General features: G+C 40.3%; 2 protein-coding genes across 3 annotated transcripts in view; both read left to right on the top strand.

Moving 5' to 3' along the window:
* The window catches only part of HNRNPK (heterogeneous nuclear ribonucleoprotein K), a 9,104-nt gene extending 4,112 nt beyond the window's left edge, over positions 1-4,992 (top strand). The window contains exons 8-15 of the mRNA XM_075211058.1: positions 139-267; positions 363-670; positions 820-856; positions 1,194-1,209; positions 1,297-1,361; positions 1,482-1,651; positions 2,618-2,696; positions 4,324-4,992. Coding sequence (XP_075067159.1) covers positions 139-267; positions 363-670; positions 820-856; positions 1,194-1,209; positions 1,297-1,361; positions 1,482-1,651; positions 2,618-2,657 — 765 coding nt within the window. The 3' untranslated portion in view covers positions 2,658-2,696; positions 4,324-4,992. The remainder of the gene's footprint in view (positions 1-138; positions 268-362; positions 671-819; positions 857-1,193; positions 1,210-1,296; positions 1,362-1,481; positions 1,652-2,617; positions 2,697-4,323) is intronic.
* A 41,085-nt stretch (positions 4,993-46,077) lies between these two features.
* On the top strand, positions 46,078-93,262 carry KIF27 (kinesin family member 27). Of its 2 annotated transcripts, none has more exons than XM_075211050.1 (18): positions 46,078-46,197; positions 46,974-47,328; positions 51,155-51,355; positions 51,734-52,692; positions 54,124-54,267; positions 62,608-62,814; positions 63,278-63,459; positions 63,753-63,853; positions 63,936-64,091; positions 69,481-69,686; positions 78,001-78,198; positions 80,244-80,357; positions 83,249-83,425; positions 88,415-88,630; positions 89,269-89,475; positions 89,699-89,897; positions 91,303-91,458; positions 91,700-93,262. In XM_075211050.1, exons 2-18 carry the CDS (start codon positions 47,031-47,033, stop codon positions 92,140-92,142), a joined length of 4,164 nt encoding a protein of 1,387 aa, XP_075067151.1. In that variant the 5' UTR covers positions 46,078-46,197; positions 46,974-47,030; the 3' UTR covers positions 92,143-93,262. The 2 variants fall into 2 exon arrangements, with proteins under 2 accessions (XP_075067151.1, XP_075067152.1); XM_075211051.1 differs by having other exon boundaries at positions 46,095-46,159.
* Positions 93,263-144,179: the final 50,917 nt, after the last annotated feature.

Genomic DNA, 144,179 nt, shown 5'->3' with positions numbered 1-144,179 from the left:
TGCATTTGTTACAGCCTGATACAGCAAATTACAGAATATATATATATATATATAATTTTTATTATTATTTTGCCATATTTGTTTGCTTGTTATTTTTGTAAGACTAAATGGACACCACCTGCTATTAACTTTTTACAGAATACACAGACTACAATTAAGCTTTTCCAGGAGTGTTGCCCCCATTCTACAGATCGTGTTGTGCTTATTGGAGGAAAGCCTGATAGAGTGGTTGAGTGCATCAAAGTTATTCTTGATCTCATATCTGAAGTAAGCTTAATATTTCATTATTTTTTTTTTTAACCCTTGTTAATATATTATTTTTGTGTTTGCTTACTTTTTCTCCTTTTATGTTCCTCCCACAGTCTCCTATTAAAGGGCGCGCACAACCATATGATCCTAACTTCTACGATGAAACTTATGATTATGGTGGTTTTACAATGATGTTTGATGACAGACGAGGGCGGCCTATGGGCTTCCCTATGCATGCAAGAGGGGGATTTGATCGTATGCCTCCAGGAGCAGGAGGTCGCCCCATGCCACAATCGAGAAGAGATTATGATGATATGAGTCCAAGGCGAGGACCACTCCCACCTCCTCCGGGCCGTGGAGGTAGAGGTGGCAGTAGAGCACGTAATCTTCCACTTCCTCCACCCCCACCACCAAGAGGAGGGTAAGAGTGTGTTGACATGGTTTCAGTTATTTGCATTTGTTCAAATTGTGGGACTGTGGTCTGTGTTTTTGATTCCAGCTGATATTTCTGATTTTGCAGTTTCATATACTGAATTTTTGTTTTTAATCTCTAAATAACTGTTATTGCAGGGACCGGAGAGGGAGACCTGACCATTATGATGGAATGGTAAGGATTTGTTGTTTTTTTTTTTTTTTTGCATTGTACAAGTGACCTATGGACTGACAATGTCAGCATTCATTTTGTTACCCATTTTAAGAGGCTCTGTAAGAAGGTAAAACCTAAAAATATGAATTAACATTGTAGTGGTATATTGATGACTGTTTTCTAGCTATCTATATGGGCTTTTATTTACATTGTTGTTTTTTGGTGCGTGTAGTTAACATTTTTGAACAAGAAAGTTATTATTTTGCTATACATGATCTAGCAGTGCTAATATAGACTTGTGTACTAATTATCTTTATTTTCTGTTTCTCACATTTTATGTTTTCTGAATATTATTCAGGGTGGCTCAGGATATGGTAAGTTTTCTCCCTATTGGTTTGTATATGTCTGATCATAAGCTTGCAAAGAGGGGAGTAGCATTTTTCAAATTTCTTCTCTTGTAGGTCGAGGTTCCTATGGCGACATAGGTGGACCTGTCATAACAACCCAAGTAACAATTCCAAAAGATGTAAGTAAATTAAATTTTATTTATATTAAATGTGCAGTATATCTGTTATGATTTCCAGGTGCCTTTCTAATGTTGCTACCTTTTTATTTGAGCTTATGTCTCTTAAAATTTGTGTTTTAGTTGGCAGGATCAATTATTGGAAAAGGAGGTCAAAGGATCAAACAAATTCGACATGAATCTGGGGCATCTATCAAAATTGATGAACCATTGGAAGGGTCAGATGATCGGATCATTACCATTATAGGCACCCAAGACCAGATTCAGAATGCACAATATTTGCTTCAGAACAGGCAAGTTGTTGATATGTCTAACCTTGCATGTATTTCATACTAAACTCTGTCGGTTAATTGTGTTTCATGAAATCTAATTGTGGCCTTTTTACAGCCTTAATACATTTTTCCCCTTTTCAGATCTTCCTATCTCTTAAAATGAAGATGCTTTCAAACTAATTCTGCTTCATGAAATTAACAGCTCAACTTTCTCTCGTGAAACGGCTGCAAAAGATTTGTAAATTCAACATTTTTATTGTGCCTGTAGATAAAATATGATTCTAGAAGAAATCAGTGGATGTTGGTTTAGTTCTGTGTGGAAGACTAGTGATTTTGTTGTTTTTAGATAACAACATTGACAACAAATCACAGTCTGCCATATGGCACAGACCATGCCTCTACAGGACAAGTTACAATGGGTTTTGATTTGATGCCATTATGCAGCGTTTCACATCTTTCTATTTACTAACCACTACTTTAAAAAAAATCTGCTTTACACTGTAGCATGTTTGGGGGAGGGGGGTTCCTTTGTAAATGTCAGACACTAACCAGCAGACTAACAGTGTGTTTGTTTTGGGGGTTTTTTTGTGTGACGTTGGGTAATATAATCAAAACAAAATGTTTCCTGGTCCACTATTGCATTGGGGTCCCCTTATGGTGCGCATAGTAGGTGCATCCCCCCCATCCCTTCAAATTGTTAGCAGCATTTTAAGAAAAGAGAAAAAAATAATTGCCCCAACCAGGAGAGTATCCTACTGCTAACACCAGTAAGGCAGTCAGGGGACCCCCTGCAACAGATGACCAGGGACATGGAGATATATAAACTCTTTTAATGTTCCTTGCCCACGAGAAATTTTTCTTTTGTGTGAAGTTATCCTTTAATTATAATATCTGATTAGTGGTGGCTTTTTGGTGTGTGGAGGGAATCATTTTATAAGGATTATATACTTACAGGTTCTAATGCAAGATTTTCCTTCTTTTTTATAGTGTGAAGCAGTATTCTGAAGATTATGCTTATGGGTTTTGACTTCTAAACATTGAGAGGCACATGCTCAAAGGTTCTAATGTAAGATTCTCTTTTTTTATAGTGTGAAGCAGTATTCTGGCAAGTTTTTCTAAGACTAGTGAAGAATGAAGGAATCCTGCATCTTTGTTTTTTGTTTTCTTTTATCTTCGCTTCTGATTTAAACAAACAAAAAAAATAATAAAAAAAAGCCAACATTCCTCTGCTTCATAGGTGTAATACATTTTAAATGTAGAAAGTAGTTGGTGTTTAACATGTAATGGACTAGCTCTTAACATAAAGTGTATTTTCTAGTAGTGCAATTGGAAACAGATGCAGTATGAGTTGGGTTTGCTAACCAATATTGGTAAATAACAAGATGGATATCTTGCTTTACTTGTGGATGGTTTACCTACACTGTATATATGTTAAGGAAGAGTTATCACTATCCACCATGAGCAGTGGACATGTATTTTTTATTATTATTTTTAAATAAATGTAGTGAACTGTGGGTTTGTTTTTTTTATAACTTATCACCATTTAATGGTGCATTGTTTACATAGGTCTTCTATAAAAAAAAAAAAAAAAAAACATAGTTTGTTTATGGCCTTCCCACTCCTGTCTTCTAAATAAAGATATTTGTTTTTTTTTATCAGTACCATAAGTAGAATAAACACTTTCTTTTGGTTTTTCTTTTACAGGGTTATTTCTGGCTCTAAAACAGGCATCATTACTGCAGAAGAGGAAGTGTACAGTGAGCAGTGTTGAAATTTAGTTTTCCTTTGCACTTGGGCTTGTTTTACAATTTCTATTCTCACAATAAAAGTTTTTAATAAAGTAATGATTCGCGTGTTTATAAGCTTTACAAGTTTTCAAATCTAAATGGATTTTTTTCCAAGCAATTGATATTTTGCAGTTAATTGTGCAAAGTTCAAGACTTGCTCAAGTTTATTTTTGTTTTCCATGTCATAGTAAAAATGAAATGTGTATTTTATCTTGAGTGGCATGTTGACACTGCATTTGATTTCATGTTCTTTCTAAATATGAGAGATCTCTAGCATTCCTTAAGGTTTTTTGGGGGTGAGGTTTTTTTTTCTGTTTTTGTCTTGCAGTTTTTCTAGAAATGAAAAGGCTTCTTGTTTTTGGTTTGGTTTTTGTTTATCCCCATTTAGATTTGAAAAAAAAATGCAAAATTTAAGTCCACCTTTTGACAAGTGCAATAAATGGCTAACTTCATCACTGCCATTTTACAGCTTTCTATTTTTGGACAGTGTTGATGGTGTTTTTTCCAAACATGTTTAGTAATAAAGGGTGGTCGATGTTGCGTATGCACACTGATATATTAAACAAAAAACGTAATTTATATTGTAAACATGTATAACTGCATGCAGGACAGTGTACAAGAAACATAGCTGTTTAAGCTATCCACTAAAGAGCTAAACAAGGCTAGCACTAGTGTTAATAAAGTTCTACACAACAAGGCTTTTCTGGCAATCTGCATAACGGCAGCAATATAATGTTTTGCTATAGAAGATTTGCCTGTTACTGGTTGTGTTGGCCTCCAGAAAAGGAAGTACTTTTTAGTTATCTTTCACAGTGTAGTATGTCTTTCTTTCCTGCTTGGGTTCAGCCATCTGCTATGTCTCTAATGTTTTATATATCAGGAACAAAATATGAATTTCTTTTTCAGGCTTAAGTGGATTCCAAAATATTTTGTTTAGAACAGCTACAATGAAAAAAAAACCTGGATTGCTTTCCTTTACCCCCCTTTCGTTGCTTATGGATTACACAACACGATCTGGATCCGGATGCTTTTGTTAATAATAACCAGCAGCGCTAAGAATCCACAAACAGCAAAGAATTGCCCCACCTCCAAGAGAATTGTACAGAATTAGTAGAGCTGAATGATTATATCTGCTTTATGTTAAAGATTATTTTGTTATGTTCTAAATTCAGTTATTACATGGAGAATGAAACTCCTCAAGCTTTCCTCTGCAGCCCTTGAATGGGATAGCTTGATCTGTTCGGCAACAGCCGAAAAGTTGTTTTGATTTTAGTTTGTTTTTCCTCTAAATGTTCTAATTTTGTTTTTTTTCTTCCTAAAATGTCTGTTTAATATTGGGGTTTGTTCACTGTAACAACGTGCCGACTGTACACATTGCTGTTTTTATCACTTTTACATTGGTATGTTGTAACTGAAATTAGTCAACTGTGTTAGTGTATTGAGAATTGACCAGCTGTGCTCCAGTTTTTATTAATATAATTAAAGTTTAAAGGATTTTCTTTCTTATTCCTTAGATGTAGCCAAGTGAGCAGTGCAACATTTTATTTGACTAAACAGAAATGAAACTTTAAACTAGTCATTGTCTCTTGAATTCTGTCCAAGTTGGAGATGTCAAATGTTGACTTTAAATAGGAGGAATCTAGATTCACTTTCTTTAAAGGTTAATTTTCGGTGTATTAAACTTGGTTGCTTGATAAAGATGACTAAACAAACTTGCCCGGTTTCAGCACAATCATATGCAAATAAAGGTTGGTGCAAATGCTACAATCTTTCACTGTGCCTCTGAACAATGAATCACTTGTGCTATAACTGGTTAATAAAAACAAAGCAGACTACTACCTGAGAGCAGATAAAAAAAAAAAATTACTTGCTCAATGTAGTTGTGCTCCTCCAATAACAAATGCATTGTCATTGAGTTTAAGATCAGATTTTTATTTTCTTGTCAATCTATGACAACATGGCCTAGGGATATTTAGACTTCATGTAAGCCCATTCTTCAAGTACCCATAAACGAACACGTAATTTTATATGAAATTGTACACTGCTCCTGTTTAGTACCTGATCTGACATTTAGGGGTACTGTGCATGCAGATTTTTTTTATCAAGCTGAGTGTTTCCAATGTGTTTGAAAAAAAAAATATGGAGGTGTTGCCTATAGCAACCAGAGTCTAGCTATCTTTTTGTAAAATATACTAAATAACTAGAATCTGGTTGCTGTAGGTTATACCTCCACAATACAAACCCACCACAAATTCTTATTTGATACATTTACCCCTTTGTGTTTTCTTCAACGTTTCACATCTGTTACCCAGTCCCTTACAACACAATCATAAGAATCCACTTTTTGGGGCTAGCAGGCCTTATTCAAAGATTATGTGCATTATTAACTATGAAGCTGTGTGTGATAGGCACAGTACAGAGGGAAAAGAATTAGAGCAGATCACCATTGTAATGTGTATTTTTTTTTTTTCCTTTCAATCTCTTCAAGGTTTTATCTGCGGAGTGTTTGTTTCAGTATGTAGAATGCCAGAACTGAGCTGGCAGTTGTGAAATTTGTTCCAGCAATAGAATGCATGCAAAAATAGTTGCTGTTTATAGGCCATTGCATGGGCTTTTTTGGAATCTTATTATGCATCATTGTAACAGTTTGTAGTTTCCAGGGCCTAATTTTTTAATAAATGTTAATTAAAAAAATACTGTATAATGTACACCTGGCCAATTATTGCAGGGGAAGTATAACAAAGTAGCAAGAAATTAGGTTGTTCATTTGTAGACTAGGCAGGTTAAGCATTTCAGAAGATTTTCAGGTATGTGCAAATAAAACAATGGTTATAAAAGCTAATAAATGTGGGGCCCCTGTTTTTCAACTTTGTTGCATTTAACAAATAGTTAAAAATCATGTTCCATGTGGATCAATGTTTAGTTCTCTCTACGGGAGAGTATGTTAGGACTAAAAAAATAATATATTTACCAAATTGGAACCAATTGTTAATGAGTCTAAATGACAGAACTGATGTCCTGTATAGCTTATTTTTAGAAAAAGCTCTAGTATGTATTTGGTGAACAAAATAAATATTAGAGCTTTTATTACATTTCAGTTTGTTTCCTTGGGACTTACTGAAAGGGTGTGAAGGGGATAGAGAATAAAATTTGTCTGACCCAGAATCCAAACTGTTGCAATGATGCATTTAATAGTGCAACTTATACATCTTATTGTCCTAAATTATAGCACACCATGTTTGTGTACCATGCTCTTGATAGTAACTTAATTGTTAAACTACAAGACAGTACACCTTCGGTTTAATCCAAACAGCTTGCAACGTATGTGCACTGCCGGGTGGAAGGATCTATTTATTCAGCAATAAAAAGTGTATGCCATGGTTTTTGTATAATCTCATGGTTGCCTTCATACATATGTAGTTTGGCTTACAGAGCAATAGATCCCTTAATGGTAGACTCATTGGGCTAGATTTACTAAGCTGCGGGTTTGAAAAAGTGGGGATGTTGCCTATAGCAACCAATCAGATTCTAGCTGTCATTTTGTAGAAGGTACTTCATAAATGAAAGCTAGAATCTGATTGGTTGCTATAGGCAACATCCCCACTTTTTCAAACCCACAGCTTAGTAAATCTAGCCCATTGTGTTTAATTCCACCTGAGATATACAATCTGAAAAAGATTATAAAAATTGTAAGTTAACCGATCGCTACAATTGTCTAATAATTTATGCATAATGCTTAGGTACAACAAACAGAATGCTTTATGTTTTTGTTCTTAAAACTATAGAACTACCAAATTATATTATTTGGGAAATGCTATTACAGATTTCAGATGTGACTAATATTTTACCCAAAATTGCAGAATGTTGCCTCAGATCATTAGGCAAGAACATCAAGAATGGATTTTCACGCGTATCTCATTAGATGGTGCAATACTTCATCCTTGGTCCAAAATACAAGGGTTGGAAAGACTGCATTGGAGAAACTTCTATGTAGGCTAGAAACCTAAAGACATCGCTCCACAATGTATATAGTGCTAAAACTGACATACAAAATGGTGAAAGGTAGAACTGAATTCCTTTTTGATTTAAGCTAACTTCATTTGGTTTTAAGCTATGCCAGAGGGTTTGAAAGTGTTGAGGACCAAGTGAACAATTGGTCAACCATAGATTTGGGAAGAAATACATATTAAGATACAGATTGAAGGTTGCATGATGTCCTAGAGCAGTTATTTCCAACTTATTCAGTGTTGTGGCACTTCTGCAGATAAAGATGCCCAAAAATTAATTTTATCATGACACTAATATTTAAATAATGTAATAAAACCAAAGTCATAAATCAAGTATATTTTAAAAAAATGACCTTGATGACTTGTAATGTGCATGTACTTAAGCTGGCACTGAACATTCAAGACATTCAGAAGGTGACAGAGCCTGTTAATGCACTGTTTAAGAGGGGGGGGAAAAAAAGTAATTGCTTTGTTTTGCTCCTCCCCAGTTAGAAAATCTGTTCTGTGAAGAGCAACCCAGAGGAAAACAGGCTTGGTTGGCAAATAAACAACCAAGCTTACAGTCTTCATGACTGGTGCACCATGCCTTATCCGTTGTGGAAATACATCTGCTTCCTTCTTGGGATTAGCCCATTTCAGCTTTCTGGGTAAAAAAATAATATGAATCTTCATTGTGTTCCTTTTCTACACCCAGACGGTTTTTTTCTCATGTTCAGTTTCCCTGTAGTTCACAAGAATTGTCGGGCCATGCAAAATGCCATTTATATCTTGCTGTCCTCGGGCATTATTCCTAGAGCGGTCCAGAAGCCAAATGGGTCATTTTGGACCTCAAGTCTGTAAATGTCTATTCAAGTGGACAAGTTCAAGATGGAATCGCTGAGATCTGTTCTCAACAGCATGAAAGGGATAAGTTTCTGGTATCAATGATCAACAAGGATGCTTACTTGTTCCAGTGCCTTCTCAGGAAATGCTGGGGTTTAAAAAGGTTATGGTAGTTGTGGCTGCTATCTTGAGGTCTAAGATTGTGATGACCATCCTTTATTTAGACAATTGTTTGATCAAGGCAGAGTCCTTCACTCTTCAGAAATATTTCCAAGAACTGGCACAAACTTTGGATTATTAATTACCTGAAATCCAGTCTTGCCATGTCCCAGAGGCTGGTGTTCTGGGATTGCTGTTAAATGCTCTGGCAGAAAGTGTTCCTTCCAGTGGATAAGATATAAACTGGAAAAATTGTAAAGGTTGGTTATTGGGCAGATGTCTGGTAATTACTATTTGAAAGTCCTGGGAAAGATGATCTCAACTTTCAAAGCTATACAGTGCAAGGTTTTATTTGAGAGCATTCCAGATTGAACTCTCGGAATGGAACAAGGAGCACATTCATTTGAACAGATAGGTCATCAATCTTTCTACACTTAGATGTTGGCCGCTCCTTTGGTGGCTGAGGGTTGAGTCTGAGATGCAAATTCCCCTAATATGTGAATAAACTGAGTAATGCCAGCTTTCTGCCATGGTGATGAGAATGATTTGGAATTGCCTGCAGGAAAATCCTGATGGCGCCAAAGTGGCGTGAGAGGGGAAGGGAATGAGGTGAGACTCCATATTTTATGTAGTTTGTCTCATATGTCGAGTGTAAATTGTATCGATGGGTAAGAGTAAACCGATGTCGGCCTTTGACTACTGGGGAGCCAAGGGAGAAAGTTCAAAGTGTAAGCTGATGTGACTGCATTCTCATGATCGACCCATCTCTTTACCCCCGGGGTCGACTGCCAGGAGATGACATGGCTGAGGTTGGCCGCGTAGTAGTAACGGTCAATGAGTGGGAGACCATACCCCCCCGGAGTGGGTGGACTTAGCTAAACAGGATTGTTTAAGCCTCAATTTTTTTCCCTTGCCAAATAAATCTACCACAAATCAGTTGCAAATTTGCCAAAAACGTGCCTGGGACTGGTACAGGTAGTGTTTGGAACAAGTATAAAACTCAAGAAAGAATGTTCATCTTAATGACACTAATCCTGCCGAACCAGGAGATGAAAAACAAGTGCCATTTTAGAAGGTCTCCTTTTATTGAGTCAAGAAGAGCATAATTAGCATGGAACAACTGTTTATACTCTTTCGTAATTTGAACTCCTAAATATCGCAGAGCTTTGGGGCACCATTTAAATGTAAACGAAGATTTTAGCGTAGTTTTGACTACATTGGAGACTTGAAGTGACAGAGCTTCTGAGTTATTTATTTTATAATCCGACAGGGCTCCATATTCCGCTAAATCCTTAAGCAAGTTGGGAAGCGAGATAAGGGGGTTAGATAGCGTCAACAAGATATTGTCAGCGAATAGCGTCAGTTTAAAATGACGGGGTCATATCTATATCCCAGCAATATCAGAGTTTTGTCTGATAGCAGCAGCCAAAGGCGCAATACATAAGGCGTACAGCAAGGGCGACGGGACACCCCTGTCTCGTTCCATTGTTCAGGGAGAAAGTGGGGGATAGTGAACCGTTAGTCAATACTGACGAGGAGGCGGGGTGGTATAAGGCCTGGATAGCAGATAAAAACGCCCCATTTAGACTGTAGTGACTGAGGGTACTGAACATAAAAGGCTAGGACGACTGATGGAATTTTATTTTGATTAACGTGAGCAATTATATCTATGGTCCGTCTAGTGTTGTCCAGAGCTTGCCTAGCGGGAACAAAACCTACTTGATCAGTAAACACCAAAGTTGACATGTAAGCGTTTAAACAGGTTGCTAAAACTTTGGCGAAGAGTTTTACATCAGCATTGATTAATTAGATAGGGTTATAATTGGTACAACATGTTGGGTCTTTATTGGCTTAGGGATAACCACTATGGTGGAACAAGTGGATTTGTCATGAAATTTCCCTCCTTGTAGTATATTATTGAACAGTGGGTGAAATGAGGTACTAGCTCTTTAGAGAATGTTTTATAATATGACATCATGAAGCCGTCAGGCCCTGGGGCTTTAGAGTTCTTCTGTGATTTCAGTGCATATGCAACCTCCTCACTGGTAATATCTTGATTCAGGGTTGAGATCTGAGATGAGGTTAATGTGGGCAAGGAGCACTTGTCTAGATATGTATTAATGGTCTGAAAGACGGATTCCAAAGCGCTCTGACCTTTATACAAGTTCTCATAGTAGTTATGGAAGGTGTAGTTTATGCCGGTGGGATCATAGGATATGTTCCCTTTTTTGTCTCTAATTGAGATGATTGAGAATTCCGTTTAGCTCTCAATCTATTGGCCAGAAGCGTATCGGCCTTGTCACCCTTCTCATAAAAAGTTTGGTTAAGCCACCAAAGTTGACGTTTGGTCCTTTCTGCATGGATCGATTGAATCCCCCCTCTGATTTTTTGTATCCGCTGCAGTAATAAGTGGGAGCTAGATTGTTTATGCAGGGTTTCTAAATCTTTAAGTTGGGAAGATAAGGTATTAAGCATTTCTGTACGTTCCTTTTTCCGTTGAGAAGCAAATTAAATAATGTCTCCCCGAATTACTGCCTTATTGGCCTCCCACGTGGTGGAAATTTGGAACCTCCGAGTTTGAGTTGAGGTCAAAATAGTTTTTTAGAGCTTCGGATATATTTTTATTAAAAATGGGTATTCTGAGAAGAGTTTCATTTAATTTCCATGACATCCTGCCCCAGGGGTAAAAGAAAACTCGTCTGACCTGTATTTGGTGCGTAAATGTTAGCAAGGGTTATTTCAAGATGCTCAATCTTTCCTGATAAGATGATATCGGCCTTCCGGGTCAGCCTTGACCTCTGACATTACAAAGGGGATAGAGTTGCAAAGCAAAATTGCCACCCCATTTTTCTTTGTGGTTTGAGAGGAGTAGTACACTGAGGAGTATCTTCTCAAGGACAGGGAGGGATGGCTGCCAACCTTGAAGTGGGTCTCCTGCAAAAATATAATATCACCTTTAAGCTTGTGTATTGTATGGAATAACATGGAACGTTTTTGTGGAGTATTCAATCCTTTAACATTAAGAGAGAGAATTGAGAGAGACATGTTTAGTGTACGGGGGGTCAAGATAATTTACAGGGAGAAAAAAAAACAAAAGTAGAGAAGGAGCCAAAGGATAAGAGAATGGCGACCACCAAATGTATTAATGTAAATTGTTAACCTATATTAAGGTGAAAAGGAGAGGAGAAGGGATACAGGAAAAGAAAAGGTAAAGGTGAAGATAAGCGGCATTAAGTATTTTAGGGAAGGGTGAGGGCGTAGAGCCTCACAGGCAGAGCGGTAGCCTACAGGAAAAGTGCCTAAAGACCAAAGTGGTCAAAAAATTTACAATAAATTATACTGAGGCACAGTGTGTGGGAGTGCAGTTAAACGTTATAGCTCTAAAAAAAAAAAAAAAAGTATATGATTCCCAAAATGTGTGGGTGTGTGGTCTGGGGGGCGGAGGAAGTCCCCCGCCCGTCTATAAGAAAAGGTAAGATCATGTAAACTAGACAACCAGAAACGTCAGCACCTGAACAGTTGCAATGGAAAAATTACCATAGAAAGTTAACGCTAAACATTTGCTAACCAGACAGGAACAATCTTAACAAAAAAACATGACATTGTATAATTGTGAGGAAGGATATGTATTTAAATCTCCCCTAAAAGGAGGGTCGAAGATGCGATCCCCGGGGTTGTTGTGCAGAGGAACCCTGTAAGTCCCCTCCGATGTCCAGTGGCGGATCTAGGGGGGGGGGGGGGGGGGGGGCGATCGGGGCGGTCCCCCCCCTAGCAGGGGCTTGCTGCCGAAAGCTGCACACTGTGCAGGTCCGTTCAGCAGTGACAGTGTGCTGCCCGGCCGCTCTAATTGTGTTTTAAACACAATTAGAGCAGCGGGGCAGCACACTGTCAATGCCGAGCGGACCTGCGCCGCCGACAGCCTTAGAAATCAGGAAGGGGGCGGGGCCTAAATCGCCACCCCAAAATCGCCCCGGGTAAAGCAGTTGTCTAGATCCGCCCCTGCCGATGTCCCGTTCAGAACAAGAAAGGTTAAGTTGGTGGATCAGATCCATCCCCTCATTTGGTGTACTTATCGACTCTTGTCTAGCTTCCACTTCAACTATCAGGCGAAAAGGAAACTCCCAGCGATATTTGTAGCCATTTTCCCTAACAGTACGGGTCACTTCTCTAAGGTCACGGCGTTTAGCGATCGTTGAAGGAGCAAGGTCTTGAAACACCTGAATGCCGCAACCATCATAGAGAATATAAGGGGAGTTCCTAACCGCAGAAGAAATTAGGTCTTTAGTCTTAAAGGATAGTAGACGCAGGATCACATCACGGGGAGGATCAGCTTCCTTCGGGGAAGGTCTCAGAGCCCTGTGAACCCGCTCTATTTGTATTGGGTGGTTAGATAATGTAGTGTACAAAGAGAAGAATTTGCTCACATATTCTTCTAGATCCTTTGACTCAACAGATTCAGGAATGTTAAGTAAACAGGTTATTATGGCGTTCTCCGTTTTCTCAAATCCTCCATTTTATCTTTTATAAAGTCGTTTTATTTTAATAGAAAGTCCAGATCCTGAGAAGCTTTGTTCTAAAATTTAACTGTAGACTCTACCTTTGTTGGATATTATAATCATTTCATCATCATTAGTGCGGTACACAATTAAATTGCGCAATTCGGTAGAGTCGGCTTTGGTGGAAGGAGCCATGGTATTTGTAGGGTCTCGGTACCAAGAGGAGAAGGGGGAGGGAAAGAGGTATTTGCTTTGTCTTGAGAGAAGTGTTGCATAATTTTGCCAGCTGTACCCCGGCGACCTCTACCCGCTGGTTTATTCATTTTGTAGTTACTGTCTCGAGTAACCTGGTTGTCCAGAAGTGAATATGTTGAAGACAGGCGGGAGGAAACCTGGTGGGTTAAGTGGCCATCAGAACCTGCGGAATGTTATATGAAAGAAGAAGGTACTGTAGCTGGGCAGTTAAAAGTTTCACACTTGGAATCTCGATCAGCTTTAGTTCCCAGAAACGGTGGTGAACAAGTCCCAAGATGCTCTTGATGGCAGCAAGCAAGGTAGGTATTAGATTGGTATAAACAGTGTCTGTATAATAAAAATACAGCTGGATTAAGCAACACTAAAATAACCTCTTTTGTATATTGATAAATATATATTGTACTGAAAACAAAGCTTTTAGGATTAGCTGCTACTTATGGGCCAGTGCTGTGTGCCTGTCCCCCGGGCTGAAGTCTGCCAGCCAGCCGAAATAAAAATGCTCTGAATATCCAGACAGTGAGGGCAAGATTCTAGGATTACAGCCAAGATGCCTAAAATAAAAGAAATCCAATAATATTTTGCAGTTTTGCCACAAATCTGAAGCCCTTAACACTTCCTCCCCTCTGGTGGAGTTGATGCCACTCCGATCCAGGCTTTAGGATTTTAAACTCTCCATTGCAGATGAGATCAACTTTTCCCTTAAGGATATTAAAAAGGAGATTCACTCACATATCACTGAAATTGGCAATAACCAAAAGCACCCAATCATTATTAATGAGGGCTCAGTGAATAGCGTCCTTTGTCATACATCACCTAACTGTTTGACACATTTGCTATAGGTATCAAACAGTTAATATCCAAGTGAGCTATGAAGATGTAAACATTCAAATGGTGTAAACTAACTCTTGTCTAAGCAATGTTACATGTCCTGTAGGATCCTACATATCCATGTTAAACACATTGAAACTGTAGGAACAGTCTAAATCATATAATCAGAACCCTTGGTCTCTGCAATAATAATAAAACGCAATATAACATACAGTCATGGCCATAAATATTGTTTGACAGTTGATTGTGGTGCTTTCCCTACCATTAGAACAATCCTGTGCTGTAATCTTTGATCAAGTTTTCTCCTGTGGCCATGTCCAGAGAGATTGACTACAGTGCCATGGGCCGTAAACTTCCTAATAACATTACATGAGGGGATGATACATGCATGACTACAATGATCCGTACTTGACTATAATCTTCTGTCTATCCCCCTCACACAGTTCTCTGGCTTTCTTTCTTAACGCCATGCTCATTGCAGTACATACAGTGACACTAAACAAGAGAATAAGTCCTTTTCTCTATTCAAGCTTGTTTAATGAGTGATTTTATATTGCAAGCACCTGCTAATAACCACAGATGCGTTCAGTTCCAAAACAGATTTTGCCTGCTTGAAATCTAATTATTTCTAAAAGGTGCCAATAATTTTGTTTCAGCCCATTTATGGATTTTTGTATGGAATAAGCTACGTGTGACTTACAACATTTTTCTGCTTTTTGTGTTTAATACTACCATAAACAAATGAAATACATATGTGGATACCCCAAAAATTTTAAGTTCAAAAATGTTCTGGAAGAAATGGTGCATTATCAGAAAAAGTGCAAGGGTGTCAATATTTTTAAACACAACTGTTATTGTAAGTTTATGGATTTCATTTACCTCATAGTAGTGAGCTGGAGCCTGTATCTGTGCAGTATCAGAGCCTCCATCTTGAAGCTGGTGTGCAAGGTGCATAAGGAATGTGTAAAATTCAACAATAGGTCCTGGCATCTTGAATGGAGAGATAAGTATTTGTATTTGAGGAAATCATGTCAGATGGAGGTGCCAATCAGCCTGGTGGCTGAGAGACAGGCAGATGACCCTACCTGGTGGCTTTTCATTGTATTTTAAATACAATCGGATTTGCTGGATAGCATCCTCTGCCTTCATCTCTGCTGCCAGCCACAGCCATGCAGTGTGCAGTCTCACAGTTAGTGGGTATGACAGCGTCATTCCTAGTAACACGCTGGTGGATGGTAGTGGCCAATTGCTAGAGTGTTAGGATGTCTCAACAGAAGAAAGGAAGGCTAGAGAGGAGGAGGTTACAGTGATCATTGTGAGAGGATGAGAGTTTAGTTGCATCAAGGGTGAGAAAGGAGAGGGAGGAGTCAAGGATGACACCCAGGCAGTGGACTTGAGGGACAGGGAAGAGGTTGTTAATGGAGGGGGATTGAGGATTTTGGAGGTGGAAGAAATAATGTTTAGCGTCTTAGACATATTCACTTTAAGAAAACTCTAGGACATCCAAGAGGAGATGGCTGATAGACAACTGGAGATACAAGAGAGGAGGGATGGGGGAAAGATTGGGGGAGGAGAGGTATATTTGGGTGTCATTGGCATATTAGTGCTATTAGATACCAAACGAGCTGGAGAGATCAGAAAGGGAAGAATTGAAGAGCAGGGGCCATTAAAGGACCCTTGGAGGACACAGATGGGTAGGAGGGGCAGTCAGGGCAAAAAAAGACAAGCTTTTGGGGAGCTAGAAAGTGATTCAGATGAGGGCATTGTCCTGAATGCTGATGGAATGGAGTATTTGCAAAAGGAAAGGATGATAAATGGTGGTGAATGCTGCAGAAAGGTTTAGGATGAATAGGGAGAAATCACCCTTAACATTCGCAGAGAGGAGGTCATTAGTGACCTTGGTGAGATTTCGGTAGAGTGGAGGGTACAAAAGGCAAGTTGAAGCTGATCTTGGAGTGAGTGGGAGGTGAGGTGATTGTAGACAGACTGCTGAAATGTAAGTGAATGGGAGGAGGGAGATGAGGTGGGTTGAAGGAGAACTATTTAAGTATGGAGGAGACCAGGGTGTGTTTGAAAGAGAAGAGGAAGATACCAGAGGGAGGAGGGATAGTTTGTGGAGATGGGTGAAGTGGGAGTAGGCAACAAAAGATAGGGAATGGAGGAAGTGAGAGGGGATAGAGTCAAAGGTGTAGGTGAAGGGAGCTGAGGAGGAGGACAAGGGCATGGACTTCATCTGCAGAGATGGGAGGAAGGAGGAGAAGATGGCCGGGAAGGTCAAACGGGGAGGAAGGGGTTAGGAGTTGGTTTAGGGAGAGAGGAGCCTGAAGTGATGAGATGCCACATCGAATTAACTCTATTATGGAGGAAAAGTGGGTGTTAAAGTCAAGTGCAGTGAGGGATGAATGGGGGGGGGGTTAAGGTAGTGAACAGGCAAATGGGGTTTGAGGATTAGGAGGCAAGTAGAGAGTAGGACTATTTAGAGAGAAAGAGCACAGAACTGTGCTCTAAATGCTATTATAAAGGGAGACAGCCTGGTTAGGGCAGGAGGGAGTGGTGATGGGTCAAAGAAGCGAATCCAAAATGGCAGGCTGAAGGGCATGAACATTGTACTTTTTGAAAGTGACATTAGAAGAGGATGGGAGGGAGAAAAGTTTGAAGGCTCTGCAGTTGGTGGGAGGTCTCATCTTGGTCTCCCAGGATGAGGGAAGGGTGATCAGAGGAGAGGAATTGTGGGGGGAAAGCAGATAATTTATCAAGGAATTGGGAGGCAGCTCTGGGGGGATGATAGATGATAGCAACAGTGAGGTGGACAGGGTGGTAGAGGTGGTGTCGATTAGGGAATATACAGGTTTCAGTGATAGCAAGTTTACTGCAGAGTGATTTGGCATTCCAGAGTGCGGAGGAGAGGAGAAAGGAAGATAGAGGAGAGATGTGTTTGAGGTTGGAGAAGTTACTGGTTCACAGTGATGGGCTGGGTGTGGATTGCGAGTATTGTTAGAAGGAGTGACAGAGAAAGGAATGAGAATAGAGAGGGAAGGTTACAGATGTTTTGTGCAGTGATAAGGATAGTTTGGTGAAGGGATGTAGTACTGGCAAAGTGGGGGGCATATGATTGTTCAGGGAGAGGAAAGAAAAGTGGAGAGGAGGTGATATTGGGTGAAAGAGGTCATAAGTAAAGGCCAGGGAAAAAGGTAGGGGCAGAAAGTAGAATCTAAAGTTGCAGAGTGCACAGGAGGAGGGAGAGAGCAGGATGGGGATGAGATTGGATGGGTAGGAGGCACAGGAAGAGTGGGTGGATTTGTAGTGAAGTGGGTGGTATAGTGATGGGAATGTAGAATATAGTAGAGATAGGGCAATACCAGGGCTGACGAGGTAGAGGCAAGCAAACTCTGGCAGAGGAAAGGGCTTGAGAGATTTGTGGTTGTAGGTTAGGGAGAGAGGAAGTAGAGGATGAAGGTGACCTAGCAACAGAAGGAGGAGGGGTTGGAGAGGAGAGGCAAAGATGTGTGATAGCAACCTCAGACAGCGGTAGAAGAACTACTGATACTAAGCTGTTGCAATAAAAAAAATGTCAGTGCAAACATTGACAGTAGCATTAGAGGCAGGAGCATAAAAGTAGCTGCGAGGCATAGGTGTCAGGGAAGTGATGATAATGTATATGGCATTTAGAACATCTTAAATAAATGAGCTATAACAATGGCCATTAAAACAAGGGCAGTAACAGAGCATAGAGGCAATAGTGAGACATGAATTATTATTATTATTATCTTTGATTTATAAGGCGCCACAAAGGGTCCACAGCGCCGTACATTACATATACAGAAAACAGAACCAAGACACAACATGATACACAAATATATACAAACACAGGTGACAGGGTAAAGCAAATCAGATTATATCTGACAGATAGTGAAAGGGATAGTAGAAATCAGCAAGAAGAAGGCCGAAGATTAATAAAACAGGGAAAACAGGGCTAGCGAAGCAGGCCAAGAGGTACAGAGGGTGAAGGAACAGTAGAAGGAGCACACAATGAAAGAGGGCCCTGCTCATGAGAGCTAACAACCTAAAGGGAGGGGAGACACATAAAGGGTGGTACTAACTATGGGAGAGAGCCAAGACAAGAAAGTTAGGAGGACTGATAGACTTGAATAAAGAAATGAGTCTTAAGGGCACGCTTGAAGCCTTTGAGAGTAGATGCTAACCTGATGGAACGTGGAAGATCGTTCCAAAGCAGGGGAGCAGCCCGGGCAAAGTCTTGAAGATGAGAGTGAGAGGTGGTGATCAGTGAAGTAGTGAGGCGGCGGTCACGGGCAGAGCGGAGGGGGCGGGTAGGAGTGTAGGTAGAGATGAGATTGGAGATGTAGGGAGGGGAGGATTGACTAAGAGCTTTAAAGGTGAGGGTGAGGAGTTTAGATTAAATTCTTTAGGGTATGGGGAGCCAATGTAGTGACTGTTGGAGGGAGACCGCAGAGATAGAGCGGCGGGAGAAAAATGAGGCGGGCAGCAGCATTGAGGATAGACTTAAGAGGGTCAAGGCGAGAATCAGGTAGGCCAGAGAGAAGGAGGTTGCAGTAGTCAAGGCGAGAGATAACAAGCGAGTGAACAAGGGTTTTCGTGGCTTCCGTGGTGAGAAAGGGACGTATCTTAGATATATTCCGAAGGTGGAAGTAGCAGGATTTTGAGAGGGACAGAATGTGAGGCTTGAATGAGAGGGAGGAATCATTCTGTCCCCCAAGGCATCCGACTTGGGGGACAGAAATGAGGGTAGTGTTATTAACAGAAATAGAGAGGGGGGGAGGTGGGAGAGTCCTGGCAGGGGGGAAGACTATAACCTCGGTCTTGGAAATATTGAGTTTAAGGAAGCATTGGGACATCCAAGATGAGATGGCCGAGAGACAGGAGGAGACATGAGACAGAAGGGAAGGGGAGAGCTCAGGGGATGAAAGATAGATTTAGGTATCATCAGCATAGAGGTGGTACTGGAGGCCAAAGGAGTGGATGAGGACACCAAGGGAGGAGGTGTAGAGGGAGAAAAGCAGGGGGCCAAGAACGGAGCCTTGAGGACTGCCAACGTGTAGGGGAAGAGGGGGTGATGTAGAATCATGAGTAGAGACTGAGAAGGAGCTGTTGGTGAGGTAAGAGGAAAACCAGGAGAGGACAGTGTTACATAGGCCTAAAGATTTGAGAGTTTGCAAAAGCAGTGCGTGGTCAACGGTATCGAAGGCAGCAGAGAGGTCAAGAAGGATAAGAAGGGAGTAGTGTCTATTGGATTTAGCGAGGAGAAGTTCATTAGTGACCTTAGTGAGGGCAGTTTCAGTGGAGTGGAGGGGGCGAAAACCAGATTGGAGCGGGTCAAGTAGTGAGTGAGAGGAAAGAAAGGAGGTGAGACGGTTGTAGACAACCCGTTCAAGGAGTTTGGAGGCAAAAGGAAGAAGCGAGATAGGGCGGTAATTAGAGAGAGAGGCGGGAATCAAGGGACGGTTTCTTGAGTATGGGGGAGATAAGAGCATGTTTAAAAGAGGAGGGGAAGATTCCAGAGGAGAGGGAGAGGTTGAGGAGGTGTGCAAGGTGGGAGCAGGCTTCGGGAGAGAGGGAGCAGAGGAGGTGGTAGGGAATTGAATAAACATATAACGTATGTGGATAGCAGAAGTAACGAAGAGTAGGAATCAGACTGAGCAGGAATTGAGCAGGTGAGAGTAAGACAGGAGCTGCATCCCTGTGCATTTTAAAAAGTCAAATGTAATAATAATTTCAGAACTTGAAGGAAGTTAGCGTAGATGCAATGTGATAACCATTGAAGGATTTAAGAAAACTTAGCAGTTAAATAAAGTAAACAGAGAGAGAAGCAGCAAATAAAATGACCAACTTATATAGTCCAGGACAGTGAAATAAGAAGTGCAGTCAAAAAGACAAAAGCAGGAGGAAAAAGATGTTTGTTTATGTTGTTTCTTATACTTTGTAAGTTAAACACTAATTTTACATTGGAACACAAAATGGGCGTAATTTCCATATTTAAAAAGAATTTGCAACATGCGTAGTTCTGCCCGTATTTAACTCCAAACGTATCTTACGATTCTTTACTATCAGAATACGGGCCTGATTCATTAAGGAACTTAAATTAAGAAGTTTCTTATTTAAGTCTCCTGGACAAAACCATGTTACAATGCAATGAGTGAAAATTAGTTTTCGGTTTTGCACATAAGTCAAATACTTATTTTTCATGTAGCACACAAATACTTGATAGCTTATTTGTACACTGAAGTTGATATTTGTGTGCTACATGAAAAAACAGTCAGTATTTATGAATTAATTTCAGAACGCATTCAATTTTATATGATCATTAACTAAAATAACAACTGGTAACAATATAAAAAAGCAACTAAAAAAACTATTTCAATATAATACAAATATTTGAGCTGTTTTTTTATTTCATCTATTATTTTAAAATAACTAACTCATAAATAAATCTTCATTGCGCACAGTTGTTCCGTGGGGTTAGGTACCTTATCCCGAAGCTGTAAACGCCGACATGGAATAGGCCAACATCATGAGACTGGCTGTACAATGTTCTTTAGAAAGCCTAGAACATTGTACAGCCATCGCCTCCCTAAATTAGCAGCTTAACAGCACGAATGAGAGTGGGGAGTTTGAAACTGACGTATTTGAGGCTGCCGGGGTGTACATTCGTCTGAACTGTTTGAAGTCTCCTTTTCAAGCTGTCACTATTACCACACTGTAGTGCATGACACCTTTGGTCTCATGATGTCGGGCTATTCCATATCAGCATACTGAGATGCATACTGGAATGGTACTAAACAAAGACAATGCAGTGTCGGTCATCACTATCATCCTACAGATTAGATTTGTGGATTTGTATACAATCAGTGTTGGACTGAGCCATGAAGGGCCCAGCAGGGGAATGCAGTGGTAGGGGCCCACTACATTGGGGTGTGGCCAACTGTAAAGGGGTGTGGTCAGTCATTAAAGGGGGTCAGCCCATTGAGAACAAAGTATAGCACCATAGTGTGGTCCATAAAAAAAAAGTGGACATTGCAAATAAGGCAAAATTCACAAGTATCATGTAAGAACTAGAGATGAAACTCCACTACACTTGGCTTTTTTAACTGGGTCACAGCAATGTTTGTCACTGATTTCATTGTCATTGTAAAATCAGAACTGTATAGCAGAATGGAGGGCTGTCACTCTTGCGCTTGTCGACAACAGCACGAATGGGAGATTCGTGCTCTCCCGTCTCCCTCTCTCCCGTCCCTGTCTCTCCTGCTTACTTATTCTCAAGTGCCTGCCTAAAGATGATTTATTGTCTCCAACCTTTACTATGTGAATACTTCAATATTAAAACCTCCATATTTCTTTCATGTTTTCTTTTTATTTTGGAGAACAAATATCTCCTTATATTTTAAAGTGAATTTCAGTTTATACCCCTCTGTCACAATTTTTCACCCTAGGCCGCAGCCTAGTCAACCTGTTGGATAATCAGGCCCTGCAAGAACCCCCCACCGCTAATAATAATAATATATATAGTATTTAGGAATAGGACTTTCATTTCTTTTAGATTTGGGCTTTGGCTTATGGCAGACAACCCCCATTGCAGTACTAGTATATATAATGTTTTCTAGTAGGGCGTTCTTTGTGTTCATTAGCTGGCTTATGTCAACCCCCCACCCCCACCCCAATAACAGTATATATAATGTTTCTAGTAAGGTTTTTTTAATTATTATTTGTGCACTGGCTGCGTTAGTTTTTTTTATTATGTCAGAACCCCACCCCCCACTAACGGTATATAGTGTGTTATATCTACTGGTATTGCTTCTTTATGTCAGGTCCCCCCCATTTACAGTATAGTGTGTTATGTTTACTGGTAGTGCTCCTTTATGTCAGACCCTCTCCCCATTAACAGTATATATATTTTTTGGTTACTGGTAGTGCTCTTTAAATTGTGAGTTCTCCCCCCCCAATTAACAGTATATTATTTTTTGGGCTACTGATAGTGCTTTTTTATTGAGTCAGAAACCACACCAAACCCCCATCCCCTGTCCTGTCTTGCAGTTGATTGAATTCAACTTTTCATTAATACTTTACATCTTCCTCTTAAAGATTGCTAAATGTGTCCTGTGATTCAGGATGGACTTTATAAAAGACTAAAAGATGCGTTAGTCCAGTATCCCATACCAAGCATCCTGGACGCCTCTATGAGACTCGCCATTCAGGTAGATCAGTGGTTACAGGAACGAGCCCAGGAGAGCAAGCAGTCCACTCCTAGTAAGCACAGGGATTCAGCCTCCTCTTCCACTGATGAACCTGAGCCCATGCAAACAGACCGGTTAAAGCTCACTTCAGAGGAGAAAACCCGACGATGCCTGCAGGGCCTTTGCCTGTACAGTAGCCTCAAGAATCATTTGCAACCACTTGTCTGCAGAAGTCGGAAAATGTTCGCACCTAGGAAACGGTAGGGAGGCGTCCCTAGGTATTTCTAGGATAATATCCAACTATATGTTGGAAACAATAATTAGCCTCTTCACCACTTTATATTTTATATTAAAAGATGGAAATACGTTAAACTTATTTAAATGTTGCTACGATAATAATTATGTTGCATATCAATCGCATCGTAACTGATTGTAGTTTACCAAAATTATTGATTACCACCTTCATCTAATTATTAAACTTCATTCATTACCGAGGCCTTAATCAGATAACAGTGAAAAACTAGTACCCATTGCCTTTAATCCTGGAGTTATTTAATCAGTTAAAGCAAGCAGTTATATACTGCAAAATTGATCTCGAGGGATGTATAGGAGGAGGCGAATGTAAAACGACATTTAGCACGCATACGGGCATTATGAATACTTTGTAATTCCTTTTGGGGCCCGTAACACCCCTGCAGTTTTTCAGGACCTTATTAATAATGTCCTAAGGGACCTCTAGAACAAGTTCCCTATTGCTTACCAAGATGACATTCTGATTTACTCTAGCTCTATTTGCATGCATCATTCTCATGTGTGTCAGTTATTCCAGAAGCTTTGAGAATTATGTGTTCACCAAGTTAGAGAGATGTGAGTTTGAGGTTCCTGAGCTATCCTTTTTAGGCTATATTATCTCGGCTGGTGGGTTCTGCATGGACCAATCTAAATGAAAGCCATCCAAGAATGGGTACATAAAAGCCTTACAGCGATTGCTTGGGTTTGCAAACTATTATTGCAAATTTATACAAGTATTCTCCTCAATTGTAGCTCCATTGACTACTCTAACCAAGCAGATGGCAGAACCAAACAGCTGGCCTCCAGAATCTGCCAGCGCTTTTATCAAATTAAAAGAAGCATTCTGTATCGGTCCACTCCTCATCAATCCAGATCTATTGAAGTTTTCTTTGTTAAAGTTCATGTATCAGGGGTGGTGCAGTCCTTTCTCAACAAAATTCTACAGATCACACCCTTGTGCTTTCTTTTCCCAAAAGTTATTATGTCATGGGGAATCGAGAGCTGCTGGCAATTAAATGGGCTTTAGAGGAGTGGCGTCATTGGTTGGAAGGAGCCAAACATGTTGTCACAATTTTACCGATCATAAGAACCTTGTTTATATAGAGTCCGCAAAGAGGCTCATTTCCAGACAGGCTCGTTGGACACTTTTTTTCTCCAGCTTTTAATTCATAATTATGTATCTACCCAGAATCAAAAATGTGAAGGCAGATGCCCTGTCTAGAAGTTTTATGCCTTATCAAACTGGTCCACTACCTCTGGATCCTATTGTGCCCACTGTAAGGATTATTGGAGTCTTGAGTAGAGATCTATCCACTCGCACACGACAGGAACAAAAATGGGCTCCACTCCACAATCTCCATTCTAAATCCTTTGTACCCAGGGAACCAAGGTCCAAAGTTCCCCTGGTAAGCAAATCCACTAAACTCCTATGATTCATTGAGGCCCTCAGGATGTAGGGACTTAAGTCTAAACATTCAGAGAGCATATTTACAGCACAATGAACCAAATCTGTCTCATCCTCACTTTATGGTTTTAATTAATTTTACTCCCATTACATTCAGGTTTACTTTCGTGCACCAGGACGTAGTGTCTGGATGTACTATGCATTCTTATTCTATTCCAGATGTTATATCTATATTCTCTGAATCTCTCTGAGGGGTCTAGTTGATTTTCACACATATTGAAAATGGTAAAAATAAACATGTGGATAATGTTTTGAGACATAGGGGCCAATTTAGAAAAGAGCTAGAAGACCTATTTTCACCATCGATATGGCTTCTTTCACTTCAACCTATACATTCTGGGGGATATTACAGCCGATAATTGTTAAGTATGTTTTGCATGAAGGAGCCTATTTATCAAATGCCAAAACTATGCCGGTTTTGTTATAATTATTAATATTGTTTTGTGGTGGAAAAAGTTAGATATGATATATATTATATGTACTGCTATATTTCTATGTATAAGCCAGCTGTTATTGATTTTTGATGTGTGTGGCAGAACGGGGGGACTTCAGAGCAATAAGTAAATCTTATCTCTCTGGATAGCTTTCTGAGTACCACAAAGCTGCCATGACAATAAAATATTGTTAAATCACAGTGATAAGTAATTTTTATCATCACAATACAAATTACACTTAATGCCAGTGTAAGTGTAAGTTTCAGAATTATGGTTAGTAAATTATGTTTTTATCAAGTGAGTCACCTCTATAAGCAAGACACTGGAGTGGTGTGCATGGTATGCCGGAAAAGCAACCTTCTGGTTCAATGGACTGTTTAAACTATGAGCATTATATGAAACTCAGTTTAACTTCTAGAGTATGTTATAGCTAGGCATGGTTATGACGCATCTAGCAGCTGCAGACTGTGAGACTCGCATGGCGTGGCTTAAGATTTTCAATACTGTACTGAAAAAAACAAAAATAAAAGGCCGTTCAATAATTGAAAACAAATCTAAAGAGGCTATCAGGATTGGCACATATGTGACAGAGGAGAGTTAATCAACAGTATACCATATGGAGGTATTGGTGCTTTATGGATGCTGATATTGGTGCTGATGGAGAAGATAAAAGAAAAACTACATGCAAATAAAGGGAAAACAAAGATAGCAAGCATAAACTATTTAGCATCTTATAATCATTACAAAAAAAAATAGAAATGCCTCCATTAAGAAAAAACAAAACAGAAAACTAGAACCTCAAGTAAAAATAGCCAATTAGTACTCCAAAAATCACCTGACAAGACAACTTCCAAAATAATAGGATCATTTGTGAGACCAGGGAATATGGTTCCCCAACTAACCAACGAAGTATATAAGATTCTACTAAAGAAGTTTTACTGTAATAAGCCAAAGTAAATGCTAAAAAAAAACAACCCATAATATCAAAATGTGCAAATAATTGTAGAGCTTCAAGATTCTCACCTTTTTAGTTGAGTCTAGCCTAGGTCACAAGGCCTTATGTGCTCTAGCCATTACCAAATCATGGTATTAGAGTCTTGAAAAAGTAAGCTACAATAGGTACGTTTTCAGGTATAAAATAAATTCTAATATTATTTTGTCTATGATGGTTCTTGAGATAGTCATGACAGTCTTATAAAGCTGTAAGCTGTGCTTGTAATGTTTGCACATCAGTTTACAAATTAAATATTATATGCAGCACGTTTCTGCTTCCTCAAATGCCGTCTTCTTACTTGTCAAAGCTATAAAGCTAGTTTTGCATTCAGCCAAAGCATTACCCATGTCCTGCCTTAATTCACTTTTGAAATGTTGCAAGACCTCTATCAAATTAATGCAAGGTATAGCTTGTGGCCTCTTCCACAACCGCAGTGGAGGGATATAATGGTGAGCTCCAAATACGGAAAGTCCTGGATGTATCATCATCATCATTTATTTATGTAATGCCAACATATTCCGTAGCGCTTTACAATTGGGGACAAACACAGTAAACTAATAAACATAATGGGTAAAACCGAAAAAGAAGTGAGAAGGCCCTGCTCGCAAGCTTACAATCTATGGGATGTAGAAAAGTTTTGGGTTTTTTTCAGAAAATTATGTACCGCTCACCTTCTTATACTCACAGTGCAATCTGAGTTGGACTCAATATTGAATATTCTTGTTCACAGCTGTCTGTTGGTGGTTACTGACACAGCTCTAGTAAGTAGCAGCCATACTCCTCACTCTCATGCATGTGGAAATCAGGGTGTTAGTGTTACAACCCACTGAAGCCTTTAAATAATGCAGGGCGATAGTAAATACGCTGGCTACTTAGGATATATCTGAATTTATTTAGGACAATATATAAAGTAAATAATCTTGTTGCTAATATCTACCTACTCGCTAAGTGTTCCGAGATAAGTACTTGGATTTTTATTTTTTAAAAAAAAATATGGATTTACGCAATACAAGGCCTATAATGAATTTTCATTTAATTTTTACTAATTGTGTTGTTCTACATTGATAAACATTTAGTACAAGTATTTTGTTAAGTTTGCGTCCGCCAACTGTGACCTTGATAAGAAAGGAAGCGAAAACAAGCTAGGTCCCATTGTGTCAAAACAAATCGTTTAAAATGTCTAAATCTCGTCGCAACTGCACAAGTAAAAAAGGATTTCGTGCTGTGCCTTGGCCATTTTACACTTGATAAACGAGGCCTATTGAAGACATTATTAATGTCTACAGTGATCCTCAGACTAATTGATTCCTGCACAGGTACTCTTTTGCAGCATTTACCTATGTATCTAGAGCAGTACCTACGGAACATGTTGTCACGATCTGCCTCCTGCAGCTCCTGTTTGCCAAGAGCTATGTTGGATTTTTGCCTTTCTAGGTATCCAGCTTGCAGTTCCACTGTTCCACCACAGGGACCACTGTGGTACTTGTTGGACATTTCTCCAACCTGCCAGAGCTAGGCTCATTATTCCAGGATGCTTAGCACCTGTCCCTGCCCTATATAAACCTGCCTGTCCTAGCAGTCTTTGCCAGTTCATCTGTTGCCTTGACTTCTGCTGGTTCTCCTGTGAGTTATCCTTGTATGACTTCCTGGTTTTGACCTCTGCTTGTCCCTCCATTTTGGCATCTCTTCCTGTGACCCCTGACCCGGCTTTGTTATGACAGCACTCGCAGTTCGCATCCTGTTTCTAGTATCCGGTGTATCGGTTCGCAGACTATTGCATCCTGTGTGTCATCTACACTGACTGGTAGTAACGCCACACAGACCATTGCATTCTCTTTCCAGTCTCTCCTGTGTATCGGTCCGCAGACTATTGCATCCTGTGTGTCATCTCCACTGTCCAGTGGTAACGCCTCGGAGACCATCATCATTTATTTATATAGCGCCAGCAAATTCCGTTTACAATTGGGAACAAACATAAATAAAACAATACTGGGTAATACATACAGACAGAGAGGTAAGAGAACCCTGCTTGCAAGCTTATCACATTTTTTCTCCAGTATCTCCCGTGTATCAGTCCGCAGACTATTGCATCCTGTGTGTCATCTCCTGCTATAACAGCCATACTCTGCTGACTTTTCATGCCTTACCGTTTATTGCATCATTTACCTGTGTAATCCAAGTTAAATAAAAAACACTGTTCCACTTGCATTTTCTCAGTGGTTTTTATATTGGGAATACTGACACATGTCTGAAGAACACAACAGATTTTTTGAACAAGCTATCCAAGATATCATCTGACATAACCTTTTTTTATGTTCTATTGACAGACCATCGTTTGCACATCTAACCTTCACACGTAGGGGTTCAATTGTGGTCATAAACATTTTGGAAATAATCTCTTATTCCAATACACATAATATATTTCTCTTTACTTTACTTGAAACAGTACTAAGAGCTATTTTATGCTCAACAAGAACAGGGTTGTGTTGTGGGATTTTCAGCGGCTCCAACCTATGCCAACAATCATCATCATCAATATTTATTTATACAGCGCCAGCAGATTCCGTAACGCTTTACAATCAATATTGTCATTTCATACACTTCTCCTCTTGGTTCCAAATGTGAAAGATATCGCCTTTATAATGGGCAGGGACAGAGGAACTTTGTACAGAATTTAATCACTATACCAAGACTATAGAAAGCAGTGTTACATTCATTTTGATAGAATGAAACTCAAGAGCTACGCTGGAGAAGCACCACATGTTCACCCTGAGTACCTTCCAGGACTGTCGTATTAACAGATCCCCTTGGACAATACAAGCAACTCCACTAAATCTGATCTAAACTGTGATCTAGGGGCCTGCATTATGGTCAGTTCTCTACACTGATAGTACCTGCTGTTGACTACTCTCATGGAATTGTTGCATTGTAATTGTGTGTTTTGCTTTATCATTTATATTGGCTCCAGCTGCATCACATAAGTGTATGCAAAGTGGTGCAGGTAGCGCTAGCTATTGTGAGAGGGGGCTGATCTAATTCTGCTCCAATACATCACCATTCTGGCAAGAAAAAGGTGAGTTACTGCTGTGGTGTTAATGAAAACAGGGTTTTATAATGTGCTGGTTATTGCTGGAATCTCTTCATGCATAGTGAATATTTCATGCATAGTTTTCATGGGGGTAATGGTCAAAAAGATCCCCCATAAAGTAATAAGCAAAAAATAAAAGCACTTAATATTTTATAACTCCATATATAAGGTAACTATTTATACTGATAAAGGGGTGTTTTATATTGGTTCAGGGTGCAGTTGTTATTATGAGCTGCCATCTTTCTGGCATAATAACTGAAAGAGGAAAAAGGATTCAATCTAGCCAAGCGTGCTTACCAGCTGAAGGTGGACCCTCTACTTCTATGGGCCAAAAGGACTTCTCACTGGAGTGCTACACCGTATACGGAGAGAGGTAGAGATGGCTATATTATCACAGAGGTGGCAAAAAGAATTGACTTTGAAAATTGAACTTTTAAGTGACAATCTTAGAGCTATATAGGTCCATATACATCTATGCAGTGTACATGCAAAATTGCCATATGGCTGGAACTGTACCTAATTTGTCCATGCACATTAATGTCAAACTAGGCAGATGACATTATTCAATGGCCACTGGGCCAGATTTATACATTAGTGCCAAGTTTAGACATTAGTGGGCTCAGGATTTTAATAATGAGCCCCAATGATCTTTTACAAATGGTAAGTTGAACCATATCTCAAGAGTGTATCAGTAACTTAATTCTCAAGAGGGGGGAAAAAACATTTTCATTTACCTTTCCACTGGTACAAATTTATCTTAGCATCAACTCAGGCAACTATTTGGATACAAGCTCATTTCTGGTTTATCCTATTTATGCTCCACTACTAATTAGCAATGATGGTCAGGGGAGGAGCTATGGCAAATGCCCTACTTGCATCTTTCTTAAAATGAGATCAGTGGACAGGCTCAAAAATGACCAAATTGGCAGGCAAAATATTAGTGTGTGGTCATCCAGGTATGCATCTAGGTGGAGGTTAGAAAATGTTAACAGCTTTATTAGAGGGGGAAAAATGGCCGCTATAGACAGAACACTGACTAAGTATTTCTCAGCCACTTATAGAACGAGGTATTTGACAGAATGAATGTATGAGTACCGTCAGAATGTAGCTACTGTGCTTTCTCCACAAGAGGGAGGCAGCACATCATCACATGCAGATATAATAATCCCAAGATAGAACGATCCTTTCATACAGGGTTAGCATGACTTTAAAGCAGACTAGTTACTAGTTTAAAGCACAAATTTAAAGCAGACTAGTTACCTCGACTGATGTAATTTTATTGCTTTACTACTTAGTGCACTATGTACTGTAGTTAGCAAAAAGAAAAAACAGGGTTTCTCCCATGACCTAATTCAATAATGTGGGCTTTCTTCCTTGACCATACTACAAAAGCGGTGTGAGGTATACATGGAGCAGGAGTGTGTCTCAAGCAATCGGATAGCTCAAGTTTTCTGTGACATTCACTTCTGTTTATCAATATGCTACTGCATTGTTATTTTGCCTAAGTGTTTTTGATTTGTATACTAAATTTGATGATATCTTGTTTGAATACTTGCAGACTTTTTTTTTAGATATGCGAGTATGGAAGGGTGTGTGTGTGTCGCAAATCACATACATAAAGGCCAAATCCCCAGACTCCACTAGGATGTGGGCAGGATGCAGGATAATGTCCTAATATCTTTTTTGGCCTAAAACACAGCAGAACCCGGGAACGCTCATTTATCAATTCATTATTATGGGGGCAGCATTGTGGCTTGTATGTTCTACACTTGTTTGAGTGGGTTTCCTCCGGGTGCTCAAGTTTCCTCTAATACTTCTATTCATATCTCTTCACACTGAGATTTTAGAGCAATTTAACCTTTTGGAGAAGCAGGGATTACTCTTCTGAAAAGTGACAGTGCAAAGAAGTTCATACAGGCACACACAGAGGAGCCCACAGTAAGAGGCTGGGTTTCTTTGCGATCCTGCTCCCAGTCACAAGCAAAGAGAGGTAAGAGGCTGATGAATTTCAGGAGTAGAGCTGAGGAGATCAGTGTTCAGTAAGTAGAATGGTACCAATAATACAGCAGCACCCAACAGATGATCTTAGTGTGAGGGGTAATATATGTGATCCGTGGGCATTTCAGGAGGGATACTCTGATGATATCAAAGTGCTTGCTATCCTGGCATTAGGTGCTGGTCCATCTGTATTGCCATAAGTTCCCTGTTTACTGAGAAGAGGAGGAGCGTGCAGCCGACAGGGGAATGATATGAAGAGATCCCTTTACTCTGTCTCTGGCAGGGTAGGGGCATCAGTAGAGAGGACCCTGCCCGTGTGAGCTTACATTCCAGACTGTCAAGAAAAAAACCCAAAGCAAACTAAAATGGGTAACCAAAGCTGTTAAAAAAAATATTCTCAGGTTATCCAACTCATAACAAAAGTGTGAAATGTGATCTGGTCAAAAGGTATGAAATACCTCATATTATGAATGGGTAAAATAATATAATATCCATAAGTGTTTTCAATTATTTGTTTATATATGCAGTTTGGGTTTGTTTGATCAGTCATTCAATCACATCTACCAACAGCATTTACAACTTTATAAAAATGACCCACAATGAATAAAACAAATCTCAAAGAAGGCTCCCATGTGTCACTTCTCTTTTTGTCGACTACAAATATTGAACTCCAGGACCAGGGCCCAACCTCTGAGAGCTCTGAAAAACTGGGCAGCCCATTCCTTCGTACTTGCAGACAGCAATAACCAGTTTGTGATGCCTGAAAGGCCACAAGTGTCAAACAGGCAGCACAGACAGAATGACTTGTTTCTGGTGTCCCCTTGAACTATTATCTATTGGTACAAGGAGTTCAGAGCATAACAGGAACCAAAAGTTCTAAAAGCCAATATCTCTGACATTTATCAACCATAGAATCGGGACACAGTTCACAGCTTCTAAATCGCTAGCCCACTACATACCCCCTATCCTCACTTAAAAACCATACCTGCCAACTTTCCCAATTTAGGCATGCATTCAATGTGAAGTGGCATGTTTTCGGCCATTGTGATCACGCCTCCTTCTTGTCCATAGAGCTCTCTAACCTAAATATTAAATAATAAATGTTGAGAGGTATAAAATACTCCCATTCTGTACAATGCGCACCAGAAGCAGGTACGTGCAACACCTGTGATAGGTCGTCAGCTTGTCCCCTGGCCTTTAGGATGGCTACTTGAAGCCCGAGGTGTTATGTGCCCCCATTGTTGCCCCCGCCGGGGTGCCTAAAAACGCACATGGTGCAGCTACCACCTGTGCCCAGAGTAAGGCACATAGCACTGATACATTTTGATTTTTGAGCAGCAACACTTTCCTTTGCCCTAGCCTTTTGACCGGGTGCAAGGATAATTTTTATATTTTCAGATGAAAGGCTGGGGCCTTATGGCACCATTTATTTATTTATTGACACTAACACTTACCAATTTTTTCATGTTTTGTTTGATTTTTTGTATGTGCTCCACGTTTTTTAAGGGGTTTGGATATAGACCCTTTTGGGTGACCCTCTCCCCAAGTTATCTGAGGCTCCATCCACCGGGAGGAGCTGAAGAACCAGTACCCTGGGGGAAGCATTGGCCAACCTCAGGGTAAAGGGGACCGCCCGAGCCATGCAGCAGAGGTGGTCCTGAAAACCCTTGTCTCTTAAGGAGCCCTGTGGCTCCGGAGGTCAGGGATATAAAGGGGCTCTCTCTAGCTACAGCGAAGGAGAGCCTGAAGATCTCTTATTTTCCCTCTCTGGGGCCTTTTGGCTTCTGGGGAATGGGAGGCACGGGGTCCTTTTCCTTTTGGAAAGGGTCCAAAATGCCAAGCCCCCAGCACAGTTTTAGCATTGCACTGGGTGGTTTGGGTCATGCACCTCGTGCTTCAATTTAAAAAAAAACAAAAAAAAAAAACCTGTTCATGTACATATCTTCCAACATTAAAACCAACGGGACTGTTGGAAAGTATGTAAGCCTATAATAATATTGAGTATTGTGCCTGTTCTACCATAATGCCATAAACTTGTCACCCGTTGTATGATTTGTATTGATATTCAAAAAACATATTTTTTTTTCAAAAAAAAAGGAGGCAAGGTAAATTCTAATTGATTTGCCAGGTTCTTAATGCTTTAATGTTTGGTGTTTAGATTACATAAGAGAGTTTTAGATTAATATTTGCTTATGTAAATTCATTTTGATAGCTTGCAGTAATATTTAGACGTGTAATTAAATTAGTTGGTTAACTTGAAAGATTTAAATTAATTTGTGTTTGTTAAAATTGATATAGGTGCATAACTATTGTTAGAATGCTCTGCATTCATTTGGTGGGTTTGTGATACTATAAATAAATACTAGGGATGTGCACCGGCGACTTTTGGTGTCTTGTGTTTTGTGTTTTGTATTTTCGTGATGTTTTGGGTTCGGATTTGTTTCGCAAAACACCTGCCGAAAGGTTTTGGTTCTGGATTTAAGATTTTGGATTCTGATTTTTTTTGAAAAAAGCATAAAAACTTCAAAAATCAAGTTTTTGGGCTTATTTTCACTCCTACGCTATTATTAACCTCAATAACATTCAATAACAAGCATTTCCACTAATTTACAGTGTATTCTGAACACCTCACAATATAGTTATTAGTCCAAAACGTTGCAACGAGGTATCTTTCTGGACTGCGTAGTGGAGTGGTCCCCACAATATAATAAGAAAACCATCAACTGGTCTTAATCGCACCAAAAACTGTACCTGGACTGCGTAGAGGAGTGGTCACCACAATATAATTTAAAACCCCTGAACTTGTATGATTCGCACCAATAAATGTATCTGGACTGCGTAGAGGAGTGGTCACCACAATATATATAATAAGAAAACCATCAACTGGTCTGATTCGCACCAATAAATGTATCTGGACTGCGGAGAGGAGTGGTCACCACAATATAATAAGAAAACCATCAACTGGTCTGAATCGCACCGAATAATGTACCTGGACTGCGTAGAGGAGTGGTCACCACAATATAATTTAAAACCCCTGAACTTGTATGATTCGCACCAATAAATGTATCTGGACTGCGTAGAGGAGTGGTCACCACAATATAATAAGAAAACCATCAACTGGTCTGAATCGCACCAAATAATGTACCTGGACTGCGTAGAGGAGTGGTCACTCACCACAATATAAATTAAAAACCCTGAACTTGTATGAATCGCACCAATAAATGTATCTGGACTGCGTAGAGGAGTGGTCACCACAATATAATAAGAAAACCATCAACTGGTCTGAATCGCACCAAATAATATACCTGGACTGCGTAGAGGAGTGGGTCACCACAATATAATAAGAAAACCATCAACTGGTCTTAATCGCACCGAATAATGTACCTGGACTGCGTAGAGGAGTGGTCACCACAATATAATTTAAAAACCCTGAACTTGCATGATTCGCACCAATAAATGTATCTGGACTGCGTAGAGGAGTGGTCACCACAATATAATAAGAAAACCATCAACTGGTCTGAATCGCACCAAAAAATGCACCTGGACTGCGTAGAGGAGTGGTCACTCACCACAATATAAATGAAAAACCCTGAACTTGTATGAATCGCACCAATAAATGTATCTGGACTGCGTAGAGGAGTGGTCACCACAATATAATAAGAAAACCATCAACTGGTCTGAATCGCACCGAATAATGTACCTGGACTGCGTAGAGGAGTGGGTTACCACAATACAATAAGAAAACCATCAACTGGTCTGATTCGCACCAATAAATGTATCTGGACTGCGTAGAGGAGTGGTCACCACAATATAATAAGAAAACCATCAACTGGTCTGAATCGCACCGAATAATGTACCTGGACTGCGTAGAGGAGTGGGTTACCACAATACAATAAGAAAACCATCAACTGGTCTGATTCGCACCAATAAATGTATCTGGACTGCGTAGAGGAGTGGTCACCACAATATAATAAGAAAACCATCAACTGGTCTGAATCGCACCGAATAATGTACCTGGACTGCGTAGAGGAGTGGTCACCACAATATAATTTAAAAACCCTGAACTTGTATGATTCGCACAAATAAATGTATCTGGACTGCGTAGAGGAGTGGTCACCACAATATAATAAGAAAACCATCAACTGGTCTGAATCGCACCGAATAATGTACCTGGACTGCGTAGAGGAGTGGGTCACCACAATATAATAAAACCATCAACTGGTCTTAATCGCACCAAAAAATGTACCTGGACTGCGTAGAGGAGTGGTCACTCACCACAATATAAATTAAAAACCCTGAACTTGTATGAATCGCACCAATAAATGTATCTGGACTGCGTAGAGGAGTGGTCACCACAATATAATAAGAAAACCATCAACTGGTCTGAATCGCACCGAATAATGTACCTGGACTGCGTAGAGGAGTGGGTCACCACAATATAATAAGAAAACAATCAACTGGTCTAAATCGCACCGAATAATGTACCTGGACTGCGTAGAGGAGTGGTCACCACAATATAATTTAAAAACCCTGAACTTGTATGATTCGCACCAATAAATGTATCTGGACTGCGTAGAGGAGTGGTCACCACAATATAATAAGAAAACCATCAACTGGTCTGAATCGCACCGAATAATGTACCTGGACTGCGTAGAGGAGTAAGTCACCACAATATAATAAGAAAACCATCAACTGGTCTTAATCGCACCAAAAAATGCACCTGGTCTGCGTAGAGGAGTGGTCACTCACCACAATATAAATTAAAAACCCTGAACTTGTATGAATCGCACCAATAAATGTATCTGGACTGCGTAGAGGAGTGGTCACCACAATATAATAAGAAAACCATCAACTGGTCTGAATCGCACCGAATAATGTACCTGGACTGCGTAGAGGAGTGAGTCACCACAATATAATAAGAAAACCATCAACTGGTCTTAATCGCACCAAAAAATGCACCTGGTCTGCATAGAGGAGTGGTCACTCACCACAATATAAATTAAAAACCCTGAACTTGTATGAATCGCACCAATAAATGTATCTGGACTGCGTAGAGAAGTGGTCACCACAATATAATAAGAAAACCATCAACTGGTCTGAATCGCACCGAATAATGTACCTGGACTGCGTAGAGGAGTGGGTCACCACAATATAATAAGAAAACCATCAACTGGTCTTAATCGCACCAAAAACTGTACCTGGACTGCGTAGAGGAGTGGTCACCACAATATAATTTAAAAACCCTGAACTTGTATGATTCGCACCAATAAATGTATCTGGACTGCGTAGAGGAGTGGTCACCACAATATAATAAGAAAACCATCAACTGGTCTGAATCGCACCGAATAATGTACCTGGACTGCGTAGAGGAGTGGGTCACCACAATATAATAAAACCATCAACTGGTCTTAATCGCACCAAAAAATGTACCTGGACTGCGTAGAGGAGTGGTCACTCACCACAATATAAATTAAAAACCCTGAACTTGTATGAATCGCACCAATAAATGTATCTGGACTGCATAGAGGAGTGGTCACCACAATATAATAAGAAAACCATCAACTGGTCTGAATCGCACCGAATAATGTACCTGGACTGCGTAGAGGAGTGGGTCACCACAATATAATAAGAAAACCATCAACTGGTCTGAATCGCACCGAATAATATACCTGGACTGCGTAGAGGAGTGGTCACCACAATATAATTTAAAAACCCTGAACTTGTATGATTCGCACCAATAAATATATCTGGACTGCGTAGAGGAGTGGTCACCACAATATAATAAGAAAACCATCAACTGGTCTGAATCGCACCGAATAATGTACCTGGACTGCGTAGAGGAGTGAGTCACCACAATATAATAAGAAAACCATCAACTGGTCTTAATCGCACCAAAAAATGCACCTGGTCTGCGTAGAGGAGTGGTCACTCACCACAATATAAATTAAAAACCCTGAACTTGTATGAATCGCACCAATAAATGTATCTGGACTGCGTAGAGGAGTGGTCACCACAATATAATAAGAAAACCATCAACTGGTCTGAATCGCACCGAATAATGTACCTGGACTGCGTAGAGGAGTGGGTCACCACAATATAATAAGAAAACCATCAACTGGTCTGAATCGCACCGAATAATATACCTGGACTGCGTAGAGGAGTGGTCACCACAATATAATTTAAAAACCCTGAACTTGTATGATTCGCACCAATAAATATATCTGGACTGCGTAGAGGAGTGGTCACCACAATATAATAAGAAAACCATCAACTGGTCTGAATCGCACCGAATAATGTACCTGGACTGCGTAGAGGAGTGGGTCACCACAATATAATAAGAAAACCATCAACTGGTCTGAATCGCACCGAATAATATACCTGGACTGCGTAGAGGAGTGGTCACCACAATATAATTTAAAAACCCTGAACTTGTATGATTCGCACCAATAAATATATCTGGACTGCGTAGAGGAGTGGTCACCACAATATAATAAGAAAACCATCAACTGGTCTGAATCGCACCGAATAATGTACCTGGACTGCGTAGAGGAGTGAGTCACCACAATATAATAAGAAAACCATCAACTGGTCTTAATCGCACCAAAAAATGCACCTGGTCTGCGTAGAGGAGTGGTCACTCACCACAATATAAATTAAAAACCCTGAACTTGTATGAATCGCACCAATAAATGTATCTGGACTGCGTAGAGGAGTGGTCACCACAATATAATAAGAAAACCATCAACTGGTCTGAATCGCACCGAATAATGTACCTGGACTGCGTAGAGGAGTGGGTCACCACAATATAATAAGAAAACCATCAACTGGTCTGATTCGCACCAATAAATGTATCTGGACTGCGTAGAGGAGTGGTCACCACAATATAATAAGAAAACCATCAACTGGTCTGAATCGCACCGAATAATGTACCTGGACTGCGTAGAGGAGTGGTCACCACAATATAATTTAAAAACCCTGAACTTGTATGAATCGCACCAATAAATGTATCTGGACTGCGTAGAGGAGTGGTCACCACAATATAATAAGAAAACCATCAACTGGTCTGAATCGCACCGAATAATGTACCTGGACTGCGTAGAGGAGTGAGTCACCACAATATAATAAGAAAACCATCAACTGGTCTTAATCGCACCAAAAAATGCACCTGGTCTGCATAGAGGAGTGGTCACTCACCACAATATAAATTAAAAACCCTGAACTTGTATGAATCGCACCAATAAATGTATCTGGACTGCGTAGAGAAGTGGTCACCACAATATAATAAGAAAACCATCAACTGGTCTGAATCGCACCGAATAATGTACCTGGACTGCGTAGAGGAGTGGGTCACCACAATATAATAAGAAAACCATCAACTGGTCTTAATCGCACCAAAAACTGTACCTGGACTGCGTAGAGGAGTGGTCACCACAATATAATTTAAAAACCCTGAACTTGTATGATTCGCACCAATAAATGTATCTGGACTGCGTAGAGGAGTGGTCACCACAATATAATAAGAAAACCATCAACTGGTCTGAATCGCACCGAATAATGTACCTGGACTGCGTAGAGGAGTGGGTCACCACAATATAATAAAACCATCAACTGGTCTTAATCGCACCAAAAAATGTACCTGGACTGCGTAGAGGAGTGGTCACTCACCACAATATAAATTAAAAACCCTGAACTTGTATGAATCGCACCAATAAATGTATCTGGACTGCATAGAGGAGTGGTCACCACAATATAATAAGAAAACCATCAACTGGTCTGAATCGCACCGAATAATGTACCTGGACTGCGTAGAGGAGTGGGTCACCACAATATAATAAGAAAACCATCAACTGGTCTGAATCGCACCGAATAATATACCTGGACTGCGTAGAGGAGTGGTCACCACAATATAATTTAAAAACCCTGAACTTGTATGATTCGCACCAATAAATATATCTGGACTGCGTAGAGGAGTGGTCACCACAATATAATAAGAAAACCATCAACTGGTCTGAATCGCACCGAATAATGTACCTGGACTGCGTAGAGGAGTGAGTCACCACAATATAATAAGAAAACCATCAACTGGTCTTAATCGCACCAAAAAATGCACCTGGTCTGCGTAGAGGAGTGGTCACTCACCACAATATAAATTAAAAACCCTGAACTTGTATGAATCGCACCAATAAATGTATCTGGACTGCGTAGAGGAGTGGTCACCACAATATAATAAGAAAACCATCAACTGGTCTGAATCGCACCGAATAATGTACCTGGACTGCGTAGAGGAGTGGGTCACCACAATATAATAAGAAAACCATCAACTGGTCTGATTCGCACCAATAAATGTATCTGGACTGCGTAGAGGAGTGGTCACCACAATATAATAAGAAAACCATCAACTGGTCTGAATCGCACCGAATAATGTACCTGGACTGCGTAGAGGAGTGGTCACCACAATATAATTTAAAAACCCTGAACTTGTATGATTCGCACCAATAAATGTATCTGGACTGCGTAAAGGAGTGGTCACCACAATATATATAATAAGAAAACCATCAACTGGTATGAATCGCACCAAAAAAATGTACCTGGACTGCGTAGAGAAGTGGTCACTCACCACAATATAAATTAAAAACCCTGAACTTGTATGAATTGCACCAATAAATGTATCTGGACTGCGCAGAGGAGTGGTCACCACAATATAATAAGAAAACCATCAACTGGTCTGAATCGCACCGAATAATGTACCTGGACTGCGTAGAGGAGTGGATCACCACAATATAATAAGAAAACCATCAACTGGTATGAATCGCACCAAAAAATGTACATGGACTGCGTAGAGGAGTGGTCACTCACCACAATATAAATTAAAAACCCTGAACTTGTATGAATCGCACCAATAAATGTATCTGGACTGCGTAGAGGAGTGGTCACCACAATATAATAAGAAAACCATCAACTGGTCTGAATCGCACCGAATAATGTACCTGGACTGCGTAGAGGATTGGGTCACCACAATATAATAAGAAAACCATCAACTGGTCTGATTCGCACCAATAAATGTATCTGGACTGCGTAGAGGAGTGGTCACCACAATATAATAAGAAAACCATCAACTGGTCTGAATCGCACCGAATAATGTACCTGGACTGCGTAGAGGAGTGGTCACCACAATATATATAATAAGAAAACCATCAACTGGTATGAATCGCACCAAAAAAATGTACCTGGACTGCGTAGAGGAGTGGTCACTCACCACAATATAAATTAAAAACCCTGAACTTGTATGAATTGCACCAATAAATGTATCTGGACTGCGTAGAGGAGTGGTCACCACAATATAATTTAAAAACCCTGAACTTGTATGATTCGCACCAATAAATATATCTGGACTGCGTAGAGGAGTGGTCACCACAATATAATAAGAAAACCATCAACTGGTCTGAATCGCACCGAATAATGTACCTGGACTGCGTAGAGGAGTGAGTCACCACAATATAATAAGAAAACCATCAACTGGTCTTAATCGCACCAAAAAATGCACCTGGTCTGCGTAGAGGAGTGGTCACTCACCACAATATAAATTAAAAACCCTGAACTTGTATGAATCGCACCAATAAATATATCTGGACTGCGTAGAGGAGTGGTCACCACAATATAATAAGAAAACCATCAACTGGTCTGAATCGCACCGAATAATGTACCTGGACTGCGTAGAGGAGTGGGTCACCACAATATAATAAGAAAACCATCAACTGGTCTGATTCGCACCAATAAATGTATCTGGACTGCGTAGAGGAGTGGTCACCACAATATAATAAGAAAACCATCAACTGGTCTGAATCGCACCGAATAATGTACCTGGACTGCGTAGAGGAGTGGTCACCACAATATAATTTAAAAACCCTGAACTTGTATGATTCGCACCAATAAATGTATCTGGACTGCGTAAAGGAGTGGTCACCACAATATATATAATAAGAAAACCATCAACTGGTATGAATCGCACCAAAAAAATGTACCTGGACTGCGTAGAGAAGTGGTCACTCACCACAATATAAATTAAAAACCCTGAACTTGTATGAATTGCACCAATAAATGTATCTGGACTGCGCAGAGGAGTGGTCACCACAATATAATAAGAAAACCATCAACTGGTCTGAATCGCACCGAATAATGTACCTGGACTGCGTAGAGGAGTGGATCACCACAATATAATAAGAAAACCATCAACTGGTATGAATCGCACCAAAAAATGTACATGGACTGCGTAGAGGAGTGGTCACTCACCACAATATAAATTAAAAACCCTGAACTTGTATGAATCGCACCAATAAATGTATCTGGACTGCGTAGAGGAGTGGTCACCACAATATAATAAGAAAACCATCAACTGGTCTGAATCGCACCGAATAATGTACCTGGACTGCGTAGAGGATTGGGTCACCACAATATAATAAGAAAACCATCAACTGGTCTGATTCGCACCAATAAATGTATCTGGACTGCGTAGAGGAGTGGTCACCACAATATAATAAGAAAACCATCAACTGGTCTGAATCGCACCGAATAATGTACCTGGACTGCGTAGAGGAGTGGTCACCACAATATATATAATAAGAAAACCATCAACTGGTATGAATCGCACCAAAAAAATGTACCTGGACTGCGTAGAGGAGTGGTCACTCACCACAATATAAATTAAAAACCCTGAACTTGTATGAATTGCACCAATAAATGTATCTGGACTGCGTAGAGGAGTGGTCACCACAATATAATAAGAAAACCATCAACTGGTATGAATCGCACCAAAAAATGTACATGGACTGCGTAGAGGAGTGGTCACTCACCACAATATAAATTAAAAACCCTGAACTTGTATGAATCGCACCAATAAATGTATCTGGAGTGCGTAGAGGAGTGGTCACCACAATATAATAAGAAAACCATCAACTGGTCTGAATCGGACCGAATAATGTACCTGGACTGCGTAGAGGAGTGATCACCACAATATAAATTAAAAACCCTGAGCTTGTATGATTCGCACCAATAAATGTATCTGGACTGCGTAGAGGAGTGGTCACCACAATATAATTTAAAAACCCTGAACTTGTATGATTCGCACCAAAAAATGTACCTGGACTGCGTAGAGAAGTGGTCACCACAATATAATTAATAAAAAAAACCTCCACGGCTCTGAATTCCCCTCAAAAAAATTCTGGACTGCGTAGTGGGGTGGCCCCGGTACTAAATTTGATACCGGGGCCACAATATAATAAATAGTTACACCCTCAACTGGTCAGAATTCCAACAAACAAGTATCTGGACTGCGTAGTGGGGTGGCCCCGGTACTAAATTTGATACCGGGGCCACAATATAATAAATAGTTACACCCTGAACTGGTCAGAATTCCAACAAACAAGTATCTGGACTGCGTAGTGGGGTGGCCCCGGTACTAAATTTGATACCGGGGCCACAATACCTCCTCCAAGTTCCAAGTGTGGTGTTTATAACATATTAACACTACACTAATTCTAGCACGTCAAACCCTCTTGTTTTAAATAATGACAGGGCATTTAACTTTTGATTAAATTTTTTGAATTTGTTGACATTTTCTTTTACTTTTTGAACATGGCAAACGACTGTTGAATGGTCACATAATGCCAAAAAAATAGTTGCAAGATGTAATTGTCCTTGGGCCCTCCCACCCACCCTTATGTTGTTGAAATAGGACATGCACACTTTAACAAACCAATCATTTCAGCGACAGGGCCTACCAAACAACTGTGGCTGAAATGATTGGTTTGTTTGGGCCCCCACACCAAAAAAACAATTCATCTCTCCCTGTACAAACTAAACAGGCTCTACTGAGGAAAGATGTCGTCCTCATCCTCAACCTCTGATTCCTCTCCCCCTACAGTGTGTACTTCCTCCTCCTCACACATTATCAATTCGTCCCCGCTGGACTCCACAGCCACATGTCCCTCTGTACTATCTGGAGGGCAGTGCTGTACTTCATTGAGGAATTGATTATTCATTTTTATAAACATCATTTTTTCAACGTTGTGAGGAAGCAACCTCCTTCGCCGCTCACTGACCAGGTTCCCCGCTGCACTAAAAACTCTTTCCGAGTACACACTGGAGGGGGGACAACTCAGGTAAAATAGAGCCAGTTTGTACAGGGGCTTCCAAACTGCCTTTTGGAGTTCTAGCACGTCACTACCTCTAGTTAATTTAGATTGCAAGGCTTGTAAATACTTTGAAGATAAAAAAAGCAGGCTGCACAGACTGTGGAGCTAGAAAGTGAAATTAAATGGACCACGTTACTTTGGTGGCTATCTATGCCCCCCCCGCCCTACACTTGTAGTTGAATATAAATAAAGCAGCCTGCATAGACTGTAGAACTAGAAATTCAAATATACAAAGAAATGGACAAAGGCAGTTTGGTATCTGTCTGCATCAGATCCCCTCTCCACTAGGAGTAAAATAGAAAACTATTCAGCCGTTATATAATCTAGAATATAAATAGAAATTGAGAAAGGCAATTTGGTATCTGTCTGCATCATAATCATCAACATCCTCCTCAGCGCCAGCTACATCAATATCCTCCTCCCGGTGTACAACATTCACACCTTCATTAGCCAAATCTGTAACTGGACTGTGGGTGATCCTTCCAGCATATGCAGAGGGCGTGCTGCAAATGCTGGATGGAGTCACCTCTTCCCTTATACTGCTGTAATATATCAGTACCACTGGACTTATACTGCTGAATCTGTGAATTTTGTAATAGCAGTACCACTGGACTTATACTGCTGAATCAGTGAACTTTTGTAATATATCAGTACCACTGGACTTATACTGCTGAATCAGTGAACTTTGTAATATATCAGTACCACTGGACTTATACTGCTGAATCAGTGAACTTTGTAATAGCAGTACCACTGGACTTATACTGCTGAATCAGTGAACTTGGTAATATTGCAGTACCAATGGGCTTATACTGCAGGATTGGTTTTGCAAATTTTGTTGTAATTAAAAAAAAAATTAATTAGTTTTTTTTTTTTTTTAAATTTTTTAAACACTTGGGAATATTGGGGAAATAAGAACTATGCCCTTAGAAGCACAGAGCACAGGACACAGGACCACTGGACTGAACAGGACACAGCACAGGACCCAGCTGCACCACTGAACTCAAAATTGACAGAGTACAGCACACAGCACCACTGGACTGATACTGCAGAACACAGCACAGCACAGAACTAAACAGCACAGCACGAGATCTACCAGGACAGAGGACCACCTAACACACCCTCCCTCCACCCTGATCAATGCCCGAGTGAAGATGGCGGCGACTAGCGGGGAATTTATAGGTTCCAAGTATCGCGAGATCCGACAGCGGGATTATGACTCCGAACCTCGGTTTCAAGTTTTCATTTGGCGCCAATACCCGGATCTGTCTCGGATCCGACTCGGATCGGCAACGTTCGGGTGGGCTCGGATTCAGGAAATCCGAGTGCGCTCATCTCTAATAAATACACAAATAAATTGCTCCTTTGGACTCAGATTTCCCTTTCCTTCCAAACTATTTCTCTAAATCTAATCTGTATAGAGTTGTATGGAAAAACTAACTCATCAAACAGCTCCCACAAGTGTCAGTCACGTAATAGAATCTTTAATTCGGTGTGTTATGCTTTAGTGCAGGGGTGTCCAACCTTTTAGCTTCCCTGGGCCACATTGGCAGACGACGAGTTGGTTTGGGCCGCACATAAGATACACTAACAATAATGATAGCTGATCATCCAAAAAGAACATAGAAAGCATAGTTAACATATATGTATATATATATAGGGCTGGTTATTGTTGTCCTATTCTGATGTCATATCCTGTGTTACCTGTGGATTCTTCCTCCTGCCTTGCTCCTCTGGTTCATGCTGCCTGGAATCTGTTCATGCCCCTGCTTCCCTGCATTAGCTGTGTACCTGCTTGTTTCTGGACATTTATATTATTTCCTGCATCAGCCTGCACCTGATATCTACTGGCTCGTTGGAAATCCTGAAGGATATATGATCAGCTACATCCAGGATGTTCCCCTCATCTGATGAGCTTTAAAGATTATTTATCTGGTACGCACATTCACTACACGAGTGGTTGGTGTTTATGTACTATATATCACATTAAGACCATAGATCTATTCTATTGGTAGTAGGGGATTATTTCAGACCAATCTGGTCTAAAAGTTACTTGTATTGTAACAATATTACACTATTGTGCGCCTCCTCTTTACACTTTGTTTCTATATATATATATATATATATATATATATGATAAAAAAAAGTGATATATATATATATATATATATATATATATATATAATATATATATCACTTTTTTTTCAAATCCCATTATACTTGCCTTTCAATCGCCCTGTTCAAAAAATCCTCTCTAGTTATTATACTATAATCACTTTTTGTATTGTTTCGATGCAATATCATTTAAGCCAGGCATTGTATATCAGGGTACAATGACCTGCGGTACCTGACATATACACCACTATGACCCCAAATTGTGACCTGTTTTGATAATTACACCACTATGTTAGTTAAGGGATAACAACTTATAATGGGCCAAAGAGAATAATATATAATGCCCCATTAGTAATACAAGTACAAGTATGTAGCAGGGAGATAAGGTCCATGATGCTCCAGGACCAGGTGACTTTTATTCACTTGTCAGCGTCCCTTGAAATAATAAAAAAAATCCCCCTTAACTTACCTTTTAATCGGCTTGTTCTCCTGTCCTCTTCTCTTCTCCAATTCTGTGCTGCTGATTGTTCTACTCGCGCGGGTGTCTCCTCTGTGCTGCGCTCCGCAATGGATGTTGGGCGTGATGACATCACGGCGGACATTCACTGCGAGCGCCACACGGAGGAGGAGACAAGGGAGGGAGCTGGAGTACCAGCTGACGTGACCGCAAGGTAAGTCGTTTTTTTCCTTTTTTTTTTGCAGGATTTTTTTTTTCCATTAACAGCGCTGCCCCCTTGCCACAACCAAAACTTCTTCTGGGCCACAGTTACAGGCGTGCTGGGCCGCATGCGGCCCGCGGGCCATGGGGTGGACAACCCTGCTTTAGTGCTTTTCGGTGCATGTAGTTTTGTTTTATGATAATTTCTATCACACAGGGGAGAGGTCAATCAGATGAGCGTTGTGGTAGAATTTGGTCAAACCATGGTTCAAATGAAAAGAGACAGAAGCAAAACTATTTGAAAATACTGCAGATCGATGTCTGTATTCGTGTGCTGTTCATATGGGTAGATCAGCCTGAAACGCCGACAAATCGCACATTTACGTTTATTTAAAAAACTTGTGAAAAAGGTAAATCTTACAATTTTCGGTATGTACTTCTCTTGAACCATTAGAAAACTTTCGAGGTGCTCCACTTTTGGAATTTGATACGTTTGAAATTACGTTGACATCTGTCCGCTGTGCATGTTCACAGGTCGATCTCACCTCTCTATATTGGCCTCCAGGGGCGCTGTGTGACTTACTAGATCGCCTTCTATTTTTGACTATTTGGGGCATCCGTCGCTAGGCGCCTGAGCGGGCGGTTCATAACGTTCTTCTCGGTTGCTAGGGCAACGGGAGGAAACATTAGGATTTGACGTAATCTCCGGAGTTTACACCGAGCAGCAACACTAATCGGTAACTTCTCCTGGCGTATGCTGCTTGTGTGCTTAGTGGTAAGATAAAGTTGCATGCAGGCAGTTATGCACAGTGTATATTCATTCCCACATTATCTTAGAAGACCTGTGTGTGATTACATAGCAGTAATTATGTACAATGCACGATGAAGATTTGTAAATCATGATTTACCTGGATACCACATTACGTTGCTATTTCATTCAGGAGTGTAACTTTGTAATTCTGGATTATTTATTATTTATGATAGAGTGCTTTAGCTAAAATTCTGTACGTGATTTTAAAAAACAAGGACAAAATGCAAATTTGTATAACGTGCTTTTTCTATTTTACTGTGCACACCTGAATTGTTTACTAGAATCTGATGACCTCACATCCCTATAGGGACATGCAGAACATATATTATTCACTATTTAAAACAAGATATCAGTTCATTGTAGGACTTTTAGATCAGAGCATATTGTAGGACACCGGTGTTTACATGTCTCAGAAATGCTGCAATAGAGTTGCATGTTGTTGTTTAATATTAGACATATTAAGGATTGATATTTAGGGGAGGGAAATTATCATCATCGCCATCACCATTTATTTATATAGCGCCACTAATTCCACAGCGCTGTACAGAGAACTCAAGAAATTATTCAGATTTAACAACCTGGCACTAGTTTACAAAGTGTCTACATTTGAAATTAAGATTTTTATAGATAATTATTATTTATGTAGGGTCCTGGTAGTGTTTTTTCAATAAATTTACCTCAGGATATGTTACATATTCTAATGACTGTAGAATCTAATCACAGTTCATTATTTATTTCAGACAATGGCATAAATTGTAAAGAAGCAATTTTAAAACTGTTAAGGTGTGAAGATAACAATGGATGAAATTCCAGTGAAGGTGGCAGTGAGAATCCGTCCTCTCCTGTCAAAAGAGATTCTTCATAACCACCAAGTATGTGTGAGACCCGTCCCCAATACACAACAGATCGTCATTGGGAAAGATCGTGTCTTCACATTTGACTATGTTTTTGGGAAAATCTCCTCCCAGGATGATGTTTACAGCTCCTGCATTAAACCACTTTTGGTTTCATTAATTGAAGGATACAATGCCACAGTGTTTGCCTATGGACAGACTGGTTCTGGCAAGACATATACCATTGGAGGCGGCCATGTTGGTATGTTAAAAAAGCTTGTGTTGTTGTTTTACATTAGTTTTGTGGGTTTCCCTCTTTTTGCTGGTCTTCCCTGTTTTCTGGCTTATCTTTGCCGGATGCACCGGAGCACTACAGTTTAAAGAAGAAAAATTTCAAAGTATTTTTTTGTTTTGTGCTCGCGGGTGGCGCACGTGATCAATGTGCGCACCCGTGAGTGGGAGAGGGGGGAGTCGGACAGTGTTCAAACTACCCACATGGTAGAAGCTAGATCCCCTTCATGAAAAGGAACCTGACATCATCAGGTCACGTGACTGCTCCAGTCACATGGTACACAGGAGAGACCGCTGCAGCAGCAAACAAACTGGTAAGCTGGGGTGGGGCATGTGAGGGCAGCGCTGATGTGCAGGGGGGAGGGTGTGTGAGGGGGAGCGCTAATCTGCAGGGGAGGGCGTGTGGGGGGGTGGGCGCTGATGTGCAGGAGAGGGCGTGTGGGGGGGTGGGCGCTGATGTGCAGGAGAGGACGTGTGAGGGGGGAGCGCTAATGTGCAGGGGAGGGCGTGTGAGGGGGGAGTGCTGATGTGCAGGGGAGGATGTGTGAGGGGGAGTGCAGATGTGCAGGGAAGGGCGTGTGAGGGGGGAGCGCTGATGTGCAGTGGAGGGCGTGTGAGTGGGGGGGGGTTGTCCTAATATAATTGGGGGGGAGTCATGGTGCGTCAGGGGGTGGTGTGATGTGGCTGGGGAGAGTGTGATAAGTGTAATATTTTATCATAATGTATGTATTATACTGCGTGATCTGTTATGTGTTCACTTATTGCTTGGTTTTCCATATTAACATTTTCCAACAGGTCCCAACATTTAAGGATCCATGCCAGAATCCAGTACCAGGTTGTGAAAGCTGTAATAACAGGTAGGTGAGAGTAGCACCATTATAATACATAATGGGGGAATTCAGATAGCCGCGAAGTGTCTCCGGGAACGTCCGTGAGACGCTTTGCGGTGGAGATTTGACAGAAATCTCCCAATTTTTCTTGCACCAAAAATGAGCGGGGATTTCTACCGTAATATCTGCGGTAATTGAATCTCCGCCAATATTTCATTTCTAAAGAAGCGCAGCCACGCTCCATGTTGACCACGCCCCCAACATTATGTGGTCCTGCCCCCCTGGCACAGCTGCCGCACAGCACCTTTCCTGCTAACCTGAGAAGGAGGGGGCCCAAAAAGTTGTTGTACTGGGGCCCAAAATTCCTCTTATTGGCCCTGGTTGGCACAATAGCAGTAAGGCTCTACTCTTATTGCTTTGCAGTCTCCATTTATACTATGGGAAAAAATCAGGGTAACCATAATTAATCACTTTAGTCTTAGATCCTATTTTTCTAAAATTCATCTTGCTATTAAGTGTAAGTCACACAAAATCAAACTTTTTCATGCCTTCTCCATGTGCAGTGCTCTTTCTTCATACCACCCTCACTGACAGATATTTTCTCTGGCCATAATTGCTTTAAAACATATTTATTCTGTTATTTCTCACTCTCATTATAATGCCACACTCACTATAACACAAGTGTAATGCTTTGGTAAACTGGTAGTATAAAGATGGTGCACTCTATCTTAGAATATAAGCACTACTAATGGCAACATAATTTTAGCTATATTATAAGGATCAGAATGTGTTATAAAGGACTTGTCTTTATTAGTTTATAATTAAAGGACCACCAAACTCCAACATTAAATTATTATATATAATTTAATTATAGATAGGAACCTTGGAGATAAATTTCATTGTTCAGTGTTAAGCTGACATTCCTCTGTAGCTCTTAAAAAGTAAAGTTTTACCCCCCCCCCCCCAGTCAATTACAGACAGCTGAAGCTCCTCCCACATCTGGTGGACTTTACTACTGGGACCTTCACCTCAAACAAGTAAAAAAAAAAACTCCATCAAGAATGCAGTTACTTGAGTTACTGTGTATGGATCCATCATGTAGTGGTCAAGAGAAAAAGGAACTATTGTAATTTGGGGCACTCCCTGGTGTGCTCCAGTCAAAAGTAGTTCTTTTTTTCTCTTGACCACTACAATCTGAGTAAGCTACTATGGAAGCATCCATATTTACAAAAATATGAAATATGAACAGATTATATTAATATAGGGTCATCATAAGAGTATCAACTTTTAGTGCGGATGAACTACCTACACCTTCTATGGATCCATCATCTCTGCACCGGAACTCTGCAAAACTGTCTGCCTGCTTAGAGAAATGCCTCCCGCCTTACATGGCAATCTTCCAGTTCTTAGTTTTTTTCATCCATAGTGAAAAGTTGAAGCCCTTTGTTTTGTAAGGATTCATGTTTCATTATGGGACCATTTGGCAAAAGGCATCTTTAGACAAACATCTACAGGCTGTTGTATGCTTTATGGTGTCATTCAGACCAAGTTTTCTTATGTCTGTATCTTGTTTCTTGTATCTGCCCCTTTCTTGTATTCCTTTACATGAAAACAAAAGGGATGTCAGTGTGCCTTTCTCCTTTACTCAATGTTGTGGGGATAGAATTTCATCCTTGAACCATCTGTCACAGATTTGCTAGTTTTTAGTAAAATCATGATAATATAGGTAATGTAGCTGATACTATAACACTACTGTACTGTATTGATTGTAGTATTGATGTTCTAATTTTGGCAATAACGACAATGTTTTCTCTCCTGCAAAATAAGGAATAACATATGGTCCTGTTTTAGATTATAAATAAATAAGTAACATATACATTGTGAGTTAATGATAGGTTACTGCAATTCTTAAGGTTTAGATACACAAGTGACCTTTTTCTGTTTTTAAAAAATAAAAATGTTCATCCCAGAGTGAACTGTGTGCAAAAACTTTTTCTAAACCAGTGCTTTTCGCTGTTATTGGCCCATCATCTTTTTGGGACCATGCTGACTTTCTGTTCCCAACAGATGGAAGTGAAGTACTTATTAACTTCTGGAAAGGTCACCAGTCTCAAACTAGTCATTTAGCGTTTAAGGGCTAGATTTACTAAACTGCGGGTTTGAAAAAGTGGAGATGTTGCCTATAGCAACCAATCAGATTCTAGCTTTCATTTATTTAGTGCATTCTACAAAATGACAGCTAGAATCTGATTAGTTGCTATAGGCAACATCTCCACTTTTTCAAACCCGCAGTATAGTAAATATACCCCTAAGACTCTATGTATTAAAGTGGATAGAGTCCCTGACATGCCTCAGTTTTAAGGAGTATTTCAGTACCATATGAAATAATTGTTTATTGCATACAACACAGCTTTGAATGCCATATATTTGTGTGTTTTTGTATGCTTTCTGATTTTTTTTTTTATTTTTATATATTTGTCTTTTGTTTATTTGTTCTTCATTCATTTAATATTGCAAATAATTTTTGAAATATTTTATAGATGTAATAAATTAGTTCCTTTAAAGCCACACAAAAACACAGCTGCTAGTGCTATTACTGTTGATAGAACTTATAAAAATGAGATGTAATACTATGTTTTGATGTGCAACGCTAAAGGTAACTTTTTTTCAACTTGACTGTCACTGCATAATTTCCAGCACTGAACCCTGCAAGCTTGGATTTTTACTATGTCTACCTCAGACCTCCATGTCTGTATGCCTCTTTTCCGTACCAATTACTACCAACCTTCTTATAGCAATATGTACTGATCTATAGCACAATCCCGCTTGATACCACATGACTGGGTGTGACTTCTACTTAGCATTGATATGAAAAGTCAGGATATTTTTGAATAACGGCAAGTATAAAATGTGTTATTTTTTATATTCGAGTACTTATTGTTCCATTAAAAAAATATTTTTGGGTAGCTTCTGTTGCAGATGAAGAAAAGGGTATAATACCTCGTACTATCCAAGAGCTTTTCCAGATAATCTCTGAAAATCACAACATTGACTTCAGTGTTAAGGTGTCTTACATAGAAGTGTATAAAGAAGATCTACGGGACCTCTTGGAACTGGAAACAAATGTGAAAGACATCCACATACGGGAAGATGAAAAGGGAAACACAGGTGCATATATTCTTGTCTTTAATAAGTTTATGGTTGGTTGATTGTATTTTATCTTACTTATTAAAAGAGATCTACCACAGTAAGTTACCATTCAGTGTTCAGGTGGAGCATACTTAATTGCACATTCTGTGGCACCATAACCACCAGGTTACAACCCATTGCCTGTTATTGGAAATAGTGTGATATTGATCAATCCAACTGGATTGAAATGTGAGCCACATGCTATAACAAGGGCTACTTCATCTGTGAAGTTCGTTTATATGCTTGCATATTAAATTATGTTTGCAAAAGTTATTTTGAATTAATTTGTCATGTATTTTTTCATACCTATGGTTTGTATTTACAAGTCATCTAAATATTTAATCTTGATCCCTCAAGTTATTGTTGGTGCCAAGGAATGTCAAGTGGAAAATGCAGATGAAATTATGAGTCTTCTAGAAGTCGGTAGTGCAGCCCGTCACACCAGCTCCACTCAAATGAATGAGCACTCCAGCCGCTCCCATGCAATCTTTTCTATTAATATATGTCAACAAAGGGACAAAAACAGCGGCGCTACTGATGATGACTCCACAAGGTCAGTTCAGATGATCACTTCAAAATTCCACTTTGTAGACCTAGCTGGCTCAGAAAGAGTGACAAAAACCGGGAACACCGGCGAGAGATTTAAAGAGTCCATTCAGATTAACAGTGGCTTACTTGCTCTGGGAAATGTGATAAGTGCACTTGCTGACCCAAAGAGGAAAAATGCACATGTACCTTACAGGGATGCTAAGATTACTCGGATTCTTAAAGACTCCTTAGGTGGAAATGCCAAAACAGTCATGATTACATGTATTAGTCCTTCTACATCTGACTTTGATGAGTCTTTGAATTCTCTAAAATATGCCAATCGAGCCAGGAACATCAAGAACAAGCCAATTGTAAATTATAACCCAGACTGGGACAGACTTGATGAAATGGAACTGGAAATAAAGGCACTCCGGGAAGCTTTGCAGAACCAGCAGAGCAACAGGGTAAGTCGAGTAAGCCAAGTGTCTCAAGACTGGGGCCAAGAGAAGATACGGGCACTAGAAGAGCAGCTTGCACACTTTCAGTTGGAGTGTTTTAACCATCGTCACTGTACAGAAGAAGCTTTAGCTGTGTTCCATGAACTTAAGGACATGTCTGGTCTTACAATACCCCAAAAGAATAGACTCCAGAGTTGGCTAATTATGGCAGAGGAATTAAGAAGCGAGAATAGCACCATGTCTGGAACTGACTGTGCAGTTACCGGTAGCAGAGAAGAGACACATCATATCACAATACTACAGCTCAAAAGGGAACTGAAGAAATGCCAGGTATTTTATCATATACCTAGATAGTTTTCCATTTCAGGCATTGAATATTGTATAAATGCTATGTGTTCATCATGTGTTCAGATCTTCAGTATCTGTCATGCTGAGGAAATTACATTTTAGACATTAAATAGCGGATGTGCTATACCACTGGTCTGCTTTCTGCCTTATGTGGATAAGTAAAGTTGAAACACTGCAAGTCTACAATTCGTAGTCTGATTATGCTCACACCATCCTTATACAAGTGATCTACTTGCATTTACTTAATTCAGATTGATGGAGGCACTTTGCCTGGGACACCTGCTGATCTTCCTGCTTCTACCAGAATCCTATGAACTCCCTTATCATGTAGCAGCTGCACAGCTTTTGTATGAAGCCATCCCTTGTGTTAGGATACTGTAGTTATCCGTCCAATCAGGTGCAGACAATTATAGTACACAAATCTTATACCCTACACAAGGCTTTATATAAGCTCACATTAGTGCTGCATTTTAAGTTTATTCAGAGGCAAGTTGGATCTTGTGAATAGTGGAGGTTCCGTAGGGGGGACATCCACAGATTGAGTATTGTAATTAAAAGTTGCAGGTATTAAAAATATTAAAGGGAAACTAGTTATAAAACATTACTGTGCTAAAGGGATAAAAGGGCAGAACTATAATATAGGAGAAGAGTGATATTGAGTGGCGTCATATATACTAATGTTATATAAAAGAAATAAGTAAATGGACCTACATTTCTAAAATAGTTTAGGAAAATCGACCTTTAAAATAGAATAGAAATGTTATTTTGTCAAATTGACAAATCATTTAAAAACTTAATTCAATAACCCTTTTTTTTTTTATTTACCCATTGTCCAACCAAAGCCCATCTGGATCATGTTTTGTAGTGAAATCTGCGTACAATTATGTATGTATCTTTAATAGTCCAGCACTTGTTGAACATGGACAGGCTTCTTTCCACTCGAGTCATGAAAAAAGCTAGTTATTATCTGTACTGGAGGTTTCTAAGCAACTGCTTCCTAGTCTTTTCTTCTTCCGCTGAAGCTGTACCGTTGACAATTATTTGCTATTCATAGAATAAGGTATACTTATAGGCAGTCTGCCAAAATTCTCCCATCTGATTTGGTGCTTAACATTGGCATAAAGGCCATAGTGAAACAGATTCAAATGTACATTCTTAAAAGTTTAGGGACTTTATTGCTTACCTTTATTGCAAGTATTCTTAATTTAAACTAAATACAGGGTAAAAGCTTGGCATGGATCACATGATAATTAACATTGCAGATTTATATCATTTGTCAGAGAAGAGGATTTTTTATTTTGAATAATAATGTTAGATTCCACCATGATTATTTCATTATGAACTACATTTTCCTAATATAAATATAATATACAGTATATATAATTTATTGTTTTAAATAACTGTTCTTGCAAGGATGCTCTTGCCATCGATGAAGAGGTGTTTGCTAGGAAGGAACTGGAACTTAAGGAGTTAGAAGAGAAAGTTCAGTCTTTGCTGCAAGAAAATCAAGATCATCAGAGGTCTTTACAAGAGAGAGAACACACCAAGAACCTGCAGGTACTATATGTGCATTTAGCAGTATTTCCTAGAATTATACCCAAATACCACTATTTCAGTTATGTCATGATAAGTTCCATATCATGTATTGCTTAGAAACATTATGAATGTTTTGTTTGTTTTTCTTTTCTCTGAAACTCTAAATCACTTTTCTACTGAAATGTGTTTTGTTTTTGTTTTTACATTTTCTACATGTCGCTGTAGTTGCCATTCCCTAAATATCACAACTCCTCCCTTGCCATCAGGCAGCACCAATGCTAGGATTTTGCTCAGGACTAACCTGAATCCAAAGCATTTTTTCAGGCCTGCCTTTATTTTGTCTTCTTTGTTTGTCCTTGTTTTATGTATGTTCTGTTTTCCCCATTACAAATCAATTACAAAAATTAAAAAATAGTAATAATGGTCTCTTTTGGCTTCATCCGCCTACTGTGACGCAGATGCATTCATTTTTATGGTTTATCACATAGATATTTGGGTAAAACGACAGTGTTGGCAGGTATGCAAAAGTCTGCACCATGAGCGGAGTTTGGCAGATCAGGGATATTTTTTAATTGTGTATTAGTGTCTAAAGGGGTAAACAAGATTTTATTTTGCGGGAAATGATTATTTAAATAATCTGAAATGGGTAGATAAGGACCTCTTACAAAGACCTTTGCGGTTTTGCACTAATATAAAGGCATCGATTGACTTAATAAGGGTGTTTGCAAAAAGCAGGGAGCCTGCACCTTGAAATTTGCTTGGCGTAAATAAAAAAAAGCAGTAGGGCGTTGCATTCTTTGCTCTGCGTAAATGTAGAGCTCCTATGCCTCCAGTTTTATACGGTAAATCACCACATTCCCCAGGAGCACTGCTACCATGGAGATGGAGCTGGGCACACCGGAAATAAACAGGGGTTAAACATTTTACAGTCCGAAGCTCCTTTCCAGTTGTAAGTGTCCTGTGTTTTTATGAGCTTCCTACAGCAGCCATATTAGGAAGTTTTTTGTTTTTTTTTATTTAGTTTTATTTATTTATTCTTATATATTCATTCACAAGGGGTAGGTTTGGTGCCAGCTACACACCTCTCTCCGGTACCACATTTGGTTGGGTACAGTCCCTGGGAGGGTGGGAGAGTTCTTTGGTTCTCAGTGCCGGTTTACAAGATGATGGCATTTATGCACTACAGTACGCCCAAGAGCATAGAGGGATCTGTTTCAGCCGCTTCTCTGGCTTGTCCAGGGTTTATAAAGGTCAGGTGGTACTCCTTGCATAGGGCTGATACCACTAGGGACAGAGAGTGCTAACAGGAACCTGTCCTAAGGACAGGAAGCTCTCATTCCGTAGAACCGCCGATTCCCGGCACTTTGAATTAATTTCTTCAAATTGCAGTTTTAGTAAAGACAAAACCCGGCTTTGTCTTTAATAAAAGTACCGTTTTAAAAAAACTAATTCAAATCGCCAGGAATCAGCGGAACCACTGCTCAGTAAATTTACCTCTTAGTGCCCTGAAGCTTTAGCTTGACACCAGAAACAGATTTTGCATTTAAAAAGACATCCATTATATACCACCATGGACACTTCTTTACCACTAAAACAAACTCTTCCATGTTTAATTGCACAGCTCCTCAAACCTCTTTTCATAAGCATGTTTTCATCACAATATATGAAATTAATTATTTTTTTCTCCAACCTGCCAATATGTGTTCTTGCTTATATGCTGAAGTTATACAGAAATATTTAATAGTATTGAATTAATGGGAAAGCAAACACCATACAATGGACTTGACTATATCTACATATTGAGTTTTTTATGTTCGTGGTATGAAAAATTGTAGACCTGCAATATTTATTGGCAAAGTCGCTGCTCACGGGAGGCATTTTGTTCAATAAAAGAAAAATGTCGTCCGACGTTTAGAAACAAACAATATATAAAAATCACTATGTGTCAGCATATACCTAAAGAAGAATTGTGTGCACAATATAGCTATATTGGGTTTAAGCTCACCTGCCCGAGTCAAGGCATTTTCTGTAGGTGAGTCCGTAAGCTAGTGATACAATTTTATATTCAGGGTGTCACATTTAAAACCTTCCCCTGAACCTCCATCTTATAAAGCCTGCAGCACCTGGAGGAAGTGGTCAACTCCCAGAAAAACAAACTAGAAAATAGCGAAAGAGAAAAAGGTGCGCTGCCGTCTCAAATGATTTTATTCACTTGTCATTTCATTAATTTAAGGAAGTGCACCTTTTTCTCTTTCACAATTTTTTTACTTTGTTTGATGTTAATATAAACAGCTTATTGGAAAAAATAGGAAGACCAAGAAAACAGTTAATATAGGTTTGTTTTTCTTTTCTTTTTTTTCCCCCAAAATATTTTTATTCTGGCATTGAAAGATACAAGAAAGGAAAACTTTGTGCATAGTACAAAAAAACAAAACATAAAATAGAAACAATCATATCAAGAAACAGAATGTTTTCCAGTTGCCGAGGGACATACTGGGCATGCTATAGACCAGCAAGAACACATAGTTAAAAAGGGTCCCAAAATATCAACAACTATTCAAATTTTCATTTATATAGTAAGGCAGTGCGCATATAAGGAAACAGTCCAACGCAAAGACTGGAACACATGAAGAAAAACCAGACTAAACCTATAATTATAACTTCAACCTGAACCTAATTCTAAAATGATAAACTAAGACTAAAACGAACACTGACACTAGAACTAGTGCTCACCCAAACCTGACGATCAACGATCCATCCATGGAGTTGGAGGTGCAATGTCTGAAGAGAGAAGGAAGCTAAAAATAGCAGACAATGATGAGGGAAAGATCTTCGATAACGATAGAGGTGTGATCTGCCAAAATTTGATAAGAGTACCAAGAGGTGTGTTGAAAGCATTTTTTTATTGTAAACTTCGTATGCGATTGGAGGGTATGTATACATTTCTACCCACATTGGAAGATGGTTGGTGTTAGGAGTTTCTTATTGTGTATTGTTTCTAATCAGTCCATTTGAAATATAAGAAAGAGTCTGGAAGTAACCATTTCTAAGGACGGTGGGGTAGTGTGAATCCACTGTTGGAGGCTGTGGCCTGCAGTAGCCAAGATCATCAAAAGTTTTCTATCAAGTCTTGGGATACTGGGTTGGTTTGCCAAATAGCTCAGTATGGCCCATTAGGGGAACTGGTGAAAAGAATGCAAAGTACACTATTGCAATAGGCAGTCAATGTGTTCCAGAATGTTTGTATATGCTGTCATTGCCACAAACCGTGATACAAATCAGGCGTCATACATTTTGGACAGAGACTATACGAGGATAGTCCAATCCTTTACTGGCGCCGAGGGGATATGTAGCCTTGGTATAAGATCTTGTAAGTCATGTCTTGGTAGCTGCTAGCTGATATACTTCACACCTTCCAACTTACGCTCAAAATCATATCTGATTTTGTTAGGGTAGGGAAGTGTGGGGATCAGTTTTGAATTCCCGATATCTCATCTTCCGGGATAATTTTAGGTTTGATGGCTGCATATAAGTACTAGAGATAGAATGGAGTCATTTAAAATAAGAGAGTCTAAGAGGTTGGTGAGATCGTTTTGTAGTAGAAGTTGAAGGGTAGCCCTGAGATGGTGTGCAGCTTGCATATATATGCATATCGGGGATGGGAGAGAAAGTTAAACTTTTCCAAAGCCTGTAGGTGAGTAAGGGGATGTTTAGAAGAATCGAGAAGGTCTTTTACAAAGAGAAGACCCTGCTGGGCCCACCTGGTAAATGGCAGGGTCATCTGGCCATCCTGAAAGTCTGGGTTGCCGAAGAAAGGAAGATTCAGGGAGTGGGTGTGGAGAAGTTTGTGGGCTTTTATAGCTATCTTCCAAAGTTGACAGGTGGCATTGATGAGAATATTATCAAACTTAAGCTCTTTTAATTTATGCAATAGAGTGTGGAGGGTAAAACTCAGGAGGAGAGAGGTGCAGAATTGGGAATCAATGTGAATATCAGTGGATGTACTTTTGCCCCTGATCCAATCCACCGCAAAGTGAAGCTGGCAAGCTAAATTATAATACTGAAGGTTGGGCAGGATATATCCAACCCTTCTGAGGTGATTTCTGCATCTTGAACATGCCTATCCTGCCCTTCTTCTTAGACCAAATAAATTCCCTTATGCTTTTGTTCAGACTGCGAAGATCTGATTTTGTAAGCAAAAGAGGAGTCATCTGCATGACATATAAGAGTTTATGAAAGCTGGACATTTTAATCAAATTGCATCTCCCAAGGAAGTTGACATTAAGGTCCTGCCAGTCATTTAGTTCCCGTTGAATCTTACTGATAACATGTCTAACATTATAAGCATGTGATCATCATGTGAAGGGAGGTTGATCCCCCAAATAGGTAAGCTGCTTTTGGACCCAACGAAATGGGAAGGAAGTATGCCAGCCTCACATTGCAAGGCTATGCATCGCTAAGGCTTCAGATTTTTCATAATTTATGGAAAATCCGGCAAATGAGGTGAATCTGTCAATCGTGTTTATTAATAGCGGAATCGACTGGCAGGGATTAGAAGTGAAAAAGAGGAGATCATCCTCAAAGTCTGTGATTTTTACCTCCCTTCTTCCAACCTTGATAACATGGATAGCGCTTTTGGAAAGGAGATGTTTATTAAAGGGATCTAAGGATAGGTTAAAGAAGAATGGGGAAAGAGGGCAGCCTTGTCTAGTACCTCTGTATAAAGGGAAGGTGTTAAAATTGAGATAGCTAACTGTCACGTGTGCGGAAGGGTTAGTGTAATTAGTACGTACAAAATTTCTAAAAACAGGTCCAAAATGCTGAAATTTCAGCAGTCGAGCGATGTGAGGCCATTCAATTTTATCAAATGCCTTTTTTCGGCATCTATATTAATGATAATGTTATTCTGGACTTTGGACAAATGTGTGGCATTTATAGCAGCTATGGCAGCTGTTATCCCCATCACCGACTGTCCGTGATTGACAAACCCCAATTGGGCTGGTCAAATCCTATAGGGCATAGCGTGTTGCAATCATGTTGCCGTTACATTGGTGAGAATATTAAAATCTTGATTAAAAAGAGAGATTGACCCATAAGAGGATGCAAGCGTTGGGTCTTTTCCCATTTTGGGTAGGACAATAATCCTAGCGTTATTGAAATTACACAGGGTAGTTCCAGTGGTAAGCATATGGTTAAACCAGTGAGTTTAGTATTAGAGTGAAGTGGTTTTTCAAAAGTTTATAATATACGGGTCCAAAACCATTTGGGCCAGGTGTTTTACCATTAGCTAGGGAAGCTATAGTATATGCTACCTTGGCTTCGGTGATGGAGTCCTCCAAGATTGACCTCTTCTCAGGTTGGAGCTTGGGCAAAGCAGGAGTTTGCAAGAAACTGATGCCTTTCCATGTTATCTGGTTCTGCCGTGTACCATATTGATTTATCATTTTGTTTCAAAAGTGTTACCCAGGTTTTGGATCGTGAGCCTTTTACCAAGTTGGCCAGGAGTTTCCCTACCTGTGAAATTTTGTTTTTTTATAATCGCATTGATGTTGTGCCTTCTCGGTGAGGAAGGTGTCATGTATTTGTTTGGCCTGTAAATAATTGGTCTTGTTCACAGAATCGTGTGGTTTGTATAATTGATACGCTGCTGTGAGGGCAGTGCTAAGTTCAGAGAGCTTGCCCATGAATTCTTTGTTTTTGCTGGGAACGAGAGAGATAATGTGTCCCCTATGGACAGCTTTTGAGCTCTCCCAAAACAGAATGGAATCATCTACATGGTCAATGTTGTCATTGACATAGTGTTTTGAAGGAAGTGATTAAAGATTTCAGACTGATATATAAGTAACCTGGGAATCGACAATTTTTTGAGTAGTATTTAGGCATGTCCAATTTTAATAATGAGTATTGGGGTGTGATCAGATATTATTTTATCCTTGATAGAGGTAGTCTGTATTTTGTAGAATAGATGTTTGGAAGGTAATCTATACAGGAATGGGTTTCCTTGTGGATGAGCATAAAAAGTGTAGTCCCTCTGGAGGGGGTTGTGACTGTGCCAGGGGTCTACCAAATCTAAGTGTGTTGTAAGGAGAGAAATGTTGTTAGGTGTGGGGATGTGTCTAGAGTTACTGACATCTGATTTGTCCATGGGTGGGTTGCTGAGCAAATTAAAATTGCCACCAATAATGGGGTTGTGTCCTCTCCATTCTAGAATCTTATGAAGAATACCTGTGAAAGAAAATATTTAGGTTGGTTGGGAGCAAATAAGTTAAGCAATGTATATTTGGCATCATCGATGGATACATCCAGTATGCTAAATCTGCCTTGTAGGTCAAGGAATTGCTTGAGTAAGTTAATGACTTATTAAAGAGAATCACAGTTCCTCGTTGTTTATTGATATAGGGGGCCAAGATACAACGTCCTATCCAGGGGTCACACTCAGTAGATTTATAGTACAATGTCCAGTGTGTTTCTTGTACGAATACAATATGTGGGTTAAGTCGTTTAAAGTTGGAGGTTATTTTCTTCCTTTTGACGGGATGGTTGAGGCCCTCAACATTCCAGGAGATAACATTAAAAAAACTGAGCGTACCTCCAACATCGAAGAACTTGTTTTTATATAGCTAAATTAGTAGAATTATCCAACTCCAGTTTTTAACATGGAATTTATCTCCGTGGGATCATCACGATAGGACTTCATTCCATCCCAGCAAGTGGAGCGAAGGTGCCTCAAACAAATGGTTGGCTGCTGTATCGGGTGAGCAAATTGAAAGTAAATGAAGAACAAAATGCTAACAGTCAGAACAGATACATTGGCGCCCGCCATTTGGACGACTGTATTTGGGGGTAACGTGGAACGGAGGGATTAGTGGCATTCCCCTCTCAGATAAAAAGGTTAATGAAAGTAAAGAGTCATTAGGATGTCATGGGTCAGTCACCCAACTGGTCGGTAAACATCTTGGCCTCCTCTAGGTCATCGAAAATAGAGATCTTGCCATCTTGAACAATTCATGGTTTAGCCGGGTGAAGGAGGGAAAACCTGACATTGTTTTCAAAAAGATGTTTGCAGATGGGACTAAACTCATTGCGTTTAGTGGTGACAATATTGGAAAAGTCCTGGAAAATCAACAGCCGGTCACCCTGATAGGTAAGGTCAGTGGTTCTCCTATAGCAGTTTAGTAGTTTGGTTTTATCAGCATAATTTAGGATTCGCATGATGACGGTCTGGGGAGGTTAGTGCACTGTCATCTGTTAGGGTCAATTCGGTGTGCCCTCACCGTTTTTGATATCCATCAGGCAGGTGATGAGGAGGGAGATCAGTTCGTTGACCTTGACTGTTTTGGGAATGCCCACAATTCATAAATTATTATGCCTACTGCGGTTTTCGAAGTCGTCTACTTTTTCAGCAAAGGATTTAAGCAGCTTGGATTGTGAGGCTATTGTACCTTTAGCAGCACAAAGTATTCAACAGTTGAAATTCTCTGTTTAGCTTCTTCAAGGTTATAAGCATGATTATTGAGCTGTTGAAGGGCTGAATACCTTCTTGATACCTGACACTTTTTCGTCCAGCAAAGGGCCAAGGACTGCGGCAATGTCCACTGGTTTAGCAGGTTTTGTGGATCTATGCTTTTTCAGCGAGGTTTGTTACGAAGTGGACTGGTCAGAGACAGTAGATTGTAGGCTGGGATAATCCTCCTGTAGGACAGTTTAGCTGCTTTAGATTGGGACTTCAGGAAGGGGTCCATAGCCTTCTCCACTTTAGAAAAGGACTTGAATTTTGCACCAGCTTGGAGCTGGCAGTCTCCAGGTCTCTTCATATGCTTTTAACAGGACTCATTCTACAACTCCATATTGTATTTTAGCTGCAATTCTATGTGCACTATGAGCAATGTAATAATAAACTTCACACACGCAATAATGGTGGAAGTTTGCACTTGGACATTACACTGTGGAGAATGTTTCGCCTTTCAAAGCACCTTCTGCTTAGTAGGCGTTCATTTTCTGAGCGCCAGGCAGACCGTCAAGGTGTTTTGTTCTGCACATAAAGTGTGCTTTGTAAATGTGGCCCTTTTGTGTTTCTAATAAGCCATAAAAAAAACAATGCTTCTTGTAAACAGTACCTTGCAGTTTTAATTTCCTGCGTTTTGTAGCTGGAGCCAAAGCTTTTCCCTGCCCTTTATACTTAGGAGTAGTTTCTCGGTTTCTGTCACATGTGCTTCTGGCTGCCTCTTTAATTTTATTTTAAATACATAAAGCTAATTACAGAATTACAGATTTATTTAATCTGTGTAATCTCCATTGCAAATTTCTTCACTGATGCTCGATTATCATACTAAGTGAAATTGATAAATTGTGTAATACTAGACTGAAAAACTTGTGGAGCAACAAATCCTTATTGATGAACTGAAATATAAGATGGAGGAATTATCACAAAACCAGTCTTCACAAGGGGATGCGAAAGAGCATGCATTTGAATCTAAGCGGCCTTACAGTGTACCACTGGGTCACCAATCTGAGATGCTGTTTTCAAGCTTCAGGGAGTCGTCCACTAGCGTATCCGAACCAAGGAAGGTAAGACAAACTCCAGTTTCATACAGACATTACTGTAGGCTACTTCAGTCTCTCATTTATGTGCTGTTATTTGTGCTGTGGATTTTATCCTGGGTCAGTTTGCTATTACGTTTTACTGTGAACATACGGTATTGCAGCAAAGATCTGGTCCTACAAACCAAAGAAGAAAATGCATAGATTAGGGTACATGATGGAGCCTTCAATTCTTTGTGCTAACAATGACCATCAAATTGTAATTTCCTTATGTTGTTTGATGTTCCATGATAATCTTTCTAGCCGTGAGTTAGTTTTCTGCTGGTAGAATATAACAGTGTAATACAATTACTACACCATATTTTAATGTTTGTTAAAAGCTGTAGATAATATTTATTATTAGAAAGTCTAAAAAGGTAGCGTAATAATTGCAACAATACTGAACACTGGACCAAAAGTAACTTAGGCACCTTTTTTTTTTCCTCCATAGGTGCGCACCAGTCCTCCTTCCTACTCATTGGACCGAGTGGTGGCAGGGTTTCGAACTCGCAGTCAGATGCTGTTGGATTTAATAGAAGAGCAAGATGAAGTTTTGCATGAAAAGTTTTCAGACCACAGTGATGAGGAGGTAGAGAAGACAGACAAAAGCAATAGGAAGAAATCTCCATTTAGGTGATGTATAGTCTTATGCACACAAATGTAATTATGAAGCAATTCTGCATACAATATGATTGATTTATTTTTTAATTTATTTACAACTTGTCTAGGTTAGATAACACCAGAATGCCTTGAAATTGTGTTAGATTGAGCATACATTGCATTTTTTATGCACTAATTCTATAGACTATACAAATCATAGCTGGCCATTAATTCCTTGTAGGGTATAGTCACCCAGATTGCCAGGTGTTTTATGGTGATATTTGCCAAGCTTTATTTGAGTAACTTGTGTGTTATTTTTACTGTAGGCGTTCCATCAATCGGACATGGACCCATAGGCTTGGACCAGAAACTGGAGATTTTAATATTGGCGCAAAACAATCTTCCTCAAACAATGAGAATCTGACTGGTAATATGTTACAAATCAAAATCCATAATGAATTACATGCACTATGGTTGTCATTTGCCCCTCATTGCTCTTCTTGTTGCAGGAACCACCATGGAATCAATTAGAGAAATTCAAATTGATAATCTGAAGAAACTAAAAAACAGTGAACTTCAGTTTGCTCAGGCAAAACAGAAGATGAGAGAGCTGACAATAAATATCAAAATGAAAGAGGAGCTTATTAATGAACTTGTGAAAACAAGTAAGTGTTCGTTCATGTTTAGGCATAAGATTGAAATTGGGTTATGATATGAACTATAATGGTCTATCCATCTTAGTTACTTTGTAGCTAACAAGAATAGGTATAACCTCTCTGTGGAGCTACTATTTTTCTCTTCAGTAGAAGTGAATATAACTACTTTGAAGCTACCTAATAAGTGGCACACATAGCTGATACAAAAATAACATTTAGGGCTTATGTAGACAAGTATCATTATTAGTCCTGTGTCCCATTAAAGCAAACGTGTGTGGGTACAGGGCTAAGCAGTTTTTGTTCATTTTCCATCTGCTAACAGATTATAACATGATGGAAGATAGGCCAAAACTGCGCAGTTCTGGGAGCTTGATCTTGATCTTGATCTTCTGGGATGCATGATCTTCGTCTGCATGAGCCCTTGTCCTAGAAAATATATCATTGTCACAGGAAAGTAGCGATGGTTTAATTGGTGATATCCTTAAGCATTCATTATGAAGGGATAACTTTTCACTTTACTATTGGGGCAGATTCAATTAGCCGAGTAACATCGCAGCTGTCCATTTTTACCGTTTATATGGTATAAAGTAACGCTCGCTTTTGCTTGCGTCTCTATGGGCTGCGAGCAAAAGTGAGCAGATATTTAACTTAAAAAAATTGCAGCGTAGTGTCTCGCAGCCATTCCAGGACAATACTGTCCTGTGATTTTTTATTTTTTTTTTACAATTGAATCTGTCCCTAAGAGTTAGTTAAAAACAAAGCACAGTGGACTAACAGATCCTCCACAGAACTGGAAGTGCAATGTGAGTTAATTAAAACAGATTTATTAAAACAATATCATCAATATTTAAAACATGGATATTTCAATGTGTATACAAACACAGGCAGGTCTCTATTCATAGGGAGTATCAAGTAATAGGTGCACCTATATTGATCAATTCTCATCTGATAGTTCTCATTCCCTTAAGACCATACTTGTTAGAAGCTCATATGATTGGTTACCAGGTATTCAATACAATGGATACCAAATTATATATATGCCCGGGACGGGGAGAGTTTTTCCACCTTATCAATAGGTCTGTATAATAGAACAGTTCGTATAACCATGATCAACGGGTCCACCAGCTTGAATGTCACGTTTGGACACTGACACATGTATATATATTAGCGGACGATTTGGGATCGTGTAGTTGTTTCACAATCAGGGGAAAAAACTTCCTTCTTATATGTAGAAAAGCAAAGGTTCATATCATGATATAAAAAGCCCGTCATAGGGTGCTAGCTTACCCACACTAAACGTCTCTGCGAGGCCACCCGCTCTGAAACCTTTCGTCTCCCGCAGGCACGCTCTGAGTGCCGATGATAAATTTCCTCCGAAGACTAGGTGGCATAGGCTTAGTTCCTATCCGGAGCCGTGGGCTGTAGATTCTTGTTTGGCCAGTGGGCGGCCGATGGTATATTCAGAATATATCCTCCGCTGAAATGTATCAGATCTCCCGTCTTTAGGGTTGAAAACTTGTAAAGATAATCTTCCCGTGTAGTCCCGGTTAGAAATTCCTGAGCTTCAAGTAGTCACATACACTTGAATAATTCCAAATAGTGAGGACACCCGCCTTACGCGTTTCGTTGTTGACAACAACTTCCTCAAAGATAGTGTCTCTCATGTTACTCACATCTTATATACATATCTAATGAATTCAATCATATTCACCTGACCATGGTCAGGATTTCATCACTCACATTGCAAACACCAGTTCGTTGGATAGAAAAAATGACACTGAATCACAGTGCATAATCCTATACAACTATATACCAAATACCAAGTACCGCATCAATAGAGAAATTTAGTAACAAACCACATTGGATCAAAAAGGACCTTATTTTTCTGTGTGTGTATGTATGTGTATGTATATATATATATATATATATATATATATATATATATATATATATATATATATATATATATATATATATATATATATATTTATACTTTTAAAAACACATCCATTTATATGGCTCTATATATCTCAGATATATTGGTAGCTAGTCTTGGCATAACAGACCTCCGCTTTTTTCAAGCTCCATTCATCGTTACGGAAAAAAACATTTAACTATTAACCATATATGAGCCAGACAACCCTTATGGACACTGAGCCATATGAGCAATAGTACCGATATTAGTAGTAGAGATCATAGACTTACTGGTCTTATCAGGACCCTCGTTATATCATAATTTTAGATAGAGATTATTATTAGACAGTAGGTATATGCACACAAACGGTGTAGTCTTAAACCCAATAGTTTCTTTAAACCTTTGGTAGGGTATATACCCATATCTTATAAATCGATCAATAAACTAAGAAGAATTTTATATTAAAAATATACATTTCTGTATTCTGATATTTGCCTCTCGTTATCTTAACCAATCATACCTTTCTCCCATATGTATTTGTTAGAATCCTTCCTGAGACACATAATCCCACATAGGCTCTAAAAATACATATAGATAGAAAGAAGTATAAAGAATTATAAAGGATTATTATATATATATGTACCCACATTTCAAACATCTGAAAAGATTCGCTATAGAACATATTCGCAGTCAACCTTCTATCTGTATTATTAGATTGTATAAACCAAGGCTATCTATACATCTCTTGGAAGCAACACATAGGCCATAATGGTCTTTTGAACTTAAAATCGTCTCTATACTATCTGATTTAGTTCAATTGATTCGTTTAGACCCATTGGAGACAATGTATTAAGAAAGTATATCCTTTATAATTCTTTATACTTCTTTCTATCTATATGTATTTTTAGAGCCTATGTGGGATTATGTGTCTCAGGAAGGATTCTAACAAATACATATGGGAGAAAGGTATGATTGGTTAAGATAACGAGAGGCAAATATCAGAATACAGAAATGTATATTTTTAATATAAAATTCTTCTTAGTTTATTGATCGATTTATAAGATATGGGTATATACCCTACCAAAGGTTTAAAGAAACTATTGGGTTTAAGACTACACCGTTTGTGTGCATATACCTACTGTCTAATAATAATCTCTATCTAAAATTATGATATAACTAGGGTCCTGATAAGACCAGTAAGTCTATGATCTCTACTACTAATATCGGTACTATTGCTCATATGGCTCAGTGTCCATAAGGGTTGTCTGGCTCATATAGGGTTAATAGTTAAATGTTTTTTTCCGTAACGATGAATGGAGCTTGAAAAAAGCGGAGGTCTGTTATGCCAAGACTAGCTACCAATATATCTGAGATATATAGAGCCATATAAATGGATGTGTTTTTATAAGTATATATATATATATATATATATATATATATATATATATATATATATATACACAGAAAAACAAGGTCCTTTTTGATCCAATGTGGTTTGTTACTAAATTTCTCTATTGATGCGGTACTTGGTATTTGGTATATAGTTGTATAGGATTATGCACTGTGATTCAGTGTCATTTTTTCTATCCAACGAACTGGTGTTTGCAATGTGAGTGATGAAATCCTGACCATGGTCAGGTGAATATGATTGAATTCATTAGATATGTATATAAGATGTGAGTAACATGAGAGACACTATCTTTGAGGAAGTTGTTGTTAACAACGAAATGCGTAAGGCGGGTGTCCTCACTATTTGGAATTATTCAAGTGTATGTGACTACTTGAAGCTCAGGAATTTCTAACCGGGACTACACGGGGAGATTATCTTTACAAGTTTTCAACCCTAAAGACGGGAGATCTGATACATTTCAGCGGAGGATATATTCTGAATATACCATCGGCCGCCCACTGGCCAAACAAGAATCTACAGCCCACGGCTTCGGATAGGAACTAAGCCTATGCCACCTAGTCTCCGGAGGAAATTTATCATCGGCACTCAGAGCGTGCCTGCGGGAGACGAAAGGTTTCAGAGCGGATGGCCTCGCAGAGACGTCTAGTGTGGGTAAGCTAGCACCCTATGACGGGCTTTTTATATGATGATATGAACCATTGCTTTTCTACATATAAGAAGGAAGTTTTTTCCCCTGATTGTGAAACAACTACACGATCCCAAATCGTCCGCTAATATATATACACGTGTCAATGTCCAAAAGTGACATTCAAGCTGGTGGACCCGTTGATCGTGGTTATACGAACTGTTCTATTATACAGACCTATTGATAAGGTAGAAAAACTCTCCCCGTCCCGGGCATATATATAATTTGGTATCCATTGTATTGAATACCTGGTAACCAATCATATGAGCTTCTAACAAGTATGGTCTAAAGGGAATGAGAACTATCAGATGAGAATTGATCAATATAGGTGCACTTATTACTTGATACTCCCTATGAATAGAGACCTGCCTGTGTTTGTATACACATTGAAATATCCATGTTTTAAATATTGATGATATTGTTTTAATAAATCTGTTTTAATTAACTCACATTGCACTTCCAGTTCTGTGGAGGATCTGTTAGTCCACTGCGCTTTGTTTTTGTCTATATTGTTGAATCTACGGGGTTGCAGATCCCGTGCAGTGGCTATTCTTTTCCTCTTCATATTTGCTCCAAAAATACTTTGGTGTCCTAAGAGTTAGTTAACTTATTAGAGTATTCATAGTTATATACCTTGTTTAAAATCATCTGCCATTATAATAGCCAAAAGGGTATTTGTTATTCTATATAAAAGTTCATCTACGTCAGTGATGTGTCATTTAAAGTGGAAATAGTAAGAATTGTTTTGAACTGTTCCATCTCTCTAGAGCTTGCACGTCAATCGTTTAAGGTTTACATGCACTTGAGTGGAAGTTCAACAATCTCTCAAGTGGTTCTTTCCTTTCTAAAACCTTTGAGCTAATAAAACTCTTAAACTGATAAAAATGTAATTGAAGCTATGCTTATAGATAAGTGAACTTTTCCATCCAGATGATCACCTGAATGCACTCAGATCAAAGACGTTCAAGATGCCTTCAATTATTTTATGTTTACTGGAATGAATATAAAAAATGGTCACTTAAAGCAATGACATTTAAATGCACATGCCAAGCATGCAGCTTTTGATTTCTGTTCAGATGTTATGGTTACTAAAACATGAGTCATTTATTCCACATCTCCTAAAATCCATTGAAGACCATGTAAAAATGTGACAGGAGACCATTATATGGTGGATAGGTGACATCTATTATACCCTAAAAACTGTACCATGCAACCAAAACTATGAGGTTTATGTTGGTAACCTCTTTTTTTTTCCCCCACACAATTTCCACCTGCCTTTCACACATTTATGTAGTTTTAATTGATCTATTAACAATGTGCAGGATTATAATTATCAAAACAGTATTTGCTCAACTGTAAACAGTGATTGTGATATTTGTGGTTTAAGGTAATGATGCTCAATCAATGAACAAGCAGTATTTGCAGAAGATAACCCAGCTAGAACAAGATGCGGAGCAGGCAAAAGCTGAACTAACTGAAGCACAGAAACAGCTACAGGAGCTGGAAAATAAAGAACTGAGGGATCTGACTCAGAAAGCAAAATTACAGAAAGATTTCCACAAGAAAGTGGAAGCAGCGAAATTAAAAATGCAGGTATGGAAAAGTATAATTTAGTATAAACTGCAGATATGTGATTAGGCAAATATTAACTAGCTCAATTCTCTGATGCATTGCTACTTTCTATCTGACTATTCAAACGCTATATACATGTTGCTATATACATTTTGCTACAATCTTTCAGCATTGACCTAACAAATATGCTATTATGCAGAATCAATACACTTCTTTCAGAAAGATATGTTATACATGTTTGTTGTACTACATTTAACCAACATTAAGTGGACCTGCCATCCTCAAATTGTACCTCAATGAAGAATGTGTCTAGATATTTAGGCAACATTTATACATTGTTCATTCAGAAGACTTTAGCTCATACAATCTAGGACACTAGGGCAATCGGAGTTTTACAGAAAGAGAGTTAGGAAAGGTTAAATGGCAACCCCGATAAATGGTCTAAACCTGATAAACAATTTCAAGTTCCTCAGAAGTTCCAAATAGTTTATCCGTTTCCATCTGAAGATACAGAGAAGTGAGAATTTATTTCTGAAGTATACATGCCAGTGGTGCGCTCATAGCCGGATTGGATTAAGGGGGGGGGGGGGGGGCACAGGGGGCACGTGCCCCGGGCCCCCCTCTCTCTGAGGGCCCCCCGCCGCCAAGGAAGCTGCTGCGCGCGCGGGGGGGGGGGGGCGTGAAAAAGAAAGATAATAAAAACGTCATTGGTGGTCAGTGGCAGCAGCAGGCAGCCACTCTTGAGGCTGCCTGTTGCTGATTGGCCTCAGACAGGAAGTGTTCATTTCACTTCCTGTCTGAGTAGCGCGGAGTGAAGCTAGGTAACATCCTAAAGCAAGCATATTTAGATGTTTTAGAAAAAATTTTCTTCTACTTATTTCTTTATTATTTTATTCTGCCCCTTTACTTGAAGGCTCCTGTCCTCTGTTCCTCTAATTTTTGGTGCTTCTAGGATATATGTACTGCATAGCCCTCACCTGTTCTCTGTGTATAGGTTTGTTCTAGGAGTCCTCATTATATAACTTGCCTTCAGCTAAAATCTCTGTGCGTGACAGTGCAACCCACGACTATTGTATTACATTTTTTACAGAAAAAAATGACTTCACTTGCAATCTCAACTTGAAGTAAATATGCTATGTTATCAGTGTTGGGACTAGATGTAAACAATGCAAAGTCACTTTTCAATATGAAGTCCACAGTTATCTGGTCACAATTTTACTAGCTTATGAGATAGATTTTTCAAACCTTCCTAACAGGCAAAGTGGAGGTGTTGCCCATAGCAACCAATCAGATTCTAGCTATCATTCATCTAGTGCATTCTAGAGAGTGATAGCTAATATCTGATTGGTTACTATGGGCAACACCTCCACTTTGCCTTTTTCAAAGGTTAGATACATCTACCCTTTAGTGTTTTTACAGCTTCATCATCATCATCATTTATTTATATAGCACCAACATATTCTCGGAGTTGCCGAGTTGGGAGATATTCCTAGGAATCTACGGATCTAAAAAACTAATTCATACCATTTTTAAACCTGAAAAGCGGGGGAGGGAGGGGGGGGGGGTGAAAAAGAAATTTTAATAAAAACGTCATTGGTGGTCAGTGGCAGCAACAGGCAGCCAATCGTGAGGCTGCCTGTTGCTGATTGGCCTCAGACAGGAAGTGTTCATTTCACTTCCTGTCTGAGCAGCACGGAGTGATGGTGCAGATAGCAAGGTAAGTGTGTGTGTTGACAAGGGGGTTTAACAATATATATATATATATATATATATATATATATATAATATAGCACAGCACGGAAGAGGGGACCAAGGAGGGAGCCGGATCGTCACCTGGCCACCTGATCTGAATGGTCAGGTGACCGCAAAAGGTACGTTGTTTTTTTTAGTTTTGTTTTTTTTCACAGCAGTCCTGTCTTGCTGTGTTGGGCCCCCTTTCCCGCTGGGCCCCCGGACACCTGCTCGTCATGCCCAGTCGGAAAGATGGCCCTGGGCTTGTGGCAGTCTAATGTGTGTGAGGGCAGCAGGGGGCTTGTGGCAGTATAATGTGTGAGGGCACAGGGGGCTTGTGGCAGTGTAGTGTGTGTGTGTGAGGGCACAAGGGGCTTATGGCAATGTACTGTGTGAGGTAGGTAGTGGCTAATTAATGGGTGTTATTTTGTTTGTGGGGTGATGGTGGGGCAATTTAATTTAATAGTGGGGTTGGTGCAGACTTATCAATGTAGGTTGGGATGATTAATTTAATGTTGGGGTGGTTTGGGCGCAATTAATTAAATGTGTGGCCGAGTTTTGGAAAAAGGATTGCTATTTCTCAAAAGTGAATGCAAGTTATTTAATGTATGGTAGGAAATTGGTTTATTTAATAAATGTGATTACTATTAATTTAATGTTGGGGTTGTTTGGGGGAAATGTGTCTTTTTATTAAAGATGAATAAATTATTTTACAGTCGGGCTGGTTACAGGAAAGAGGCACTAATAATAAAACATGAATTGTTTTGATTTAATGTCGGACTGCATAGAGGCAGGGAGGCCTACTGTGTTCACTCATTGCTGATATTTCTATATGTCATGTACCTATTCTATTTCCAAACAGGGAACCAAAATTCCAGGATCCAGACAAGCACAACTGAGCTTAGGACCCAAGCGGCAGCAACAAGTATTGAAAGCGGGAAGAACAGGTAGGCGAGAGCAGGACATTCTGCCAACTGTCCTGATTCTGGTGGGGCAGTCCTAGGTTTGGGAACTGACCCACTCAGTCAGGACTTTGTCCCGACTACAGGGACAGTTGGGAGGTATGTCCCACTTCACACTGCTCTACTCATGAAGGGGGAGCTGCCTGCACCTAACAGTAGTGCACACAGTATTGTCTGTGTATTTGTCTAAAATTATAGGCATAGTACACTTTAGGGGCCCCCCTGTCTAAAGTGCCCTGGGTCCCCCAGAGCCTTAATCCAGCTCTGGGTGCGCTTTTCAAGATCTACTACCCTTCTGGTCGATGAGGCTGCTTTCCATAAAGAAAGCACAGACTGAACATACAAGGGAATATTAAAATATATTTATGTTGCAGCTAGACCTATTCTGGCATCCATATGCATTAACAAGGCTATTGAAACTGGTGATCAAGGGGATTCAGTTAGGTACTCCTAGCTCTAATTGTTATTGCCCTTAATTAATCACATTAGAGAAGCTTCAGAGTACCTAGCTGAGGCAGCCCTTGTTGATTCTAGATTTTGGCATTAGCAGTGACTACTAGAAAGGCCATTTGGCTCAGATACTGGATACAGAAATGGAGCCTAAGAGGGCTCTCAAATCCATGCCTATTTTTATGGTCATGCTCTTTTTGGTTCAGAGCTAGATAATGTTATGGCCACCAGTGCGGCGTAAACTCATAGAACAGGTAGAAGAGGTCTTCACCTTTAGCAGCCGCCGTTCCCGTAGAGACTGGTTATGCTCACAGGTACTCGGATGCCCCCAGGTCTTATGCTCAGAGTAGTATGAGTTTATGCTAACACGGCAGCGCACAGGTACAGGAGGTAGCACACGGAGGGGCGGCAGGCCAGACATCAGCGGACTGGACAGAGCACCAAAGAGGTCAGATACAGGCAAAAGGTCAAGATCGCAGGCAGTGGTTCAGAATCCAGGGACAGGCAATAGATCAGGGTCACTAGCAGAGGTTCAGAATCCAGGTACAGGCAGTTGGTCAGGGTCACTAGCACAGGTTCGGAATCCAGGGACAGGCAAAGGTCATACACGGGTAATCAATCTCAGGTTCAACACCAGATAAGGAACAGGAGCAGGCAGCAATACTGGAGACAGGACGCTATAACCGGCAGTGAGTTTCAGACCTCGCTGCCTTAAATAGTACTAGGACTCGGAGCTAGGTCTAAGAGTAGTCACAGGTTTTGCCTAATGGCAGGAGTGCAAATGGCCAATAGGAATGCAGTGCTCAACTGAATAATACCTACTAATGTGCCCTAAACAGCCATAGGTAGCTGCTGGTAACTAAATAGCCATGATTGGCTAAACTTAATGTAACCTGCACGCGCGCCCGGCTGTTAGCCAGCTGGCCGGGCGCGGCAGCAGAGGGTCCCGATCGTCCCGGCTGTTGCCCAGACACCCGGGAAGCCAAAACCGGAAGTGATGTCCCGATTGCCATAGCAACGACCGGGGGACCCGCAGGAAGGTAAGGAGAGTCGCGGCGATGCCCGCGGCCGCCGCGACTACTAACAGATAATTAGTCAAGCAAAGGGTTGTAAGGGAAGATTTTTTCCGGTTAATGCTCTCAAGGCAAAAGTGCCAACATGGTGATCCTTTTGTTTTCCTAACACACAAAGAGTTTCTACCTCAAAAGGGACAGTCCTTCACCCCACGATGAGTATGGAGGTGAATGGGCCTCCAAACCCTCTGATATGATGGGGTTTGTCCCCATCCAGCTGCAGTGGGAGCCCGACTTCTGTTTAGGCCTCCTCTCCCAAGCCGTGGCTAAAAGGTATTGTAGAGAAACGTTAAACCCTAGACCTGCAAGGTTCTCCACCCAGTCGGTTCTTTTCCACCGGGCTTCCTGGAAACCGGATTAAAAGACAGGCTCTCATGAATGCCATTAAATCTCTGCTGGTTTCAGTGGTGATTATTCCACTTCCAGAAAGACAAAAGGCTCAGGGATTTTACTCTAATCTGTTTCTGGTACAAAATCTGGACAAGACCTATCGACCCATCTCGAACCTGAAGTCTCTGAACGCCAGTCTTCAGGTGGACTGGTTTAAGATGGAGTCCCTACGATCAGTAATCGGTAGCATGGAGCAGAACGGATTTCTAGTTTCCTTGGACAATAGACACCTATATTCACATCCCAATTTGGGAAGAATTTTAGGACCTCTTCAGATTCACGATAAGAGACCTTCATTTTTAGTTCAGAGCCCTTTTTTTCGGATTGGCTACAGCTCCCAGAGTATTCACCAGTCATGGGGATTATGGCCACTCTGCTCTGATCAAAAATAGTCACCATGATAACTTATTTGTATGATTTTTCTATTAAAGGCCGACTCCTAATTTTGTCTTCTAAACCACCTTCAGATAACATAGAATCCCATAAGTGTCTAATTCTTTTTCAAAAATCCAACTTAAATACATTGTATTATATTTTTGGGCCTTCTCTTCGGTACTTATTTCCAGGGAGTCTTTTTACCTCATTAGAGGGTCACACCTTTCCAGAAACTAGTAAGGCATATTCTAGCTCGCAGGAGAACATCTGTTCTCAGGTTCATGAAGCTGTTGGGAAAGATGCTTTCAACATTCAAAGCTGTGCAATATCCGCACTTCCATTCCCGGACTTATCAAAACTATGTTTTGAAAAAGTGGTCAAAGTCCAATCTTTATCAACCTGTCATATCAGAAACGGCAATTCCTCCTGTGGTGGCTGAGGATGGACAATTTCAACAAGGGGTGTCCCTCTTCCATCTAGGACTAGACCCTAGTAACGATGGACACAAACTTTCAGGGATGGGTGGCAGTGACACTTCATATTCAAGGCCGCTTGTGCAGTGAGGAGTCAGAGCTCCCCATCAGTGTTCATAGCTGTGACAAATGGCTCTTGTAAGGGTTCAATCTTTAATGAAAGTCAAACTGATTTGCATTTAATTAGACAGTGCCAACATTGAGGGCACCAGGAGTGATGAAAGAATCTGCCAGGATCATGACTTGGATGGCACAGTAAGTTACAGCCGTATCTGCAATGTACCTCCTGGGGGTGGAGAATTGGGAGGCGGAATTCCTCAACAGACATGCCGTTCTTCCAGGACAATGGTCTCTCCACCTGGAACTTTACTGTTAAATAGGGAAAAAGTGAGGTCTGCCAGATGTCGGCAAAATGGCCTCTCAGCTGAACCTCAAGGTGGGTCGGTTCTGTTCGAGAACAAGAAATCTGCTGTCATTGCTGGTTGGCACCGTGAAATTTCCTGTGTATACCAATTATCGCTTGGTATACAGTTTTCCTCCTGTAGCAATTCACGTCCTAAAAAAGAAGGATGATTTAGTGGCTTCATATTGGGCAAAAAAATTGTGATATGCTGACATACTAAAGATGGCGGTGGGTCCAGGATGGTGCTTTTCATTAAGGGAGGATATTCTAACTCAAGAACCCTTTCTCAGAGGACCCAGCTCATCTGACTTGTAACAGTATAGCTTTTGAAGCCTGAATTCTGAGAGCTAAAGGTCTTTCTGAAAAAGTTGTCCAGACTATGTTTTTCACCATTAGCAGCCGCCTTTCCCGGAACCACACTGTTCACTGGTACTCTGATGCCCCCTAGACTTGATCCCAGGAGTGTATAGTTGTTAACAGTTTTTTGAGTGAGGCAGAGTCAGGGCGATGGCTATGAAGCAACTCACGGACAAAACAGGACAAAAGACAATGGTCAATTGGCAATCCAGGTCAGAGGACAGGAGAGGTACATGAAGTCAATAAACAGGCTGAGAGTTCAAGAGCAGCCAGAGATCCAACAGCAAAGTCCAGTAAAAAAAAAGCCAAGGTCAAACACTGTAATCCAGCAGCAGAAGATGTACCAACCTATACAGGATAAAGATACAGAAACTTGCCTGTACCTGACACCAGCAAGGCAATAATTTCAATGAGTGTATTTATGTAGGTCCTGGTCAATCAGCTGCTGGGTAGAAATCATGTGAGCAGAAATTGTTGACTACTCAGCTGCTAGGTAATGAGCAGGGATGAGTTTTGCAAGAGCTGGTAATCGGCTGCAATGTAGAATCCGTGTTAGTGGCTCAGGAAGCAGGGTGAGTAAGGTTGCTCAGCAACAGAAACACAACAACTCTGATATTCAGGAAAATCTGAAATGGATTTCTAAGACAACAGCAGCAAAATAAAACACAGAGCAGTAAAAACATAAAACTCTGATGCAAGTGAAAAGGAGGCTACACTTCATAGTTTAGGCTATATTGCCTCCTTTCTTTGCTACAAGATGGTCTTTGCAGTGGTCTGAGACTCAATTCCCTAAAGGTCCAGGTCTCGGCCCTGGCTATAAATTTTAAGAGGACGTTAGCCCTCGTCTCTGAGGTCCAGGCTTTTTTGTACAGGGAGTTCTCTGGATTCAGACCCCTTATGTTCCTCTTATAGCGCCATGGGACTTGAATTTGATCTTAATGTCTTTCCACCATTTGAGCCCCTGGAGAAGGTTGAGCTCATATTTGTTGTTTGGAACACTTTTTTTCTCCTTGCTATTTACTCAACCAAGAAGGTCTCTGAGTTGGGGCCTTTTGTAAATCTCCATTTTTGACATGTCATTATGACTGAGCAGTTGTATGCACCAAGCCATTATTCCAGCCCAAGATGGTGTCGGGTTTTCACCATAACCAGGATATCATTATCCCTTCTCTAAGACTGACAGGATCCTCTGATGACCAGGATCCATTTTTCTTGCTTGATGTGGTCATACTGCTAAAGATCTGTCTGGACAGGACTTCTAAATTATGGAATACAGAGTCTCTTCTAGTCCTTTACGGCACGCGGAGGAGAAGTTGGAGTTTGGTCATCAACTAAGCAAATAATTAAGGTGGCTTAAAATAGTGATTCATCAGACTCGCATCAGTTCGGGTAAGCAGGTGTCAGAAAATGTCTCTGCTTACTCCTCTAGATCAATAAGTTCCCCCTGGGCTGCGTGGCATGGAGCCTCAACCGAACAGCTATGTTGGCAGGCACTGTGTCCTCTGTTCATACACTTAAAAGATTCTACCGTTTAACATTTTTGCGTCCAAGGATACTTCCTTTGGACATAAAGGTTTTGCACACCGCTATACCTGAGTATACCCTCCGCTAGGGGAAACTTTGGAATGTCCCAATGGAGGCAGTGTCCCCCAGATTGGATGATAGAGAAAAGAGGAATTTTGTACTTCCCGTTAAATCAAATTATCTAATTCCATTTGGGATACAATGCGCTACAACTCTGTATGCTTATTTTTCCGGTCACATTGTTCCTGTTGTTATGTCTGTGGAGAGCAAATGTTCTTTGCTTTTGCCCTATCCTTTGGGCCTTTTTATTTTTAATTGAGCAGCAGTTGGTGAGGGGTTATAGAGGGGAGGAGGTTTTGTTCCAGAGTTATTCACTCCTTAGTGCCCAGTTCCAGCATTGGCCTATATATTCCCTTGATTGTAGTGTCCCCCAAATGGAATTAGAAAAATAAATTTAAAGGTAAGTATAAAAATACTTTTTTTTTTCTTCTTTTTATCCTATGTTAAAATGTAATTAACCCCGCCTTGTTGAAGGCATTGGGTTATAACAGAAGTTCATCACCTATTAAGGCAAGTTTTATTTGTTTCACTTGTCAGGTGCTACAGAAGAAACAACAGGACACAAAGAGGCTAGCATCCCTTTCTGTGCAAAATGAGAAGTGTGTAGTTGATCTTGAACAAAATGTATATAACATGCGACAACAACAGGCTCAGTTACAAAAAAAACTGAAAGAAGAAACCGAAAAAAAGAAGAAACTGGAGTTAACTATGCAAAAAGACCAACAACAAATCAAGGTAAGTAATAGGGACTCATTCAATCTATTTTGTGAAGTGCAATGCATAGTAAATGGGAGAACTGTTGATAAAAAAACACTATCAAGGTTTGTGATTTGACCATATCTTCCTACATATTCAGTGGGGAGAATATATAGCCAGTGCTTGTAAAACTGACTCTTCTGTATTTACTCCTGATTTATTGACAAGGATTTATTCTTCTGTGCGTGTACTAATATTTGAAGTGTTAGAGTAAACATTGAACAGGTAATGGATATTACATTAATGTGGGTTTCCATTTATTTCATTTAAGACTTAAATGTAATATTTCACTGGCTAGCTCAATAACATATTGTACATTGCTAATTTCCTGCAAAAAAACAGATATTTGCTGCTGTAATAGTCTGACCACCAAGAGCAAATATCCCCTTCTTTGTATGCTACTCACCTTTCACAGCCAACCTAGACAGATGAATTCTGACCCTCACTATTTAGCCTACTGTGCCTCTGGTATAACATGCAGATTGTGCACTGTATCCATCACAATGTACAAGCATATGTAAGGCATGCTAAATGTTGGTGCATTCTAAATGATTCCTGACCGTGTAATAAATAAGAAAATTAAATTTATATCACATATATTTTTAACTATTTGCCAACTGTCCACTGTAATATAACTGTGCAGAGGTGGCCTCTTTATTCAGACCTGTTGTTTTAAAACAACAGGCAGAAGATAATTTCAAAACTATTCTGTGAGTGACATAGAGGGTGCTAGGTACAGTTATATTCGGTTCCTGGCACTCCGGTCGCAGCAGCTAGCAAAGTGAATGATATGTGCAGCCTTCTTGTTTGAAAAGGAAATTCTGTGTTGTCACAAAACTTTATCCAGCAGAGGGCAGTAGGAAGGCATTGTATGAGGAACCTGCTATCAGATCTAACCTGCCTGTAGCATTAATAGATTCATGTAAACTGGACCTGGTAGGAGCAACTCTATTAGGTCCAGTTTACACTGAATCCACTAATGCTTGTAAAAGAGGATACTATTGGAAAATAAAGGGGGGAAAAAAGTAAAAATAAATAAAATACATGCTTGCAACAGCCACATTACTTCAGATATAAAATAATGGGTATCGTACCATTTTATCTTTTATTCTATTTTTAACTATCTTTCCTTTTATAACAAATATAAATTGAAAATATATTTATTCCATTATACTAAAAAGGAACTTATTCCTGACAAAACTAAGTCACACACCTGAAAAGGAAAACCATTGGCTGCTTATGAAGAGGGACGGAGGAAGGATACAGTAAAGGAACCTGTAAACTCAAATCTGTGTACTTTTGCGATTTGACTGTATACTTTACAGAAAAAGCTGAATGTTGTTCTTTTTGTCAAATTCAATGTAAATGACGTTGTATATTCAATATTTTAGAAGACAAGTCCTCATTTAACCTAGATCATTTTTTAAATAATAACCTGCCTAACGTCAACGGAAGGAAAAAAATAAATGCATAAATACATAAAATTGATGTAAATTTTGAAATGTGCAAAAAAACATGCAACAGTTTATAAAACTTTCACTGACTGTTATTAAAAATTGCACTATTCCTATACCAGATCATACTGGCCGAAGGACAACAATCTTAATGCTAGTTTTTTTTACATAGGCATTATATAGCTCTTATTTTAATGTGCACTAAATGTTCTGACAGTAAGCCCTGCCCCTTTTGCTTCAGAGGTCTGCCCCCTTTTGTGCCTTGTTGCTCTGGGCTCAAAATTAAGACTCCATGTGACCCAGCATTATAAATGTCATGTGAAGCACCATTAAGGTGAATTAAGATATTTGTTATTTGGCTTTATAATTGCGCTCATTGTAGCTGCTGTTTGTCACCTTAGCTCAGTTGCATTCCCAGCAATCATAGTCATATTTACATTTTAAAACATAAAGGGAGCCAAAAATTCTACTTTTATGTCTATTTTCTCTTTAACGTTGCAACAAAATGTCAGTCTTGCATCTACATTTCCACGAATATAATAAAAGATTGTGAAATTGTCTTTTTTTTAGGAACTTCAGCTAAAGACTGAGCAACAACAGAAGATGTTGAAACTAAAAAGTGAACAGATTGCAGCCATTAGAAGGCGAAAAAGTACATCAAGTATGCCAGACCAGCTCCAGCTAGTGAGTTATTTCAATGCACTACGTGCCATATAAAGTAATATTATCTGATAATTTTTTGTGTTTAGCTGACTAGTAGTGGTCATTGAGAACAGGCTGGGTTGGGGTAAATGCAAGAAATCCAAAGCGGTGTAAGTAATGCAGGGACTCTGTTGGAAAGGTGAAACATGAAATGTTCCAATTTGTGTGATTTAAAACAAATTGACTGATTCAGGATCTGATTCAGGATCCAAAAGATCTCTGGAATCCCTTACGGTTTCAAGTGATGTCCTCTTTGGTTCTGAATTGGAAATATTTATCAACCAGGCCCCAGGAGACAAAGTTCTTTCCTCCATGTTAATGCATCCAAACCAAAGGCAAATAGGTTGAGGACCTTTTAACCTCAGGAAAAGGGGCATATCCTAGGGGTCTGTTCTCACCTCCCCATGGGGAGCAGCAAAAGCAAAGACACCCTGGTCTGGTAAGAGCCCAAGCGCAAAACTGTCTACTTGGGATCTCCCAGGATTGCCGGATGAGAAGAATCGTGGATTGGTGTTACATCCTGGAACTAAGCTTCCCTTTCACACTACAGGAATTCTAGGGGACTTTTTTAGTCTTTGTTCTTCTTGCGAGTGATCCCTGCCCTGGAATATCAGAAATGGTTGGGTTTTTATTCAAACCTTTTCCTATTCCAAAAACTAGACAGCACTTTTTCAAGAATTTTTTTTTCAATTGAATGACCTGAACATCCATCTTCGAGAAGACTGGTTCACGATGGAGTAGCTGAGATCCGTGATCAACAGTATAGAGGAGAACAAGTTTTTGGCACCCATTGACATCAAGGACACCAGTGTCTCCTCAGATTTGCAATCCGATCTCAGCCCTTTCCTTTGGCCTTGCAACCATACCAAGAATTTTTTTGAAAAGCAAAAATTTTCTCTTGAGAGCCAGAGGAGTAAATATCATTCCATACTTGGACAACCTGCCTATCAAAGCAGATTTTTCTGCAGTTCTCCAGGAACACATTCAGTTGACAACCAAGAGCTGTCAGATTGATCTCTATTCAACTGTGCATGAGAGTTCTGGGAAAATGGTGTCGACCTTCAAGGAAGTTCAGTTTGATCAGTTCCACTCGAGGAAGTTCCAAATAGAACTGCTAACGAAATGGAAGAAATCTCATGTCAGCCTGTCCAGGCAGTTCATCAAATTGTCCACAAAAACACATTTATTTCTTTTTTTGGTTGCTCAACAAGGACAACCTCTCCAGCGGTCAACCACTCATTACCTTGGGCTAGACAATTGTCAAAAAGTTTACAGAGCTGGGTAGTGAGCCTACAGTACCATCTTTATGATTTGCTGGGTTCCGACGATCTCAGCGAAGTAAAGAATTGGGAAGTAGATTTTCTCAGCAGCAATCCACTACTTCCCGGAGAATGGTCCCGTTATCCAGAGGTTTTTTTTCTAGTGGAAAAGTGGGGTCACCCAGATGTCGACATGATGTCAATTTGATTGAAGCACAAAGTAGACTTTTACTGTGCAAAACAAGGGACCCAAGAGTGTCTCTAGTAGACCTCATGTCAGTTCCGTGGAACTATTGTCTGCTCTATATCTTCCCTCTGGTAGCAATGTTTCTAAGGTTCTAAAGAAGAGAAGAGGTCCAGGCGATCCAGGTTGTTTTGGATTGGGCACGGAGGTCTCGGCACGCGGAAATTTTAGACATTACAAGAAGTCCGTCATGGCGCCTTCTGCTATTATGGGACCTGTTATCCCAAGGTCTATTCCACCATCAGAATTTACATCAACTGGCTTTAACTACACAGTTGTTGAAGCCATGATTTTTAAATCTACAGGTCTATCTGACGGTGTAGTGGAAAACATGCTGAAATCTAGAAAGCCATCTTTCGCTAAAAAATACCATAGAGTTTGGAAGATTTACATCTATTGTTGTGAGAAGAAAAGTCTGTCCTTAAATTTGGTGAGATTGCTGCAGTTTCTACAGGAGGGACTAGAGAATAGCTTGAGATTTAGTTCCTTAAAAGTTCCTTCCTCAATTGTCCCAGAGATACAGACTTTTCTGCAGGGAGCTTTGCATGTCCAACCACCATATGTTCCTCTCATTGCACCATCTAAACCTTGTCCTAAAGGTCTTACAACATCCCCCATTTCAACCTTTAGATCATGTAGAACTACATTTTTGTTACTAGGAAGAATGTATTATTTTCTAGCCATTTCCATTGCAAGAAGAGTCTCTTGCAAATCTGCGTTCATTGTCTTTTATGATAAGAGGGCAGTTTTACATATGAAGCCATCATTCCAACCAAAGGTGGTCAAAAGAGAGGTTAGCCCGCAACCAATCTATCACTAGATGAATTACCTTAGTAATTCGACAGACATACATTGGAGCAGGATAGCCTGTTCCCAAAAACATTAGGGCACATTCCATCAGGTATGTAAATGGCCCAAGGGTGGTGCGGCATGAGGTTTTGACAGAACAGATGTGTCGGGAGGCTACCTGGTGTTTTGTTTATACATTTACTAACTTCTAAAAGTTATTTTTAATCCAGTTTTGGGTGGAAAATTTGGCACTCGGTAATCTCAGACTATTATTCCCTCCTTTGGGGAAGGGGGGGGGGCAGCTTTGGGAACCAGTTTCCACCAATGGATATATGTGAAAGAGATATTTTTGTACTCACGTTAAATCCCTTTCTCAGTCCATTGAGGGACCCTGGACACCCAATTATGGTACGCTGTGGTTTGTTCCTTGTTTGACTTTAGTGGTCTATGTTTCAGAAGACTAGGTTCTCTTGGTTGGTTTTTTTGTGTTGTATTTAGCTTAGACTTCTTAAAATAATAATGTTCCCTCATATACAATCCTTTATATAATCCTATTATATTATGCTATCTCCTTAATTCAGAAGATGGAAGAACAAAAGAAATGGCTGGATGAGGAGGTGGAGAAAGTTTTGATGGAGCGGCAGGCATTGAGCGAGTTAGAAGAAGATTTAAAGAAGAGAGAAGAGAGCATTGCTAAGATGGAAGACATGCTTAAGGAGAAGAGCCAGCTGGAGATTAAAAAACTTAGATCAAGCCAGGTGTGGTACAATAATTGCACACATTGAAACCTATCTTTCATAAGTATATTGCTCCCTGTATGTAGCCAGGGCTGTTTTTAGACAAACTGGCTCCCAAAGTAGAGTATCAAAATGTGTCTCTCATGAAAATAAGAAATTAGGAGTGCACTTTGCACATACAGAGGCATGGGAATGCAAACATATATGCAGCAGTAATCGAGTTGGCATGCGAGATACAAATTACAATGGTTCTTAATAATTTAGTAGTGTTATAACTCAATGCAGTTCTAGACTGACAGTATCAAGTACTGTGCCTGTTGGTACCCTGGTAATGTGTCGCTTCAATAGGCAGGATGAGGCACCCTAGAGATGCTCCACTGGTCTATCCCTGTCGAGACCACAGTTTCATTTTCACAAATAACAGCTACTTCTGTGATATGCTTACCAGCATATTCCACATTATATAGTACATCCCCATACACAATTTTTAATATCCACTCCTTTTATACAGTACATCATAAGGCTCATTTATCATACAGCACTAAGTCCCAGGTGTAAAGTGCATTCTCCATAGCTACAACTTGCAGTACAGCTCCCATGTTCCCTGTATATGTCACGCTATAGTTCTCATGTCTCAATGTACAGTATAGCTCCTATACCTCCACATCTCCCTACACAGACCTCTGCCCATCTCCCTACACAGACCTCTGCCCATCTCCCTACACAGACCTCTGCCCATCTCCCCACACAGACCTCTGCCCATCTCCCCACACAGACCTCTGCCCATCTCCCCACACAGACCTCTGCCCATCTCCCCACACAGACCTCTGCCCATCTCCCCACACAGACCTCTGCCCATCTCCCCACACAGACCTCTGCCCTTCTCCTCTCACACCTCCCTACACTCACCTGCGCAGCCAAGCCCACAGAGGAAGAAAAGAGAGTGAGTAGTCCAGAATACACTGCAATAACTCCTCCACTTCCTGATTGCCTGTGCTGCAGTGTGCATAGGAGGTCACATGACAAGAAAGTAAGCTGATCCCATTCACTCTTATTCTATGCATGTGATATCAGCAGCCTATTTGCCCACCACTGCTCTGTGCAATGATAAAAAAAACAACTTTTTGTTTTTTAAAAGAAAGTGGTAAAACCTTATCTGTACAACATATCCTTTCAAAAAGGGCACTGGGTCCCCCTGCTCAGAATTGTGCAACTTTGGGCACCAAAACCTGTTAGGCAGCAGAAAAAGACCATTAATAATGTAAACCCTACTCCGTGCAAAGAGCCAGGATGGTGCCTCCCAGCTTTCCATCTGCCATGGACATGGCAATAGTAGGTGAGGAAAGTGAGAATGTCATTTTAGCTCCCACTGACTTATTTTTAAAAACATTACCCACTAAAAAAAGATTTATTTTAGTGAAGCAAGTTACCATTGCATTTAAAAATTGCTGGTGGAGAGGAGACTGGAGAATTCATGGCAGCTTTACAGCTGTTAGAGTTTCTGAGTTGGAAAAAGTTTGAGTAGATGAGTGAGATGAGTTATTGTATGCAAACTCTGCCCAGGGCAGCAAAGAGGACCAGTTGTCATGGAACTCTGAAGTGTAACATCGGAGGAACTGTTCCAGTGACTGGTTAACCCTTTCAGTCTGCCCATTTGACTGAGGGTGATATGAGGATGATAAACTGATCTTGATTCCAAGGAGAGTACAGAAGGATTTCCAGAATTGGGCTATGAACTGAGAACCCCGATCGGAGACGATGTCAGTAGGAAGTCCATGGAGCCGGAAAATATGTTGAATGAATAAGACGGCCAAATCCCGAGCAGTAGGCAGTTTGGTTAGTGGAACGAAATGTGACATTTTGCTGAACCGATCCACCACGACCCAAATGGTAGTGTGTCCTGCAGAAGGTGGTAGATCAACTATAAAGTCCATGGACAAGTGCGTCCATGGTTTTGCAGGAATGGCCAAGGAACTAACTGACCTACTGGACGGGTCCTGGAGACTTTGTTTCTGGCACAAACCTCACATGACAAGACGTGACTCTTGACGTCAGCAGACAAAGATGGCCACCATACAGTACGGGAAAGGATTTCTATTGTCTTAAAGACTCCCGGATGTCCGGCAGTTTGACTATCGTGTGCTTCAGCAAGAACTGCCCTCCTCAGATGAACTGGGACAAACAAACATCCTACTGGAGTATTATCGGGGCTAATCTCTGAAACCTCTGTAAAGTACAGCTCAGGTCTTAGGTTAACCCAGCATGAATCATAGACACAGGAACAATAGGTTCTGGGCTAGTGACCGGAGCATGATGTGCCAGGAAACTTCTGGACAGAGCGTCCGCTTGAATATTCTTAGAACCAGGACGATAGGTGATAATAAAGTTGAACCGGGTGAAGAACAGCGACCAACGAGCCTGTCGGGGGTTCAGACGTTTGGCTGACTGTATATATTGCAGATTCTTATGATCCGTTATAACGGAGATCTGGTGTGCAGCGCCTTCCAACCAGTGTCGCCATTCTTCAAAGGCCCATTTAATTGCCAGCAATTCTCGGTTTCCCACGTCATAGTTGGTTTCTGCTGAGGAAAACTGACGGGAAAAAAAGGCACATGGATGTAAGCGGTGGGTCTGGGGATCTTTTTGTGACAAGATGGCCCCAGCACCGACGTCAGAGGCATCTACCTCAAGAATAAACGGTACCTTAGGATCTGGGTGTCTGAGGACCTGAGCAGACACAAAAGCTTTCTTTTAGGGTTTCGAATGCAGTTCTTGCCTGTTGTGACCAAACAGCTGGATCACCTCCTTTACGGGTCAAGGTGACGATGGGAGCCACGATATCCGCAAAACCGCCAATAAACCTCATGTAGTAATTGGCGATTCCCAGGAATCTCTGGACCGCTTTGAGGTTATTCGGTTGTACCCAGTCTAGGATTGCTTGGACCTTGGTTGGGTCCATAGAGAATCCTTCCGAGGAGATAATATAACCAAGAAAGGATACCTTCTGAACCTCAAACTCACATTTTTCGAGTTTAGCATAGAGGTGATGTTTTCTCAACTTTTGTAACACTTGTCTGACATGACCCTGGTGTACCGACAACGAGTCCGAATATATGAGGATGTCGTCCAAGTGAACCACAACAGAATTAATTACAAAATCCTTACAAAAATGATATAAAATTTTTCAAAAAACAAAACAAACTGATTTTAAAACAACATCTTGATAACATTGAGAACAGATGCAAAAATTTCTGAGTATCTTCTACAGAAATAACCAAAGTTCATACCAACATATGTATTGGAGCAGACCATCTGAAATTGAAATATTTATTGAGAGAAAACACAGGGCCCATAAAGCAGGTCTCTAGGGAATCTTTCAGTCACATCACAAGATCTCTTATAAAAACAATGCTTCACAAGATCTCTACCTTATATTATTAAAAATTGGGATCTATGGTTCAAATCACCTATCTCCTGTGAAAACTAAGGGAAAATATGATTTTTCTTGCATAACTCTCAGTCTCTTCCCAGAAAACTTCCTTTAAACTTAACACCGGTTGGTATATAAATACGGTCCACTTTTTAAAACTTATTACCCTTCAATTTCCATTTAATGTTGAAGGTTTAAAAAAAGATAAACATTCATTATTTCACATATGGTGAAAATATCTGATTATTAAATCTGTTTTGCTGAAAATACAAACAGTTTTGCCTAAATTAATTAATACTAATATCTCAATAGACCCAATCTGTTCTTAATAAACATAAGTAATATTACTACATCCAGGTATATTAAGTCAATTACATGTAAACTCTTCTGTGTAGCTAGGTATAATCCCATGGTTTGTAGAGGCTCACAATCTCCAACCATTTCTGAATAGTTTCATATATTTAGTATCCTTCAATAATGGAATATCTATCTGCAAATACCTTGCAAGAAATAACCAGCCATCATAATACTTGGAAAAAATAAACCACTTTTATTAAAGAAGAGACTTTACTTCAGGATGTATTTTGACATATATTATGATTGCCAAGATCTATAGTTATAAGCAAAGCGTAACAACTAATCTTTTAAAGTAAAACAAGAAATAAAACGAATAGTGGGTATATGCTCCTTAAGGTCTGTTATTTCTGTTTAATTACTTTCCTCACCTCTTTGGATGAAATTGGTAAGACTCCCTTCCCATTGCTACTTGATAATCGGTGCCAATACTTGTAATTTTAACGGTGAGAACTTGCAGTGATGATCAGGTAACAGTAGATGTTCCAGGACAAACTCACTCACCCTAGGTAGTGGCATCCTTCTACTGGAGGTATTAAACCCAAGTCCCAAATTGCACTCTGCCACCTATAATGGATTCGCCTATCCGCCAGCAATACTGTTCTTTTATAAATGTATGTCTTTCCACACCGTTTTATATTTCACATGTTATTTTGTTTTTGTTTGACCAGAGCAATTATTTTGAAAGTATCATTGTGCCAAACTTTCAAGAATATACACATATATAGATATAGATAGATAGATGATATTTATAGATATAGATAGATAGTGTTTTGGGGGTAATCAGACCTAAATAGATGTATATCACAGTCTTGCGAACCTACTTGCCACTTCTAGTGAGAACATTTTCCCAAACCTTACAGATCACCAAACTACATATATAGATAGTTACTGTTGCGTTATCACATGATATCATTGACAATATTTTACTAGGTGGTAACGTAACTTTAATGTAACTATTTTGTTTCACATACACTGGCAGCTAAATAACTGACTAATTTCATCTTGTAAATAATACATTGTCAGAACAGTATAGTACTCCAACAACACTGGTTAGTGATAGGTCGAAGCGGCCCAGAAAATTGAACTGTGAAGCAGTCCCTCTTTTCATTTCAGTGCTTATCTTTTGGCTGGACAATGTGGCAGAATCAGACATTTAAAAACTAATGAAAGCACTTGTAGATGTTATATGCAACTGAGAACTAAATAATATGTTACTTTCCCAGGCTTTAAGCAGTGACATGCTGAAGTTGTCAACTCGCCTCAATACCTTAGAAAATGAGCTAACAGACAAAAGTAAGAAACTGCGCAATGGTACTAGCGAGGAGCAGAAGAAAGTGTTTGAGGAGGTCAAAGTACTGCAGAAGGAGCGGGACCATCTCCTACAGAGAAGAGACAGTCTGGATGAAAAACTGAAGAATGGCACAGTGCTGTCGCCAGAGGTACTTACACTTCCCTTTTTGGTTTTTTTTGGCTTAGTATATCTGAAATATACTAAATTCAAAGCTTGATAAATGTTAAATATTAGACCAGATTACAATTCTTTTGGACCAAAAACCCCACTCAAAAATTCTAAAGAATTATTTTGTCCTTGGAAATGAACTCTGGTGTCAAATACTCGCAACATGTCTGTAGCAACAGCCATATCTGAGTTCTTCAACTGCTGATTTTTTGTTTGATGCCCATGTCAAGTATCGGGAATTATTCCAGTGTTACGGTACCCAGTATAATGATTTTAACTTGGCTAAATCAACTTTTAATTGGTGCCACCTTTTAAGAATGCAGTATTCTTCCTTACATCCTCAAAAATGACAGTAGTAGTTGAAATGATCTCCTCAAGCATATGTCTTGTTCACAGACACCATGGTCAAATTTGCCAGAGTGATGGGTTCTTGTGTACGTTCAGAGAAGCTTCTCTCCTTTTGTAGTAATAAATGCTTAGCAAGCCTTATTCACTGCTTAGGAATTCCGAGGAGAAGCTGCTTTGTCAGTCGTTAATGAATAAATGTCTTCTCCTGCACATGTTCTAACAAAGCTGTACTCAAACACTGCTTAGTGTCTCACATACTTGTTTCTACAGGAAGAGCACATCTTGTTCCAGCTGGAGGAAGGGATAGATGCTTTGGAGGCTGCCATTGAGTACAAGAATGAGTGCATTCAGAGCCGACAGGATGCCTTAAAAGACTCCTCTCAGATTCTCACACAGAGTGAAGCCAACGTCATAGAGAAGTTCAGCTCCCTGTCTGCTTCTGAGACCAGATCTATTCTTGTCCGATACTTCAACAAGGTCTAAACTATTCATTACTCGGTACCATCATTTGTAGCTTGTTACAGAAACATGAACAAAATAAACTTGATACAAAAATAAATCTTCAAAGTAAACAAATTAAAATCCATGCACTCTAAAACTGGGTTTGTTCTTAATCAGAAATTGACTTATACTGTTAATGGGAGACAATTGCACATATTGTAAAAGAGCTCCCCAACTGACGACTTCTCCTTCTCTCCAGGTTGTGAGCCTACGAGAGGCCGAACGGACACTGCAGCTACAATCACAAGATCTGGCCATGAGAGTGTCGGAGCAGGAGAACTTGGTCAGAGAGCTGGAGTCAGCATTGGAGCATCTCACACTGCAAAGTGACAGACAGTTGACCCAGCAGAAAAAGGAACACGAACAAAAGATGCAGCTTCTATTACAGCACTTTAAAGGTATGATGGCTACTGGAGCACTGTGAGCACTTGATCATTGTATTGCTCTTTCTGTAGCTAAATTATATTAATATACTGTATCTGAAATGCAGAAAGTGAGACATTGCTGAATGCAATCAAAGGTGAACTAGAACCAATTAGGAGACAGACCTATGCAAGGGAAGATACAATTGTGTCACATTAGCACAGGTGGCCACATTGCCTTACAGTTAATTTTGCCAGACAGCACCAGTTCTGTAAAGGAGTAACTTCCAGTCTGTAACTGCTCCCTCCAAGTGACACACACAAAAACTACATTAACACAGATATACACCAACTTCACTAACACACACACACACACACACACACACACACTGTATTAAGAATAAAATAAAAAAAACATACCCATGTACTTTCCAGCGTACAGCCTCCACTCCTACTGTATCCTACTTTCTCTCCTCCAATTCTCAAAGCAATATTCCTGTCCATTCCGCCCTGCCCCCTTATATGTCCCACAGCAAGGCCTGGTCTTTGGTGTGTTTCAAGCTCCTCGCAGGTTTCTGCACCAAGCTACCCTCTCTTGTAAGTGCTGTTTCAAGTCCTACCCCCTCTTTGTTGGCTAGCTATGGGCTGTGTTAAAGGGGTGCTGATGATGATATAATTTCAAGAGTGGAACTTATCTTTACACACACAGATCAGACACCCAACACATTACACTGTGTCCTCCTGCTGTCTACATTAATAACTTTTCACATTCCCCATTTCTTACACTACTAAACCCAACTCTTTGGACTGTCACGTACTTTCTGCACAAATATTGCTATATACACTTATGGCAGACACACATTACTCTACATCCCACTGCACCTCATCCACAAATCTTTGTAGCCAACTTACACAGTGCTCCCTCTTTATAACGACTGCTTTAGTCACAGGTCAAAACTGCTGTTATAGCAAGGTTGGTATATAATGAGGGTGATGTTTAAAGAGGTAAAGCATTATGGCTGTGATTTAGAACTTAAGCAATGTAATTTACTTGCTTTATAGAGGCATAGGTATCTTTAAAATAGGTACATTTCAGTAATACACATTAAAGAGTAGATAAAACGCTCACAGATTTAAAAAAAAAAAAAAAAAGACTAATCATAAAGGTTGCCAACCGTTTGCATCTTCATCTGTAAACAATCAATTGGCGAAATAAAAAAACCCGTCATAGACGATCTAAGACTAGCTCTGTTAAGAGCTTCCACTATAAATGAGCTCTTATCAGCTGTGCTTTTCTATTTATAAGTGGAAGATTTCCCACTACCTGAACGTAGTGCATGGGAAATACCCTGGCATAATTAAGGTAGTAACCTTGTTGCAAAATAGAATATTCTGGATATATTGGTATGGTCAATCATTTCTTTTTTTTTTTCCATTCTAGATAGAGAGAGTGGAGTCTCTGCAGAAAACATCAAGGCAACTGAAGCAAAAATGGAGGAGCTCACAAAAGAGCTTTACTTCTACAAGACAACCAGTCGAGAACTGAGAAAGAAGCTAAGGGATTTGGTTGGAGAATCAAGTGTGATATTTTCTAAAAGTAAGATTAGAAATACTCCTGATTCATATTAAATCAAAATTTCTAGCAATGAATATATGGGTGACCACTATACATATCATTATACTTATTTAATGTGTTGCAAACCATAAGAACCAAGGAAAAATCAGTTTTTCTTAGCCTAGTATAGTCATAAGAATGAACATGGGTTATTGGTCACAGCGCATGTTCTATGTTCACTGTTTCCCTATTGTCTTTTACCATTTTTTTATTTTTTTTTAAGACAATGGCCTTGGACATACCCCACAAAGCCACGATGAGGCAGGACCAATGACGACCAAAGAACAGAAATGGGCAACAAAGAGTGAAAACAATAAGCCCAACAGAAAATCAAAAGAAGCTTCAAACTCCCGACTTCAGCAGAGCACTTACAAAATTGCTGGAGAACAAATCCCAGAATCACGTAGACAAATCAGAAGGCACTTTTCAAATGGTGATGAACCAGAAGATATTGAAGATCCACATATTTTAAAACCTAATGCGCAATCCGTTTCCCAAACAACAAAAGCAGAGGCGATCAGTGCGCCACTTGTAGTGAATCCAGTGAAATTGTCCCGTAGAGATGTACGACAGATTTCTGTGCTATCGATGCGACGCTCCAGCATTGGCTCCATTCTTGCCGATTCAATTGAAGAAGCACAACATTCAACAGATTTTAAAGTTTAGGTGGCCGAACATGCTATACATATATTAAGAGTAGCACTTGTTACACAGTAAGCGTTTTGTCTTGACATAGAATCTCTCACCAGAGGTCCTTATTATTCACCACTAAACAAATAGCCAGCACTAACCTCTAGACTACTTTATAACTGTATATTTGTGAGTTCCTTTACTATTTTTTTGTGTTAAATCATTTTGAAACATATTGATATTTATTATTGCTGTTTGTTAAACTGTTGTATAGTATGGCACTTTTTTTTTTATTTACCATCCACTCCTGGGAGTCTCTTGCTTGGGTGAAATGAAGGAAAAGTAGGGAGCCTAACTTGAAAGTGAGCATATTGTCTAATAAATGTGGATAAGAATGGGAAAATAGTGACTGATAACATTTTGTTCCTCTTTACCCAGGACTTGTAGCTATAATGGGCCTGATTCATTAAGGAAAGTAAAGCAAAAAAATGAGTAAGTTTTCTCTTGGACAAAACCATGTTACAATGCAAGGGGTGCAAATCAGTTTATTATTTTGCACATAAGATAAATACTGGCTGTTTTTTCATGTAGCACACAAATACTTCGTAGCTTTATTTGTACACTAAAATTTAAAGTTGATCTAGAACATGCCCTACTCCAATATAAATCTGCCATCACATTTTAAATTTACATCCCCTCCAATGCAACATGGTTTTGCTAAGGGTCAAAGTTACTCTTCTTCTTTTTTTTTCTTTTTTTTTTTTTGCTTTACTTTCCTTAATGAATCAGGCACAATGTGTTTACTGGACAAAGCAGGTCAGTGTAAACAATCAGTTCATCCAAATATTCTCTGTCAAGCTTTTCCAAACCTTATGGAAGGTATGTTCACAAAATATTAACAAGTGTAAGCCAATATTAATAGGTTTATTGAAATCTCTTTCATGGATACATATTGTGATGGTTGTCGCACTGATGGTGCACCAATGTGCTGATTTCCTATACAGTTTTGGTGTCGTCTCCCTCGTTGTTTGTCAGTGGCACGGTGTTCATTATGGACACAAGTGTGCACCCTCCCATGAAAAAAAAACCTTCTCACAAAACTAAGGGATCAAAAAAAATGTTTAATTGAAAAATTAAATAAACATTGAGAATTTGATATTTGTCTTTTGTTGACAATAATTAAATGAATTAGGTGACCTGATAGAGATATATATATATATATATATATATATATATATATATATATATATATATATATATATATATATGTATATAAAATAATATTCAAAATCTTACTGAAGAGTCAGAAACTTTTGTCTTCTGAAATTGAGACTTCTTAACCTTATAATAACATAGTATGGGCTTCTTAACAGGAGGTAACCGCATTGGTTGCTCCTACTACAATCCCACTCTCCAGTCAATAAACGGGATTCTTTTTTTAAAAAAAAAAAAATATCTTAAATTATTAACTTATCTCCAGTTAGCCTTATTGTTCCCTTGAAACAGATGGTTTTCTGTGCCTAAAGCACTTCAAAGAAGCATTAACAAAGATAATGCTTCCACTATCACATAGCCAACTTTTAGTTTCCTACATTAGATTAATGTATGTTAAAGAAAAATCCCTTTATTTTTCTGTAAAGTAGGTATTCTTAACAGAAAACAATATTTATATTTGCTTTTAGTAATATGAGCTACATTTACCAGATTTTTTTGTTTGGCTGAGATAGAACAAATAGCCATTGGCATGTATAAAATGTACTAGTAATATTCTATTAGTGAGGTCATCTGCTGAAAACAAGAGCTTAGTGATGTCAAAGATATCTGTGAATCCGGTTGGGTTAATCCGTTCTTGGACATTTCTCTGGAGTCCTGGGCATTTTGTGACACTTTTCTGCTCTGTGAAACCTATGCCATTTGTATGTGCCATGTTTTTACAGCAGGCAGGCATAAATAGGTTAAATAAATGTAAATTAATAGTAATAAAATCCTAAAATGTTTATTTTCTTTGTCAAAAGCTACGACTTGCGATTTACTCACCACCCATCGAATTGCTAAGGATGTCATAGGTCACTTGTAGTTTATGGAACTCCCCAGAGATATCTAATATATAAGGCAGACATCTAATGTACTGCCCTACTGGGGAATGTATAATACATCAATAGTAGTTTATCCATCTACAATTGATCAGGTTTAAAAGAGTGAAAGTTGTCAGCCCTTGATCATGACTCGCTAGTCACCATTTAGGATGGCTTCCCCCTTGAACTGAGACACCAAAAAATTGTGTTGATTGTTATGTTCTAGTTATGCTATCATTACTATTGTTATTACTTACTAGTACTTATGTGAACTTGTTTGTCTTTATTGCATGTGCATGTTTAACTATTACTGTTAAAACTACATTATTGCCTACGTTACTCCCACCTCTAGCCAGGAAACCTCCTTGCTATTGATTGCGGCTCACCCTTCCCTTACCCCACGTACACAGCATGTACTGCCTTGTTATTACAGAAGGCATTTCCTGAAAGTCAGAATATTTTCTTCCTTCCTCCCCTAATCAGCCCTTACTAACACTCCTAATCCTACTTCTTCTTCAGATTCAGATCGGCCTACCCCTACTTGTTCTAAACCCATAAAGAGACATGCAGCGCACCCTTACCGGAAAACCACTACAACTAAATGTAAACGGCCTCAATACCCCTTACAATATTTACAATATTTAAAATGCCATAAAGCCCACATAGTAATGCTAAAGGAAACCCATTTTATGCACACTCACACTGACCTATAAACGCAAGGCATTTCTACACACCTATTATGCAACCACAACAAAAAAAATTAAGGCACAGCAATACTTATGCACAATTCAGTCCCACTCATGATCCATTCATCCCATTATCCACAAAGACAATTTATTATATTGAGCCAGCACCCAATAATGGCTAGATTTTACGCACCGAACACAGGCCAAAGCATAATTTGTCATGCATTTCTTTGCCAAGTTCTCACCAATTACAGTAGGTGCATGGGGACTTTGACACCGTTTTAGACCTCAAACTAGACAGCCAACTCAAAAACCGAGTCAAGTAGCCCATTGGAGCCTAAAGCTTAAAAATGTTGTGACCCTAAATATCCTAAATGGCTCCTATATTCCACTGACAGAATATATACACATTACTTAGTCCCCCACAATGTCTACTCTAGAATAGACATGATTTTGACTGATCATAACACAGCCTGCTTGTTCAAGTCAGTTGAGGTCTCCCGCTTGTCCTGGTCTGACCACTCAGACATATCAGTAGAACTGGATATTGTTCCCCAACAAATGGTGAGTAATTTTTTTATTTTTATTTTACACAAGATCACCCAAGCACTCAAAGAATTTAAAGATAACAATGCCTCATCTGATACATCTCCTACAATTAGATGGGAAGCTCATAAAATCATACAGGAGGCAAGTGCTCCTTACTAAAATATGCAGCTTCTCTAGTAGCACAGACTAGATAAATATAAAATGCTGGGTGAAATGCGAGGATAATGAAATATTGTGGTAATGAATGTGCTATAAAGCAATAGAGTGTATATCACTAGTGATAAAAAAAAATCTTGCATAACGTAGATAATGGTTTGATCTAAAATATCAAGACTATTTTATGTGTAAACAAGATTGAAAATATGTCGGCGTACAAATGGGATGCTGCAGTATTATAACAGATTGATGTTGTGTATTGTTATTCAAGAATTATGTTACCTGTTGTCGCTAACCTGCGCCTTTTGACGCTAGAACAAGCCACTCCCATGTCTGACAATACCTTAAACTTGAATAGACTTTCAAGCTAAACAGACTTTTGTGATCAAAACACTGATTTTAAGAGAATATTATGTGGATGAATTATTGATGCAATCCCTATTCGTTTTGAGTCAAAGTCTGATTCAAAATGAACACAGCAATTAGGTGCAGCAATTACCTATACAGGAACTATTAGGCACTTTTTAATCTATAATTCTAATTAAGGTTCTCTTTACTTACAACACTAATTACCATTATAACATGCCCCTAAGCATCTACACACGTGCCAATGGATAATTAAATTATCCTAATTAACGTATCTGTCACGAAACAATAAGCAATTGCAACAGAGACTTTTATTCATCACTTACAAAGCGCTTTGCAGCATATGGGTAAAACGTGTAAGTTATCCACATTTTGGCTAAAGACAATCAAATCTTTTTTAGCGGAACAATCTCCTGCAGCCAAAAAAAAGCCTACATCTCTGCTAAATTAAAACGTCAACTTACAGAGTTAAGAAGGAACTAGCCAAATGAGAGGAGTGAGCCCCCAAAAGAAACCCTGATTGCTGGATTTCCAGTAGCAGAGTTCCCAATACATATCTACAACACGGGAGAAGCTTCCCCGACGGGCGCCATCCCCTGTTGCAGGGAGGTTTGGGGTTGCCATCCCTGAGAACTGTGAATAAGACACCTACTACTGTAAGCGTCCTAACCTCTGTTCTTTTGCAGACTGAGCCATAGATATTACCCTCTAACATCCAATATTAAAAGGGAAACTATTCCTTAAGATTTGCTTATATCAACCTTTTTCATAAATATTATATCTCTGCATGCTCTTATTATGACAACTATCTTTTTTATGCAATGATCTATACATTTTTGTTTTGAAAATTTAATAAACACACTATTTTAGTGTTGGACCTTTTCATTTATTGTTTTTATATATCATGCCAGATTTATTCCAGACAAGCCAGTTGTTAGGAAATCAGAGAATTAACGAGGTATTTAGTTCAAACAATATAGAGTTAACTGAAGTATTCAAAAACAGACAGGAAATAAACAGAATCTCTGAAGAAATGCAGTAATATGACATGCAATGCAAAATATAAGGTAGAACACTAAAGATATTTCTGGTGCAAGGTAGTAACTAATGTCGCTTGTAACAAGGCTGGTGCAAATGTTCACAGGTTCAATAATAACTGAAACACTACTGGGGTTTAAGGAATAATTACTGCAGTCCATGTCTCTGGATTCTGAGTTGATGCAGAGCTGAAGATAGGAGACATGGAAAGCCAGGAAGAAACTGAATGAAGCAACCAGTGACCAAAATGAGCAAAACAAGAACCAGCAAAACTGTAAGGTGCAGTCCACAAATCAGGGTACAATAAATGTTGAAACCGGAACCAATGTAGTGACAGAAACAAACGGGTCAGGATACAGAAGCCAAAAGTGATAGTGTTTGATGCTTTTTGCTCCTGTATCCTGACCTGTTTGAAGTATTTAACATCTGGAAATAGATCAGTTGTAAGATTACATTTCTGCATAGTAGCATTCTACATTTTTTATAAATGATGATTTATAAATGTCTCCGATAGTTTCTAGTACCTTTTATTTGCAAGAACCTACTGAACAATTCATTTCCATTTTGTTTAAGAAAATATCACAGCACTGACAAATTTTTTAACAAACTGTTTCACACAACCTGTCTGGCATACCCAAGTATTAATGGTTAGTTTTTTTATATACATGTTTCTCCAGCTACATTGCTAGTTACATTGCTAAATATACTGTTACCATGAATACTTGTGTTCTATATATTGTGGCAATTGGAACATTTGGAAAGAATGGTGGTTTCCCTGGGAATCCACAGCCTAAAGGTACAGAGAGGGATAAATCTGCGCGCCTTCCTCTCTGCTCTGTTCACAGTGAATGTTGGACGTGAAGTCATCAAGTCACGCCCAACATTCAGTGAGGAGCGGCGCAGAGAAAACCCAGACAGAAGCAAGAAGAGAGAAGACAAAAAAAGAGATGTCAGAAGCCAATACAAAGGTAAGTGAAGGAACAGAGGCAAGGGGAGGTGAGCAGAAAGGCACAGTGTGATGAAAAATGGGGCACAGTTTGAAGAAAAATGGGGAGGAGAAAGGCACAGTGTGATTGAAAAAAAGGGGAAGAAAGGCACAGTGTGATTGAAAGGGGGGGGAAGGTACGGTGTGATTGAAAATGGATGGGAAGGCACAGTGTAATTGAAAAGAGGGGGAGGGAGAAAGGCAGTGTGATTGAAAATAGGGTGGAGAAAGGCACAGTGTGATTGAAAAGAGGTGTGGGGAGAAAGGCACGGTGTGATTGAGAAAAGGAGAGGGAGAAAGGCACAGTGTGATTTAAAAAGATGTGGGGAGAGAGGCACGGTGTGATTGAAAAGAGGGGAGGGAGAAAGGCACAGTGTGATTGAAAAGGAGGGGCAAGGTGTGATTGAAAAGGGGGGATAAGGCACAGTGTGATTGAAAAGAGGGGAGGAGAAAGGCACAGTGTGATTGAAAAGGGGGGGAGAAGGGCACAGTGTGATTGAAAAGGGGGGGGGGAAGAAAGGCACAGTGTGATTGAAAATAGGGGGGAAAGGCACTGTGATTGAAAAGGGGGGAGAAAGTCAGTGTGATTGAAAAGAGGGAGGGGAGAAAGGTACAGTGTAATTGAAAAGAGGGGAGAAAGGCACAGTGTGATTGAAAAGGGGTGGGGAGAAAGGCACAGTGTGATTGAAAAGAGGGGTGGGGAGAAAGGCACAGTGTGATTGAAAAGAGGGGGGAGAAAGGCACAGTGTGATTGAAAAGAGGGGGGAGAAAGGCACAGTGTGATTGAAAGGGGAGGAGGCACAGTGTGATTGAAAATGGGGGAGAAAGGCACAGCGTGATTAAAAAAGGGGTGGAGAAAGGCACGGTGTGATTGAAAAGAGGGGAGGCAGAAAGGCACTGTGATTGAAAAGAGGGAGGGGAAAGGCACAGTGTGATTGAAAAGAGGGGGGGAGAAAGGCACAGTGTAATTGAAAAGGTGGGGGAGAAAGGCATAGTGTGATTGAAAAGAGGGGGAGAAAGGCACAGTGTGATTGAAAAAAGGGGGGGAGCAGCATGGCACAGTGTGATGCAGGGGGGCCAGGTGAAGGAGGGAAAAACAGCATGGAGGGCGCAGTGTGATCATAAGGGGGCACAACGTGGTTGTGATGAAGGGGCACAGTGTGTTCATAAGTAGGCACTGCGTGGTGATGATGAAGTGGCACAGTAATGTGTGTGTGATGGCACAGGGCACTTGTGGCAATGTAGTGTGTGTGAGATAGGTGGTGGCTATTTAAAGGGTGCTATTTTGTTTATGGGGCGATGGTGGGGCAATTTAATAGTGGGGACTAATAATTTAAGACGGGGTGGTTTGGGGGCTATTGAATGTGGGGGTGAGATTGGGGAGAATGAGAGAATGAGATCTCTTTATTAAATGTGACTAGGACTTATTTAATGACAGTGATGGTTGCGGGAAATAGGTATATTTATGAAATGTAAATACTATTAATTTACTGCTGGGTCTATTTTCAGGGAGGGAAATAGGTTGATTTATTAAATGGAAATACTATTATTTGAATGTTGGGACTGGAGTAAGGCCTTATTATTACTCGTGGGTGCTATCGATTTAACGTCTGAGCTGGTTGGAATTTTCTAAATGTACCCATTTCTTTTTCCAAACGGGGCCCCGACATTCCAGGATCCAGACAAGTCGCAACTACAGAAAACTGCAGCCACAGGTGGTGAACGTGACAAGAACAGGTAGGAGAGAGCAGGACAGTCTGTGAAATGTTGTGATTCTAGTGGGACAATCCCGTTACATTCTGGCCAATGTAAGGGGCAGGCCAAGATTGTTAACTCTGTATATACACACTGCATTCTTTATATACTACACTAGGATGCTAGATGTCCTGAAAGTCAGGAGTGCACAACAATGCTGTTTTTTTTCCTGTAGGAGTATTTTTCACCTGCTAGCCACACACCTAATTTTTTTACCATGCTCAACTATAAGGGGGGCCCCATGAAGTTGTTGTACCGGGACCCTGAATCCTCTTGGCAGCCATGACTACAGGATACGTACAATACATATGTGGAATATAAAGTCCCAGCTGAACGCAAAAAAAAAAAAAAGAGTATTCAATCAATGTCACCACTTAGTAATATAGGGCCTGATTCATTAAGGATCTTAACTTGAGAAACTTCTTATTTAAGTCTCCTTGACAAAACCATGTTACAATGCAAGGGGTGCAAATTAGTATTTTGTTTGGCATATAAGTTAAATACTGACTGTTTTTTCATGTAGCACACAAATATCAACTTTAAATTTCAGTGTACAAATAAGCTATCAAGTATTTGTGTGCTACATGAAAAAACAGTCAGTATTTAACTTAAAACAAAATACTAATTTGCACCCCTTGCATTGTAACATGGTTTTGTCCAGGAGACTGAAATAAGAAGTTTCTAAATTTAAGATCCTTAATGAATCAGGCCCAGAGTCATTAATGAAAAAACATAAAAAAAAGTTTTGGTATTTTTTTCTCTTGATGAATCACATTTATCAGGATATTACTAATATCTACTGCTCAAAAAATGCATTTTTACAGTTGCTCGATTTCAAACACATGTTCTAGCATGCATACGCGACCGTCATCACTATCACTTGGTACTTACACCTGACCTGTAGCTGGGCACAAGTGGTACAACTGAAAAATACGTACCTTAGAGATGACCAAAGCTTGAATCAGACACAACTGTGTGCGCTTGACCTCGGCATGCCCTTAATGTAAATTGATTACATGCATAAGCCTGTTCCCCTCCCCGGTCCTCCCATGAAATCATAGGCTCTCATAAGTGTCCTTTGTTTTCAAAGATGGATTGATTGCATACACTTGCCTTTCAGTGGCATATATTCCGTTTCTGGGGGTGTGCAGTGCACTTTAATGCAAATTACGGCACATATCAACATTTACTTTCCTTAATGAATCAGGCCCTTAGTCTTTATTTAAAAAATACCAATTGGATAAAAAAAAAAACATAAAAATGAATAAGAATAGATTAAAGCAGTAATAAGAGCTATAGAACATGCGTAATGTACAATTTGAAAAGAAAAGGGCTGGAGTCACTAAGCAGTAAATATGGAGCTTAACACGCAAAGGTCAAAATCCAAAGATGTTTGTATCATAAAATCCTGTATGTATTGTGACAAAGTCACTGGTTTGAATGGCAGATAACCATGTCCCAGGCTGTCTGGCTTTTAAACCCAGGGAAATTAATTTGTATAGGAAGGAGATTCCAAAAGAGTGTTCAGCTTCAGGAAAAGCTGGTATGGGTCCCTGGTGTTTTGTATGGAGAGAGCAAGGTGGGCTCCATACAAAGGCCCGGTCTGGGTTTTTTTGGTATGCAGGCTCATAGCAGACTAATTAGGAGCTACACTTGAGTGATGGCTGTAAAAGGCTGTGGCTCTACTTCAGTCAGGCTCTCAGACCTAAGGAGGAGGTTAGTTGCCTCCTGAGAGACACTGCTGTGGTGAGCAATAAGACGTGTCTGATTTGTGTGTGGGACATAAGGTCCTTCACATTTGATAGATGGTCTTCGTGAAATGTGTAGTGAGTGGCGGATAGGCAAGGTTTTTTTGTTTTTTTTTGTTTATTTGAATGTGCTAATAAAACTGGCTGAGGTCAGTTACACTGAAAATAATGGACTTGTATGACTTTATTGCTGCTGTTTGCTGACTTCTACCCCGGGAGATGGTACCTAGCCCCCTTACATGGTCACAGTATATTAAAAATTCAAAAATAAAATCAGCTTAACAAATGTGGAAAGAAAATCAACATAATAGATTTTGGACAAAAAATAAGATTCAGTGATAAAATCGACATATTTGGACAAAAAAAGGGCTAGGGAGTTGAAACTCTACGGGGCCAGTGTCTTCAATTGATAAATACATTCTGCCTCTGTTTTGTGTCCAGATATTTACCTTCCCTCAAGTAGCATTTTATGCGCTGACTGCCAATGAATTTCAAACCTCTAGGGTTACTCTGATGTGCTATTGAAAAAAGTTGAGAAATGCTGTGGGTGGTGAGGCATTTTTTTATGTTATTCATATGCTCTGCAATTTTGAGCTTCAATTTCTTTTTGGTGCAACCCACATACTGGATACATAGCTAAGCCATGCCAGTGTTTCTTGGTGATGGTCTCAACTGCTTTGATGTTGCAATTATATTGAGTGATAAATGCAGGTTTGATCTGAGGTTGTGTTTTTTTCTTATTTTAGCTGAGGAGTTCTTTCCTGTCTTTCTTCTTAACCTTCTCCAGGGCTTCAGTGACCTTTTCTTTATTATAGTCTTTTTCTAGAAATGTATGCTTGAATTTTAAAGGTCTTCTTTATCAAAGGTGCAATTTATTTTCAGTTTATGAAATTGACCTCCTGGTTTATAGTTTATACACTTTAATTGGTTGCTAGTGGCTAATATAACATTATTGTAATCCACCTGTTTTTCAAAGGTTCTTGCTTTGTTTATCTTCTATAGAAATTAGATCGATTTGTTCCTCATACCAAATAAAAAATACATAATTAATGTATCTTTGCAAGCAGATGAATCTCTTTAGTTAAGGGTTGTTCACCCAGAAATGGTCAGCTTCCCATTTAGCGAATAGCTTTGCATGACTGGGCGTGAATTGTGTACCCATGGCTGTTCCTTTGGTTTGATTATAAAACTCTCCTTCTTGTCAAAATTATTTGAAGATACATTCAATACCACTAGCGATGAAGTTAATCTGTGCATTTTCAGGTATGAGTACACTCGTCAGCATGGTGGATACAATAATTTTACATAGCAAGTTCCCAGAGTAAAGGAATCCTCCCATGTAATCCTGCTTTATCGGCATGTCATTATTTTTCCTCAGCTCATCTAGTTCTTTTCTATCTTCTTCGGACATGTTCAGCTTAGTTAATTTTTAAGGCAGTTTTTCCTAGTCTTGTTCAAAAAGTTGGTGAAAAGTTTCAAAAACTATGGGTCGAAAACTGGTGTGGGTAAAGTTGCTAGGATTTCCAATCTGTTAAGTTACAATCGTGTCTCTCGTATAATACTTTTTTAAACATATTTTTCTGATGAACATATGAAGATCAATATACACTTTCAATAGAATGCTAGAGATCCCTTATTCAAGAATGCTCTAATCGAGAATCTCATTATGATAACATGTTGAAGGATGAGCATTCTGCATTGCGAAATCTTTCTAAGAAAGTGGACTAGTTATATGCCTAGCTCATAAAGGAGGTTCCATTGTCTTACAAGATTATGGACCCTATAGAGACAGAATACTGCATCAATTGGCAGATATTAGCACTATACCAGGCTATATTATGATCCTACATATGAGATTGTGAGGAAACTTACCTGCTCCACGCTCCCTGCTCCGTTCGATGCAGTCGTATGGTCTCTTCCGGATGCACGGCTCCCTCCCTTGTGCAATCATGTAATCACAGGCAGGGAATTCAAACTTCCTTCTGCTATATTAGAACTGCTCTGACACTTGTCCAGTGTCAGAGCAACAGGTTACAACCCTAGTGTCTGAATCCTGTATCCTCTCTCCTTGTGCCTTATCTAGCTGCATTGGATTCCCTGTGTCTGACTTCTGCTTTACCCTGACTTCGGCTCCAGATCTCCCTTTTGTACCGCATATTCAGGAACGTGCCAGACCTCAGCTACCTTTTTTTTCCCTATGTACTGCGCGACTGGAAAGTGTACCAAAACTTGGCTATCTTCCTTTGACTACGGATTTGGATCTCACTTTGTACTGCGCCACTGGAACATGTTCCAGACCTTGGCTTTTCTCTACCACCATTTTTCTTTGTCCTGCATAGCTGTACTTTACCTTACAGTTCTATTCTACTGTCTCTGCCACCTATCTTCCACATCAGCGGGCTGATCCAAGGGCCAGAACCTGCAGATTCCTAAGTCCATCCCGCCTTGTGGCAGTTCTTGGTGACGACCAATGATGGTGATACATATATTCACACTCTGTTCCAACATGCAACAACCTCTTTGGTGCGAAGACCATAATCACTACTGATTTAGGTATATATGTCTGAGTTAACATATTAATCTTCTGCATACTTTAATTAGCCATTTAAATGGAGGTTGCACCAAGCAGTATACAGCAGCTGAAATTAGCACTGTTACCCTATGCCATATAATGTATCTTTTTTCTTATGAAGATGATGTTCCTGTTTGTTTTCTTGAAAATGAGATTTGGTTTGTTATCATTTTTTTAAATCACATTTCATTATTTTATATGGTTTATTCCGATGCCTTTGATACATCATTTCATTGTTAAAGATACACTGCTAATGTAACATATAGTGACCATAATGTAATTTGATCCACTACATTTAGGACCATAATAGCTATATACAAACATTATATACTGCACACACTGTTCCCATTGCTATGGGAATTAATTTCCCTGCCCCCTATGACCTTTGACACTTGTTGATTGAGAGGAGGGGTATATAAGAGCTCACTGTTTGCAAATACACTTATCATTGATAAGGGGTCCTATTAGAAAAAATATGTTTAGGTTTTAATTTTTGCATGAGTATTTGTTTTTTCTACATTAGCTTCTGGCCAATAAAAAGGTTAGGAAAAGTGTGCCTTTCTTGCACCCTCTCTCTACGTGTGGAAGGACTTATTGTCCAGCTCACAAACAGTTGTTGACAAGTTTAGTTAACTTATGAACAAATAGCAGTTTTCTCTCTCTATGGAGGCTTCCAGGTAATAATAGAGATGACTGAGCAAACTGACACCATTTTAAATCAAACCTTACAGGTCAAATATTAATTATCCCGCTGTCTGCCTGGCAGGTCAGAAGACCAAAAATGGGCTTAATGAATGGAGACCTTCCCTCTCTCCCCATTTACTTAAGGATCCCTTGATCCAGCTCTTACTCAGAGCCGTGACTTAGAATTCTGGGGCGAGAAAGAAAATTGCCGCCCCCCTAGCCCTCAATTTTAACCAAATTAATCTAAAATATTCCGAAATTGCGCCCACCTTCAGCGTTGCACCCTGGGAGGATCGCCCCTGTCGCACAGCCCTAGTTACGGCCCGGCTCTTACTTGATCCCAAAACTTTTGTAAAGCTTTTTTTCCAATACCAATAATTTTCCCAAAAGTTCAAAACACATAGGTCAGAAGACAGGAAAAGCACAAGCGCTGAGGTAATGCAAGGATGAGCAATTAGCCACTATGTAATGCAGGAATCATTCAGTAGTATAACAGTATTTTGTTGCAACACAGATATACAAAATCTCTGAAGAAATATTGGTGCAGGTTTACACAGTCTGAGGCATTGCATGATAATAAACAATGTATCTGAAGCAATGCTGGAGCAGATTTACACAGTCCAGTAATCTTTGTGTAGCCCCACAAGAGAGCATGAGTCAGGAGACAAATATAAATAGGGCAAGGAACCATCAGACTTGTATGATGCAATCCAGGTATCAGAATACAAATGAATACGGAGCCAAGAACAACAGATGCAAGGTCAGGAACAAATTGAACACAGGTACAGGAACTGGGAAGCTATAATTTCCAATGCTACTACTGGCAATGAGTGCATGACAGGTGAGGGTTTACAGTCATGGCCAAAAGTTGTGTGAATGACACAAGTATTGGGTTTCACAAAGTTTGCTGCTTCAATATTTTTAGACTTTTTTTGTCAGATGTTGCTAAGGTATACTGAAGTAAAATTACAAGCATTGTGTCAAAGGCTTTTATTGGAAATTACATTAAGTTTAATCAAAGAGTATTTGCAGTGTTGACCCTTCTCTTTGAAGATTGTGCAATTTGCCCTGGCATGCTGTCAATCAACTTCTGGACAACATACTGATTGATGGCCGCCCATTCTTGCCTAATGAATGCTTGGAGTTTGTCATAATTTGTGGGTTTTTGTTTGTCCACCCACTTCTTGAGGACTGACAACAAGTTCTCAATGGGATTAAGATCTGGGGAGTTTCCTGCCCATGGACTCAAAATTTAGATGTTTTGATCCCTGAGCCACTTAGTTATTACTTTTGCCGTATGGCAAGGTGCTCCATCATGTTGGAAAAGGCATTGTTTGTCACCAAACTGTTCTTGGATGGTTGGGAGAAGTTGCTCTTGGAGGATGTTTTTGTACCATTCTTTATTCATGGCTGTGTTTTTAGGCAAAATTGTGAGTGAGCCCACTCACAATTTTGAGATGCAACCCCACACATGAATGGTCTCAGGATGCTTTACTGATGACATGACACAGGACTGATGATAGTGATCACCTTTCCTTCGCCGGACAAGCATTTTTCCAGATGCCCCAAACAATCTGAAAGGGGATTTATCAGAGAAAATGACTTTACCCCAGTCCTCAGCAGTCCAATCCCTGTACCTTTTGCAGAATATCAATCTGTCCCTGATGTTTTTCCTGGAGAGAAGTGGTTTCTTTGCTGGCCTTCTTGGCACCAGACCATCCTCCAAAAGTCGTCGCCTCATTGTGCGTGCAGATGCACTCACACCTGCCTGCTGCCATTCCTAAACAAGCTTTGTACCAGTGGTGCCCCGATCCCTCAGCTGGATCAACTTCAGGAGACGGTACTGGTGCTTCCTTGGACACCCTGAAGCCTTCCTCACAACTTTTGAACCTCTGTACTTGAAGTTCTTAATGATCCGATAAATGGTTCATTTAGGTGCAATCTTACTAGCAGCAATATCCTTGCCTGTGAACCCTTTTTGTGCAAAGCAATGATAATTGCATATGTTTCCTTGCAGATAACCATGGTTAGCAGAGAAAGAACAATGATTTCAAGCACCACCCTCCTTTTAAAGCTTCCAGTATGTTATTCTAACTCAATCAGCATGACAGAGTGATCTCCAGCCTTGTCCTCAACACTTTCACCTGTGTTAACAAGAGAATCACTGACCTGATATTTGTTGTGGCAGGGTTGAAATGCAGTGGAAATGTTGTTTTTGGGATAAATTTCTTTGTCATGACAAAGAGGCTTTGAAATTAATTGCAATTCATCTGATCACTCTTCATGACATTCTGGAGTATATGTAATTTGGCATTATAAAAACTGAGGAAGCAGACCTTGTGAAAAATAATATTTGTGCCATTCTCAACACTTTTGGCCATGATTGTAAATAGTGGAGTCTTCCAAACAGCTCACGGGTGAAGACACAGCTGAAGTGTAGCAGGATGCAAGACAGATTTTATACTAACAACTGGGACTACATATATGCCATCAATGATTTTGCCACATATCCCCCCAATACCTTTTTTAAATTTAAAATTTTGTAAGGCTAAGAATAATCTGGTAACCCATCCATTCTTATCTATATTTTCACACATCCATTTTAAAGGGGCATGGTCGGTAACTGGCTTAAATTATCTTCCCAACTGACTGTGTATAATGGCCATTTAATTGCCAATGCTTCTTTTTGACAATGGCATAGCTTCTTTCATGTTCGTGATGTTTACAACCCAGATAAATCACAAGGTGTTATTCCACCATCTTTAATCTGGGATAGAACAGCACCTATCCCTACATCTTAGGTATCTGTTTGTACACAAATTCTTCCTTAAAGTCTGGTAACTACTAAGACTGCATAATGCCACTTTTATTGTCCGAAAAGCTTTTTTTTAGCTCGGGACTCCATTTTATCGTTATGAGTATCTTTTATTTATAAGGCACCACAAGGCTTCTGCAGTGCTGTACATGAATGGGTACAGATAAAAAAAATACATGGATGCAATTAACAGAACAAATTGCATGGCATACAAAAACAATATAGCATAAGACAAAACATAACCGATGGTGTCCCTGTGGAAAAATCAGTTAATGGAATGGCTATGGTGGCAAAGTTGGTAATAAACCTCCTGTAATATCTGATGATTCCTAAAAAGGCTGTCACTTATTTCTTATTAATTAGGTTGAGCCAGTTTTGCATAGCCATCATTTTATTAAGTAGTGGCTTAATCAAACCTCTCCCTATGGTCTACCCAAGGTATTTTACTTATTCCATTCCAAAGCAGCACATCTTTTGGTTGGTTGTCAACCCTGCCTCTCGGGAGTGTAATGTTGCTTGTACTCTGGGTAAGTGAGATTGTAAATCAGGACTATGGATGACTACATCATCGAGATAGGCCCCATGTAACCCAAGAGCATTTACCCGTTTGTATAGTCCAACATGGTAGAATATCGGGCTGTTACCAGCCTTTCAATAAGCTCATCCACATTGGGTATAGGATAGGCATCAAACTTGGAGAATCTGTGTTCAGTTTCCTAGAAGTCATTACAGAAGTGTAAGCTTCTGTATAGTTTCAGAATATGGACAATGGGGCTCGTCCACTCATTGTGCAATTCTCCAATTTATATAAGCAGCATCACATTGCAAAGGTTCATCATTGACTTATCAATTAGCAACATGTTCTAACACACCACACCTGAAACATTTTATCATATGTTTACCAATTTCTTTATGAAGCGAACCTGGCATAGCTGGCAGGTCCTGAGCCTACAGTGTTTCTAGTTTTAAATCCATTCCACCAGCCAGCACCCTTACCATGTAACATTCTTACCAGAAACCACTGAAGGTTGTTGTTCCTGGTCTATGAAACGCAATCGTTCCTCGGCCATTGTATACATCCCCAAAATTGCTACCAGCTTGTTTGCTGTTGAAGGAACAGTGTGGCTCACCCATTTACACAATACTGCAGAGATCTCAAATATCGGTCCATGACGACCCTTTCCATGATCTGTGATCCAGTTGAGTATTATGTATGGAAAACAGAGATCCTGACTTGTTTTGGAGTAACCATATTTGTTTGAGCACAGCGTGTGCACCGCTGGGTGAGTCTACAGGACAAGACTTCCCATTCCCAGATGCATAACCTCATCCAAGAAGTGGCTACAACAAGAGACCCATAAATATGCATATAGTATAATAAGACAGAACAATACAGGTGAATGTACATATCAATATAATATCCCAATGCACACAAATGGGTGCCATGGAATATGTAACTATTAGGAGTGTCTAACAATAATTGATAGAAATATATAAAATGGACCAAAATGATCTCCCTTGATGTAATGCGGTCCGGATTGTAGTCCGATACAGATATTAAATGGACTAAATATCCCAAATATAACTCTGAATTGAAAGGGATATCTGTATCGGACTACAATCCGTGGCATTGGGATATATACATTCACCTGTATTGTTCTGCCTTATTATACTATATGCATATTTATGTATTATGTATGGTCAGCTGATCAACTTATTTTATATATATTTTTATTGTGATATGTTTCATTAAAATTATCTTTTTTGCAATCGTTGTATAGCTTATTGGTGGAGACCTTGTGGTCTCTTTTTTCATTAATTCACCCATTTATGCCTCTGTCCCGCGCTGTACTATATCCTTGCTAGTTTGTATTTATTGGGATGAGTTGACCCCATCCCCGAATAGTAGCGTTTCAGAGTCATTTTTTGGGAGCATTAAAAATTCATTCCACATTTAGCGCCAGGTACTTTTTTCTTTTTGTACTAGGATCTCTGTTTTCAGTTTGTCATAGCCCTGAGCTTCCTTAAGGCTCAAGTTAAAATAAACCTGGGGTTCCACAGAAAGGTGCCAACAGGTCTACCCACTGTTATTTAGGTCAGCCCTCTCTTTCAGCTGTTCTCTCAAAGGTAGTAATATAAGCTTCAACATCAGTTATAGACACCTTTTGCAAAAAATTACTAGCCCATACTGAACGTTTGCGCTAGCCATGATGACATTTTTCCAGCCACTATTGTCAGCTGCTGCAGTAGCTCTTTCAAGGTTTTGCGGTCTTTGTTTCCTCTGGTAGTGGTCGATGGCTATTTGCTGCACCCTGGTGGCCTCCTGCTGTGCAGTTGTAGCCTGTGGTAAGGCCTTAATTTGTTCTCCATCTTAGGACACTGTAACACAGTCTTTTGCCAAATCCAAATAAATCGTTATTTTGCCCTTTAAATTTATCATGCAACTATTATGGCAGCAAATTGTAGTGCATTGCTCACATTCTCCACCACATGTTCTATTAAAGAGGAAAAACAAAACAACAAAGTAAATCCTGGTCTGTCCAGTTCTAACTAATACATTTGACAATCCCTCTCTAGGTGTGGAAGGCCCAAAGGTCAAGCTCACAAACAGCAGTTGGCAAATTTAACTCACTTACGAACAAATAGCACATTTCCAGCCTCTTTCCCAGGTAACGAGAAAGTCACTGAGCAAACTGACACCCTTTTACACTACACCTTGCAGGTGCAACTATTATATAAAAAAAAGGATGTGAAGATAAAAAGTAAGTGCTTCAAGTAATAACATAAAATTATAATAAACAATGTAGTTCAAATGTTAAAAGTCTCCAATAAGTGTGTGTAGATACTGAATTTGATACAGTCCTCCTCTGTACAAATAAATGGTCCAACTCCGATGTGCAAATTAATACATAAAAAGAAAAAAATATTCAGTGGACACAACCTCAGCAGATAAGTAAATTTTAGCATACTATCAAATTTAAAACCACCACTCCCCATGGTTAAGACATTCACATTCAGAAATCTTTTTTCCTTTCCCTACTCCATGGCAGCCCTTACAATGGGTTAATCCGTAATCAGCTAGTGTAGACAGGAAGAATTTTGTCCCACCTGGCTCCTATATAAGGTAGCTCCTCCTCTTCCTCAGTGTCTTTTTCTTCCTGTGTCAGCAGTGTACAGGACAGGTAGTGTAGTAAGTGTGTGTTGTTTTATTTTTTATTTTATTCGAGAGGGCTTACCTGGAGGTTTTTCTGGCTTTCCTCTGAGCTGGCTGTGTGGAGGACAGCACCAGCAGGGCAATTGCCGGACAAGTCTGCCTCTTTGAAGTTTAGCAAGACTGCCGGCGGGCGTGCACACTGTAATCGCGCGCGCAGGACAAGGACGCGCGCAGGACAAGGACGCGCACACATATGAGTAAGCCCAGGAAGGCTTTGCACCATTCCCCCCTGAGTGTCAAAGTCTACAGGATCTTTATATCCTTCCAAGAAGCAGGGGGGAGAAGCAGGAATAAAATAATCTGCTAATGATCACCTGGGTGTGGTCAAAAGCAGGCACTATGTTGAGCAGCTGCAGCCCTTTCATGAGGCTCAGTATTGGCTTGGTGTTTGATGCTGCAGGATTTAGCAGCTACCTTGATAAGTGCACTATGGACCAGGAGCCCACCCCAAAAAAGCTGAAGGAACCCCAAGATAAGCCCTTAAAAAGGGGTTTTTGGTTACTCTTAGGATAGGTTACTTAGTTCCTTTTTTCTATTGTCTACAATACCTCTGTGGAGCTTGTGCAGGGAAAAAGGAAATATAAACTGAAGATTCGTGTATGTGCAGCTTGTGATGGCAGTTTACCGAAAGATTGTACTGGAGTCTGGCCCCCCTGAACAATTTAAGCAGTTCTTTTCATGGATGGTTAAAACGATGCAAGAGTTTCAGGCCCCAGAACAGAGAACAATAAGGGACAGAATCCCTATGGCAGAAGATATGGACGAAATGAGGCCAGGGCCATCCTCTGAAACATTCAGTTCTGCTCAGGAATGGGATTCGGAGTCAGATAGTGAGGATTAAGTAAAAGAGGATCCCAGGATGTTTAATTTGGATACTATAAATGTTATACTTGGGCATATTAACAAATCTTTAGGTATTGAAGAGCCAGCAGTACCAATCAAACCGCAGGATGCATTGTTTTCAGAGCACCAAGTAAAGTCTAGAGTGTTCCATACGCATAAGGTGGTTAAAGACTTGATTGCTAAAGAATGTCAAGCTTTAGACAAAAGTAATCCTAATATGGGGAGGCTGAATCGTATGTACCCTTTTCAGGATGAAGATGTGCTGAAATGGTGTTCTGTGCCTAAGGTGGATTCAGCCATAGCTGGCTTATCCTCAAAGACCACTCTCCTGTGGGATGATGGGGGTCCATTAAAAGATGCTATGGATAGTAGAATGGAGACTTCTTTCACAAAATTACACATTTCCTCAGGCATAACTCTAAAGTCTGGGATAGCCATGGCTTTGGTAGCTAGAGCCCTGAGGCTGTGGGCCAGTACTCTACATACAGACGTTGAGGATAAGATAAATAAATTGTATCTTCTTAAATCCTTAGAGTTAATGCAGAAAAGCATTGATTTCCTGTGTGAAGCTTCGTTGGATACGATTGTTTTTTCTTCCAGGAGCATGACATTGGCTTTGTAGCAAGAAGGGTGCTCTAGCTACGTCTGTGGGCAGCAGATCATCAATCTAAAAGCCGTCTGACAACACTTCCATATGAAGGCAGTTTCTTGTTTGGTGAAAAACTGGAGAATCTAATGCAGAGGCTTGCAAGTGGCAATGCCAATTGCCTACCACAGGACAGAAAGGTGAGATGTTTTCTCTCTTATTCTCCAAAACAACTGTTCAAGGAGGCCTGTGCCTATAGGCCAGGGAGACAATATTCTAGGCATCAGGATAATATGGCAAGACAGTTCCTTTCGGCCCTTCAGACCAAAAAGACGGAATCAAGGACAGCAAAGATCCCAATGACTATCTACAGTTCTAGTGGGCTGCAGGATATCATACTTTGCAAAAGTTTGGATTCAGACCACACAAGACAAGTGGGTCCAGGAGATATTTCCAAGGGCTATTCCATACCTACCCTGTAGGAAACAAGCTTATTCAGTCAAGAAGTCCTTCATCCTTCCTAGAACAGCAGGCATTGAAGGAAAGCCTAAGAGGCCTGGTGAAAACAAAAGCTATCGTACTAGTACCGTCAAGTCAGGAAAACATGGGGTTCTATTCCAGACTATTCCTCATCCAGAAACCATCAGTTGCCTTCAGGACAGTGCTAGATTTAAGGGGTCTCAACTGCTATGTGCGAGCAAGACATTTCCGGATGGAATCTGTCAACACAAATAGGAGATTTTCTGACGGCAATCGACTTAAAAGATGCATATTTCCATATTCCAATCGCACCTCATCACCAGAAGTTCCTGAGATTTTGCATTCAAGGAAGTCACTTCCAGTTCACTTGCCTCCCGTTTGGCCTTTCCACATCTCCAAGAACATTCACCAAGGTCCTTATATTTCTCATAGCGGCACTCAGGGAAAGAGGAGTGACTTTGTGGCTTTATTTGTACTATATTCGGCAAAGTCAGAAGGAGCAGCCGAAGTAATCCAATTTCTGCAACAGCACGGTTGGTTGGTCAATGTATCAAAAAGCCATCTAACACCATCACAACAGTTTGTGTTTCTAGGAGTGCAAATAAATACAAGAACAGACAAAGTCTGCCTCTCTCAAGAAAGGACGGACAAAATCCAGTCCTTAGCGCACCAAGTTCAAATTCAACCTCGTGTGTCAGCACAAACATGTCTGTGCTTCCTAGGAATGTTTTCCTCAACAACAGGAATCCTCCCGTGGGCAAGATGGCAAATGAGAGATCTTCAAGCAGACCTCTTTGCGCAATAGGATCATATAGTGGTGTCTCTAGGCTCCAAAGTCAACCTCTGAAGGCTGGCAAGACTGTCCTTACGTTGGTGGCAGCTTGAGAAAGCAAGGTGTGACTCTCTCAGAACCAGACTGGTGTGTCCTTACCACAGATGCCTGTTCAGTAGGCTGGGGTGCTCACATGCAAGCTATGGTCACGCAGGGCACTTGGCGAGATGAAGAGAGATTTCTTCAGGGAAACATCTTGGAGATGAGAGCGGCCTGGAGTGCGGTCCAATACTTCCAGCCCTACCTACGAACCAAGCATATATGAGTGTTCTCCGACAACAGGACTGTGGTAGCCTGCATAAACAAGCAAGGTGGTACCAAGAGCAGGGCAATGCTGGCCGAAATAACCGCATTAATGGAATGGGCAGAGGCGAACCTGAAATCTCTCTCAGCCCTTCACGTAGCAGGCAAAGACAACGTAGTGGCTGACTACTTAAGCAGACACCAAGTCCACCCAGAAGAGGGGAACTGCACAAAGAAGTTTTTCAACTTATACAACGCAGATTTGGAATGCCACAGATAGACCCGATGGCCACAGGAAGCATTGCCAAGGTACCCCTCTTCTACTCCTGTCACAGAGACAACAGGGCCCTAGGGATAGATGCCCTGTCAATGAAGTGGAACTTCAAGCTAAGGTATGTGTTTCCTCCCTTTCCAGTCATCCCTCAGGTACTCGGGAAAATAAGGAAAGAGAAGGTGGAGGTGATAGCAGTCCTCCCGACATGGCCGAGGAATCCCTGGTTTGCTGTAGCACAGAGAATGTTGCTGGAACATCCATGGCAGTTACCAGTCAGGCCAGACCTCATACCTCAGGGTCCAGTTTTACATCCAAATCCAAACTTCCTGAGTTTGATGGCGTGGAAACTGAGAGGCAATTACTGAAATCCAAAGGGGTCTCAGATGAAGTAATAGACATTCTAATTCAGGCCAGGAAAAAGAATTCCTCTATGATTTATTACAGAATTTGGAAAAATTCATTTGTTGAGCAAGGGACATAGCGAAGGATTCCATGTCTGCCAGTATGCCAGATGTGTTAGTTTCTCAAAGATGGTTATGTTAAAGTACTAGCACCCGCTACGTTAAAGGTGTAAGTATCTGCTCTTAGTATCCTTCTTGATATCAAGTTATCATCTCAAGGTTTCGTCTTCCAGTTTTTTCAGGCACTGAAGGGGTTACGACCGAGGCTGAAACCATTCTTGGCCCCTTGGGACCTTAATATTGTCTTAGACGCCTTAACAGCTTATCCTTTTGATCCCTTGCAAGACATATCTCTCAGATGGCTGACTCTGAAGGTGCCCTTCTGGTGGCAATCACTTCGGCTCGTCGAATAGGGGACATACATTCGTTATAGTGTGAAGAACCCTTCCTGAATATCTATGAAGATAAAGTAATTTTGAGGACGAATCCGGAGTATCTATCCAATGTTGTATCTTCCTTCCACGTCAATCAAGAATTGATTCTGCCATCTCTCTACCCTCATCCCACTAATAGTGACGAAACACATCTCCATACTCTATATGTGGTGAGAGCTATATTGGCTTACATTAGCAAGACAAAAAATCTTAGGAAGACAAAGCAACTATTTGGACTTCCTGAAGGTCCTCGCAAAGGACATGCCCCATCCAAACCCACATTGGCAAAGTGGATCAGATAAGTGATTGCACAGGCCTACAGGGGGAAAAGGGCGTGAAGTACCTAGGATACTGAAGGCGCATTCAACTAGGGCTGTGGCAACCTCTTGGGTACATAGAACCCATGCATTGGCAAAAGGCATCTGTAAGGCAGCCGGATGGTCGTCAATGCACACTTTCTCTAAGCATTATCTTCCTGATGTTTCAGTCTCTAAGGAGACACAGTTTGGGAGAAAGATTCTCCAGCAAGCGCTGTGAATAAATTTTGTTTGACCTTATTAAGGTGTTGGTTTTATTGCCCTCCCGATTATGATACAGCTTTGGTATATATCCCATTGTAAGGGCTGCCATGGAGTAGGGAAAGGAAAATTGAGAATTATACCCACCATTAATTTCCTTTCTTTGAAATACTCCATGGCAGCCCTATATTTTCCCACCCTTGTTCTGACAGTTATGTTATAGGACGGCTTGGGAAGTTACGAAAGACAATGAAGAAGAATTGTGTCCCACCTGGCTCCTATATAAGGTAGCTCCTCCTCTTCCTGTCTACACTAGCTGATTAGTGATTAACCCATTGTAAGGGCTGCCGTGGAGTATTTCAAGGAAAGGAAATTAATGGAGAGTATAATTCTTCAAGCGTATAGCATGGCTCACAATTATGGCAACACCTTAATACTGCACGATTATCCGTTGTTGTTTCACACAAATCTTCTATGACAAAACTAAATTATGTTGTTATCTCTTTGAATATCTCTGAATTCTTGATGACTGTGGGCCTGATTCATTACCGATCTTATCTTGTGCAGAAGTTGCAATGCGTATTTTAAGAACAAATGGGGAGCTAAGAAAGTCGTGATTCAACAAGGAACGAAAATTAAGAGACACCCCCATCTTAAGACATTTACGCAACGGAAAATAAGATGCAACGGCTCTTAAGCAGTCAGTTCATCTTAAGATCCGCTTCTTATTTAAAGATAAGACGGTGCAAATGTGGGAGGTGCGAAAGGTTTTTTCACACACCGCTCTCCGGGTGTCTCCACCCGAGCCTCAGCACACCTACCCTCACATTAATTCTCCTCATTGTGCAGGCTGTCAGCAGCAGTTTGCACCTGTGCTATGCTTCGCCTGTGTTATGGCCTGTCTAGCCATTGGTCAGTGCTCCTCCCCTCACCTTTTCACTGCTGGTTCTTTGAGTCTACACCTGCCCTGTAACAACTTTCTACTCTTCATTGTATCTACACCTGCTATCTACTCTGCATGCTCCGCAGACCTCCGCTGATCCAGTCCACATCCTTGGGGTAATAGCTGTGGCTCACCGTCTGCTGCATACCTGAATACCGCTAATCTCTGCTCACCTGTTCCACTCGTTAGTGGTAATCGCTGTGATCAACACCCGCTACCTACTCTGCATGTACCGCTGACCATCGCTGATCCGTTCCACATCCTTGTGGTAATAGCTGTGGCTCACCGTCTGCTGCATAACCTGGATACCGCTGATCTCTGCTCACCTTGTCCACTCGCTAGTGGTAATCATTGTGATCATTGCCTACTATCTACTCTGCATGCACCGCTGACCTCCGCTGATCTGTTCCACATCCATGTGGTAATTGCTGTGGCTCATCGTCTGCTGCGTACCCTGTACTCTATGCTGCATAGATATTCCACTCCTTAGTGGTATTTGCTGTGATCTATGCCTGCTATCTATTCTGCATGAACCGCTGACCTCCGCTGATCGGTTCCACTTCCCAGTGGTAAGAGTCATGGTTCATCATCTGCTGCATACCCTGTACTCCTTTGAACTTTGCATACATGTTCCACTCCTTAGTGGTATTTGCTGTGATCAACGCCCGCTATCTATTCTGCATGTATTGTTGACCTCCGCTGATCCATTCCACTTCCCAGTGGTATAGCCGTGGTTCATCGTCTGCTGCATACTCTCTACTCCTTATCTGTGTGGGGTTGTATATCCTCCCCGTGTTTGCGTGGGTTTCCTCCCACACTCCAAAAACATACTGGTAGGTTAATTGGCTGATATTAAATTGACCTTACTCTCTCTCTCTCTCTCTCTCTCTCTGTGTATGTTAGGGGATTTCGATTGTAGGGAAAAGACTGATGTGAGCTCTCATTACAGTGCTGCATAATTAGTGGCGCTATATAAATAAATAGATGATGTTATAGGACCCTGCCATAATAATGATACAATGCCTTTGATCTTATTAATAACCAATCTCATTAATTATTGGGATATAATGCAATTTGCGTCTTTTTCGCTATTTTAGTCACGTCGAATAATACGTACCCGTGACATCTCAGATGTACTTTAGAGGCATTATTTCACTCAACCTTTTGAGGTTTCGCCTAATACCATGGCAACAATAAACAAGGTGTCCCAGTTGTTATGCTTGCGCATCCCTACTAGAAATCCGTAGACTTACGCGATTCCTGTGTTTGACAAGGCTATATATAAATATATATACATATATATATACACATCGCCTAAATATTACACAAATATCCCACAATTATGTGTTAATCGTTAAATAAATACCAATCTATAATTTACCTCACTATAATGCATTATCTATATAAACATCCATTCATCCTATTCATTCCAGTTATCTAAACATACAAAACAGGCATAAGGATACAAGTCTTTTACTTTACAAAGATAATCAAGCATACAGTACAGATAATACATTATAGATTAAACAGACAATGCTACAACTTCAGAAGTAAGTACATAATATACTATTCTCAATCATGTTGTGTGTATAGAATGTGTTTTAAGGATGCATGTGTGTATGCCATGTGCTCTTGAAAGATGGGGGATGGGATTAGAAGTTGCAGGTAAAATAAACAGATATTTGTTTAAGTGGTAGATAAAGAAAGATTAAAAGAAAGAGAGAGAAAGATATAAGATAGCAGAGATAGTGGCATGTGGTCAGAACATAGAGGATGAAAGAGATAAGGGGGATGGAAATTCATTGTAATGCAATTAGCAAACATTCCTGAGGCTGCTTAGATCCAGAAAGTTAAATGGAAAACTTTACATATAAGGTAAAGGATTCAAAAGAAAGTTAATAGATATAGATGCAAGCAAGGAGAATTGTACAGACAGACATAAGAAGTTAAGAGTTACAGATAGAAGCTTACTGGTATGTCTTCAGGGCTCCAGGTGTAAGAGAGGTCCCCAGGTTCCAAGTTTGTGTGTGTGTGTGGAGTGATCGAATGAGAGTGATATGTTTGTCTCAATGGCTTATAAACCTTTACCCATAATGCATTGCTTCAAATGGGAGGGCTTGACCTCTGCCACACCCCCGCAACTAGATACGGCCTGTAATTATGACTCAAAGCCCTGTGTTTCCTAACATGCACATGGCTTTCAGGTTCAAACAAAGAACTTACTGTGGAGCCATATATGAAAGACAGTTTCTTTGGTTAGAATGCTCTGGCTTACAGCCAGTTCATATCTTACTCTGCGCATGTAAACAGCAGTGGAATGCTAGCGTCCATTATGCGTGGCTCAAGCTCCGCCCACCGCGACTGCGTCATCAGCGGCGATATAGGAGCTCCTTCACATTCCCCCTGTTGTCGGTAAACCGACACTACAAGTTGGAAGGTTTACGTAAAATCAATTGTCTCTATCTAAGTGTATTTTTTTTTTCTATTATATACTCACTTCTGTAGTAACAAAAAGCATAACATAAGACAGTTTTTAACGTAACATTTAAAAAACAAATCAACAATTTCAAAGGAAGTCCACAAGAACGGTTGGTAATCTTCAAAAATCCATAATTAAAATCCTTGAGAAAGTCCATAAGTAGATATCTTAGAAAAGAGTCCTTGAGTAATACTTGTTTAGTTGTAGATTTTGTTTAAAGTCCTGAAGCATTGGAATACAATTCATTGTTAATAATTTCTCTATTCCAAAGTTAGCAGAGTCCTTTTTCAAGTTATTACAAAGTCTTTTCACAAGTTCTGTATATAAATTTTCAAGCAGAATGATGTTTGAAGGGTATTAAAGACTTTGAACGTTCTATTGGAGTCAAGTCCAGATGGATAAGAATCCAGAAAGAGGGAGAGAGAGAGACCCCAATGATCACCAACTCTCACTTGTCCCCTTCCTACCAACTATGGAGGAGATAAAAAAAACCTCTATGCAATTGACGACATCCCAGGAAAAACCCCCTAAGAGATCCATAGTGGAAAAAGTATCCCCTCTCCCAAGGGATATTCTATAAAAATAGCTAATCTTGCACTGTTAATAGTGAAGTCCATGAAAAAAAATTAGAATCTTGTCATATCTGGCGGTGCATAACAAACATCTTCTATGTAGTTTGTTTAGTAACTAGTCCATAAATGAAATAGTCCATAACAGTCCATAACCCCCCTCCCTTAATAGTTCGACATTTGTTGTCTTCTTGTCCTTATACGTTCTTCTTCTTTGTATAGCTTTACAGTGACTTTAAGTTCTTAAGTCATTGTTTTTATCTTTTTGTACACAACCAGTAGTGCAATATATAGGATTACTACCAGCAAAATGAGAACTATTATGGGATGTATGAGGAGATTGAAAAATGATGTTGCTTTTGGACTGTAACCAAATAGGCTTTCCCACCACGATACTTTGGCGTCTTCCTCTAAGGCGTGCAGGATCTTTGTGATTTTGATGGCATCATGTTCCAGCTTGATGGCCGCTTGTTTCTCCGTCTCCTTGAGTTTCTCCAAGATGTCGTCCTCCTTCCCGAAGTCGAGCAGCCAGTTCTTGAGCTCTGTCCCGAAACCAAGTGGAATTTTCTGAAGCCTCACAGGAGTACCTGGGCGGATATCTAGTCGCTTCTCTGGGGTCACTGGTGTTCTTCCCATCTCGTCTGCTACATCGATACCTAGAGTGGGAATAAGAGTACAATATGCTCCTCGGAGGAGATTTCCTCTTTGGGTGCAGTCAGTAGCATAAACAGTATACGAGACATTTTGGAATTGATACCAGCACCAGTAACCTTGACCCAGATATTTTAAATTAGATGATGGCTTTGGACTAACATCCATCAAACATGATCCTTCAGTATCCCAGCACTGCTGCCTGAGTACTCTGTCATGATTCCCTTGACACAATTTAGCGTCTTCTCGTCTCCAACATCCATCCGTGTCAAATAGATATGGATGTGACCCTTCATATGTTAACGTGTCAGATTGGAGACGTGGATGGAGTATTGTATCTCCTGGCATCGGAATATCTAAATTTACTGCAGTGTATCCCTTCCTCTCTCTACCAGAAACAGGAGCTAGAGAGGAGGCAGTACAGGTCAGATTCAGGCAACCATGCCACTGTGTGAGCCACCAGTTTGTATGATTCAACGCAAAGTCAGGGACAAATTGCTTTATCCTCTGTCTAAGGTTGAATGGATAGTGACCATTATGGAGAGATGACACTATGTGTTTTAGATTTTCTGAGAGTTCACTCTGAACTTGTGTACATACCAGAGCCAACCCTCTAAACTTTTCCCGAAGGGCTACAGATAGAGAGGTAGTGGCATCTATATGAGCATGTTGTAAGTTCTCAAGGATGTGATTTACATCGAGTTGAGTCCTTATACCATCTCCCGTATGTTGTGCCAGGCTCCCAAGTTTATTCCTTAGAACCTCTAAATCCATAGTATTCAGTGTACCTATTCCCATTGCACCTCCTCCAAGAGCGGTCGCAATGGCATCTCGCTTCCCCCTATCTTTTTTAAGTCTCCAGTCATCTTTTCTTGTTTCTTGCCCAGATTCTTCTACCCATCCTTTTAGCATATCTAGTTGACTCCTCACTAGTTCCTCACATCTGTGATCCCAACAATCTACTCTGAAATCCTCCACTGAAATTCTCCAAGTGTATAGCATAAATTTGACGCTGGTTATTATTGTCCATGGGGATGATAATTGGGGCGCTATCACATCTGCTATTTTATGGATAGGGATGTTACAGTCATCAAAATGTGGCCTGACTGGTTCTAAGACTTCTGTTTCATAGGGTATTCTGACTACAGTTACACATACTTGTCCTCTCCCTTTAAACGGATGTCACTGGTCACTACCCCCTGGTTGTAAGGAGAGATATTTAACAGGTTTTGTTTTAGAGAGATAAGTCCACTGAGGGAATGTCCAACACCCTTCATCTGCTACCTCACAGAATGGCCATTTAAAAGGTCCGTCAATGTTGATATCAAACTTAATATCTCTGCCACTAGGGTCCTTCCAGTCAACAGACACATATCTGTTCCTGTACTCCTCAGTCATAGGGGTACCATCCATCCATACATCAATTACCGGAGTATCTATGCCATTACATACTATATCCCACCTCCAGGGGTTTGGATCTAACATAACCATTTGCTTATCTGGTTCCCAATGGGCATATGTAATAAAATAGTATCCAACAACTTCTGGTACACATTTATCTCTCATAACTGTTATCATAAAAGACTGTATAGATGGTGATCCCTATATCCGGATGTACTTCTGATTTTTTGCATCTGTTCTAATTTTCAAAATGGCAGCTCTGTACAACCCTTCCATGTCTACTGGCCCATGGTTGTTATTCCACATAACTTAGCCTGTGTTACTACAGTTCAAGTTCATTATCATAACACTAGTTTGTAAATAATCTGTGGGAACGTGACCTTGGGCATATTTGGATTCTCTTGTGATTAGCAATTGGGAATCTCTCAACATACAGTATCCCTTTATAGTACCTATAATTGGAATGGGTCTATCAAAATATGTTCGAACACGCAGACTATCCTGAGCGTTAGATCCTACAAAGGTGGCTTTTAGAATATACCACCCATCATATTCTCCCCCTGTAGTATCCTCTGGGTCCAGTACTCCCTGCTTTGTACAAAGTACCTCTGTTATATTATATGGTGTTTTCTTAAAGGGACGTAAATGAGGATTCTTTGATACCCACCTGACAGATTTAGTTGGCACTAAATCAATATCCTTATAATGGTTATATTCTTTAAGGCAGAGTGTATGTAGATCATGTTGATTGGCAGACACATTTTCTTTGGAGTTATAGTGTCGGACCTTATCCCCCGCATAACCATATCTCCAAAACCCATACAAATACCAATGACCAGCCACAAAGCTGTAATTAGAGTAGGGCTCTAGGATTTTCCCTTCCTTACATTCTACTACCAAAAGCTCTAGCTGGTTAGTAGAATTAATTTTTTGGGAATTTCTTATTTGTGTTGCATTTGACCAACCCCTGTCCTCCTCGCTATTCTGAGGAGTAGCAAAACCTATTAGTACCACACCTACCAGTAGTACCAGTGTCTGTAATACTAGTTTGCACAGATGGAAGTATACTGAGCACCTTTGAGCTCCTACGGAGGAATAAGATTTGTAATGGTGTCCTCTGGGTGCTGATGTTACAGATCTTTCCTTGGGCTCCATGATCTGCTAAGAAAAAAGGCATGAGTCTAGTTCTTTTCAATAAGGACAGCTTTTCACTTTCCTTACTAGAACCTTTCGAAAGATAGTTTTCTTGTTCCACACTCCCCTGTAGTTCCTAACTTAATGAGCACACAAATGCTCTATTTGGTTGAGGAGACTTGAGTGATTTTTGCCTGGTCAATATGGACCCACAATACCTTGCGTCTCCTCTGAGATTCTTTCTTGGTAGTCACTGGCCTCTGTACCTTCAGCATGGTATCACCCATTGTCTCGAGAACCTGATATGGTCCCTCCCAGTTTGCATCCCAAGGACCTGCCTTACGGAAAACTTTGACCATTACTAAATCTCCTACAAGGGGCATTGGAGTCTCCCCCTGTAGATAGGGTTTGTGTAGCCGTATTGCTGCATATGGCAGCAGTCCCTTCAGGTTATCTTGTACCTGTTGTAGGAACACATCTCTGGCAATTGCATCCTTAATGGGATTTGACAGCTGAGGCTCATTGGGGAAGCAAAGTGGCATTTTGCGACCTGTCATGAGCTCAAACGGAGTGATCTCTATTGTGGATGATTCTGTTGCCCTAATACCCATAAGTATTGCCGGTAAAGATGTTACCCAAGAAGATCCCTTCTGTAACAATGCCTTGGCTAACCGGATCTTGATGGTCCGGTTCATACTATCCCTGCTGACTGGGGATGATAAGGAACATGAAATCATTGCTTTATGTCCAGTAGTTCACAAAGTGCTTTCATGACCTTGCCAGTAAAATGGGTTCCACGATCAGATTCTATGATCCTGGGGATTCCCCAACGTGACAAAATTTGCTCCCATAGGACCCGTGCTGTAGTGGTAGCTGAGTCATTCACTGTTGGAATGGCTTCTACCTACTTCGAGAACACATCAACAACTACCAAGGCATAGCAACAATTGCGACTGCCTGCTGGTAGTGGTCCTATGAAATCAATTTGTAAGGCTGCCCATGGCCCCTCTGCTGGAGGCACACGCTGTAATGCTGGCTTGAGAGCTGGTGCCCTAGAGTTGATTTGGGCACATACAAGACATTGTTGAGTAACACACTCTACTTTTGGACATTCCTGGCCAGTATAATTTACTCTTTAGCAGAGACAACAGTTTATCCCGACCAGGGTGCCCCAGGAGCTGGTGATTGAGCTGTGTCAGCTCCACTTGGAGATGTGAAGGGACTTACTGGGAGTGGATTTAAATTTTCTCCTGATACATGGCACAAGATACCCTGTCTGATAGACCAGGGATCCTGTGGTGAATTTCTGATTGTCATAAGAAGAGGGTCTTTCGCCTGTTCCTCTTCAAATGACACCGGTCCTTCTTTGAGGACTTTCCTGCGTACAGCCACCTGGAATAAGGGCAAAAATTCAGCATCTGGATCACAAAAGATACCAGATACTGCAGCCATTTTTGCTGCTTCATCCGCTGCATTGTTTCCTAGGATTAAGGGGTTGTTCCCTTTCTGGTGTGCAGGCACTTTGATGATTGCAGCCTCATCAGGATGTGACTTTCCCCATTCCCAAAGTTCTTTTAAAACTGAAACGTGCGCCAGAGGTTTATTCTGGCTGTCCACGAATCCACGTTTTTGCCAGGTCTCTAAGTGTGATGTTAGAGATCGCACTGCATATGAACTGTCACTGTATATAGTGCGCCGCTCTGGGGGCTGAAGAAAAAGTGCTTCTTTCACAGCCTCTAACTCAGCGTGCTGTGCGGACAGGTGACCTGGAAGTTTAACCAGGCTCTGGGTCCCAGTGGTCTCATCCAAGACCGCATAACCTGTCGCATATGTCCCATCCACTAGAGAGCGTGACCCGTCAACAAAGATGATTCTGTCATCAGGGTGCGCTATCTGCCTGAAGAAAGGTGTTGTAAGGGAATGTGTCAATAGGCCGCAATCATGCTCTGTTCCAGTTGTGTTTAACAATTGAGACAGAACATACTTAGCCTTGTGACAGATTTTGATGTTCCGTCCACTAAGGTCCATTATCCATCTCCAAAACCTCTGCTGAGAGACTCCAGGAAGTGTATCCTGGAGTAGGAGAGTTAATGGAGAGTGAGGTGTCTGCACAGTAAGTGGTCTGAATCCTACAATATGCTCTGTCACTTTGACAGCATAATGTATGTCTGCCAGCTGTTTTGCACACTCATCAAAACCCCTTTCAACTGGTGAAAGAAGTCTTGAGAAATATCCTAGTGGTCTAGTTGTCATACCCACCTCTTGCAGTAGAGCCGCTGATATGGACTCTGATCCAGCATGTGCTTGGATGGCCAAATTGCCATCTGGGTGGGGGGTGGCTAGTACCGGGGCAGAGGAGAGGTCTCTTTTTAGTGTTGTAAAGGCCTTCTCCTGTGTTTCCGCCCAACCTTTCAGTGAGGGTTTTTCACCTCTGAGTAATTCATAGAGAGGTTTTACCTTGGTAGCAAAGTCCTCTATGAATTCCCTCATGAAATTTGCAACCCCCAGGAACTTACGCAAGTCCTGCAGGGTGCCAGGCCTGGGTAATTTAACCATTGCTTCCACGTGGGCGGTCATGATACCCTTTGTTCCGTGAGCAATCTTAACCCCTAGAAATATCACCTCTGACCTAGCCAGGTTTGCCTTGTGAGGACTCAGCTTCAGTCCTGCACGTGACAGGAGGCCTAACAATTCCTGTAAGAGGGTTAAGTGCTCTTCCATGGTCTCTGTATGGAGGAGTCGGTCGTCAACATACTGTAACAGGCTGTAATGACCTGCCTCCTGGACTCTTGGACTTTATTATTTGTTTCTTTTATGTGTTGCAGCAGTACCTCTATTCAACAGAGGTGCTGCTATTGTGCTTTACTTGTTTGTATCAGGGGTTAACCTGCCCTGTAATTATTCCTTGCACCTGGGTGTGTCCCTTCTTAAATCTGTCTCTCCCAGAAGTCTTTGCTGGTTATTGTTGTCCCATCCTGTTGTCTCATCCTGAGGTTATTCTCTGTGGTCACTTCCTCCTGTTTGTGCTCCTGGATTTATGCTGCTGGAGATCTATCTCAACATACAATCTGCTGACCTGTTCCTTATGTGAACCTGGGACTTATCTGTGCATTTCCCTGTGCATGCTGCCTGGAATATTTCCTCACCTCCCATTTACCTGCATCTGCTGTATATCTGGTAAATTATGCTAGCTATCATGTCATCAACTGTTCATACTCTCCAGCAATAAACATTGTTTGTTTTTTCACCTATCCATGGCTCCTTAGCTGTATGTCTACATTGATCCGTGACACAGGCATTCTGGGCGCGAGAAAACACTCAGCACTTTTGCCAATGCCTGATGAAAGTAAGTTGGGCTACCGTGAAAGCCCTGGGGAAAAAAGCAGAACATGTATTGCGTGTCACGTACAGTGAATGCAAACTTGTACTGGCAACTTTCTGTTAAGGGTATAGAGAAAAATCCGTTTGCCACATCAATGATTGAGAATACCTAGCTTTTACCATTTATCCTTGCCATTATGTCTGGGGTTTCTGCAACTACCTGCACTGACATGGGGGTTTATTTGTTCAGAACCCTGAGATCAATTGTGAATCTCCAGGTGTTCGTCTCCTTCTTCCTAACAGGCCATAAGGGATTGTTGCACTTTGAATTTCCCTTTATGACCACCCCCCTTGACTCTAGGTCAGTTACAGCTTCCACTACAGAGTCCATGGCTTCAGGAGAGAAGCGATATTGACGCTGAGGTGGTGGGTCCAGCCCTTGTATGTCCACCTCAACATCAACCATCCTTCCACAGTCATTTTTCCCTTGTGCCCATAATTCTGGATACCTGTACACAATAGGTTCAAGTTCTGTGTTGTGTGAGACCTCTGGCCATTTATGCACAAGTTCATTGTCATTCCTGTCATTTGCATGTATGAGTGGACCCAGATCATGTCGCTGTATCACACAGATCCTTGATTTTCTGGGACCTTTCCATACCATACAATTTGCTAGATCCAATATCCAGCCCTGTTGTGTCATTACATCAGTTCCGATAATGTTATCGGATCCTGAGTAGTACCACATTGGGATTTTTAAAGAGAAATCATTGATTTCTACAATCACTTTATCAATCCTGTGGGCTGTCACCCCCCCTTGTTGGTGATCAAATCCGATCACAACACACAGGGCTATCTGGATCCAAATCATGCTCCACATTGGTGATGGAGATTTCAGCTCCAGTGTCAAGCATGATTTTTACCCAAATATTTTTTATTTTAGCCATGATGTGGGGTCTCCCAGAAGGATCCAATACCAGGCTACATAGCGGAATTAGATCCTTTGGGACCCCTGACCTTCAGTCTGTCTGCACCAGATTTGCTACTGGAACCTCTACTGCACAGACTGAAACCTCTTTATTTTGTGATGCTACCTGTGAAGCAGACGGTTTATCTGCTTGCACATTTACAGCTGCTACACACTTCAGTGGTTGTGCAACTGATGGACCTTCGGTCCTTGTACAATTATTATATCTCTTTTGGAAACCGTTTGTGTTTCCAGCTGTATAAAGAGATTGTTTAGGACAGTTTCTTCTCCTATGTCCTTTCTGTCTGCACTTGTAGCAGACTAGATCTTCATCCTCTGCTGGTGGAGCAGAAGGCTGAACATCTTTAGGGCGATGTTCAGGATAAGTCTGGTGGCGATCACGTGTTACACCACCAGATATACCCTGTTCCCTAATTTGTACAGATTTCTTGGATCTCAAAGTTCCCTGCCTGAATTCCTCAATAATTCTAGCTGTACCTGCAAGTGTAGTTTCCCTTTGAGCATTTGTTCGCGGATTGACATTTGTGTATGGAAATTTTTCCACAAATGTGCGAATCAGGCCTGGTGGAATATGGGGCCTATGGTCGTTAGTTACAGTCCTATACATAGCTTCAAACCAACCACATAAAGCTAAAGGTTCATGGTGTATTGTAGGTTTGAAACTATCTAGGATATTGGGAGTTACCTCCCTATGCCCTGTTGTCAGTAACATAAGAGCAGCTATTCTTTCCTTTTTGTCATGGTAGCGACCATTCCCGGGGGCTGAGTCCCCAGTGGTCTCATACCTTTGACTAAGGTAAGTGGGTAGCCACAACTTGAAGAGATCCATGCGATCTTCTGGGGCCACACTTAGTTGAGTGCAATGGCCCTCAAAAATATCACATGAGGTAAAAGAATCTAAACTTCTATCATATTGAGGAAATTCTCTTTTGAGTTCCAAGAGGATTTTTGTTCTCTTTATATCATTACCTGTAAAAGGTTGATTGAAAGAGATCAAATCCTTGCTACCATTGTTGCTTGGCCCTAAGACAGGAGTGGAATCTATAACATCCCATCCACTCTTCTGGTCTTGTGCCTGTGCACCAACAGTATTTCCCACCGGTGTTGGGGTGTACTCCAGTGTGCGTAACACTGGGTAAGTGCCAGGGGGTCTTACATCCTGCGTATCAAGTAGTGGTGCAGTGAGATCCAAGCCAGATAAGTCTGCTTGATACCCAGCTGTACTACCACTTTCCCTATTAAAAACACAAATTTGTTTTGTGGGTATTAACTCTGTAGAGTCAACCCGAGGGTTACTTTTAGATAGCTCTTTTATCGAATTTGCGAGATCAGTTATCAAACTCTGCATATTCATGATCATTTGGCCTCTACATTCTAAGTCCTGCTGTAATTGTGCCATATAGTCTTCAGCAGAAGACATCCGATCATCTGCAGTATTAAGGTCAACGTATAACTCAGCGATTTTCTTATCTTTATCAGTACAATTTTTAGAGCTATCGTCCTGATTAATTACATTTACTTTCTTAGTCAACATACCTCTAGCTATCATTTCTGAATGCTCCGATCTCTAACTTGTGTCCTCAAAAACCTGGACTAATTTAACCAACATTTGGAACCTTTTATGGGTTTTCCTAAACACACTTTGTTTATTAATAAACAATTTGTCATGACTGTACACCTGGTCTAGCAGTTGTGCCCATAAATTTTCTGCAGATGTATAACTAGCTGGTATGACAGGATTAAACATACTACCTTCTACAAGTTTAGTGATATTAGTGAAATCCATAGCTACCTGTTTGATGATCTTAACGGCTGGTTTAACGACCTGTGTAAATACTTCCTTGCTTGTTGCGTGGGAGTGAAGTCAATTGGTTCGTCTTGTAGACCTGAATTGACCCAGCCAAAAGAGCGACTAATGGCTGTACGGGGTGACCAGTGCGCGCCGTCTACTCAGAATTCCAAAGCGTCGCCGAAGCACGTACCCGCTAGACAACTTTCAAAGACGAGTTTCTGATGGAAATATGAGGTTGAGGTGCCTTTAATGGTTCTGTGCTATTTAGGGTCAGTGTGATGTTACCCTGAAATAGAAAACAAAATAACCGAGTATCGTATTCTACAAAAGATAAACACATAGCCATTTAACAAAAAATATTGCATATACCCAAAAATTCTCAAGTTAGTTCACAATCAAACCTACTATTGTACTACACTAAATCGGTAGTCCACCTAGAGAAAAAAATGTTAACATTAAATAGGCAGATTGTTCCTATTTTCCCTTGAGGAGATAAGTCAGTCATTAAAGATCATTTGTTTCATCATTATGAAAAATGTAAAAAAAAAAATACAGAAATAAAAATAGGTTTGCTGCAATTAATTATGGGTCTTTTTGGCCATTGAAGATCATAATTAACGCAGTTTTGTCTGGCTCGCCATTGTTATAGGACCCTGGGATCCACCATAATAATGATACAATGCCTTTGATCTTATTAATAACCAATCTCATTAATTATTGGGATATAATGCAATTTGCGTCTTTTTCGCTATTTTAGTCACGTCGAATAATACGTACCCGTGACATCTCAGATGTACTTTAGAGGCATTATTTCACTCAACCTTTTGAGGTTTCGCCTAATACCATGGCAACAATAAACAAGGTGTCCCAGTTGTTATGCTTGCGCATCCCTACTAGAAATCCGTAGACTTACGCGATTCCTGTGTTTGACAAGGCTATATATAAATAAATATATATATATATATATATATATATATATATATATATACACACACACATCTTGCCTAAATATTACACAAATATCCCACAATTATGTGTTAATCGCTAAACAAATACCAATCTATCATTTACCTCACTATAATGCATTATCTATATAAACATCCATTCATCCTATTCATTCCAGTTATCTAAACATACAAAACAGGCATAAGGATACAAGTCTTTTACTTTACAAAGATAATCAAGCATACAGTACAGATAATACTAATTAATAATAGATTAAACAGACAATGCTACAACTTCAGAAGTAATAATATACTATTCTGGTGTGTGTGTGTGTGTGTGTGTGTGTGTGTGTGTGTGTGTGTGTGTGTGTGTATTTACTAGTGTATATGCTGTAAGAGAAATGTATAGGAGTGAGTATTTCATAGAGATGAGCGGGCTCGGATTTCGCTAATCCGAGCCCACCCGAACAGTGCGGATCCGACGGGAACCGAGCACTGTTCGGGTACTTCCGCCCGGGAAAAAAATCCGAAACGAGTCTCGCATTGGATCTCGCGAGACTCGGATCTCATAAATGCCCCGCTCGCGGCCGCCATCTTCATTCTCCCTGTGGTTACTGAAGAGGGAGGTTGATGTGCTCTGTCCTGCTGATTACTTTAGTCAAGTGGTGCTTTGTCCTGCTGAGTCCATTAGTACTTTTTCCAGTTCTCTGTCCTGCTGATTCCAGTGGTGCTTTTGTCCTGTATTTGTTTCTGATAAGTCCATAGCAATTTGTTAATTAGCCAAAAATCATTTAAAAATTGTAAAAAAATACCAAAAAAATACCCCCAAATTTTTTAAAAAAAAATAATTGAAAAAGTATAAAAAATATTATAGAGCAATATATTCTTGCAGTCCCAAAAAAGAGGAACTGCCATTTCTATTACTACGTTCATTGTTTGTGCAGTCCAAAAAAAGAGGAACTGTCATTTCTATTACTACGTTCATTGTTTCTGTAGTTCCAAAAAAGAGGAACTGTCATTTCTATTACTACGTTCATTGTTTCTGTAGTTCCAAAAAAAAGGAACTGTCATTTCTATAACTACGTTCATTGTTTCTGTAGTTCCAAAAAAGAGGAACTGACATTTCTATTACTACGTTCATTGTTTCTGTAGTTCCAAAAAAAGAGGAACTGCCATTTCTATTACTACGTTCATTGTTTCTGTAGTTCCAAAAAAGAGGAACTGTCATTTCTATTACTACGTTCATTGTTTCTGTAGTTCCAAAAAAGAGGAACTGCCATTTCTATTACTACGTTCATTGTTTCTGTAGTCCCAAAGTGTGTGTGGTTTAGGGGTACGCTCTCTTGCGCTGCATATAATGGAGTACAAAAATTTGGAGGATAAAGTAGGGAAAGATCAAGACCCACTTCCTCCTAATGCTGAAGCTGCTGCCACTAGTCAAGACATTGACATAGACGCTGAAATGGCATCAACCTCGTCTGCAAGGGCGATGCCCAATCTCATAGTATAGGGTATGTAAAATCCAAAAACCCAAAGTTCACAAAAATTAGCAAAAAAAGAAAATTAAAATCATCTGAGGAGAAACGTAAACTTGCCAATATGCCATTTACGACACTGAGTGGCAAGGAACGGCTTAGGCCCTGGCCCGTGTTCATGACTAGTGGTTCAGCTTCACCCTTGGATCTAAGCACTCCTCCTCCCCCCTCTAACAAATTTAAGAGACTTAAGCTGTCCCACCAACTAGTCCAAGTCCAGCGAGTCCAAGGGTGTTGGTGGTTGCGAAGCCTGACCTTCCCATCACTGTACGGGAAGAGGTGGCTCCTTCCACCATTTGCAGCACGCCCTCTGCATATGCTGGAAGGATCACCCACAATCCAGTTACAGATTTGGCTAATGAAGGTGTGAATGTTGTACACCGGGAGGAGGATATTGATGTAGCTGGCGCTGAGGAGGAACTTGACGAGGAGGATGCTGATGTGGTTATCATAAATGAGCCACCAGGGGGGGAAACAGTTGTTGTCCATGGGATTAAAAAGCCCATCGTCATGCCTGGTCAGAAGACCAAAAAATCCACCTCTTCTGTCTGGAGATATTTTTATCCCAATCCGGACAACAAATGTATGGCCATATGTAGCTTATGTAAAGCTCAAATTAGCAGGGGTAAGGATCTTGGCCACCTAGGGACATCCTCCCTTATACGTCACCTGAAGAACCTTCATAATTCAGTGTTTAGTTCAGGACCTGTGGCTAGGACCGGCAGCAGTCCAGGGACACCTAAATCCCTTGGTCCTGTTGGATACACACCACCAACACCCTCCTCGTCAACTTCCTCCACGATCTCCATCAGATTTAGTCCTGCAGGCCATGTCACCAGCCAGACTGAGTCCTCTTCAATACGGGATTCATCTGAGGAATCCTGCAGCGGTACGCCTACTACTGCCACTGCTGCTGTTGCTGCTGGTAGTCGGTCATCTTCCCAGAGGGAAAGTCGAAGAACGCTACGTCTTTCACCAAACAGTTGACCGTCCAACAGTCGTTTGCCATGACCACAAAGTACGACAGTAGTCACCCTATTGCAAAGCGTATAACTGCGGCTGTAACAGCTATGTTGGTGTTAGACGTGCGTCCGGTGTCCGCCATCAGTGGAGTAGGATTTAGACGGTTGATGGAGGTATTGTGTCCCCGGTACCAAATCCCATCTAGAATCCACTTCACTAGGCAGGCGATACTCGGGATGTACAGAGAAGTACGAACAAGTGTCCTCAGTGCTCTGAAAAATGCGGTTGTACCCACTGTCCACTTAACCACGGACATGTGGACAAGTGGTTCAGGGCAAACGAAGGACTATATGACTGTGACAGCCCACTGGGTAGATGCATCACCTTCCGCAGCAACAGCAGCAGCTGCATCAGTAGCAGCATCTCCACAACGGCTGCTCGTGCCAAGGCAGGCAATGTTGTGTATCACAGGTTTTAATAAGAGGCACAACGCTGACAACCTCTTAGAGAAACTGAGGGAAATAATCTCGCAGTAGCTTACCCCACTTAGACTCTCCTGGGGATTTGTGGTGTCAGACAATGCCAGTAACATTGTGCGGGCATTACATATGGGCAATTTCCAGCACGTCCCTTGTTTTGCCCACACCGTTAATTTGGTGGTGCAGCATTACCTCAAGAGTGACAGGGGTGTGCATGAGATGCTTGCGGTGGCCCGCAAAATTGCTGGACACTTTCGGCATTCTGCCAGTGTCTACCGCAGACTCAAGATCAGAAACGCCTGAACCTGCCCTGCCATCACCTCAAACAAGAGGTTGTGACACGCTGGAACTCCACCCTCTATATGCTGCAGAGGATGGAGGAGCAGCAAAAGGCCATTCAAGCCTACACAGCCACCTACGACATAGGAAAAGGAGTGGGGATGCGCCTGAGTCAAGCGCAGTGGAGACTGATTTCCATGTTGTGCAAGGTTCTCCAGCCGTTTGAACTTGCCACACGAGAAGTCAGTTCCGACACTGCCAGCTTGAGTCAGGTGATTCCCCTGATCAGGCTGTTGCAGAAGCAGCTGGAGAAAGTGAGGGAGCAGCTGGTAAACCATTGCGATTCTACCAAGCATGTAGCTCTTGTGGATGAAGCCCTTCGTATGCTTTGCCAGGATCCGAGGGTGGTCACTCTTTTAAAGTCAGAGGAATACATTCTGGCCACCGTGCTAGATCCTCAGTAGGTTGCTTCCTCACAACGTTGAAAAAATGATGTTCATAAAAATGAATTATCAATTCCTCAATCAAGTACAGCACTGCCCTCCAGATAATACAGAGGGACCTGTGGTTGTGGAGTCCAGCGGGGACGAATTGATAATGTGTGAGGAGGAGGAAGTACACACTGAAGGGGGAGAGGAATCAGAGGATGAGGATGAGGACGACATCTTGCCTCAGTAGAGCCTGTTTAGTTTGTACAGGGAGAGATGAATAGCTTTTTTTGTGTGGGGGCCCAAACAAACCAATTATTTCAGCCACAGTTTGGTAGGCCCTTTCGCTGAAATGATTGGTTTGTTAAAGTGTGCATGTCCTATTTCAACAACATAAGGGTGGATGGGAGGGCCCAAGGACAATTCCATCTTGCACCTCTTTTTTTGGCATTATGTGACCGTCCAACAGTTGTCATGAGCACAAAGTACGACAGTAGTCATCCTATGGCAAAGCGGATAACTGCGGCCTTAACAGCTATGTTGGTGTTAGACGTGCATCCGGTGTCTGCCATCTGTGCAGTGTAATTCAGACCATTTGGAGGAGGTATTGTGGCCCTGGTACCAAATTGGGTACCGGGGCCACTCCACTACGCAGTCCAGAAAGCTACCTCGGTGCAACGTTTTGGACTAAAAACAATATTGTGAGGTGTGAGGTGTTCAGAATAGACTGGAAATTAGTGGAAATGATTGTTATTGAATGTTATTGAGGTTAATAATAGCGTAGAAGTGTAAAAAAACAAAAAAAAATGGATTTTAGCGCTTTTTATGCTTTTTTAAAAATAAATCAGAACCCAAAACCCTAAATCAGAACCAAAACCTTTCGTCAGGTGTTTTGGCAAAACAAATCAGAACCCAAAATCTCAAGCTAATCAGAACCCAAAACACTAAAAGTGCCCGGTGCACACCCCTAGTATTTCATCAGTATTGCTCAATCGTGTTGTGTGTATAGAATGTGTTTTAAGGATGCATGTGTGTATGCCATGTGCTCTTGAAAGATGGTGGATGGGATTAGAAGTTGCAGGTAAAATAAACAGATATATGTTTAAGTGGTAGATAAAGAAAGATGAAAAGAAAGAGAGAGAAAGATATAAGATAGCAGAGATAGTGGCATGTGGTCAGAACATAGAGGGTGAAAGAGATAAGGGGGATGGAAATTTATTGTAATGCAATTAGCAAACATTCCTGAGGCTGCTTAGATCCAGAAAGTTAAATAGAAAACTTTACATATAAGGTAAAGGATTCAAAAGAAAGTTAATAGATATAGATGCAAGCAAGGAGAGTTGTACAGACAGACATAAGAAGTTAAGAGTTACAGATAGAAGCTTACTGGTATGTCTTCAGGGCTCCAGGTGTAAGAGAGGTCCCCAGGTTCCAAGTTTGTGTGTGTGTGTGGAGTGATCGAATGAGAGTGATATGTTTGTCTCAATGGCTTATAAACCTTTACCCATAATGCATTGCTTCAGATGGGAGGGCTTGACCTCTGCTACACCCCCGCAACTAGATACGGCCTGTAATTATGACTCAAAGCTCTGTGTTTCCTAATAAGCACATGGCTTTCAGGTTCAAACAAAGAACTTACTGTGGAGCCATATATGAAAGATAGTTTCTTTGGTTAGAATGCTCTGGCTTACAGCCAGTTCATATTTTACTCTGCGCATATAAACAGCAGTGGAATGCTAGCGTCCATTATGCGTGGCTCAAGCTCCGCCCACCGCGACTGCGTCATCAGCGGCGATATAGGAGCTCCTTCACAGATGATGATGATGATTATATTACCTGGAACAAATGATTTTAAAGTGGTATTGTTAATATTAATTGGAAAAACACACACCGGTCAGTAAATGGCTAGAGTGCTTTTATCACAGTGTAGGGAGGGGGAGGGGGGGGAGTGGAAAGGCCCACCACATCTTCCTAGGGAATGTGTGGAAAGACCACCTCATTCATTGCACTCATAAGAAGGGAAGAATGTGAAAGTTTGGGGATACCTGCTACCCTCCTCACAAACGTCATTATTATTAAAAATATATGGGAGTTAAGATCAGCAAGTTACCTTAGTGGTTAGCACTTCTGTCTCACAACACTGATGTCATGAGTTTGAATACCATACACATAGCATCTGTGTGCAGCTTGTGGGCCTGAATCATTAAGGAAAGGAACACAAGAGGAACTGTGGCCAAACCAGAGATGTTTTGAATTAGCAAGGGGTAGTATTAGGATAGTATTTAGCACATAAGGCTTTACTTTAACTCTGATATTCAAAGTTCATCTACTACATGCTGTACCCCAATTATAAATCTGTCCTCATATTATACATTTATCTCCCCTCAAATGCAACTTTGTTAGGTCAAGGTGCATTTTTTCTTTATTACAATGTTTTCATTTCAAAATTAATTCTGGTCCACAGGACACATTCACATTATTATGTGCATACTGACATCCATTATTATGAATGACCTAAGACTCGGAGGTGGGTGGGTTGATTTTGAGGGGACAGGCTCCTTTGAGGTAAATGCAACTGTTTTGTTGAGAAACCTCGTTTTTTGTTCATCTATTTCTTGTATGTTATGTTATGTATTCAGCTTTACAAAAAACAATGCAGACCACAATCCAGCAGCACAGTGGTTAGCACGTCTGCCTTACAGCACTGGGGTCATGAGTTCACATCCCAGCCATGCCTTATCAGCCTGGAGATTGGGCCTCCATCAGTAATGAAAGTAAGTGAAATGTTAACCCAAATAAAACACAGGCCCAAAAGCATGTTGCATTGGAGGAAGAGTTACATTTCTAATCTGGAGACAGATTTATATTTGGGGTATAGCATGTCCTTTGCTAAATTTTAAAGCATTGGTAAAAATAAAGCAAGTATGTGGATTACACTATTTAGCCGATTAATAGAGAACTCACTTCTAGCAATCTCATGCCTTAGCTCCTCCAGAAGCTGAGGCTGGCGTAGATCGCTCCATCGCCTCTGTAGCTGTACAATGGAGTGCCTACAGTGAAAACACCTTGAAATGTAGTGACGCACCTGCTGGTATGCCCGCAACTTAATTTGATTTGAAATATACATGCCTGCGAGTATACTATCCATCCCTTCAACAAGAACCTGCAGCTCTCGCCGAGCTAAGATTCTTGATCTCATTTTGTCTATAGTATAATACTGTCCAGTACTGTGCTCTGTGATTGGTTCTCAGATCACATGTGGGCGAGCTCACGTCACTCGCGGATCTTTTCTACACCTGTGTGTAAAATGTCTGCCTGTCATTCATTCATCGTATCCTAGTAAAGGGGGGGGGGGCGGATCGAAGGGAAATGTACTCCTCTATTCGCAATTACAGGCACTTGATAACAGGAACCTGTAATTGCAGGTACCTGATAGCAAGCACTCGATTTATAAGTGTGGTGGTTTATGTATTAGCTGAGTTGCAAATGAAAGTGTAGAAATACAATGTAATATTTAGATGTAACTACTAGAAAAAGCAGACAGTAATTTTACTTATGGTTTTAAATATGTGCCTGTAATTTAAAACATAACTTTGTGATATGGTTTTGATAAGGTTCAAAGTAACTCATTTATTGGGCCATAATTTGCCTCATGAATTTGGTCCTCCTATCCTCACAAACTTACTGAGGAATTAAATTGTATGCAACACAGAGGATATAGTGGTGTTATTGACAGTGAGTGAGATTGGAGGCCAGTTGGTGACTCTGGCATGAGGGACAATAATGAGCTCTGTATAGAACATGATTTGCTTTAGCTATTGTGAAATCCATGGGGCGAATGCAGAAAGACAGTGGTTTACAACAGAAAGTACTGAAAGAAATAGGTCAGGGGAAGCAATGTACATTTGGGTGTCCTCAGTGTAGAGGTGGTATTGGAGGCCAAATGAGCAAATTAGTACCCAAGACAAGAGATGTACAATATTAAAGTACATTTAGAAAAAAAAGGAGCCTTGTGAGACCTCCATAGAGAGTGAGACTGGAAGGGAGAATGTGCCAGAGGTGGGTACACTACAGGAACGGTTAGAGAGGTAGGAAGTGACCCAGGAGATAACTGTGTCTAAATGGACAATGGAGTGAAGGATGTGTAGGAGAAGAGGGTGTTCAACAGTGTCTAAAGCAGCAGAGAGTTACAGGAGAATGAGTATTGCTAAATTATAATATTAATATTTATTATTACACATTTTCAGTAATCAAATTAAACACAAAATAAAAACAAACTGTCAATACAGACTCTTTTTTAAAAAAAAAAACAACAACAAAAATCAAATACAAACACATGCATGTTGGTTTTATCCCATGGTTAGAGGTGTTGCAAGGCAGGTCATGTTGGAACCCATAATGGCTGTCTGTTTTATCTGTTTATAATATTAGAGAAAAAGAGATCAACCCTAAGCCATTTTGAAATAAAATATTACTTGACTGTGTGAATTTTGTACACACCTGTACTTTCAAGCTGTAAAATCTACCATTTCTGATGCCTTAACTTTAATGCAGGTTCCCCAATAACCTAAAAGGAATAACATTGTTAACTATAGATACTTACATGCTTACAAAGGCAACTCCTTCATGTCCTGCTCCTCCTCTTCCATGAAATGATCCTTGCCGCACCTCCTTGGTGCTCCAGCTGTCAGCTGGGTCATAAGGTCTGTTGGAATAAATTACACACTTTTAGCTATATACTAAAATGGTGTCTGTTTCTCACTTATCCATTAGAACACATTGATAAATCAGTGCCTTAAAATCAATAAATAGACACAACACTTACTTTATTTACCTGGGCAGTAAAGATCATTTACATAGTGAGTCAGATATATGATTAACACAGACTATGGGTGATTACTGTTTATTTTTCAGGTGAGGCAGACATGTCCCAGCTAAGGCCTGGTAGTACATTAATGAAAGCCTTTAGTTTGCTCTTTTTACAGCTAAGCTCTAACAGTCAACCATCAACATTATTTTTATAAGTGCTAAGGCTAGAAAACTCACATCTGAAAATCTCAGCAGGGGCAGAGGCAGCCCGATTAGAAAATAATTGCAGATTTCAAAGGTAAACATTTTTTTCAGTCAAAACTGTCTGGTGCATGTATTTGTTTATATTTTTAAAAATGAAACATGCCTTTACTTTCATCACTAAACAACAATTGTATTTTTAGGATGTTAGAGAATTTTAAAAGTGTGATATAAACCATATTACAAAAATATTTTACCTTGCAAATCAGTCTGGAACCTGAAGTGGCCTGCCTCCACACTTTCAGGAGGGCTGGGGATCTGTTGGATAAATATGTAACATGGGGAAGTGCCAAAACACATAAGAATCATCTTAATAGATATTAGACTGAAAAGCTTCACACGCTGAAGGGGGACACTGAGAGACACGCTGAAGGGGGACATAGAGAGACACACTGAAGGGGGACACAGAGAGACACGCTGAAGGGGGACAGAGAGAGACACGCTGAAGGGGGCACAGAGAGACACACTGAAGGGGGACACAGAGACACGCTGAAGGGGGACACAGAGAGACACACTGAAGGGGGGGACAGAGACACGCTGAAGGGGGACACAGAGAGACACACTGAAGGGGGGACAGAGAGACACGCTGAAGGGGGGGACAGAGAGAAACACTGAAGGGGGGACAGAGACACGCTGAAGGGGGGACAGAGAGACACTATGAAGGGTGGGGACAGAGAGACACGCTGAAGGGGGGCACAAAGAGACATGCTGAAGGGGCACAGAGAGACACACTGAAGGGGGACACAGAGAGAGACACACTGAAGGGGGACACAGAGAGAGACACACTGAAGGGGGACAGAGAGAGACATGCTGAAGGGGGACAGAGAGAGACGCTGAAGGGGGACACAGACACGCTGAAGGGGGCACAGAGAGACACGCTGAAGGGGGACACAGAGAGACATGCTGAAGGGGGACACAGGGAGACCTGCTGAATGGGGACACTGGGAGAACCGCTGAAGGGGGACACAGAGAGACACGCTGAAAGGGGACACAGAGAGACACACTGAAGGGGTGACAGAGGGAGACACGCTGAAGGGGGGCAAAGGGAGACACGCTGAAGGGGGACAGAGGGAGACACGCTGAAGGGGGCACAGAGAGACACGCTGAAGGGGGCACAGAAAGACACGCTGAAGGGGGACAGAGACACTGAAGGAGGGGGACAGAGAGATGCTGAAGGAGGGAGACAGAGAGAGACGCTGAAGGAGGGGGACAGAGAGAGACGCTGAAGGAGGGGGACAGAGTGTGAGATGGCGAAGAGGGGGGCAGAGTAATATGGTAAAGGGGCGCAGTGATATGATGAAGGGGCACAATGTGATGATGAAGGGGCCTAAATACATCTTACATCATTTTGACCCAACTACTTAAAAAACGGGACTACCCGGTAATTATTTTGGCTTAGAGGTGCCTTGGAAAGATTATGGTGACTCTAAGGGTGCCTCGAACTGAGAAAGTTTGGGAACCACTGCCTTAGTGGTTAGACGAACCAGCTGCCAACAGTAGGGTCATGAGTTTGAATCCAGAGTCAACATTGGAATAAATCTGCAGAAACATGGGGATATACAAAGTCCACACAGATACAGGCATGATTCTGGATTTGAACTCATGACCTTACTAGTGCCAGCTCATTTGTTTAACCAGTAAGGCATACGTCAGATTGAACCAAACATACACAACACAGGACCTAGTGTTATCCTAAAGTGTTACTGACCATAATTAAATGAACATTGCACACACCTTCTTAGCAACACAAAGGATCGTGTTTTGGTTTTTAAAAATTAAAATAAGAAAGTCTATGCTAATGCATACCAGAATAATTTGCATTCAGAAATAAAATCAAGCATTTTTTAATCAGTATAAAAGGAAACAACAGATTTTTGTAAACAGCGTTGCATAGACCCAGCATCAGATCTCCTCATCTGATACCACAGTGGCCCATACACCTGCATATACTTGTCTCATTACAATCCACTATAAAAGACTGCTTCATGCACACTTGAAGTTGGTTAGGATTCTATAATGTGTTTTTCAGGTGTGTCTTTCTATAGTGGTCTTTTATTTGTAGTGAGTTATATTTTAGTTTACTCTTTTATAGACACTCTAAAAGTTTGTGTTTGTAAGATATTTTAGGTTACACAATAACAATGCATCTCTATGTTCATATGTAAATATGCAGTTTAATGTGTGAGTTTTTTGTGTGAGTTTGTCTTATAAATTTAAACCCAATTTTTTTTTCTTATGTGGTTTTTGCACTTTTCCATGTTGCATGTTTATCCAACAGATTCCCAGTCCTCCTGAAACTGTGGAGGCAGCCCACTTCAGGTTCAACACTGCTTTGCAAGGCAAAATATTTTTTGAATATGGTTTAGATCACACTTTTAAAATTCTCTAACATTCTAAAAATACAATTATTTGGCGAGGAAAGTAAAGGCCTGTTTCTTTAGAAACATATACAGATGCATGCACCAGACCGTTTGGACTTTAAAAAATATTTACCTTTGAAATCTGTAAATTTGAAAACAGCCTGTAAGGGCTGCCTCTGCCCATTGAGATTATCAGATGTGACTTTTATAGCCATAACACATGTCTGCCTCACCTGAAAAATATTCTGTAATTAAGCATAGTCTGTAATTCATCTATCTGAATTACTATGTGAATTTTCTTTTCTGCCCATGTAAAGTACATAAACAAGGTGTTGTGTGTGTATTGATTTTAAGGCACTGATTTGTCAATATTTTCTAATGGAGATACCTTGCATTCTCTTTCATTTTGAGTAGATGTGACAAACAGACACCATTTTAGTAAATAGCTAAATGTTTGTAATTTATTCTAACAGACCTTATGAACTAGTTGTCAGCTGGAGCACAAAGGAGGTGAGGCAAGGTTTATTTTCATGGTGTAAGAAAAAGACATGAAGGAGTATCTATAGTTATCAATGTTATTTCTTTTTAGGTTATTGGAGGACGTGCATTACAGTTAATGCATCAGAAATTGTATTTTTTACAGCTTGAAAGTACAGGTGTGTACAAAGTACACACAGTGAAGAAATATTTTGATACAAAATGGCCTAAGGTTGTTCGCTTTTTCTCTAATATATTAAACAGATAAAGAAGACCAATGGAAAAAAAAAAAACATGCATGATTTTTGTATCAAATTTTTTTTTTTTGTAACAAAGTAGTTTGTATTTTCAACTTGATTTTATTTTGTGTTTATTTGATTACTGTAATTGTGTTTATAAATAAATATTATTACTTTTGTTTGCAATACTCATTCTCCTGTAACTCTCTGCTGCTTTAGACACTGTTTAACACCCTCTTCTCCTACACATCTTTCACTTTCACTCCATTGTCCATCTATACACAGTTCTCTCCTGGGGCACTTCCTAACTATCTAACCGCTCCTGTAGAGTACCCACCTCTGGCACATTCTCCCTTCCACTCTCACTGTCTATTGAGGTCTCACAAGCTTCTTTTTTCTAAATATTGTACATCTTTTGTCTTGGAGTACTAATTTGCTCATTTGGCCTCCAATACCACCTGTACGCCGAGGACCCCCAAATGTACATTGCTTTCCCTGACCTATTTCTTTCACCACTATCTGTTGAAAACTACTGTCTTTCTGCATTTGCCCTATAGATGTCACAACGATAGCTAAAGCAAATCATGTTCCATACAGAGCTCACTAATGTCCTTCATGCCAGAGTCACAAAGTAGCCTCCAATATCACTCACTGTCAATAACACCACTATACCCTTTGTGTTGCTGAAAATGTAATTACTCAGTAAGTTTGTGAGGAGGATGGGAGGACCAGATTCATGAGGAAAATTAGGGTCCAAAAAATGTGTTACTTTAAAAGTTATCAAAACTATATCACGAAGTTATGTTTAAAATTACAGACACATTTGTGAAACCATAAGTATACTACTGTCTGCTTTTTGCGGTAGTTACCTCAAAATGTTACACTTTATTTCAACACTTACACTTACATTTACAACTCAGCTAGAACAAAAACTATCACACTTATAAATCTAGTGCCTGTTATAAAGTGGCAGTAATTGCGAATAGCGGAGAACATTTCCAAGCTATCCACCCCGTTGCTAGGATATGATGAATGAATGACAGGCAGACATTTTACTCACAGGTGTAGAAATGGTCCACGACTGAGGTGAGTTCACCCACACGTGCTCAGAGAACCAATCACAGAGCAGATTATTGGAGAGTCAATTTTTGTGTCGAAGATGAGATCGCCACCTTCGGGAGAAGGGAGCTGAGAGATGTAGCGTGTCGAGGGCATGCTGTCCATGTCCTCGGGACGCAACATCTCAAATGAGATTAAACTGCGGGCCTACCAATGGGTCCGCAGGTATCTGTGGAAGCATTTCCAACACCGGCGCTCTGTGGTACAATTGCAGTGAAGGTGGAGTGATTGTTTTTGGCCAAATAAATAAATAATAGTAGTAATTTAAACAGTAATAATGACATTTCCACATCCATAATCCCAAAAGAAACCTAGTTACAGGCCATCTGAAAGTAGGGTATGTCTGTCAAATTTAATTCCTTTTTGTTAAGTATTTGTTTAGATCTGTATTAAAATGCATGTTTCACAATGTCAGTTCACATTATTATCAGGCTACATGTTTATAATTGATAAGCAGGTTGAAGTTTTTAAAAGAAGTTTAGGTGTAATATTCATTCCCACAGACCATAGACATCGTGCCCGCCAACAACAGGCGTTGGAGGAGTCGGCAGAGGAATGCGCAAGAGAAGGTGGAGGAGGCGCCAGCATTGGAGATGGAGGAGGTGGCCCTGGAGGAGGAGGTGGCTGCCACACAGCCAGTGTTGGAGGGGGCGATGGGTGAATGTAAGTATTAAAATTAAACCCTTTTCCGAATTGTATTCCTTTTGAGGTACATTGTAGTTGTGCCTAAATTATGATTTACCTCATGCCATTTTCCCAACAGCTAATTATCCATTCCACAATTTTCAACCACGATGGCCATAATAAAAAAAATTGTGGGTTGAAGTAAACCCCCCCCCAGCCACCACACAAATGTGTGTTAATAAATACATCTGCCAACCAAAAGTATTAATCCTCTGCCTGTGTTTAGCATACCATTAACCTTTTCCAACAATGTAAAGTTATTTAACACTTCATGCCTCTGGTGATCTCGTCAAATGAGATAAACAAAGTACACCCTTTTGAAGTAATATATGTTTGTACAATTAGCTAAGCATGTTTTTTTTTTGTTTTGTTTTTTTTTTCAACAGCTCAAGAAGACACCCAGGCTGTGTGCGAAATCCCACAATCCCAAGCTGCAATCATCGCCGATATTTTAAAATATCGGCAAAATAATTTAAAAATACTCTAAATTGATTTTAAAAAAAAATTAATATGTTGGACCAAAATTAGTAGCTCTATTCAAAATTTATAATGTTGTTTTTTAAATTATTACAGTTAAAAATGTTTGAAACTAAACAAACTTGTTGTGTATGTCTTTATTAATATATTACAATTACACAACAAGTGGGTATTAGGACAATAAATAATGGACATTTCAATAATACAATAATAACATTTCATATAGATTATTCTGTTACTACTATCTCATCATTCCCAAATTTATATAGCACCGCTAATTCTGCCTCACTGTACACAGAAGGCAATGGGCAGGAAACAAACTCATGACCCCAGTAGTGAAAGGGAGAGGTGCTACACACTAAGCCACTGTGCAGTGCCAGTGTTTTTCTTTACAAGATGGGAGCATGCAGGAGATGTTGAAAAAAAGGTTGCAAGTTTATAATTTCATTTTGTTTATAATTTTAATATGCATATTTATTTATGCTAG

This window comes from Mixophyes fleayi, chromosome 1 (genome assembly GCF_038048845.1).
Source record: "Mixophyes fleayi isolate aMixFle1 chromosome 1, aMixFle1.hap1, whole genome shotgun sequence".
Taxonomy (NCBI): domain Eukaryota; kingdom Metazoa; phylum Chordata; class Amphibia; order Anura; family Limnodynastidae; genus Mixophyes; species Mixophyes fleayi.
Note: the sequence above shows the minus strand (reverse complement) of the source record. Positions and strands in the feature narration are given on the sequence as shown.

Bases quoted from the DNA above. Each gene is read 5' to 3' on its own strand.
- KIF27 (XM_075211050.1), top strand. From the start codon at position 47,031: ATGGATGAAATTCCAGTGAAGGTGGCAGTGAGAATCCGTCCTCTCCTG. The intron at 47,329-51,154 runs GTATGTTAAAAA...ATTTTTGGGTAG, and splicing joins CATTGGAGGCGGCCATGTTG to CTTCTGTTGCAGATGAAGAA. The intron at 91,459-91,699 runs GTAAGATTAGAA...TTTTTTTTTAAG, and splicing joins AAGTGTGATATTTTCTAAAA to ACAATGGCCTTGGACATACC.